General features: G+C 42.2%; 4 protein-coding genes across 9 annotated transcripts in view; 2 read left to right on the top strand and 2 right to left on the bottom strand.

Moving 5' to 3' along the window:
• Positions 1 to 11,596, top strand: part of arhgap1 (Rho GTPase activating protein 1) — a 16,729-nt gene extending 5,133 nt beyond the window's left edge. Inside the window, exons 2-11 of the mRNA XM_069717216.1 lie at positions 3,885 to 4,102; positions 5,257 to 5,355; positions 5,478 to 5,571; positions 8,518 to 8,646; positions 8,783 to 8,890; positions 9,645 to 9,721; positions 9,938 to 10,015; positions 10,140 to 10,268; positions 11,191 to 11,294; positions 11,370 to 11,596. Of these exons, the coding sequence (XP_069573317.1) occupies positions 3,979 to 4,102; positions 5,257 to 5,355; positions 5,478 to 5,571; positions 8,518 to 8,646; positions 8,783 to 8,890; positions 9,645 to 9,721; positions 9,938 to 10,015; positions 10,140 to 10,268; positions 11,191 to 11,294; positions 11,370 to 11,537 (1,110 nt within the window). The 5' untranslated portion in view covers positions 3,885 to 3,978 and the 3' untranslated portion in view covers positions 11,538 to 11,596. The remainder of the gene's footprint in view (positions 1 to 3,884; positions 4,103 to 5,256; positions 5,356 to 5,477; positions 5,572 to 8,517; positions 8,647 to 8,782; positions 8,891 to 9,644; positions 9,722 to 9,937; positions 10,016 to 10,139; positions 10,269 to 11,190; positions 11,295 to 11,369) is intronic.
• A 21,871-nt stretch (positions 11,597 to 33,467) lies between these two features.
• anos1a (anosmin 1a) lies at positions 33,468 to 55,320 on the top strand. The gene is made up of 14 exons (XM_069717190.1): positions 33,468 to 33,665; positions 37,114 to 37,161; positions 44,610 to 44,675; positions 45,279 to 45,501; positions 47,320 to 47,504; positions 47,863 to 47,992; positions 48,614 to 48,819; positions 49,869 to 49,995; positions 51,174 to 51,281; positions 51,782 to 51,870; positions 52,067 to 52,238; positions 52,748 to 52,977; positions 54,244 to 54,385; positions 55,102 to 55,320. Exons 1-14 carry the CDS (start codon positions 33,468 to 33,470, stop codon positions 55,152 to 55,154), a joined length of 1,977 nt encoding a protein of 658 aa, XP_069573291.1. The 3' UTR covers positions 55,155 to 55,320.
• Positions 55,321 to 73,787: 18,467 nt separating this feature from the next.
• sts (steroid sulfatase (microsomal), isozyme S) lies at positions 73,788 to 85,193 on the bottom strand. Its single transcript, XM_069717204.1, has 10 exons — positions 85,083 to 85,193; positions 84,009 to 84,179; positions 81,942 to 82,063; positions 80,673 to 80,795; positions 79,101 to 79,512; positions 78,576 to 78,712; positions 78,003 to 78,140; positions 75,507 to 75,666; positions 75,126 to 75,247; positions 73,788 to 74,279 (listed from the first exon to the last, which is right to left on the bottom strand). The coding sequence occupies exons 1-10, from the start codon at positions 85,085 to 85,087 to the stop codon at positions 73,834 to 73,836; spliced, it is 1,836 nt and encodes a 611-aa protein (XP_069573305.1). The 5' UTR covers positions 85,088 to 85,193; the 3' UTR covers positions 73,788 to 73,833.
• Positions 85,194 to 88,693: 3,500 nt separating this feature from the next.
• pnpla4 (patatin-like phospholipase domain containing 4) lies at positions 88,694 to 94,847 on the bottom strand. 6 transcript variants are annotated; one of them, XM_069717207.1, is made up of 7 exons: positions 94,742 to 94,847; positions 94,129 to 94,366; positions 93,322 to 93,416; positions 91,817 to 91,952; positions 91,487 to 91,552; positions 90,857 to 91,009; positions 88,694 to 88,936 (listed from the first exon to the last, which is right to left on the bottom strand). In XM_069717207.1, the coding sequence occupies exons 2-7, from the start codon at positions 94,306 to 94,308 to the stop codon at positions 88,805 to 88,807; spliced, it is 762 nt and encodes a 253-aa protein (XP_069573308.1). In that variant the 5' UTR covers positions 94,309 to 94,366; positions 94,742 to 94,847; the 3' UTR covers positions 88,694 to 88,804. The 6 variants fall into 6 exon arrangements, with proteins under 6 accessions (XP_069573308.1, XP_069573309.1, XP_069573310.1 ...); XM_069717208.1 differs by having other exon boundaries at positions 94,129 to 94,311; positions 94,742 to 94,846; XM_069717209.1 differs by lacking the exon at positions 94,742 to 94,847 and adding an exon at positions 94,682 to 94,698 and having other exon boundaries at positions 94,129 to 94,311.
• Positions 94,848 to 137,628: the final 42,781 nt, after the last annotated feature.

Below are 137,628 nucleotides of genomic sequence, written 5' to 3'. Positions count from 1 at the left end.
CCTGTGTGAAAATACCACCGACATATTAGAAAACCAACCAATGGCTGAAAATGAGAGTGAGGATGGAACAAAAGTACTCGACTTCATGCCGTTTTCACTGAAACACTTCTTCTGTAATGACTCAGCGTAAATTCACACAGTACATTGAACTTTTTCTTCCTTATCGAAGTCTGCTTTGATGACACAAAATGGGCCTTCGAGCACAATCAACTGGAACGGGTGGTCGTTGCCTCGGCAACACATAGCCCAGTTTTACAAAATGACAGTTGCCGCTAAGCTAATTACTCAAAATGACATGAATTTTGGCAAAGGCAGACAAACATGTTTAAAATGACCCAAATATAGGATGTTACAACTCGGTGTTTTGTACTTACCCACGGCAGCAAAAGCAAAGCAATAAAGTTTAAAATGAGGAACTCTGCGCTGGACATTGTTTGTGGACGATCGCTTCTCGTTTCCCTGCGATTGCTCCATTTTGGTTCCGTTCGACCTCCAGATATCAACGAGGACGAGCCGGCGGTGGAACGACGTAGTTTTCTTCAGGGACCCTCAGAGGTGAACTGATGGACAGTTTTGTGTCTTCAAATGTTTCAAAAGGCTCAAAAACGACAGTTGAATCTTCCATCGTGACATTCTGACTGTCAATCAGGTGCTGCGTTCAAATGGAACTCGCGTTGTCATGGTGATGGCATCCTTACTGGTGATTGGACGCCTTCGTACAAGCGAACCGCCGTTCAGACCCACAGGTTACAGCTATCGGTGGGCGGGACGGAGTATCGTCAGGTTTCCAATCAAGTCTTCCAAATATGGTCACTTCCTGCTCTGAAACCGCTCCGAACTAGAAAGATTAAAAATGTGTTTTTACATGCACTGCTGGTTGGTACCTGTTTGAGGTTTTGAACATAGAGTACTGTACGTCCTCGGTCGTGTGCTGCGACCTCCGTTTACCTCCGATGACCTCCGGTGACCTCCGATGACCTGCTGTTGTGGCACAAAGAGAAATAATACTAAAAGAGGAACCTGTTACTGTCCACATCATCCAAAACTGTACTGAACCCTGTCAGCATCTTGGTAAGTGTGTGTCTGTGTGTGTGTGTGTGTGTGTGTGTGTGTGTGTGTGTGTGTGTGTGTGTGTGTGTGTGTGTGTGTGTGTGTGTGTGTGTGTGTGTGTGTGTGTGTGTGTATGTCTGTGTGTGTGTGTCTGTGTGTGTGTATGTCTGTGTGTGTGTGTGTGTGTGTGTGTGTGTGTGTGTGTGTGTGTGTGTGTGTGTGTATGTGTGTGTGTGTGTGTGTGTGTGTGTGTGTGTGTGTGTGTGTGTGTGTGTGTGTGTGTGTGTGTGTGTGTGTGTGTGTGTGTGTGTGTGTGTGTGGTCAGCAGCACTAGGCCGACTGTGTTGGTTAGTAGTGATATTTATTTAAAGCAACATGCTGTCAGCTGGCATAACATCACACAGGGAGAGAACAGTGTGTGTGTGTGTGTGTGTGTGTGTGTGTGTGTGTGTGTGTGTGTGTGTGTGTGTGTGTGTGTGTGTGTGTGTGTGTGTGTGTGTGTGTGAGATGAAAGAGGAAGAGTGTAGCTGGAGAGTTAATATGTGAGCAGAGGAAGAGATGTTGTGGTTAATTGAAGCAGCCGGAGGCGCCGTGTGAATGTTTGAATAAATAACGACGGTCATCACATCGGAGGAAAAGCTGGACACGAATACGACCCTTTATTCACGTGTTGTCTGATTCTGCTGTCAGACAAACAACGACCAACAGGAAACACAAAATATCCACATTTCAGTCGGAGTCGTCATTGCTGATGTTGCAACGCACATCTGGAGAGTTCACACCGTTGTCCACAAATCAGATCTGTTCGGGACAGACTGTCCGGATTTGGTGCATCCAGACATCGCTGACTTATCTGCGTGGGTTGCCGTGGTAACGACGTACGCACAGCTACGCTGGGGACAGTTTATTTCATCTTCTGTCCGTGGACTCGATCTGATTGGAAACCTGACGATACTACGTCCCGCCCACCGATAGCTGTAACCTGACTGCACCCCAGGCCTGTCAATCAAACAGACACGCCCCCAAAAACAGGTGTTCTTGAATCTTCTTTTCTAATGAATGAGGGATTATTTTCAGATGGACCTCCAGAAAACTAAGAAGAAGGAGTGACTTTAGCTAACAACACCGAGATAACTGATGGACACATTTTATTCACTTTGGATTTGATGAGAGAAGTTGAATGGGAGTCTATGGAGCCGGAGGCTTTTTGGAGCCGACCTCTAGTGGCACTCGCTGGTATTGCAGCTGAATTCTGTATCAGAACCATTTTACAGACCCAAGGGCTACGACCACTTTACGGTCGATGCGTTACACCATAGCAACTAGGGGAGACTGTGTAACATCTCCATGGCAACGACTCGCTGTACCTCTGTTTTAGATTTCAGATTGTTTTAGTAGCTGTAATAGAAGCGTGTTAAACATGAATGAGGATAAACGCTGGCGGGTGTCGTACAGACTCGGGTGTTTCTGCTTCGATCAGCTGACAGGATGCTGCAACGGCTGTCACTCAGTTTTTTCACGTCAGTCAAAATGCCAGTTTAAGTTGTTATTTCTATAAATCCACTTATAAGACCCCACACAGCAGGCGTCCTCACACATGCCTGTCAACGTTTATGTCAGTTTTCCTGCTGCGGTGAATCAGAAGTGTGGATGTCGGCTGATTCCCAATTTGTTTTCCCACAACAGAAGTCACGATTTAAGGGCTTATTTCAAAAGTGCTTTTTCAGGTTTAGTATGTTACAAAGAACCAATGACGAGTGAACATTAGGCATTATAATTCATTAGTATTACACAAGAGGGTCGTGCTTTAACGTCATCACTGCTAATAATCATGTTAAAGGATCACCCTCGTTTAATACTGCGATTATACAACATAATAACCCAACTAAATAAAACATGTAATCTAAATGTAATCATACTGTGGCGCAATTCACTCTAGATATTAAACTTTTTGTTAGTGCGATCGCCGTTTCCATGGCGACACAGAGTATAACTAACAACTGGGAAAACAATCATTGGACTCTTTATGTAACGTACGTGATGTCTCCTACTCCAGGAAGTAGTCGGACCCTTAGCAACCACCCTAGCAACAGAGAGGATTTCTAGTCTCCAACTGAATAAATACAGAACATAGAAACACTAAACTGATCAGATGGCTCAGTCTGGATGGAACAAAGATATCTGATGAACAAAGATATCTGATGAACTAAGATATCTGATGAACAAAGATATCTGAGGATGTAACTAAGGATGTTAAGTGCGTGACTATCCGTGGTGTTACGGTACGGGTGCTCGGAGCGACCAAAAAGGACCAAAAGAGACCCGACTTCACCAAATGGGTCATTTAATAGACCTATAACAAGTAGAAACTACATTTTATTATATGAAATTAAATTATTATTCTATACGCCCATTGAGGAAGTGGAGTCATATTTATTGTTATGATGATTTGTTCCGAATGTTCAGTTGACCAATCAGATGTTTGGGGGCGGAGCTACTGGTTGTATAATAATACATTTACTTCACATTCACCTTGGTAATAATAATAATGTGACTTCCTTCCTCACGTATGCTCATTTCTGATTTGCTTGCTTTCCTTTCTGTTCACGTGACCAACATCTCTTCATCGCATTCAGATTATTCATACATAATTGCAATATTAACACCGTGCGCTAACAAGAAAAAGAAGCTCTCTCCTCCGTCTTTACGTTCAGACCTCAGATGATCTTTGCTTTGAGTGATTAAACATTTAAATCCGTTGATTATCTTGTCTTTTATCGTGACGTGAGAACCGGAGGATGTTCGCTGACCTGTTGTGTTTCTGTCTCTTGCAGGCTGCATTTTTGTGTGTGTGTGTGTGTGAGAGAGTGTGTACCTAAGACATCCCCCTGCAGTGTGTGTGTGTGTGTGTGTGTGCGAGGGTGTGTGATGTCTTCGGAGCTGCTGGTCGATCTGGGCGACGACCCTGCGACCGCACAGTTAGGACAGCTGAAGCTGGCTACCATCGAGGACCAGCAGTGGCCCGCTGATGAGCCGACGCTCAGCAAGTCAGGTGAGGGGGCGGCGGGGGGAGGGGGGGTAAACATCCAGAAATATCCAAAACACAACCGGCTGAACCGCAGCAGCATCCAAAGGCCAAACATGGACCATGCAGCCGCAGCCTCGCCCATCACAGCACACCACTGGCCCAGGTCGGCCTGTTAAAGTCAATGAGCACTAAATGCACCACAAAGTGTTGCGTCATGTCTCCTTCCTGTTTTATCTGCAGAGTGTTTCCTTTAGCCGGAAGTCTTACAACTCACTCCTGTTCACGAGGACCGGAGCAGCCGAGTGTAAACACACATCAGCAGGAAAGGAAGTAGAAAAGTATTGTGAGGCAATGCAAAAGTTGTCCTCAAAAACTTCTCTCTGTGAACCTTCAAGTTTCTGGAGTTTTGAAAGTGAAATGTGGTCCCATTCTTGCCTGATAGAGGATTTCAGCTGCTCAACAGTTCAGGGTCTCCTTTGTTGTATTGTTCATGTCCTGATGCTCCAGATGTTTTCAATGATTGACAGGTCTGGACTGCAGGAGGCCAGTTTATCAGCAGACTCTTCTACTAGAGAACCATGCTGTTGGAGTACGTGCAGAATGTGGTTGGACGTTGTTCTGCTGAAATAAACAAGACCTTCCCTGAAAGAGACGTTGTCTGGATGGCAGCATATGTTGCTCCAGAACCTGAATATATCATTCAGCATTAATGCTTCCTTCCAGATGTTCAAGCTACCCATGCCATGTGCACTAATGCATCCTGTACCATCACAGATGTTGGCTTTAGAACTGAGCTGATAACAAGCTGGATGGTCCCTCTCCTCTTTAACCTGGAGGATGCAGCGTCCATGATTTCCAAACAGAATCTCAGATTGTGATCCATCAGACCTCAGGACAGTTGTCCACTTCACCTCAGTCCATCTTCAATGATCTCGGTCCAGAGAAGGCGGCGGTGTTTCTGGATCATGTTTCTATCTGGTTTCTTCTTTGGAGAGTTTTAACATCATTTGTGGACGCAGCGATGAACTGTGTTCACAGACGATGGTTTTCACAAGTGTTCCTGAGCCCATGCAGTGATTTCCACTCCAGAATAGTGTGTTTTTAATGCAGTGTGTATTATATGCAGTGTTTTTATTGTCTGCTTGTACATTGATGTATACTTTGTGCCTGTGTTTCAGAGACAGATGTTTCGCAGTGCTTCGACGCCAGCTCTCCACATCTGCCCTGGGACCATCCATTCTACGACATCGCCAGGCATCAGATCATTGAAGTGGCAGGTCGGTTCTCCAAAATCACAAACCTTTATCGTCCCACTTTTATCCTTTACCAGCATTTTTTCTTCTGAACAATGTTCACAATTGAAAGTCTTTGTTTTAATGTAAACATATGATGTCTGTAGGTGACGATAACTTCGGCAGGAAGGTGATCGTGTTCAACGCCTGCAGGATGCCGCCTCAGCACCAGCTGGACCACCACAGTTTTATATCCAGTCTGTAGTTTTATATCCAGTCTGTAGTTTTATATCCAGTCTGTAGTTTTATATCCAGTCTGTGGTTTTATATCCAGTCTGTAGTTTTATATCCAGTCTGTAGTTTTATATCCAGTCTGTGGTTTTATATCCAGTCTGTGGTTTTATATCCAGTCTGTGGTTTTATATCCAGTCTGTGGTTTAATATCCAGTCTGTAGTTTTATATCCAGTCTGTAGTTTTATATCCAGTCTGTGGTTTTATATCCAGTCTGTGGTTTTATATCCAGTCTGTAGTTTTATATCCAGTCTGTGGTTTTATATCCAGTCTGTGGTTTAATATCCAGTCTGTAGTTTTATATCCAGTCTGTAGTTTTATATCCAGTCTGTGGTTTTATATCCAGTCTGTAGTTTTATATCCAGTCTGTGGTTTTTATATCCAGTCTGTAGTTTTATATCCAGTCTGTGGTTTTATATCCAGTCTGTAGTTTTATATCCAGTTTTATATCCAGTCTGTAGTTTTATATCCAGTCTGTGGTTTAATATCCAGTCTGTGGTTTATCCATATCCAGTCTGTGGTTTTATATCCAGTCTGTAGTTTTATATCCAGTCTGTGGTTTTATATCCAGTCTGTAGTTTTATATCCAGTCTGTAGTTTTATATCCAGTCTGTGGTTTTATATCCAGTCTGTGGTTTTATATCCAGTCTGTAGTTTTATATACAGTCTGTGGTTTTATATCCAGTCTGTGGTTTTATATCCAGTCTGTAGTTTATATCCAGTCTGTAGTTTTATATCCAGTCTGTAGTTTTATATCCAGTCTGTGGTTTTATATCCAGTCTGTAGTTTTATATCCAGTTGTTATATCCAGTCTGTGGTTTAATATCCAGTCTGTAGTTTTATATCCAGTCTGTAGTTTTATATCCAGTCTGTAGTTTTATATCCAGTCTGTAGTTTTATATCCAGTCTGTGGTTTTATATCCAGTCTGTGGTTTTATATCCAGTCTGTAGTTTTATATCCAGTCTGTAGTTTTATATCCAGTCTGTAGTTTTATATCCAGTCTGTGGTTTAATATCCAGTCTGTGGTTTTATATCCAGTCTGTAGTTTTATATCCAGTCTGTGGTTTTATATCCAGTCTGTGGTTTTATATCCAGTCTGTAGTTTTATATCCAGTCTGTAGTTTTATATCCAGTCTGTAGTTTTATATCCAGTCTGTAGTTTTATATCCAGTCTGTAGTTGTTTTATATCCAGTCTGTAGTTTTATATCCAGTCTGTAGTTTTATATCCAGTCTGTGGTTTTATATCCAGTCTGTAGTTTTATATCCAGTCTGTAGTTTTATATCCAGTCTGTGGTTTTATATCCAGTCTGTAGTTTTATATCCAGTCTGTGGTTTTATATCCAGTCTGTAGTTTTATATCCAGTCTGTGGTGGTTTTATATCCAGTCTGTAGTTTTATATCCAGTCTGTAGTTTTATATCCAGTCTGTAGTTTTATATCCAGTCTGTAGTTTTATATCCAGTCTGTAGTTTTATATCCAGTCTGTAGTTTATTCCAGTCTGTAGTTTTATATCCAGTCTGTAGTTTTATATCCAGTCTGTAGTTTATTCCAGTCTGTAGTTTTATATCCAGTCTGTAGTTTTATATCCAGTCTGTAGTTTTATATCCAGTCTGTAGTTTTATATCCAGTCTGTAGTTTTATATCCAGTCTGTAGTTTTATATCCAGTCTGTAGTTTTATTATTACATTTCTTGGTTTGCATGACTTCTGATGAAGAAGTGTTTCATTTATGAATTATAGTCTCCAGCTCGTAGACGTTCTGGGATTAAAGTCAAACCTGTAATTTAAGCTTTCTCAATAGGTTTTAATCTCAAGTTTAGTCAACGTAGCGCTAAAGATCATTTATGGGAGTTTCCTTCAAACTTTTAATCCTGTAACTCGGTTTATGAGCCGACTGTTGTGAAACTTCCTCGGTTTGGTATTTAGGACATGAAGTGGTTGTTATGTCTCTGTTGGGGTGTTTCTACATGTGTTCCTCTTTAAACGGACCGGTTACATCGTGAGTTCATTTTAAAGAGAACTCGATGTCGATTTTTATGTCGCAGGTATTTAATCAGCAGGAAGTTTTATTTGTTGTTGTTTCCAAAATGTTTCTATTGAAGGTAGAAAGATATTCTGGATAATCTAGAAAAAATGCAAGCCCGGGCCACTTCGTGTTCACAGTGCATCGTTTGTTTCTGATTGTTTTCATCAAAAAAGTTTGATTTTGCGGTGAATTTTCAAAAAAATTGCAATGAAATATTATTTTTTTTGCGTAAAATTGCAGGAATGCGAAAAAAAATTGCAAAGTCGAGAAAGAAAAATGCGATTTACTGCGATCTCCTGGAGGGACGGATCGCATTAACACGGTGGTCAGATGCAGCGTTCATGGGGCTCCACTGTGGCACGTTTCCCTAAGAGCACACAGTTCATTTGGTCAGAGTTCCCAGCATGCAGCAGTGCAGGGTGGAGACCTCTGACTTTTACCAGATGCAGCGCTTTAAGTGAAGAAATGATCAGGACGCGGCTCCGGTGACATCTAGTGGACGATGTAGGGAACTGCAGGTGCAAACGATATTAAATGTGTTGCTTCATGAATCCCTGCTGAGTTTTAAGCTCCTTTTAAATCCTCTGCTTGGACATTTTAATACAAGCAGCAACATGACACCCACTTTCATCACTGAAAGATAAATAAACTATTTTTTTTGGGGGGGGGGGGGAGAAATAGAAATAGTTTTTTATTTTAACAAAAACTTGATGATTTGGTGAAAACTGTCTAAAACTGGTGACATCATGAATCCCATCAGGACCTGTTTAATCAAGATCATGAATTAAATTCAACTTTTTTGGTTGTTTCAAACCAGCATTTAGAAATCTTGTGACCTATAAATGTTCCCGTTTTGTTCGACACTAACTGGAGTTGACTCATTTGAAGCCCATTTTTTTGTTGTTGTCTCTCTTTTAGTTTTAAGTTTGGCAGGAAGATCAACTACGTGAGCTACCTGAGTGAGCTGGAGGACGTGGTGAAGTGTGAGCAGCTGCTGATTCCTGCCCGCGTCAAAGAGTAAGAAAACAGCCGCACAAGCGCTTTTACATTCGCTGCTGTGGTTTCCACCGAGAAATCCTCTCAAACGAAACACGATGACTTTGTTCTTTTTAAAAGCCCACCGCAGCTAATGATGTACCTTTGTCTCCGTCAGGTATGACAACAAACTGAGAGCATCTCTGAAACCGGCCGCGCAGCCTCCCATGTCCCCCCCCCGCAGCCCCCCCCTCCCCGACCAGGTGTTCGGAGTCCCACTCGCTCTGTAAGTCACCCATTCGCTGTTAGACTGGTTCGTCACTGGAAATGTTACAACCTCCTTTACAAAAAAGTGGTGACAGGATCATGTTCACCACTGAGCTGCATCACCTCTTTTAACAACACTCTGTAAACCTTCAGGCACTGAGGAGACCAGTTTCTAGAGTTTTGAAAGTGAAATGTGGTCCCATTGTTGCCTGATGGAGGATTTCAGGATTTATTGCTCAGCATTCATGGAGCCTTCCCAGATGTCTGTTTATTTATTTATTATCTGTGTTTATACAACGCCGTTTCCCAAAAAGTTTGGACGCTGTGTAAAATATGAATAAAAACTGAATGTGGTGTTTTGCAAATCATTGTAAACCCATAATTAATTAAAAATAGACCAAAGACAACATTTTTATGAATAATATATGCTTATTTTGAATTTGATGCCAGCAACTTGTCCTTAAAAAGTTGGGACCGGATCATGTTCAACACTGAGCTGCATTCCCTCTTGTTTTTACAACACTCTGTCAACATTTTGGGAACTGAGGAGACCAGTTTCTGGAGTTTTGAAAGTGAAATGTGGTCCCATTCTTGCCTTTTAAAGGATTTCAGCTGCTCAACAGTTCAGGGTCTCCTCCTGTAAACGTTTGGTCTGAGTTCAGTGTTTCTAACCTGTGTGTGTGTGTGTGTGTGTGTGTGTGTGTGTGTGTGTGTGTGTGTGTGTGTGTGTGTGTGTGCGTGCGTGTGTGCGCGCACGTGTATGTGTGTGTCAGGCTCAGACAAAGGAATACAGATGCTAATCCGGTTCCTGTGGTGATGAGAGACACCATCAGCTTCCTTTCAGAACAAGGTAACACAAACACAACAACGCTGTAGTTCATCACTCGACTGTTCTTTTATGCCGCGTCAGCAGAAAAACACGCATCACGCGTGTTTTTCCATCGTCACACGCGTCCGACCAAACACAAAACACCTTCGATGTGGACGTGGAGGCAGTAATAATGCCTTGTTGTGTTCTCTGCTGTGTGTGTGTGTGTGTGTGTGTGTGTGTGTGTGTGTGGGTCAGGTTTGGAGATCGAGGGGATCTTCAGACGGTCGGCCAACGTGACTCTGGTGAAGGAGGTCCAGCTCCGGTACAACTCGGGTACGACCAGCAGCAGATCTCTTTTACACGTCTTTATGCATTTTTGGTTATTATTTTGGTATTTTGGTATTTTGGATGGAGTTTCTTTCCTTCCTGACCGTGTTTTGGTGTTTTTATTTTTTAGGTGCATCAGTGAACTTCAGAGAGATTGAAGACGTCCACTTGGCGGCGGTGATCCTGAAGACGTTCCTGAGGGAACTTCCTGAACCGCTGCTGACCTACCAGCTCTACAACGACATCGTCAACTTCGCCTGTAGGTTCACACACTTATTTATATGATTAGATTTCATAGAAATATGTCAACATGTCACATGTCAACAAGTTTGACAAAAAATGTTGCTTTTAATATTCTATTTTTAAGTAATAATGGGCGTCTAGTCTTCTGATAGCCGACGTGTTTACATGTCACAGCGGGGTGGGGGGGTTAATATGAAGTACCACCACTCCATTGAGAGGAAATATTGTAAAAAATACTGAAAAAATGGTTCCAAACAAAAGAAAATCTGTAAGAAAGGTCCTCTGTGATCTCAGAGGAAGTCTTGTCCTGAAATATTGGTGTGTTTACGTTCTGGTTGGTGTTAAAACAGCCTCCAGTGTAATATTACAATATAACTAAATAAAACATGTAATCGAAATGTTTTCATATTCACTCTCAAAATACAATAAAAATAACAATATATATTTTTGTTAGTGTGATCTCCGTTTCCATAGCAACACATGGGGCACAACAGACAAACTGGAAAACTATCAGTAGGCTCTTATGTAACGTACATGATGTTTCCTAGTTCCAGGAAGTAGTCGGACCCTTAGCAACCACCCTAGCAACAGAGAGGATTTCTAGTCTCCAACTGAATAAATACAGAACATAGAAACACTAAACTGCTCAGCTAGCTCAGTCTGGTTGGAACAAAGATATCTGATGAACAAAGATATCTGATGAACTAATATATCTGAGGAACAAAGATATCTGATGAACTAAGATATCTGATGAACAAAGATAATCTGATGAACAAAGATATCTGAGGAACAAAGATATCTGATGAACAAAGATATCTGATGAACAAAGATGTCTGGTGAACAAAGATATCTGATGAACAAAGATATCCGAGGACGTAACTAAGGATATTTGTCCAACATCTGGATGCTGAGTGAGTGTTTGTGTTTGTGTGCTCCAGCTGTGTCCAGCGACAGCCAGGTGACGGTGATGAAGACGCTTGTGGAGTCGCTGCCGGAGGAAAACTACGCGTCTCTGCGATACCTCATCACGTTCCTGGCGCAGGTATGACCGGCGGACCGCTCATCAGCTTCCTGTCCTGTAATCTGTCCTCTGACAGCTTCCTGTCTGCGTGTTCAGGTGTCCGCTAACAGCGAGGTGAATAAGATGACCAACAGCAACCTGGCGGTGGTGTTCGGCCCCAACCTGCTCTGGGGGCGGGACAACGCCATGTCACTCAGCGCCATCGGGCCAATCAACAACTTCACCAGAACCCTGCTCGACCAGCAGCACCTGGTCTTCACCTAATCACCGACGACCCCTTAACCCCCCTCCCCTCCCCTCCTCCCCTCCCCTCCCTCCTCCCCTCTCCCCCTCCCCCCTCCCTCTTACCCTGAGGTCTAAACGCCACTGACACCCTCCCACCCCCCCCGCAGCAGTTAGCTTTGAGCTCCGGACCAATCAGGAGCTTCGTAAGGGACGAGCCAGTTTTATCTGCTTTTGCCCTTAAAATACTCTTAAAAGGTGCAATATGTTCAGTTTTTAGTTTAAAACATTCAGAAATAAACTGAAACAGGAATCTATCTATTATTGACGTTAGCCAGCCAGCCCCAGCCCGTCCTGGGCCATAATAGCGCCTCAACAAGTCATCGTGAGTCGCTGCAGCGTCCACGCGTTCCTCCCTGGGAGCTAAACAGCTGTTGATGCTAACGGTGGCTATGTAGCGATAGCTTCTGACTGTATAATGTTAGCCGTGTTCTGGCTGGTTCGTCGGGACGAATCCTGGACCGTCACCAACTCCACGACGTTTTTCCCGGTCGCGCGTTCAACTTCCGTTTGACTGCTCTGTTCCACCGACAGCGTCGATCTCCTCGGTGTGCTGCTTGTTTCTCATTCCAGACGTAGACAGATGTTCGTGAGCAGCTCGTTCAGCGAGCGGCCGGTTTCAGGCAGCCTCCTGTGTTTGTCCGAGCCGGTGAAGACGCGTCGTCGTTCGGTTTTTACTCCGGAAAAAGCTCGCTGCCAACTCGCGGCTTCACCGACGGAGACCGGGCTCCCCGGACTCACTGTCGCCTCCTAAGGTAGAAAGTGGTATTACGAGACACAACTTCATTCTTGACTATTGCACCTTTTAAAAGAAAAAAGACCATTTGGACCAAGTGCATGTTATTTATTGTCGCCGGTCTTTACGATCTGACCGGCCCGTTCGCAGTCTCGTTGTTGTACGAAGTGTTCGGGACTGCAGCCGGCTTTTCCGTTTTCGCCTTTTGTCACCAGTAGTATCGACCAAGTACCGTGAGCGTAGCGCCGTGACCCCTGACCTCCCGAATCAGCACTTTCCCAAGCAGAAACACATCTGACGACATCGCTGTGATGTTGTTTGGATTGTTCCTTAAGTTCATACATTTCTCTTTAAACACAATCTCGTACTAAACAAAACGTGTTTGGGTTGTCCTTTACGTTTATTTATTTTGAAAACACAACCTCTGACTGAATACTGAAGCTGAATAAAATGGGCTTTTATTCTGATGATCAGGTTGGCCCGCTTCGAAGAGCTGCAACGTAACGGCCTGCAGTCCTGCCGCTCGCTTCCCTTCATCAGCTGCATGTGTTTGTATCCGGCTGCCGGACTTTCCTCTCGATAGCAGGTGAACGTAGACGTCCTGTTTTCCGTCTCTGTATATCTGTGATGTGCCGTTTTTTCTATGTCGTGCCAAAAAAGAAACAAAACAAAACAAAAAATGGCCTTCAGCTTTGCCGAACGTTCCCAAACGTCCTCTGTGATGAATCTGAACTGGAGAGATGAACGACTCAGGTTTAAACTCGGTACCTAACGTTGAGGACAATCTGGGAGGTGACAGGAAGCTGCAGTTCTGTGATTAAAGGCTTCAGATTAATATACTGAGCTCCCTCCTTATTACACTTTAATATTTGATTATTAATAGCGATATCCAGACGTTCCCTCCACGTCTCCACATCGTAGCTGTTTAAACTCTTATCATCAGAGCGGTGTTAGTTAGTTGGTCAGTTCCCAGGACCTTTAGTTACCCCAACGCCTTTATTTTGAAAATTTCCACCTTAAACTCAACACTTCCTCCAAGTACTGCTGGATCCATTTCCTATAATGTCCATTATCATAACACTAATTCCATCAGTACAACAGGATTATGTCACAGTTTTTATTCACTATTTAATTCCAGTTTTGATACTTTTGCATTTTTCGCTTTCACTTAAATATTTTGTAAATTTAGTTTTTTCCATCGTAAAAGTCTTCAAGTCTCGTTTCGGTCGGCTTTAATTTCTGCAAAGTAGAAACGACAGGACTTTAAATCCTGAGTGAAAGTAGTGTCCGAGCAGTCGCCATCTTGGCTACGTTGGAGGAAGGGGGCGGGGCCACCGATGGAAAGAGATTGTCAAATAAAAGGCGTCTGAGGAAGCTGACATACAGCACAGAGGACCCCGTTTCATTTCTGTTGTCATGTGACTTTTATTTTGATCTCTACTTGCCATATATTTTATATTGATGCCACTAAAGGAGCTCGGCCAAGTAGCGCGATGGTTCCTGGGTGTTTCTACGGTAACGGTACCCCAACACGCTCTGCAGTAGTTACAGATAAGACACAGCTTGTTTATCATATATTCATGCAGAGTAGTTTGATTTCCAGGCGTGGAGCAGAAGGACTGTGGAGATGATTCAGGTACAGGAAGACTTCGACCGGTTGGTTGTTCTTCAGCCTTTCTGCTTGAAATGACTTCACATCCTCCAGAAACCCAAACATTCACATCCATGTTGTGAAATAGTTTGTTAGCTTTATTTCCCTCCGGACATTAATTAGACAGCAGCCAATCAGGTCGCTCGAGCAGGATGGAACGAGTTTGAGTTTGCGAACGTCGAGCAGGGAAACCATGACGATACTACGCCCCGCCCACCGATAGCTGTAACCTGACTGCACCGCAGGCCTGTCAATCAAACAGACACGCCCCCAAAAACAGGTCTTCTTGAATCTTCTTCTCTAATGAATGAGGGATTATTTTCAGATGGACCTCCAGAAAACTAAGAAGAAGGAGTGACTTTAGCTAACAACACCGAGATAACTGATGGACACATTTTATTCACCATTTACCATTTTTCAGATCTGAAGCTACGAACTCTTTTATATCCAGTTTATGGGTCTGACCCCAAAAAAAGAAAGAAAAAGGCAGAATTATTGCTGCAGAAAACTGCGTTAATTGGTGAAACGTTTGTTTGGGAAGCGTCTCTGCAGGTGGAAACGTCTCTCAACACTTTCCTGCTCCGTTTTCCAACATGTCACTCGGCTCCTTTCATTTTTCTTCCATCACTTGTAATATTTCTGCAGACGTCATCGTCTGTGTAACTCGGCTGATAATAAATACTACAGCGGCTGCCGTGGCGGTGGACAGACGGTGGTTGACCTCTGACCCCGACCAGCTGCGTGTCCTTCCTGCTGTGCTTCTGTCCGTGGGTGAAGATCAGTGTTGTAATGTTGCCGTAGCTCTCAACGTCCAAACATCGCAAGTTTTAGTTTGACTGAAGCTGAAAAGCATAAAAAAAGGAAAAACCCCCGACTCCAGCGTTTCCCTGTTGTGACCCCCGTCATGCCGAGCGGTGATTGACACGCCCGTTGCTGTCCACAGCATGTGGGTGCGTGTTTGATGCGTAAATGCTGACTCGGCTGAACCCGACACATTTGAACAGACAAACGTGTCAAACCGTCGGGCTTGAAATATCTGGACGGCAAAAAATGAAAAGATAAAACACCAGGGCCCCTGTGAGTGGAGGTTTGTGTGTGTGTGTGTGTGTGTGTGATTGTTGTGACTTTTGTAGTTGTTGTTGTTGTTGTTTTGACATGATAAAAAAGGATGACCTTATTTTCGGTCGACGGCTCTTTTCAAACCATTCAAAACCTCATTTAAAATACGACGAAAATAAGAAAGCAGTTTAATTTGTAAAAAGAAAAAGGAAATAAGCGTTGGAGATACGAACGTTGTCCTTTTTTTGACATTATGAAACAAATCATCTTCTATTATAGTTCTCTTAAACCCATTCAAAACCTCATTTAAAAAACAACAAAAATAAGAGGAAACCAAGAGTTTATTTTTTACAATAAAGAGATGCTAACTTTTTTATTTTAATTTAATTTTAACAACAGCAGTGTGTGTGTGTGTGTGTGTGTGTGTGTGTGTGTGCGTGTGCATGCTCGTGCCTTAATCGTTCCCCCCCTCCCTCCCCCAGTGATCATGTGATTAGCCATCGAAGTGCCCGTTCTGCCATAGATCGATGTGTAATCTGTAATGAACCATCACAGACTTGAGAATTGAACTTTAATAAGTATTAAATTCATAACTGCTGAAGATAAAATCAAAGTTCTGGAGAAAAGAATGTCATTTCAGCGAGGAATAAAGTGTGAAGTTCCTCTAAGAAAACTTCTTTGTCATTTTAAGTTCACTTTTTTCATAATTTCTACACATACAAGGTCAACCATTCATAATTCATAATTCTCTACAGCTGGAATCAGCGGTTTTTAATTCACATTACAATCTGATTCATTTTGAGTTATTCAAACTAAAAATTCAAGCACAACTTCAGTGTTTCTTCTCAACTCTGCTGATCGATTACAGCCCTTCAGATCTATGGATTTTTGTACTGTAACTGTTGTCATGGTGACAGTGAACAATATTTCTCCACGGGAGAAATGATTTTGGTTTCCAGGCAGATTTATTGATACTCAGTGATTTTTATTTTCTTACCTTTTTGTTTTGTTTTTCATCCTTTACTTTTGATATGTCCGGGCTCTTAGTCTCTACATGTATGATATAATGATGATGTACTGTAATATCTATGTGTGGAAACAATAAACAAATGGTGAATAAAAACTCCTCATTTCATTTGAATGTCAATGTCAGACACATTTAAGTTAATATTTACACAAGATTCATTCATAAATCCTCATGGTTGAGTTTTGGTTTCATCTTCAGTCTGTTGTCATTGTTTAGTTGTCTGTTCATTTCCTGTTTTATTTTGGTAACTCTCCTTGTCTTTGTTCCTGTCGTCTTCACTTCCTGTCCCCTCGTCTTCCCTGATTGGTTCCAGCTGTGCGTGATGTTTAGCGCCTTAAAGCAATCATGGACACGCAGGTAAAATATTAATATTATTATATGGAAAGTTTACTGATGTTGAATAATCTGATGGTGACATCATCGCTGAAGTTTTGAAGATGGCTCCGCCCCCTAGGTAAGAAATTTGACTATACTCTGGTTTATCTTTTTTGGTTGGTCAATCAACCAAAATCAGTTTTTATTGTTTCACCTGCAGTTTGTAAATGAATGTCACCTTCAGCCCACAGTCACTCCCTCAGAGAAGAAGATTCAAACTGAAACACACAATTACCATCTGAGTTTTATCGAAATGAAACATGAATTCATCAGTGGTACAAAGTGAGTTCACTCATGCTGGCGATGATACAAATGGGAGATCACCAGTTGCACAGATCAGAGGTACAAATATCGACGTGAGTGTTGGAAATGGAATTAAAAATGTTGGCGCTGGATCTGGTCATGCATTTCTTGGCCTTAAAGAATTCTGCAGAGAAGAAAAGAGCAACAGGAAAAACACTAAATCTTGTGGATTTGCAGATTAAAAAAAAAAAAAATTCTTCAAATGAAACCTGGAAAGATTCATTTAATGGTAAATATTTTACAGGAATGCACAATATTTGATGTAAAAATCATATATCATACTTTTGATTTTGGATAAATCTTTACAGCCGGCTCAGATGACTAAATCATCTTAGTTATTCTGTTCACCTCATTAACTTCATACCTTCTCTCCTCCATAGTGTGGTTTTGTTTATTGTTTGTTATTTCTTTGTAAAGTCTCCACAGACTGGATATAAAAGAGTTCGTAGCTTCAGGTCTGTAAAATGGTTCTGATCCAGAAGTGTCTTCAGCTGCAATACCAGCGAGTGCCACTAGAGGTCGGCTCCAAAAAGCCTCCGGCTCCATAGACTCCCATTCAACTTCTCTCATCAAATCCAAAGTGAATAAAATGTGTCCATCAGTTATCTCGGTGTTGTTAGCTAAAGTCACTCCTTCTTATTAGTTTTCTGGAGGTCCATCTGAAAATAATCCCTCATTCATTAGAAAAGAAGATTCAAGAAGACCTGTTTTTGGGGGCGTGTCTGTTTGATTGACAGGCCTGTGGTGCAGTCAGGTTACAGCTATCGGTGGGCGGGACGTAGTATCGTGTATATACAGTGGTGTGAAAAAGTGTTTGCTTGGCTGCATGGCAGAGTTCCCAGACCAAAACCACCGCTGAGCAAAAACAACATTAAGGCTCGTCTCATTTTTGCCAGAAAACATCTTGATGATCCTCAAGACTTTTGGGAAAATACTCTGTGGACTGATATCTATCTATCTATCTATCTATCTATCTATCTATCTATCTATCTATCTATCTATCTATCTATCTATCTATCTATCTATCTATCTATCTATCTATCTATCTATCTATCTATCTATATATAGACTTTAAGTGAGCAACATTCATTATGGTGCTCCAAGTCGATTGGTTGAAGGAGCGTCACCTGACCACCTTCTCAAATGAACACCTACTAGGAAAGGTAAAGACGATGGAGGCGCAGACTTCATGGTCTCTCTTGCAGGTTTCCAGCGTTTGGCTGCAGCCGTCGAGTGAATCAGGGACGCAGTGGAAACACAGCAGAGCGTCTGGAGGAAGAAACACGCCAACTTTGTTTAACGTCACCGAACGATGACGAACACGTTTAGCTTCTGATGCTGACGAGCTTGTCGGGAAACGTTTGAACTGTTGACCTGAAAATTTCGTGGCGATGTCAACGCAAGTTAAAACAAACGACGGGCATCGAGGCCATCCGTCAAACCAAGTCGTATTTCCCAGCATGCCTTCTTCCCTGCTCACCTTTTAGTACAAATTAACCGAATTAAAGGAGCCTGTTTGATGAATAGAAAGAAACGTGGTTTTGGACCGTTTGAATATAGATTACAAACTTCAAACAATGTTTCAGAGCTCATTTTCTCACTTTCAATTACATTTTTAAGTAAATATAAGAACTGAGACTAAAATCATCCGGATAGAAAACAACTTCTCTTCCAGTTTGTTTCAGTTTCCGTGATCGTGAATCAACGCTGTTTCTAAAAGAGCCGGGACTCGTAAAACGTAAACAAAAACAGATTATGATGATTTGCAAATTTCCATATTTCCTTTAAATCAGACCAAAGACAACATATCAAATGTGGAAAACTATTGAAATGTTATTGTTTTATGACAAATATGAGCTCATTTTGAATTTGAGGGCAACGACTCGTCTCTGTTGTAAAAAGCAGAAGTGATGAACAGATGATCACATTCAAAATGAGCTCATTCATAAAACTTCTGTTTCAACATTTAACGTCGTCTTTTGGTCTATTTGGAATTAAATATGGATTTACATGATTTGCAAAATCCACCTATTCTGTTTTTCTTTCCTTTTGACCTGTTATTTGAACATTTAAAAAGAGTTCAGGTGTTGGTGAGCAGACTAACCGGCGCCGAGGAGCGTCAGCAGGACGAAGGCGACCCGGACGACCTTCATGGTGATGATGATCTGCTCATCAACATGTCAGGAGAGGCTTCGTTTTAAATCCAAGTTCTTTGTGTTAGATTTGACAACATTATCAAAAGGCTCAGTTCAGTTCAAAATGAATAATTACCTCGTCTGGAGGATCCGAACAGCTCGACTGCTTTCAACAGAAGGATTTAATAATTCAACAAGGCTGAAACACTGGAAATCCCGCTTTCATCACACCAAGCTGTCAGCAGGTTCAAACACCAGTTTCCTCTGAACAACAAGTCAGAACGAAAGTGAAACTTCAGAACTCTGAGAGGATCAACTGGATTTTAATATTCACCAACTTTACATGTTTTAAATTCTGTTTTCTTTGAAATGAAAAACAAATCATTGGACTGATTATAAAATCACGTGTGATCGTGTGCCAGAATAAAGTCACGATGCTGAGAAGCCACGGAGCATGTTACTTCCTGGCACTTCAAAATAAAAGCATTTCCTGTTGACGCTTTTCACAGTAAAACTCAATTATCTCACGTTTACAAATGAAGCTGAGTGGAAAAGAGGAGCAGTGTGTCTCAGACACGCGAGGACAACTTCATTCAGTTCAATTTTATTACAGCAGCAAATCAACATATAAACCAAGTCAAGATCCTGCAATGAAACCTTCTTATCACACACAAGATAAGATCAAATAAATTAAGATCAAATATAATAACATAAAATCAGATAAGGTCAAATAAATTAAGATCAAATATGATAACATAAAATCAGATAAGATCAAATAAATTAAGATAAATTAAGAAAGAATAAATTATGATAAAATAAATTAAGATAAAATAAATTCAGATTAAATAACTTCCTGTCCTCGTGTGTGACGACGTCCTGACTTCCTGTCCTCGTGTGTGATGACGTCCTGACTTCCTGTCCTCGTGTGTGATGACGTCCTGACTTCCTGTCCTCGTGTGTGATGACGTCCTGACTTCCTGTCCTCGTGTGTGATGACGTCCTGTTGTCTTCCCGCCCTTTTCTGTGTCTGAAGTCTGTTTCTGTCCTAACTCCTCGTCGTCCTTCGTCCTCGTTGGTCTAGTTTTCTCATCCTGATCTGTCTTTAAACGTCTCGAGGGTTGATGCTGATTTATTATTCAGACAAAATGTCTTTTTTAAACTCTGAAAATAATAATATGATCCTGTGTTTCTTGATGTTTATTGTGGGATGGGAAGAGATCTTCAGCTTCTTGCAGGTAAACTGTGTTTTTTGGTGTTTTTAATGTTTTTCACTCAGTCGGTCACTTTTAGAAATTCTTGGTTCTGCTCGGAGTTAAAAATGAAATCACTTCCTCTCTGAATGGAAGATCTTTAAATACTACGGGTCCAATCTACCAAGAACTGGTGGAACAACACCAAACCATCAAAGAGGTTTAAGACAAGAAACCAAACCCCGAGAACCAGGACCAGGACCAGAACCAGGACCCAGAACCAGAACCAGGACCAGAACCACGACCAGAACCAGAACCAGGACCAGGACCAGAACCAGGACCAGAACCAGAACCAGGACCAGGACCAGAACCAGAACCAGGACCAGAACCAGAACCAGGACCAGAATCCAAAGCAGCAGAAGCAGCTGCAGGGGGGTGCTGCAGGAGTATGGGGTGCCGGACCCATTGCAACGGACCATCCGGTATCTGTACAACCGCAGTAGGAGCTGTGTTCTTATTCTGGGCAATAAGTCAGACATGTTTCCGGTGGGCGTGGCCTCCGGTGGGCGTGGCCTCCGCCAGGGCTGTCCTTTGTCACCGGTCCTGTTTGTGACCTTCATGGACAGGATATCTAGGCGCAGCCAGGGGGGAGGAGCACGTCGGGTTCGGGGGTCTCCGGATCGCATCTCTGCTGTTTGCAGATGATGTGGTCCTGTTGGCCGTGTTGGTGAAGAGGAGCTGAGCTGGAAGACGAAGCTCTCAGTTTACCGGTCGATCTACGCTCCGTCTCTCTCCGATGGTCAGCAGCTCTCTGGGTCGTCACCGGAAGAACGAGGTCGCTGCTTCAAGCGACCGAAATGAGTTTCCTCCGTAGGAGGTCGGGCTCAGCCTTAGAGATGGTAGAGAGGGGGAGGAGCTGGACATCAGGAGGGAACATGGAGTTGAAGCGCTCCTCCTTCGTGTGGAAAGGAGTCAGCTGAGGTGGTTCAGCATCTGATCAGGATCCTCCTGGCCGCCTCCCTCTGGAGGTTTTCTGGACATGCCCGACTGGCAGGAGACCCAGAACATCTGGAGGATTATATCTCCAGGTGGCCTGGGAACGCCGGATCCTCCAGCATGAGCTGGAAAATATTGCGGGGAAGAGGGAAGTCTGAGTCAGCTGGCTTGGCCTGCTGCCACCACGGAACCGGACGGACGGACGGACGGACGGACGGACGGACGGACGGACGGATGACCTGGATAAGTGGAAGATGATGGATGGATGGATGGATGGATGGATGGATGGATGGATGGATGGATGGATGGATGGATGGATGGATGGATGGATGGATGGATGGACGGATGGATGGATGGATGGATGGATGGATGGATGGATGGATGGATGGATGGAAGGATGGATGGATGGATGGATGGATGGATGGATGGATGGATGGATGGATGGATTGATGGATGGATGGACGGATGGATGGACGGACGGATGGATGGATGGATGGATGGATGGATGGATGGACGGATGGATGGAAGGATGGACGGATGGATGGATGGATGGATGGATGGATGGATGGATGGATGGATGGATGGATGGATGGATGGATGGATGGATGGATGGATGGATGGATGGATGGATGAATGGACGGATGGACGGACGGATGGACGGGTGGATGGATGGATGAATGGACGGATGGACGGATGGACGGATGGACGGATGGACGGATTGACGGATGGATGAATGGACGGATGGACGGATGGACGGATGGACGGATGACGGACGGATGACGGATGGATGGATGGACGGATTGATGGATGAATGGATGGATGGATGGATGGATGGATGGATGGATGGATGGATGGATGGATGGATGGATGGATGGATGGACGGATTGATGGATGGATTGATGGATGGATGGATGGATGGATGGATGGATGGATGGATGGATTGACGGATGGATTGACGGATGGATGGATGGATGGATGGATGGATGGATGGATGGATGGATGGATGGACGGATGGATGGACGGACGGACGGACGGATGGATGGATGGATGGATGGATGGAGTTTGTTTGTAAATATGGATGAAAACAAAGATGGAGAAGACGGAGGTTGTGAACCGATGAAGGTTTTACTGATGAAGTCACCAGAAGCCTTCCAGCTGACTGACACACGGCCGAACAGGAAGCTCGTTTCAAGAAGAGTTTGAGTCGATCTGTGAATCGGTTTTAAACTGTGTTCAGCTGTAAATAAAATACAAGTTCAACTTCACACAAACAAACTGCACGTGAAAATAAAAATGAATAAATATAGATTTAACAGGAAGCTAAAACAGGAGAAATATGATCCATCCTGCTGCAGCATTTTAAATCATCTGCAGGTTTTTAACGAGTCATTTGGACGTCATGACAACGAGCAACCACAATAATCCAGCCTGGAAGAAACAAACGCATGAAGGAGAAGTTGTGCTGTTTCAGCTGCTCTTCTCTTCCATTCACCTTCACTCATTTATTCTGGCTCAGTTCAATCTGTTGGAAATAGTTGCTTCAATGTGATTTTATAATCCGTCCTCTGATTTGTATTTTATTCCAGAACGAGAAAACAGAATTTAAAGTCTGTAAATTGGTTTTCAGGAGGATGAAGTTTCCCGTTTGGACTCATCTCTTGTGAAATCACTGGAAACACACAATGTTGAAACCTGCCGACTCGGCTGAAATAAAAACGGGGTTTCCACTGTTGGTTCATCCGTCTGACTGAACAAGAAATAAAACCAGCACTAGTGGATGTTTATGGATCGACAGGAGAAGGAAACACTGGTGTTGAAGTCGAGTCTGACACAAAGAAGGAAACATGATTTAAAAAAGAAAAGTTATTAAAACCTCTGTCAGGTTCACCGTGGAGGAGAAACTCGACTTTCTACAAACAGGTTTTTACCTCAATGTCATTTTTTGTGTGACATCACATGCAAAAACTTTTGTCATGAAAATGTGAGCCGGTGATGTTGAAATGAAGAACAAACAAATAGCAAAACTTCAAACTGTCAGAAAGGAAACAGGAAGAAGCGCCGAACGCTGGATTCTCATTGGAGGGTTTAAAACCTCTTTTTTTTTTTTTTAAACTTTTTAAACTGCAATAAAACGTCTTCTAACGATTTTTCTGTGTTAAAACAACTGTTGTGTTGCAATTCGACCAATCACAGCCCGTCACCACGAGGCCGGCTCCTGTTGAGCAACGGGACTAAAAGACAAACACGACCTGTGAAGGAAGACGAGGACGAAGACTTCACGGAGACTTGAGCTTCAGCTGCAAATGTTGTAAGTTTACAGCTATTTTGTTGTTGTCGTTCCAGCTTTCTGTCACATGTGATCTGTAGTTTGTAAATGTAAATATTACTGAATGCTCAAATAATTAGAGTTGTAAGAGAGGTCACTTTGGTTTTGCAGCATCTGAAGCTCTTATTTAAAAAGCTTCAAATAAAAAAAAAGATTACAACTAAAATATTTCTGTGATGTGCAGCATGATTATTTTTTAATCATTTATTTCTTTTTTAGGATGCGAAAACTTAAAACACTGCAACTACATAAATGTTTTTTGAATCGCAAAAGTCACCAAAAAACCTCCTTCATGAGTCTCATTCTGTCTGAAGCAGCAGATTTGTGTTTGAGTGGAAGATGGAAGTCACGCGAGCGTCGCTGTTCGTCCTGCTGCTGCTGCTGAGTCTGGATGGAGGTTCGTCTTCCTTCATCTGGAGCATCACGACAACCACGTTACATTCATCTGGAGATGAATCACAACGCAGAATTAAAACTAAAGCAAATCTTCACCAGAAACTAAACTAACTCTTCAACATCAACCGATACTAAAATAATCCCGATATTCTTCAGTCTGGCGTAGATTTGATGATATTACACCTCCATGAAGTCGGTGGGTCGGACAAGCGATTTGAAAACTAGAATTACCAGCTGGTGGTTTTATTTCTCCACCGAGTCGGTCAAACATCTTCATCATCTTCATCATCTTCAACATTCAGACAACCAGCAGCGTCTCAGCTTCACATCTGACATGAATATGAATATGGTCCCGTCTCCACTTCTGTCCTCAGTTATGGTGATAAATACGTGTTTTAGTGAAACATTATGAGACCGTGAAGCTCTCAGAGATAAAATCTCATCACTTCAGCATTTCATGTATTTCATGTATTTCATGTATTTCATGCATTTCATGTATTTCATGTATTTCATGTATTTCATGTATTTCATGTATTTCATGTATTTCCTTCCGTTCTTTGATTCAGTCTGAATATCTTATTTTGTGTATCTTTTTCCCCCTTTTCTGTTTGTGTATGTGGTGTGTGTGTGTGTGTGTGTGTGTGTGTGTGTGTGTGTGTGTGTGTGTGTGTGTGTGTGTGTGTGTGTGTGTGTGTGTGTGTGTGTGCGCGTGTGTGTGTGTGTGTGTGTGTGTGTGTGTGTGTGTGTGTGTGTGTGTGTGTGTGTGTGTGTGTGTGTGTGTGTGTGTGTGTGTGTGTGTGTGTGTGTGTTGTCCCAGGGGAGGCCCTGAAGTGTAACTACTGTTTCTCTAAGGGGGGGTCCCTCTGCACCCCCACCAGCACCCAGACCTGCTCCCGATCAGCTGATGCGTGTGCTGCTGTCATTCTCACCGGCGCAATCAGTGAGTTTCTCTTCTCTTTTTATTGCCCTCTTAAATAATTAATAAAATTCATATTAAAAAGGTGGAAGGAATAAATTATGTGAAAACTGAATTACCCTGTTGCAAACTATCAGTGTGTGTGTGTGTGTGTGTGTGCGTGCGTGCGTGCGTGCGTGCGTGTGTGTGTGTGTGTGTGTGTGTGTGTGTGTGTGTGTGTGTGTGTGTGTGTGTGTGTGTGTGTGTGTGTGGTAAGAAATAATTTCACAATTTTGTAATGGATTTTCTTGAAACATGAGCTTCCCAATCAGCTTCCCATATTTGAATTGAATTGAATTGAATTCTATTCTATTCTGTTTAATTCTATTCTGTTGTATTATATTCTACTCTAGTCAGTTCTATTCTATTCTGTTTAATTCTGTTCTTTTTGTTTAATTCAATTCTATTCTATTCTATTCTATTCTATTCTATTCTATTCTATTCTATTCTATTCTATTCTATCAATTCAGGGAACTTTACAATAAGAATTTACAACATAATAAAGAGGAACCCAACATGTTAATACATGGATGTTGAGATATTTCTGCTGACTAAGCAGATTTCTCTCTAAAGTGATCTCCATGTTGAAGATGAGGAACCTGCTGAGTTCAATAGAACTTATTCAATTCATGAAAATTCATTTCACACTGGAAACACAAACTTGATTATATCCTAGTAGTTTGTTAACGGAATATAAGTTTCAGAGCAGAGACGGTTCAGTTCGTAGCTGATTATTGTGTAATATTAAATGAATATCCAGACTGGACTGTATGCGTGTGTAAAGCCTGTTAGATAAACGGTGGTTTTGTTGTTTTGTTTTAGGCTCCTCTTTCCGTCAGTGCATGAACATGGCGGTCTGTCAGGGTTACATCAAAACGCCCGGCGTGTTCGCTCAGTGCTGCAGCACCGACCTCTGCAACTAACGTCTACATCTACGCTCAACACGTTCAAGTCCATTTCTTTGATTTTTCTAAATGGAATAATAATAATAATAAAAAAAAGTCTGGTATTTGTACACAGCTGGAATCAGAGCGTCTGTCGTGTTGAATCAGTGCGGATCAGTACCGCAGGAGGCCACCGGGGGGCAGCAGAGCACCATTCAGACCGCTGAACAGTCACACCGGTCACTGCTGCAGAAGGGTTTTTAAAATGGAGCTTCACTAAAGGACCGATCATGAAAATGAGTCAAAAAATCTTGATGTCTTTCTTTTTTTAATATGATAATTTAAAATGACAACTGCTGAGAGTTTATGATTTATTAAAGCGCGGTCATTTCACCTGAGGTTTAATGATGGATTATGTGCTGAACGTATGCAGATGAGCTCCAGTCGCAGGCAGAACGATGTGTTCTCCTTTGTGTGGGCTGCATGAACCGATGACTCGTCACTTGGACGAGTAATTTAGGACCAAAAGCCTGCTGAACATTAAACAGTCTGTAAATCAGAAAGTCAGCCGGAGATAATGTGGAGGCAAAAAAAAAAAAAAAATAAAAAATCAATGACATGCATATTTAATCCGTATTAAACTCTTTATCAACACCGGGACATAAATTTAAACACTTTACATCTTAGACTTCCTTTTAATAATCAAATTCAATAATGAGAGCTCATTAACAGGGAATACCAATTTATTGAAGTAATGACAGTTTGAGTAATAATGTCAAAGTTACAATAATAAACGTGTAGTTCAGTTTATGGTCATGTTTAAAAGAAACCATCCTAAATTTAAAACGGACCACAATCTTTAGTGTTAAAGTTTAGGTTCATAGTGAAACGCTGTCACCTGACTTCTTACTCACACCGGCCACTAGAGGGCGCTGGTGTTTGAATACAAACATCATTCTGGGGATCTCCAGTTAAAACAACTGAAGAGCAGCAACTGGACAGAAAAGTGTCTTAAGCTGCAATACCACCGAGCGCCACCAGGGGTCGGCTCCAGAACCCCCCAGGTCAGCAGCGGAGGGAGCACCGAGGAGACGTCCCGTCAGGCCGGTGAACGTCTGACGAGCTACTCGTAACTCCGTGAATTGAGTCGATGCCGTCTGGAGCTCATAAACGATCACAAACACGCACGACGATATTTCACCGACGAAGAGTCGACTAATGTTCGGAAAATACCAAGAAGTCCAACAACACGAGCAGCCGCAGCGGGAACTGTGTGGAACTTATATGATTGATGCTCATCACTGAAGTAATAATTAATAATGAGAGTCCATGAAGTGAATGTGTTCTTCCAGCATGTTGTCCTTCCTCTCAGCTGCAGTGACTCACTTTCACATCTATAAGTAGAGCGAGTCGAAAGCTTCAATGCTGCCGGTCTCCTTCATATCGTATGTATGAGATACAGATTCATTCCATTATAAACTAACATCAACAAAGAGGTTTGCTGCTCTTTGAACATTCGTGGATATCAGACACAAGCTGGGACGCGAGCTCTCAGCTTAAGTTTCAGGTGGAGAAACCGCAGAGCGAAAAGGCCGGAAAAAACACAACGCGTAATTAGGAGATGATGTTGACTGACCAGCGTCGACATGTTTAACCCTTCATCGAGAGGGTGTTTCCTTCTTCCTGCTTCGTGTCTGAACTTTTCGATTCACACAACATCCTGCTCGCCGCACTGGACACTAACGTTTCTCAGCTCTACGACATGTCGGTCGTCCGGAGGAAAACACCTCTCGCTGTTCTGTTAATGCAGAGGAAACATTTACGTTGGTGGAACTGGGATTTTACACACAGGTGGAACTTTTCTTGCAGGAGAGCGAGAGTGCTTTTCTCCTCGGTGTGACCGATCCCGAGGCGTTGCCGGCGATGTGTTTTCCAGGGAATCCCTCCTGCAGAACAGCAGCGTTTTTATGGACTCCTCTATTAAAGCAACCACAAACATGTCTCCCGTGAGCCGGCCGGGCAGCGCTCGGTTTCCTCGCCCAGGGGAAGGAGAAACCATGACGTTTTGGAAACTGTGACGAGGTCCTCCTCGGGTAGTCGGCTCCCTCACGCCTGGCGTTCGGGGCCCGGCTTGTGCTGCTGGGGCGTCCCGCGGCGTTAACGAGGGCCCGATCGCTCCCAGCTGCACCGACTTTCCAAACACACACAGACTTCAGCGCTCAGTCTTGGGTTTTATAGTTCTGTCTTTTGGCCTAATGAGCCTTCGCAGCTGAGGGAGGAAGAGCAGGTTCATTACACCTCCACGTCTCAGACACCGAAAGGCAAAGAGAGTTTCATGTGTTGGAGCCGACGGACTGAATGAGCTTCATAAGCAAATCTCTGCAGTGATTCTTTTTTCTTCTGTTTTTGTGGATGTTACTAAAACCGGGTGTTGATGAAGTGTGTCTCCAGATCTCCGGTGGTCCTCCCTCAGCAGGAAGGAGGACCTCCCGCCGAGGGTTCGACTTACCGTTTCACGGATAAAAACAACGTACTATGACGGTGTAATGGACTCACTGCGTGTGCAAGTCTGGATGCCAGTTTGTTCGGGCTGTTTTCAAAAAAAAATTCAAATAAAGTTCAATTAGGAAAAACAATAAGAATTAGCATGAATGCAGAAGCTTTGTCTGATAAAGACTTTGGCTTTGACTCCGTCAATCTGGTAGATCTGCAGGGACTGAACCCGATACATGGCTGGTATTAAGCTATTGGAATAAAATGGCACTTCAGTGACACTTACTGACCTGATCATTGGGGTTTGCAAGGCAATTTCGCGGCGCAATGGTGAAGTAGAAGGAGTAGATAACAAGAAGGTGCGTCAGGACGACTTCAATCACGACCAATCAAATCTGCTCCTTTCATCCCCTTTAAAGCCGCCGCGGCGCTGCATATTGTCAGTTTCTAAAAAACTGGATTAAAAGCACCTCCAGCCAAACTTTCTGCAGCAGGAAACAGACGTATAGACTTCAAAATAAGAGTCGGGTTCATTTATATATCGTTAACTGAATCCGAGGCTTGCATTAAGAAAAGATAGTGTTTTAATTAGAGTGGGATTAAATATGTACAACTTCCACCAAACCTGTCCGTGGGATTTTGGAAAGTGCTTTGGGAGACAAACTAAGGTCGTGCGGACCGAATCGTGGTTGAGGAACCACCTTCGGACCCGTCCAACGGACCTCGGTCCTTGTTTTAACAGATAAGAAAAGTAGTCTCCTAACTGATAAATAAATCCCTATTGGACTTAAGTGATAACAAATAGCAAAGGGTGTTCGAATAAAAAAATGGTAGTTATTAGACGTAACTCCAGTTCTATGAGAATGTGTGTAGCCCTCTGCCTCGTTTCTGGGGTTTTGGAGTAGCTGTGCGTGGGCCACTTCCTGATTGGCTGGTGAGCACAAAGATCTGCCTCAGAATAGCAAAGCCTGCTACGCACGTACTCATAGAACTGGAGTTACAGCCCGTAACCACTAGTTTTGACACATCGCACTTCCATTTCAACTTGAATTGAAATTATGAAGGATGACTCCGGTTTATTATAACTTTTGGTCATCGTTACTATCACTAACACGAGGACTGTAGTTATCAAGTTAGTTTCTGCAAACCGGCCACATGGTGACAATTCTTTTGCCATGAGATTGAAAAAATGTGAATTATCTGTGCAGACTTTCAGTTTCACATCGAAACAAAGTGATTCAGATACGCTGGACGAAACGTTGGTTGGTTTACAAAAGGACTTTCCCACCATGTGTTTTCATTTTTCTCTATGTGTGTGTGTGTGTGTGTGTGTGTGTGTGTGTGTGTGTGTGTGTGTGTGTGTGTGTGTGTGTGTGTGTGTGTGTGTGTGTGTGTGTCTTCCTCTCTGCATGTGTCCGGGTGGAATCCCAGTTTTCAGTGTGGGGTCCTTCTGCTGCACAACTGCTGCTGGGCACTTGTTAGTGAAGGGAAGCCCCACTTAATGGGGTACACCTCGTAAAGAGGGAGGTCGCTCATTTCCATGCGGTTCCCTGAGTGTGTGGTGGTGGTGGTGATGGTGGTGGTGAGGTGGGGGGGAGGAGGGGTAAGGGGGGGGGGGTAAGCAACAGTCTAAGAATAGTGTTCCTCAACGTAAAAACATTTCAGAGAGGCAGAGTCTCTCAGCAGTGAAGATGGAGAGAGGTTCACCACTCTGAAAGACTGTGGTGGAAAATAGTTCAACAATCTAAGAATAATGTTCCTCAACGTAAAACTACAAAGAATTAGTGGATTTCATCGTCTACGGTTCATAATATCATTAAAAGATTCAGAGAATCTGGAGAAATCTCTGAACACAAGGGACAAGGCTGGAAACCAATATTGGATGGTGGTGATCTTCGGGCCCTCAGGCAGCACTGCATTAAAAACACACTATTCTGGAGTGGAAATCACTGCATGGGCTCAGGAACACTTGTGAAAACCATCGTCTGTGAACACAGTTCATCGCTGCGTCCACAAATGCAGGTTAAAACTCTTCCATGATCTTGTCCCAACTTTTCTGAGGCAAAATAAGCATATATTTTTTTAAGAAAACAATCACATTTCTTCAGTTTCTCAATCAGTTTGAACATTTGATTAAATATGTGTTTAATTTGATTCTTCTCAGCAGTGACAAAGAAACACTGTGTTCAGGAACAGCTGCAGCTTCCTCAGAGCCTTATTTTGAAAAGCCTTTACATCGGTGGCCCCGCCCCCTTCGTCTACAGAGCCGAGATGGCGTCCGTTTAGGGTGAAAAGTGTCCAGAGTTTCACACTTCTTTTTTGGAGCCTTCTGAGTGCTTCATCCTGGTACTTGTAGTGAACTGCATGAGTCTGTACTTCAAATGGTGACAGTTAAACACGACGACAGTCTCTCCCTGCTGTTACCTGCTGGCCACGCCCACCTCACCTGCCTGACGTTCCCTAATCGGATGCAGCTGCTCTCACTATCAACTCCGTCAGTAGATACTCGCCTGGTTTCCAGTTGGTTGCGTTTGTCGCCGTGTGTCCTGTGTGACGTCCTCGGTTTCCGTGGTCACCTGCTCCAACTTCCTGCTTCTTCCCTTCGCTGGATTTTCACTACGTTCCTCAGTAAATTTAGTTGTTTGGTTTTCTGCTATTAATCATTTTAACCTTCTTAGATCGGCCCTATTTTGGTTTTCTTACATCCCCGTTCTTTGATTTCACAATTAATCTTTTGTTTTTCCGGGCTGTGCACCTTGAATTTAGGTCCAACCTTCTCCTGAATCATAACAGTCCTCTCCGATTTGTTATTAAGAAACAAGTGAATCCTCAGTAAAACCACAAATAACAGGGAGTGATGTCATTGGACAAACCAATGAGCTTTTCCCAGCATGCCTTCTCAAGCAGAATAAGTTTTAAAATGTGATTTTTGGTTGTAGTTTAGTTGCTTGGTTTATGGTCGGCCCATGTAATGTGACCATGTGAGAAGGAAGTGAGTTGTTGGATCACCTCATGGAAAAGTGTGACTGTACAACATTTTGTTAATGAAAGACAGGAGGAATTTTTTTTTTTATTGGATGTTTGATGTCGTCTTAGAAAGAGAAGCTCAGGAGGATGTATGTGGATTAATAAATTGCCCGTTTTTTTTTTTCGGACTTTTAAGGTTATTGCAAGTATTAATGAGTCAAAACTATTAATCTGCTCATCTAAAAGAATCTGCAATAAAGAGTTGCTCTTACAAGATAAATAAAGTCATGACTCAAAAGGCCCCATATGTGGTTGCATCATCAGTGATGTCATCGTTGGTTTGTGAACATTATGAATCCTCCAGTTCAGATTTTGTCCGTCACCATCTTGTTAGTTCGGAGCGGTTTGGAACAGGAAGTGACCATATTTGGACGAGCTGGGGGAGGAGCCAGCGGTGGAGCTGACCGATCTGATCGGAAACCTGACGATACTACGTCCCGCCCACCGATAGCTGTAACCTGACTGCACCACAGGCCTGTCAATCAAACAGACACGCCCCCAAAACCAGGTCTTCTTGAATCTTCTTTTCTAATGAATGAGGGATTATTTTCAGATGGACCTCCAGAAAACTAAGAAGAAGGAGTGACTTTAGCTAACAACACCGAGATAACTGATGGACACATTTTATTCACTTTGGATTTGATGAGAGAAGTTGAATGGGAGTCTATGGAGCCGGAGGCTTTTTGGAGCCGACCTCTAGTGGCACTCGCTGGTATTGCAGCTGAAGACACTTCTGGATCAGAACCGTTTTACAGACCTGAAGCTACGAACTCTTTTATAAACAGTCTGTCTGTACTAGTTTACTTGTTGCCAAAAATGTAACTTATGAGGTGGTGTTTTACCAGGACTCAGTGTCCTTGAGCAAGACACTGAACCCTAAGTTGCTCCTGATAGTCAACCATCAGTGTGTGAATGTGCTCCTGATGGCAGCACCATGCATGGTGATCTGTCTCATGAATGGGGAAGAAACCATGTTGAAGCGCTTTGAGACCGAAAGGTGATAAAACCATACAAGTACAGATCATTTTACAAACTTGGCTATCTGTACCAAAATACAGTCTTTATTCCAGTAAACAAAAACAAACAAACAAACAAAAGGCAGTACCTACGGCGTCCACTTGCTTCCAAGTCGGGAGGGCAACTCAACCGACTGGTGACTCCGACAGGTAGCCCTGCAGGAGGAACGGGAACAGGACGGACGGGTGACTGGCGGTCCTTGCGGTGAACAACTCGCACTCGCAGTAACTCGCCGTCATCTAGCTGTTGCTAGTAGTAGTAGTAATGCACCGACCACCAGAGGAGTGCAGGGGCAGGGAGGTGATCAGGGAGATGCAGCACACCTGCAGGTGGTGATCCGGGGTGAGTGACTGCAGCTGCTGGGACCGGTGAGGGGCGTGGCCACGGGAGATGAGGAGAGGAGGACACAGGAGGAGAGGTGATCGGGGGGTAAAACAGAGGAAAACAGGACTCCTGACAAACTATAGTGAGATAGAAATGAAGTATTAAATCAATATCGACTCTGTATGTTGTCAACTTTAAGTGAAGGTGCAGAAAAAGAGTAAGTATCCTGTGGATAAAGTGGGATGTTGGGCTTCAAATTCTGGTTCACATTTAATCAGAACCAGATTGTTTTAAATTTTTTTTATTTTCATTAAATTCAGATACTTATGATTTCATTGTTACCCAATAATTCATTGACACTACCTCTGCTATTACTATAATAGTGATGTCTGCTGTGTAGACCTTGATTAGAGGTTATTTAGGAACTACTCATTAACAATCAGTAGATTGCTGATTCCCTCAGTAACATCCTCACATATTTAAAATAAGACAAGACTTTATTAATCCTGCAGTGGGGAAATATAGTTGTCATGAATACAAGACAAAGGAAAATAAGAATAATTTTTAGAAAAAAATAAAATAAATACACATAGGTTTTTAACACTAAATAAATAAATACACTTTGACCTATACAGTGAAATTTAATTGCACATAAGTGATCCAAAATAAATTGTTAATTGTAAATTTCCCAGGATGCCTTGTTTATTGCTTTGAGTGATATAATATAAATGTACAGAAATGTGTGTCATTATTGTAAATCAGCTCTTCTCGATGAGGTTGTTTTCTTGTCAGAACATTGGGAAGTTTTCTGGCACACTCGGTGTTCAGAGATGTGACAGCATCCTGACCCGGCCCGTGCACGGCCCGTGCACGCCTCGGTCTTCTGGCTCCTCCCTCGACTCTATATATATATATATATATATATATATATACATATATATATATGTAATGTGTAGTTTAGCCGGGCTTTCCAGCACATTACTTCCCCTCAGCATCCTCCGGACGCGGGAAAAAGAAGATGCTGTCCAGGAGCCGCGGTGTCCCGGCGACCGTGCTGTCTCTGTGGATTATGTCCCTGTGCAGCGCCGCAGTCTGCGCCAGGAGGCACGCGGACGCCGACGACGAGGACTCGTGGCCGGAGAGCGTGTCCCGGGCGCGGTGCGCGTCGCGGTGCCTCAGCCTGCACAGCGTGGCCGCGCTCTCCACACCTCGGCAGGTGAGGACGCGCGGAGACGCTGCTGTTGAACGGATGGAGATGATGGTTGAAGAAACGTGTTCAGTTCAACCCCAAATCATGTCAACTTTTCATGTCCAGTGAATTTGACCAGAACTTTACTTCTGGCTGGGAACGAACAGGATGCTCAGACATGGTGCTCCAGGTATAAATGAGAACATGAACTAGGTTTGTGTTGTTTTTTTAAAAACTTTTTTATAAAAACTATCATGTCCATAATGTAAAGTGGTGTCTTCTAGAAAACTATTGCAGGAGCTGTTTTGAACAATGAGAATTTTTCCATTTTAGTTCAAAAGTATACATATATATATAAATAAAAAAATGGAAATAGTGATATTTATATTATTAACATCTCTGGCAAAATATCTTCTAATGTTTTGTTTCAGTCATTTGCAGATGATGTTAAACAAAATCACTAAAACATGAAAATCTGACATGGTTATGAATAATTTTGAAATGAAAATTTGACTTGAGGTAAAGGAAATGTGAGCTGGTTTATCAAGTCTGAGCAGTTTGATTGTCAGACTGTGGTGAAAGAAAAGGAAGTGATGCATACAATAATGTGTTTAGAGTCTTGGAAATAATTTGTGGTGATAAAAAGTCCATCTTAAACATGAAAAACACCGGCATGGTCCTTTAATGAACTTGTTTTCGTTACACCTTTAGTGTTTTAGTGAGTTCTCGTGACTGAAGTCACAAGAAAAAGAAATAAATCACAAGGTAGTTTCCACAGTTAGTGATTTTATTTGACTCTGTGGCTCTGAAGCAGCTAATAATAATAATAATAATAATAATAATACATTTTATGTTTGCATTTTATTATTATCAGGAGACTCAAACTCTTAACAGGTTAAAAATGGTCAAAAACAACATAATAAAAGTAAAAATCAGACAACATTAGTTAACATGAATAAAAACAGCTATATGTTAATAATAACTTCAGTCTTAATGAGTCTGAACAGTTGAAACTTTCTGATAGACGAGCGTTCAGCTCGTTACGCTGATAATATTATTCACACACACACACACACACACACACACACACACACACACACACACACACACACACACACACACTCTCTCTCTCTCTCTCTCTCTCTCTCTCTCTCTGCTGAGGGCGTCAGAGCGTTCCCGTACACTCACTTAGACCGATGATGACTGCACATGATGACGGTCCAGAGTTCATATCCTAATTCCTAATAATACCCAGCATGCATCAGAAGGGACTGTCTGTGATTGATCCTGTCATGGAATATATGTCAGCTGCAGATTATAGATAATCTATGAAATCGGCATTTTAATTGACTCTTGTGTTGCACCTTCAGTTTGTTTCGAACACATGATGCTGGAATATATTTATAACTCAGTATTTGGACAGAATCTGATCATCCATTGTCTCCTTTTATTAAACATGTACCATGTTTTATTGATCACATTATTTGATCATAGTATTTCTTTCAGCTCTTTCAGGAGTTTTGCAGCGTTTTTTGTGATTGTTGTGATCAGAAATGTTTAATTTTGCGGCAGATTTTCTCCAAAATTGTGATGTAGTTTTAAGTGAGTTTTTTTTGCAAGTTGAGAAAGAAAAATGTGTTTTTTTAAGCCCTACCTGATAAAGGAATCAACATGTGATCACTCCCTGTGATAATAATCAGGCTGAACATCACAGAACTATTTAAATTTGAATCTTTTTTAATGTTTTATTGAATTTAGAGAACCGTGGAGATAAAAGCTCCTAAAAGCTGCTAAAACCTCCTAAAAGGTCCTAAAAGCTGCGTATGTTTCCAGAACAGACCGTCTGTGACTGGAATATAGAAACAAGGACGACATCAGCCTTTCAAAATAAGAGCTTTAAATGCTGTTTAATTCATGTTCATTCAACACACAGACCTGCTGGATGAAACAAACAAAGAGACGTCTCTGACAACTGGACGTATGGACAAAACTCATTTAACATCCAGTAATATGGAATCACTTCCTTTGATCACAAACATTTAATCATCATTTTAATGTGAAGAACACATTTCCCACAGACCCCGTCACTTCCTGTTTCCTCTGGTGAACAGTTTTATTTGCTGATGAAAAAGCAGAGACTTTCTGATTGGAAATGAAGAGTCAATTTTATTAATTTATCAATTTATTAATTGATGTTTGTTTGAAAAGATTTACTTTGTTTTAATACTTTCAGCACAGATTCTGATAACAAAGTTTTTTTTTGCGGAAATCAGGCAGAGTTTCGTCGCTAGATCAAAATCGGTTCCTGAGTTTCAGGCGGTTTTGTGAGAACTTTGAGTGTGTCGGCGATGTTTTAGCACCTGAAACTTGAGCGGAGCGCGAACATCGAAGTTTGTGGGAAATTATTGGCAAACGGAAAGAAGTCACGGAGACAAAACTCCAATATTTCTCCAAACACTTCTACGAGCTCGCTGCTTCGTCGCCGTGGACTTCCTGAAGCATTTTAAAGGTCTCCGTTGACGATTTCTAGAGTTTGACCCAAAATCAAATATCGGCCCTCTGATCACGTCCACGGAGAAATCACGGACCAGCGCTCACAGAAACGTCTGTAACTCAGCAACTGACGATGATCAAGTGGTGAAATCTGCAACATCCACTCATCAGGGTTGAACCTTCCTCCTGATCCGAGTTCATCACGGTGCTGCGAGTCGTTCGCTCGCAACACGAGCCGGATCAGAACTTATTGATCCACCGTCATGGTGATTTCCATGTCCATTTGGTTTTTTCTCTGAACTTCACTCTTTAGCTTTCAGGAACGACTGTCGGAAATAAACTAGCAAAACTTTTACTTTAACACAAGGCACATATGTTAGATTTAATATTAAATATTATATATTTCTATTAGATAAACAGTGTTGCAGCATCCCTCCATGTTTTTACAGCAACCGCCTGAGCAGCTCCAACAAATCATTACAGCAAAGATTTGTGGAATTGCGGCAATGAAAGTCTTGAGAAAGTTCAGAGACGTCAATAATGTCCAACATCAGAGGAGACGAGTCAACTCAGCTGTCCAACACTCGCTCTTTTTATTTATTGACGGAGCGAATGTGAGCGTTCGAAAGTCCATATGACCCTCAGCTCGGTCAGAAAACCATCACGCATGAAAATCTGCAGGTTTTGATATCTACCTGTAATGTGAGGTCTATCAGATGAGGTGTGTTTGTTCATGTCCCAACTGTCCACCTGGGTTTCTGGTGTCCACTGATCCTGGATGTGGACTCATTATTGCACAGCCGACGGCCTCAGGCTCTCAGCAGGGAGCCGTCAGGACACACCGGGGGGAGGAAAACATTTTGTAGAGATCACAGTGGTGAAGTGTGAACTCTGAAATGCAGCTTTAACATGTTAATTCACTTCGACCAACTTATATGTTTGTGCTTTTTCTTTGTCTCTTTTTTTTTATCCTCCTCTGCAGAATAATGGATCTTTGGGCTGGTGTCAGGGTCATAAACTGTGTGCAAAGGTACGTGTTTTCCTTTTCATTGACATTTTTTTTTAACTTTTCTGATATTTATTTCATCTCATAAAACTCTGTTCTTTATTTACCTCTCGAGGAAAAACATTTTTGTGATTTTTTTTTTTTTGTGATAAAAATTCTTGATTTTGTTGCAAATTTTAAGTTGTTGTTTTTGGTCAAATTGCGGGAAAAGTAATATGTAATCACTTCCATTGATAATAAGCATGCTGCACATTACAGACATATATTAGTTGTAATATTTTTTTATTTTCTATTTTTTTTAACAAAAAACAAAGTGACATCTTTTGTGTATAAGACTTCTGTTTTTGCAAATACTGCGATGATCGCTTGAATTTGTGTTGAATATTACGACCGCAACGCTGTCTAGCAGCCGTATTAGTTATTGACCTGTCCATCAACTGCCACCACCAGACTTAGACACGCATTCAACATGTTCTTCTATTAACTATGAATAATCTTTTCATCACTTCACACTCAATATTTCTGACATGTTTATCAGGTTTTATGAGGTTGATTCTCGTGCTTATTGCACATTTTTCTGCTTTAAAAGTGTTTGAAAACACAACATAGAAACAAAATCATGCAAATTTCACTTTGTTTTATTAGATCAAGTAAAAAAAGTGGATAAAAGAAGTGTAATGAAATGACAGAAATATTGCCTGCAGCATTAAAAGCGCTTCATTTCGCTGGTCGGTCTAAAGATAGGACGTCCTGTGGGACTGCTGCTGGTTTCCAGTCTAATAAATCACTACCTGGGTGTGTATTCACATTGTGTGTGTGTGTGTGTGTGTGTGTGTGTGGTAATAAATCAGTGCACATGCAGACCGGTGACAGTGCACACCTGTACTGTATTGATGCCTGCTCGTGGCGTCGTGGTTATTACCCGTTTCCCATTCATCACCGAGCTCTTTACTCTCCGACGCCCGATGCATCATCACCAGCTCATACATCAACAGCCATGAAAGAGGCCGACACTAATAGATGGAATACATACTTTATAAGCTCTCTCATGAATAAAAACTTTCCCATTTCATAAAAGATCATATTTCACGTTCAGTGTGAGTCTACGTCACGGTGGTGTTTTTAGACGTTGAACAGGGAGGACGGTGTTGTCGTTGAGTAACGGAGACGTTAAGCGGGTCCAGCAGCCTCTCACTTCAGCACCGTCCACTCCCGGAGGAAGATAATTGTGATGACATGTCGACGTCTCCCCCGCTGCATTCAAATCAGACTTCCAGGCTCTTTAATGAAGGATCACAAGGAGGAAATGTTCTCATCACTTCATCACGGCCAGAGCTGCTTCATCCTGTCGCGTGTTAAACACAGCGCTGCTTTCATCAGCGAGTCAATGGAGGATCATATGAATATAAAATATGAGTAATTTAGTTTGATGGGTTGCAGCCTTCAGCGTCCGGCTCCTCTGACGCTCTCTGAATCTCTTCCTTCATCTTTAGAATGAAAACAGACTTTAATCTCGTGTTGTTCTTTATAAAATTCTCCAACTCTGAGCTCTTACTTTTGTAGTTTTATTGCACAACAAACATGCTGAGGCAGATCAGAAGGTGGAAGGAGATACTGATGTGTCGGGTTGAGTGACAGCTGTCAATTATCTTACTAAAATACCAGCATATGCAAAAAAAAATCTTCTTACATTAACAAGAATACAATAATAAGTGGGAGCAGTTTTATGATTTATGAAGCATTCATTTCTATGAAGGTTGCAGTCCATCTACTTTTTATCAACGTGGACATGCTTGAGTTTCTTGAAGGGTTTTCATCTGGACGTCTTCTTAAGTTCTCTGAAACACCCGAATCACCAAAACTATGAGTGCAGGTTCAGGAAATGTTCATGGTTTAGATTAAATGAAGTTTATTATTAAATAAGTATGTTTCCTGCACAAATTTACGTTACATGGTTCGGTTACATGATGCAAGTTATTTTATGTATGTGGCGTGTGATATTTAATGTACGTGGCATGCGATATTTTATGTACACGCGATGAGTTATGTTGCGTACGTGGCGTGAGTTGTTTTACATACATGAGTTAAGTTACATCATGTACGTAAAACAACTTGTGTCATGTACGTGATGCTAGTTAAATATTTAACCTATATAAGTTGAAATACATCAGCATTGACTTTTGTTTTGTCATAATTACTATGGCCACTAGAGGTCGCAAATATATGTAAATGTGGGATATATTAAGCTGCTGGAGGTCCGTGTTATAGGGAAGGAGGATCTGCCTGCCAAGGTATCGATCAGACAAAGAAAAAAATAGTTTTGGGTCCCTGCAGTTCAGTTTAGTGTCTTTTTAAATGTGCTTTCTCTCCTGTATTTTATTTGACTTGGTCCAGACAGAGGAAGGAAATAGTCATCAAATTGTGGCCACTGACCTTAACTCAATTCAATTCAGGTGAAAAGTATTACTGGCAAAAGGTCACAAAAAATAAATGACTCCTTAATAATCTTCCATTTTAACTTGAGACTGGTGAGTTAGTCCAGCAGACTGAATTCTGTGATTTGTATCTGCACCTGTTTCATGCATGTCGAGCAGTGTTGGCCTGCAGGGACTTCTATTTTGAAGAGCCTTCAGACTCTATCTCCTGGTTTACGGCGGTTAATTGAGAAACAAAAGGCTCTGGCATTGTGACGTGAACTCCTTCCTCTGAAGGGTTTTACTCCGGAGCTGCTCGGCTGTCCGAGCTGTAAACGTAGACGTGGTGAGGTGACAGGTTCTCTGTGAACTCGCAGCTCTTTCATCCTGATCAAAGGCCGGTTTGTGTTTGCGGGAGCTGCATCTCCACGACGTCGGGGATGTGGTCGGTTTTGATTGGATGCATTGTGTGCGCTTTTATGATATTTGATCTGTTTTCAACGTCAGGCATCGGTTTATATGATTTAAAGGGTCAGTTGCCCCCAAAATCACTTCTATCTGCAAACTCAAACAGACAAACGTTCTCTAACTTTTACAAAGACTTGGTTTTAGTTGGACGTTTCAGTGACGGAGGGAATCAGAGTCGAAGCAGCAACGGCACCAATGTTTCTAGTTTTCATATTATGATGAATTTTGAAGGATCCATGCAGGACTTCATGCATTAATAACTCATGAAATCATCAGTCTTTCATTCATCATCTAATGCATGAAAAACACATTAATTTAAGCATTAACGACAGTGATTATGATTTATTCAGCGTGATGATGGTGAATTATTAGTCGGAACCACAAAACACATCGTGAAATCATCATTAACTGAACGTGAGTCATGAGGTCATCATGTTTGTGAAGTGGTGAACATTTTACTGTCCGATGTGGGTCAAAATGCAGGAAGTGTCCGAACAATTAAAGTGAGAATAAATGTCTTTTTAAATGATGATGTTTAAGTTATTGTCATGTCTTTTTCACAGTAACCTGCAGGTAAAAATTGGCCCCAAATTGTTTCGCAAATAGTTCATCCTGATTGTGTTTAATAAATCATAATCACTGATGATGATCTCACTTTAGTTAACGTTTTAATGAATGTGTTGTTCATGTTGGTTCACTAGTTAAATATTATGGATGAGAAATATAAGTATAAACAAAGTAAACTAAATATTTCTGTAGAAATAATTCTGAATTCTGAAGTGAGATTTAGTTATAAAGAAACACCATCTGAAACATGAACCGGTTTTAATTGACTTTGCTGCGACTGTCAGGTTTGTTTGTGGACAGATCCTCCATCCCTTCTTTAAACTGGAAACCTTTCCCCGATCACTTCGCCGTGTGATCGTTTGGCTCCACGTCGTCCTTGCTGCCCTTCTCTGATAATGACTGCTGGTTAATTCCCGACATTATTTCCTCCCGGCAGATCGCCATTTGCAGAGTTGATTAGCAGGAGACTCCCCCACAGTCGGCCTCCATTCAGCTCTTTAAAAAGGGCTTACCATGGCACCGTGTTACTGGAACCACGCTGGGACGTCCGACCGGCAGCCAGATATCCTTCGCTCACTTCCAACCGTAGAAACGTACTTGTGAAATCATTTGCTTGCTGTTCGGGAGAAGCTGATGGTTTTGGCCGATGGATGTGTGACGGTCTGGAACGCTTTCAAAGACATCGCCGGTCGTTGAAACAGGAAGCTGGAGGCCGACGCCGGGGGCCCGCTTCCTCTCGGAGGGGTTCTTCTGGGCAGCCAATCAAACGGCACCAAAGCGGCACCATTTTGCACGGTCAGCAGCGACGTTGTCTGCTCCATTATCTCCGGTTGGTCACGGAGAGGCACACACACACACACGTTTGTACAGCTATCTTTGTGGGGACATTCATTGACGTAATGGATTCCCTAGTTTCACTAACCATCACAACAAAGTGCCTCCAGTCAACCTTTACCCTGGTTAACTGGTCCTTTCAGAAAATAGTTGTCGCTCCAGAGGACATTTCATTAACTTCTATCCATTTCCTAAAATATAATAATTTACTTTATGGCTTGCCTTTTTCCCCACATAAACACATTTACACTCGTTCACACCTCCAACAGCTTCACTCTGCAGCCAAACATTGGTTCGGAGTCCTAAAAGAACAGCTTGGCTCCTGAACCTGCTCCAGTTGGCCCACAAGTATCTGTTGTCTTGGTGACCCCCCCCCCCCCACCTCCATACCGCCCTCCGCTTTATTTGCGGTGCAGAGAAATGCAATGCTTGATTTGAGCTTGAATTGGGGCAGAAAACTAGCGAGGCCGAGGTATGGGGGAGGGGGGGATGTCAGTGTGGATTAGTGGAGGACCCGGGGAGGGCGATGGGAGATGGCAGGGCTTGGACAGCGCTATCAGACATGCTTCAAGACATCCTTCATGGCATCGCAGGAAGACTTGTACTCCGTGTGCACTCTGCAGCCCTTTTGACAGCGACTTCCTCCCCCCTCACCACTCTGACCCTGCTGGTACACCGCGCTGCTCCGAGGCCATGATGGCACCACAAAACCTCGATGAATGTAGACTTGGTGTCAGTAAAGTGTTAAACCCAAGATGAAAATACTGATCACCAATAACAGGAAAACATAACCATGCATATATTATTCAAAATATGTTGTGATGGCACAGTGGTGCAGCGGTTAGCACGGTCGCCTCACAGTAAAAAGGTTGCAGGTTTGAATCCGGGCCTTTCTGTGTGGAGTTTGCATGTTCTCCGTGTGCCTGCGTGGGTTCTCCCGGTTCTCCGGCTTCCTCCCACCATCCAGAAACATGAACCTCAGGTTAACTGGTGGTTCTACAAATGTCCCTGAGGTGTGAATGAGAGCGTGAATGGTCTTTGTTTCCGTCTGTCTGTAAGTGTTGTCCCTGTGATGGACTGGTGAGCTGTCCAGGTGAACCCCGCCTTCACCCAATGTGAGCTGGGATAGGCTCCGCCCCCCCCCCCCATGACCCTGCTCAGAATAAAGCAGGTATAGATAATCGATGGATGTTGTGACTGAGCCTGTTTCTGTTGGAGGTTTTTCTTCCTGTTAAAGAGAGTTTTTCCTTCATTCTGTTGGAGGTTTTTCTTCCTGTTAAAGAGAGTTTTTCCTTCCTTCTGTTGGAGGTTTTTCTTCCTGTTAAAGAGAGTTTTTCCTTCCTTCTGTTGGAGGTTTTTCTTCCTGTTAAAGAGAGTTTTTCCTTCATTCTGTTGGAGGTTTTTCTTCCTGTTAAAGAGAGTTTTTCCTTCCTTCTGTTGGAGGTTTTTCTTCCTGTTAAAGAGAGTTTTTCCTTCATTCTGTTGGAGGTTTTTCTTCCTGTTAAAGAGAGTTTTTCCTTCCTTCTGTTGGAGGTTTTTCTTCCTGTTAAAGAGAGTTTTTCCTTCCTTCTGTTGGAGGTTTTTCTTCCTGTTAAAGAGAGTTTTTCCTTCATTCTGTTGGAGGTTTTTCTTCCTGTTAAAGAGAGTTTTCACACTTCTTTTTGTGTGTGTTTTGAGTGCAACATCCTGGTACTTTCAGTGAACTAGATTTCAAATGAAGTCTGCTTGTTTTCTGACATTTAAACTGTATTTTACAAATTGTCACGTTTCAGAACCTCATTTCTGTGTGCTGTTAAGTATTTAAGTAAAGTAAGCAGTTGGTGGACAGAAAACGATTACTAAATGTAGTTAGACCCTTCAGACATGTCGTACTCTCCGCAAACACAGTTTTGCTAAACGTTCTCTAACTTTGCGATGAGTCGCCGTGACCTTGTGATGGCGTTATACGTCGTTCTCCTTCCCGCTGTTTCTCACTACAGCATGAAATTACAATCAGCGGCTCCCCGCGGCTGATGCTGCTCACCGGTGCAGGTTTCATCTTCATGGTATTGATGGACACGCTGGGAACTCCTGACATGCTCCAGAAACAGACTCCGTGTGCTTACATATACTGTTACAGCAGCCCTTTACTTTATTACTTTATTATTGCAGATTAGACCACAAACAGACAAGACAACACGTCAGACTGTTTGTTGAACCACTTTATACACAATAAAAGTAAATACCTACAATTTAAATGCATTAAGGAGGAAATATATTTACAACCTGGCGCAGTTCTTCAGTCACAATATATTGGACTCTTAGACAAAAGCTACAAATGGTTGATGTTGATTTGATTTGATTTATTTTGCACAGATACAAATAAAATTCTGTGCAGGCAGAAAACCTCATTAAACTTTCACAAAGTTATAGAAAACAGAGTTTCTGTCTAACTATTATCCCGTTTTGTTTTGTTTTTTACATTTCTGTAAAAAACAATATCATATCCATAATATAAAGTTGGTCCTCACCACTTCCAGATGGACTAGAAAACTACTGCATGAGCTGTTCTCAGTTTATAGTTGATGAGAACGCTGAGAGTTTTGGACATTTTAGTAAAAAAGTGAATAAAAAAAACCATGGAAATAGTTTTTGAATTTATTATGAACATCTCTGGCAAAATGTCTTATAATGTTTTGTTTAAGTCATTTGCAGACGATGAAACCTGCTGGTCAAATATAAATTTACAAGGCATGAACATTTTGGGTTTAACTGTTTATTCGGACAGTTTTGTATAATTTTAAGATCCCTGAGAAATGCTTCATCAGCATTATGTCTGTGCATGTTGTTGCAGTTAGTAGGTTTCACTTTCTTATAAACTGAGTCATTATGATTTTCATTAGAAGATAAATACGTTTTTGCATGTATTACAAGATGACTGATGATAATCTGATGGGCACAGCTGATCTTTGGTCAGAAGTCTGGCCTGTGCTGCTGGCTTCAATAATAGACTGACTGATTCATATTCACATGCCTGAGGGCTTATTATTACCTGTAACAGATGTTAAACTGGATGAAATTATCTGACACTCAGTTCAACATTTTGTGGGTAAAAAAAAAAAGCCTTTCGTGGAGACATTCATTTTATCAATTTAAAAAAATATCCGACTGTGATCTGTTATTGTTTACACGTATCGTTCACTTCCACAGTGCCTGGAGCCCTGCAAGGAATCCTGGGAGATGAAGAGGAAAAGTAACTGCAGAGAGATGTGTGAGGTACATGGAGTCGGTCACTCTGTCTGCTTTCTGTGCACCATCAGGGGTTTTTATGGGATGAAAACAGCCGGTGTTCGTTATGTGGAGCCGTTGATTTGACATGAAGTTGGAAAGTTAGAAAGAAAGAAAGCTGGAGAAGGAGGACCGTTGGGTTTTTAGCTTGACTGAATGAGACAAAAGATCAGAAATATTTATTGAGATCACTGAAGACAGGAAGTGGAATCTCGCAAGCAAAGAATATATATTGGTTTGGTCAAGAAGAAGAGTTCATTCAAAACTTTTCAAATATATTTTCACAAGGTTTTGGATTGCTCAAATTCACGTATGTCTGTTGTATTATGTGTGACGTGTCTGTGATTCTACAGGGAGGATTACACTACGATCATAATCTATGCAGAGACATTTATTTATGTCTGCAGAATACAGAAGATCACATTAGAATCATGTCAAGAGCACCTTAGTTATATCAAAAATGCAAAAGTATTAATTTATTATCCCGAAGAAAGAAAACTATAACAACAAAAAACAACATTCAAGATCTAACAGATGTGAAATAATCTACCTGGCCTATGACGCAGACTGACTTTCCTCTAACTCGTCCAGCGGGTGTTTCCCAAGAAGTACTGGGAGTGTGTGACCAGCTGCGAGTTCCTCCAGTCGGTGCTGGCGGTGAAGCAGGGCAGCTGTCCGCCTCCAGAGAAAGCCAGCGGCTTCGCGGCGGCCTGCGTGGAGAGCTGCGATAATGACGGAGAGTGTTCTGCTCAGAAGAAGTGCTGCTCCAACGGCTGTGGCCACACCTGCCAGTCGCCCAAAGACCTCTACCAGGGTGAGTTGAGCCAGAAGAGTCAGGTAGTAAATCATCAGCAGCGTCTTAAGGCGTATCACACCCAATTTAAAGTTGTTGCGATCAACCACATCGAAGAAGCATGTGAGAGTATGAAATCTACGAAATGCATGGAAACAGTATGAAATATTTCCTGTTGCCAGCAAGTGGCGCTGTGACGGGACTGATATTCAACATGTAAAGTTTGAGGAAGATCGGATCATTTACGTGAATGAAAGTTACAACAACTTTTAGTTTCATGGTGAGAGGTCAAAATGGCTGCCACGCCACAGACACAGCATTTGAAAAGTACATAAGCTGTTTGTAACTTTTCATCTCAAAGGTGTTAAGATTGGACACCAAGTTTCAAGTCAGTGATTAATTCTGTAGGATGAGTTCGTTAAAGTACAACACGTGCAAATCACCAAAAATGGCCACTAAATTCAACACTTCCTGTTGAGTTTAGGTCATGGTGCCGAGAGACTTTTTTGTAGGTCTGGGTATGATAGACATGCCCACCAAAGTTTGTAAATGTAGGTCAAAGTAACCGTAAGGGCCACAGTTTAGGGGGCACTAGCGAGGCATTTGGCCACGCCCACTCACAAAACCTATAGAATATATATTGATTTTTGCCATAACTTACGTGTGTCAAGTTTAATTTGTTTTTGAGGACGTTACAACCTCCCAAAAGGCAATCTAGTTTTAAGTTGAACGTATCCTTCCAGATGTGTCATGACTGCAGATGTTTAACAAACTGAAGTTAACAGAATGAGAGCCGACAAGTTGTTATTGAACTAAAGACATCAAAGTTGTCTACATCTGCTTTTCCCATGTGGTGGTCTGAGCAGGTTTACAACCCATTTCCAAAAAAATTTCGGACGCTGTGTAAAATTTGAATAAAAACAGAATGCAATAATTTGCAAACCCATATTTAATAGAAAGTTGGCCAAAGAAAAGATATCAAATGTTGGAAAATAGTAAAACAATTTAAAATGAATGTTCCTCTGAACACAAGGGACAAGGCTGGAAACCAATATTGGATGGTGGTGATCTTCGGGCCCTCAGGCAGCACTGCATTAAAAACACACTATTCTGGAGTGGAAATCACTGCATGGGCTCAGGAACACTTGTGAAAACCATCGTCTGTGAACACAGTTCATCGCTGCGTCCACAAATGATGTTAAAACTCTCCAAAGAAGAAACCAGATAGAAACATGATCCAGAAACACCGCCGCCTTCTCTGGACCGAGATCATTGAAGATGGACTGAGGTGAAGTGGACAACTGTCCTGAGGTCTGATGGATCACAATCTGAGATTCTGTTTGGAAATCATGGACGCTGCATCCTCCAGGTTAAAGAGGAGAGGGACCATCCAGCTTGTTATCAGCTCAGTTCTAAAGCCAGCATCTGTGATGGTACAGGGATGCATTAGTGCACATGGCATGGGTAGCTTGAACATCTGGAAGGAAGCATTCAGATGTGTTGCTTGCATTTAAATTCAAAATAAGTATATATTTTTCACAAAACAATAACATTTCTCAGTTTCAACATTTGATAAGTTGTCTTTAGTTTATCTACAATTAAATATGAGTTTATGTGATTTGCTCTTTTGGAAACAGGCTTGTTACATGCAAATATTATTTTATTGAGCTAAAACCTCTTCTACAGAGAAGAGCTGTGATACTTTGACTAATGTTTGAAGCTTCACTCACCGTGAGCGACGGTCAACTTAAAAAAGATGTCATCACACAAGATGTAATTCCAGGTAGAACAAAATCTGCCTCTTAACAAGTGGGATGTATTTTTCCCGTCTTGTTCCAGGAGCTCCTCTGAAGCCGAGGAAGGAGCTCGTCTTCGAGGAGTTGTCCTCCGGCCAGCTGGAGGTGAGCTGGTCGTCCCGCTTCAACATCTCGGCCGAGCCCGTCGTCTACGTCCTGCACAGCCGCTGGAACTTCGGCATCCAGCCCAGCGAGGACAGCGCCACCTCCTGGCAGCTGGCTGCGCAGGTTAGTTCATCAACGTCGCCTTTCTTTTTCTCTAAAGCAGTTTTTATTTTATTCTTTCGTCTATTTCTTTATTGAAGGGTTGATTTTGACTTTCATTGGTTGTTCATTTCACGATACTGTCTTTTAAATTCATTTTTTTTTATAAGAGCTGCTGGACATGATTTTCCCAGTTGGGATGAATGAAGTACTTTCCGGCCTCGGATCACGATATCAACTCGTGGATGTTGAAGTTCACTTTAGGTTTTAATAACAAGAATTCCTGATTTCCAGCTGCACAAACCCTAAATTCAGTTTTTAAAAACTTAGTTATGAACGATGACGTGTTTGAAAACCGACTTTCTTCTGTGATCCATCCCAGACCAGCGACCAGGGAGCGAAGCTGCCCGACATCCGGCCGGGCCGCTGGTACCAGTTCAGAGTGGCAGCTGTGAACACCCACGGGACCAGAGGTTTCACCACGCCCAGCAGACACGTCCACTCCAGCAGAGGTCAGAGTTACTTTCCTGTCGTGGATGAAAACAAGGATCCTTAAAAAAACGTCCACCCGTCATTTTGACAGAAGAAGAATCAAACTTTATTTGTATAATCCTCCCGCAGGAAATATTCAACACAAAACTCTTCGTTCTTTGTCCTCTGATGAATTCTCTTCGCCAATTTTTGTCTTTTCTCCATCAATCTATAATAAAAATGACTTCGTCTGTTCCTCCTCCGTCTCCTCCGTGGTTATCAACCTGCTGCATGCAGCAGAGGAGTGTGTGTGTGTGTGTGTGTGTGTGTGTGTGTGTGTGTGTGTGTGTGTGTGTGTGTGGTATAATTACATTTGTCACAAAAGATTCAGCTCTTGTATGGGTCATAATGTGCTCTCATCATTTATATTCATAGTTTGGGATTATAGAAGACGAGGCCACGCCCCCGAGGCCACGCCCCCTGAGACGTCGCTGTCTGTTAGCAGTGACGTAGCTGTTTATCACAAAAACAAACACACCCGTCGGTGTTTCATAAATCTCGGCTTCAGTATGAAACATTATTCTGTGACTGTACGTGGACACACATTAACGCCCCCCCACCTCTACCTCTACCCCCTCCCTCCCCCTCCCCCCTCCCCCCAGACCCCTCCGGCCCTCCGGCCCCCACCGAGCTCAGAGTGGCCAACATGAGCTTCGGCCCCGGCAGGGCGGTGTCGGCCAGCCTCGAGTGGAGCATGCCGGCCGACCTGGACGTCCCCGTCCACCACTACAAGGTCAGCTGGAGCTGGACCGCGGTCGGACATTCGTCCACCTCGTCCCTGACCAAGAGGAGGAAGACGGTCAGAGAGGTGAGAGCCGACAGATAGTTTCCACATCATCATATCTCCTCCTGATTCAATTCTATCATGCGACAAGCAAACTACTTTCTTCAAACTCTTTTGGTCTGTCCAGATTAAACCTGCAGGACATCCACCGTCTGTTCATGTGCTCACTGAAGACACAAAAATAATCCTCCACCAGCTGTGAAGCACTCAGACCGTAAACTGGACATGAAAGTGTTTGTAGATTCTGGGTCTGAAGGCTGAAGTTACTCCTTCTCAGTTTACTGGAGGTCCATCTGAAAATCACCAGACGGGTCAGCTCCACCGCCGGCTCCTCCCCCAGATATTGATCAGGTTTAAATGTACGACTACAATTTAAAACCTGAAGCTGGTGTATTAAAGACACTTTCGACTCACGTAGAGTTCCCTAGACATTAAAAACACCTTTAAACCGGCGGTCTGCTGCTTTAGCATGTGTAACTTTCCTGCTGAACATAAACCCTCTGGGAGAGAAGTCAACTACAAGTCCCAGGATGCACTGGGGCAAACATTTAAACTTAACAGCATTAAAGTGTCAGAGTGGAGGTAGAAGTTGAGCTTTTAAGAACTTGATGAAAAAAAAATCCAATTCATTGAGATGAATTCAGCTTGAGTAGTTCTCTGTCTGTCGTGTTCAGTATATCAGTCACTGTTAAGAGTTTTAAAGGAGCAGTAAAATAAAAACAATAGCTAAGACCTCAAGGTGTCTCAGACAAAACCTTCAACAAAAGCTTTAATAAAAGTAATTATAAAATAGGTGCTCACACTTTATTCACAAAAGCTTTTAAAAAGATAAAATGAAGGCGTTACTCATCAATCACAGAGTTTCTCAAGACATTCAAATTAAAAACATTTTCAGATGTTTCAGACACACAACAGCATGTTGGCAGATATGATGGGATGGAAAATGACTGCAAATCAAGAAAGGGACATGTGCTTTAGCATCTTCTCATGTGTGTGTGTGTGTGTGTGTGTGTGTGTGTGTGTGTGTGTGTGTGTGTGTGTGTGTGTGTGTGTGTGTGTGTGTGTGTGTGTAGAGCCAGGTGGAGCTGGACAGCATGCGGTCCAACCGTAGCTACAGCGTGGAGGTCCAGGCCGTGTCCTACTGGAGACAAACTCAGGTCAAAGGACCGCGAGCCGTCCTCCACTTCACCACCCAGCGCAGTACGTCCTCAACGGGAACTCTTATTTATATATTTTTAAAACGGCATGTTGACGTGGTCGGGCTTCTTTCACCCAAAGTTTCCTTTTGTATGATATTTGCATTATTTAAAAAACATTTGAATATTTTAAAACATACCTTTTGGTTTATAATGTTGAAAAAATCTTTCTAAAATTGAAAATGCCAAGGTGTTTCTTTATGTAAAATAAAAAGAGAAACTGTGAAAGCATCATCAGATGAATTCTCTCCTCTACTGAGTAAAAACAGAGAAAGAAACATTTTCTGGGTGAGTTCAAGGTAAAAAGGTTCATATTTTCTTTGACATTTTGTCAGCTTGTTAAAATAATAAGTGTACAACAATTTGATCCGATGGAAGATATCAACAAATGTTCATGAAAATTATTCCTTCATTTACAAATTCACTCAAAAGCCTCGACTGATTTACAAAGTCTCCGGACACGTAGTTTCAACGACCTCTGAACTCTTTTACAGTAAAAACCTTTTCACAAGTAGTTAGAAATACTCATTTATACACAAAACCCTCAAATTAAAAGTGCAGATTTCTCTTTCATTCATTCGTGTTCACCTGAACTTCTGACATCCGTCCTTGAAATCAGAGAACTTTCAGTCAGTAAATGTTTTTTCACAAAACCTCAGTTTGAAATAAGAAAAACAAAAAACATCACACACAATGAAGCTTTGATTTATGAGTCCTGTACTTTCCAGCTAATTTCCCACAAACTTTTCTTAATAATTTCTTAAAAAATAGTCATTATTATTTATCTGGAAATTACAGGACAGAACATTTCTAAGAAAGTCAGAAATATGTCACGGTTAATAATCATATTCCTCATGGTGCACTGGTGACGTCACAAATACTGTAGATCATAACATGGAGTCAAAATCCATCAGTTTTGTAATAAAACTATAAAATGGATTTTTCATGATCTTGATTTGCTGATTACCAAAAAGGTCAGTAAATATTCATTTCAACATTTCTGCTGCTGCAAAAAAATTCATTCACGAGTTCAAACATATTTTTGCCAAATTTCCTCAAAATAAACCTGTAAAATAAAGTAAAAAAAAGAAAAGAAAAAGCAGTTAAGGGATTCCTCTGTAGCGGAGTGATTATTACTGAGCAGTAATCTACATCTTTGATGGTTTTTGGTCTGTTTTGAAGGCAGCAGCGGTTTTCCCAGAAACCCGAGCGGAGACATGCTGGACGTGGGGACGCCCTTCTACCAGGACGGACAGCTCCGGGTTCACGTTTACTGGCAGAGCAGTGCAGGTAAGTGCAGGACGAGCAGATGCAGCTTGTGTTCATGTATGTACCAAAAACATGATCTCACCTCCATGAGCTCAAAGAATTAGTTTGAGCTGTGCTGCAATTCACAAAACTGAAAACCCTCTGGCCTCAAATTCAGCCGGGAACATTTCACGTCTTCATTTTGACATCGAACAATATTTAGCCACAGAACCATTATTTAATTTTTTTATGAATTGTATCCCGACGTAGACACTTAAGAGTTGATGGTTTTGGTAAGAAGAGGAAGGAAATATCCTTTTTTGATTGTTATCACTTTGATCTGTTTGTACTGAAACACCCCGTTTGGTCTGTTTGTGTTTATAGTTTATATTCGAACATGTCTCTGACCGTAACAGTGAAATTAATATTGAATCTGATTTCTGACAGAAAGGAAACATGACTTTGAATCTCTCCCGTGAATACGTGTTCACCATCGTAGTCCTGCTGCTACAGGACGGAGTTGAAGTCTCTTGTGTTTGTAGATCCTTCGGTTGACTTGTACAGGATCCAGTGGGGACCGCAGTCCTGCGGATACAACCGGACCCGACCCGTGGAGAAGACCAGCACACAGGTCACGGTTAAACTGGCAGCTTCAATATCAAATAATGAGCATTGACAACAATGGCTACGAAGAATCTTTTTGAATCACACGTACCGATCACGTTTATGAATGGAAGACATGAATCATGTGGATGTTCCTGTTTTTGAATACAGTCACTGTTGCTTTCTGTGAAAAGTGACTGACAGTAATTGATTTTCTGCCGTAGGAGAACTTCATCAGCCTGCAGGACTTGCTCTTCTCCTGCAAGTATAAAGTCCTTCTGCAGCCGGTGAGCAAGAAGAGTCGTCCTCCGGCAGAAAGCACCAGCTTCCTCACTCCTTCCTGCGCCGCCATCCAGGCCAAGAGTCCCAAACCCATCACCTGTCCTGGAGAAACAGGTGAGTCTGATGCTTATTGTAGCTTCCAAGTCTATTGTAATGTATTTATGAGTTTCCCCGGCAGCAGCGTGCCCTGCATGTCCAAAGGTCACAACAAAATGTCACATTTCTCTTCCAAATGATTCTTTAAAATCACTTAAAGACAGAAAATGAATTAAAAGCACAACAACAATAGCTGTTTCCTGAGCGGTCAGTTCATATCTTGTTGGTGCTCGTTTGAGATTGATGATTCATATTTGTGTCAGTCAGTGAAAAGAGGACTTTAACTCCCGTGTTGGACTGTCTGAGTTTTCTTTCTTAGCTTTCTGTCAGTTTTTATGTCAATGAAACGCATCGAGGACAGAAATGTACAGAGGAGTTTCACATTACATTTAACAACAGTCAAAAATACAGGCTATATAAATATGAAATAAATACACACACAAATATCCAAATATTGTGCTCCTTCCCTTGTATCCATGGTAACCCCCCTCGTCTCCATGGTAACCCCCGGGTGGTGCTCCTTTCAGCCGTGACCCCTCAGAAGGTCCTGGCGAAGGCCGCCAACCTGACGGTGGCCTTCGAGGTGCGGAGCGGCAACGTGACGGCCATCTTTAGTTGGGATTTGTCGGTGACCCCGTCCCACCTGCAGCTGACCGGTTACCAGGTGACCTGGGCGGAGGTCATCCCCTCCACCCGCCACAACAACAACAACAAGCTGCCTCACAGCCTCGTCTCCCAGTCGCAGATCCTCCCGCCGGTCAGTGAACCAGCAAACTCAACTGTAGGAAGGTGGAGAGAAACAAAACAGGAAAAGAAGTAACCGCAGAGAAATCCTGATAACTGGAAGACAAAAAATAAATCACAATTTTATTACTTCTGCCGGTGAAGTTCAATTTATTTATCTCTACCTTCGGACATTTGATCCAATTATGACACAAACGTATTCCTATAAACCTCATGGCCTTAAAACTCCTCCCGACAGAGAGAGAGACAGAGAGACAGAGAGAGAGACAGAGAGACAGAGAGAGAGAGAGAGAGACAGAGAGAGACAGAGAGAGAGAGAGAGAGAGAGAGAGAGAGAGAGAGAGAGAGAGAGAGAGAGACAGAGAGAGAGAGAGAGAGAGAGAGAGAGAGAGAGAGAGAGAGAGAGAGAGAGAGAGAGAGAGAGAGAGAGAGAGAGAGAGAGAGAGAGAGAGAGAGAGAGAGAGAGAGAGAGAGAGAGAGAGAGAGAGAGAGAGAGAGAGAGAGAGAGAGAGAGAGAGAGAGAGAGAGAGAGAGAGAGAGAGAGAGAGAGAGAGAGAGAGAGAGAGAGAGAGAGAGAGAGAGAGAGAGAGAGAGAGAGAGACAGAGAGAGAGAGAGAGAGAGAGAGAGAGAGAGAGAGAGAGAGAGAGAGAGAGAGAGAGAGAGAGAGAGAGAGAGAGAGAGAGAGACAGAGAGAGAGAGAGAGAGAGAGAGACAGAGAGAGAGAGAGAGAGAGAGAGAGAGAGAGAGAGAGAGAGAGAGAGAGAGAGAGACAGAGAGAGAGAGAGAGAGAGAGAGAGGTGGCATTTGATTTTTACTTTAATGAAATTCAGTTTTTTTTTTTATTGAATGACATAACCGGGCCAAAATGTTGAAACAAGAAACAGTTGTTGTTCAAAAGTAAAGGCTCATGATGTCAAAATGTCACATCAAAAAATGTAAATGGAACATGAAAAACCTCGACAGCTGTCATGAAACCATCTGCAAAATGCAATTTGTTTTGTTTTGTTCTACTTCGTTTAGTTTGTGGCTTTTTGAGCTTTTAACATTTTAGGCTTTTAATTTACTCTTTTTAATGATCTCTTTTTTTTAATCACTTAATATTTATTCAGGTCAGTACAGTGAAGTACACAGTTTTCTGTTTTCTTTTTTCCCTGCAGACAAATCTCAGGGAACACTTCGCCCACCAACACTGTGAAACCCAGTTCAGTCTGCAGCTTCCCTGTAGTTTCACACCTCCATCATCTTATACGTTGTCCTGTGCTTCATCCTCTCCGTCAGGACGGTAATGTTCTGGTGGTGTCAGGCCTCCATCCTGCCAGTCTGTACCGGCTGGAGGTCCAGGCCATCACAGCAGGAGGCGAAGGTCCCGCAACCAGCAGAACCTTCCAGACTCCCGGGTACCAAAGCCTCCCGAAACACAGTAAGAACCGAGGAAGGCCAAAAGTAAAACACGGAAAGAGAAACACAAAATGGTCGCTTCTTTCTTTTTATTCCAACATCTTTTATTATAAATCAAGCCGTTCAGCGACCGCCACAGACATCGCTGTCTGAGTGCTTCCTCCAGCGTTGTTCCGGGTATCCAAGGCCTCGTATTCTTGTGGTCGTTACTAGAGTTCATGTGCAGGTCCAGGTGTACAGGCGAGCTCCCCTTCATCGCTGCTGTCCCGTACAAACCCTCGTTTCAAATGACTGTCACAGCCATATGAAAGTTTGTGAACCCTTTCCAATTTTTATATTTCTGCATTAATATGACCTAAATACGTAAAAGTAAATGAAGACAACTCAGTTAAACAAATCGCACGCAGAAAATGATACAAAGGTCAATGAAAAAGACCACAAATGACACGCAGACAGATCGTTGGAAAAAGAAAATGGCATTTCAAAACAAGGCTCCTTTAATAAGAAATAAAGCAACCAGATTAAGTGATCGGTATAAAAGCCTTTACAAGCCAACATCGGGGCTATTCAATGTCAAAACAAGACGGCCATATCGGAAGATCACTGGGAATAATCACAACATTTGGTCAATTCATAGCTACAAAACAAATTATGAACATTTTCTTCGGTGCTTTCACAGGATATATAGTTTCAGAAGATAAATTATTAACCAATTAACTTTTGTCTCCCGTCATTCAGGAACCCGGCAGAGGAAACACCATCATAAACAGCCAATCACTGAGAGGCACTGAGCCCAGACAGCCAATCACAAGCCTGCATGAACCAAACTCTCCCAAACTCATGACGATGAAGAATCCTCATCCTCTTCAACCTCGTGACCGAGACGACACACCCGCAACGCTTTTTAACCCCCCCCCCCCCTCCCCCATCCTACAGCCGACTGGGTCTGTTGAAGCTGCTAGCTTTCATTATACAGTGGAAGCCATCTGGTCAGATTTGGCTTCATAGTTGCTGGATTGTTTCATGGAACAAAATCCTCATACGAAATACTTAAAGTTAGAATTAGCACAGCGGTCGACCAGTGGTGGATTCTTAAAGACCAATTTAATGACAAAAGCTTGGAGCAAAAAAAAAAAGAAGGCAGATAGGCGATTAATCATCCGGTCCGCCATCCCATCGACGGCACCGTGGTTCCTCCGGCTGCCATCTGTAACGTAAGAAACAAGAAGTATTGTTCATTAAATAGCTGTATTTGATATTTATGAAAATACGCATGAATAATTTAAGTTACACTTTTAATTTTGTGGGAAAATATTACTGCAGTTGTTTATTTGAAGAGACTGCAGCTCAAATAAAGTCTGCCAGATCAAATTCAGCGTCCTAAAGCTAAAAACGAACGGTGATGTTCGCAGATGTTTTCTTGGTAATTAGGCGTACACGAGTCGTAGCGTCAGAGACGCTGTCGTTCATAACATGCTACACTTCTGCAGTAAAGTTAGCCTCTTAATTAGACGACGTACCGCCATGAATCTCCACAGTCCGGCACAGGAGGCGGTGGGATGCACCTTCAGAGTAGTTTTATGATCCACCAATAATTTAAAAGAAAACTACGCCAGCCTAGTTGGTCAATTTCTGCTGGCCGTTTTAAAGTTTATTGTCCCTCCAGATGTAATCATCAGTAAAAGATCGTTCTGAAGCGTGATTTGGTGGGTTGGATTTCCAATAGACAATGTGCTACTCTGACTCATGAGTCTTATCATGCGCATCATTTTCCAGTCCGTCTTGTAAAGTTTAGGTTTAATCTGTGGGTTTTGATTGGCCAATGAGGCCTGATTGACAGGCGCACAGACAGCCTCGAAATAGACAGACAGGACCGAGGAAAACGGTCCCGGTATTCACGATGGGCCGTAAACTACTGATCTCAGGTACATCATGACATTACGTTGACTTCGTGGATGAGACCCAACGGAAAATTGGTGATATGTGATAGTTTGTAACGTTTCTGACACTGATTAATGTGATTGGCCCATTAATCGACGATATTATATACACTGATGTACAGAAACAATACCTGAGAAGCTCCCAATCCTCAAGCCTGGTCTCATTTATTTACACTAGCAATTCAGATTATCACAGCTAATAAGACTTTTACATACAAAATGACCAATGACAGTTCATTCAATGCAGTCAAGTTTTATGCCACTTGTCCCACTTTAAGAAGTTGTTCCTCCCTTTGACTCCAGCTGAGATGAAACTCAGCCGTTGTTTGTGATATGTAGGTATCATTTAACAACAGTGCCAATAACATGACCCCAATATCAAATGCATTAGATGCTGTATGAACATGTAAATCATCAGTGGACTCCATTTACACTTTGTCCAGTTGGGAATTGGAAAGTGTCATTTTAACACGAGAAGTTTCCTCAACCTTCATGTTCTGTGAGGTCCTGGAGACCCACACAGCAGTTATACAACTTATATCTGGGGTCTCTGAGACTCAGGAGGGTTGGAGAAATGTAGTAGAAATGTTTAGAAATGACCATTTTCAATATGAAATAAATAAAGAACAATTAAGTTCAGAAAAACTTCCTGCATTAGCTTCTGCTGACATCGTTTACTCCCTACTTAGGAAGTTTTGAGGTTGGTTTCCCAGACCTCCTTCCTAGATCTCCTTCCTAGACCTCTTTCCCAGACCTCCTTCCTAGATCTCCTTCCCAGACCTCTTTCCCAGACCTCCTTCACAGTCCTCCTTTCTAGACCTCCTTCCCAGTCCTCCTTCCTAGACCTCCTTCCCAGTCCTCCTTCCTAGACCTCCTTCCCAGTCGTCCCTCCTAGACCTCCTTCCCAGTCCTCTTTCCTAGACCTCCTTCCCAGTCCTCCTTCCCAGTCCTCCTTCCTAGACCTCCTTCCCAGTCGTCCATCCTAGACCTCCTTCCCAGTCCTCTTTCCTAGACCTCCTTCCCAGTCATCCTTCCCAGTCCTCTTTCCTAGACCTCCTTCCCAGTCCTCCTTCCCAGTCATCCTTCCCAGTCTTCCTTCCTAGTCCTAGACCTCCTTCCCAGTCCTCCTTCCCAGTCCTCTTTTCTAGACCTCCTTCCCAGACCTCCTTCCCAGCTGCCTCACCACTCTAAGTCCTTTTGATGGAATTGCATGCAAACACAGAACTAGAATAAATTGTGTTGTTCTCGTCCTTCAGTTGTAGATTCAGTATGTTGGAAAACCTGAGGAATAATTCCTGCGACTAATCCACCGATGAGATTTGTTGTTTTGTGAATGACATGAAGCTCCCCTCTGTAAATGCTGTATATACTGTTTGTCTCTATTTATTAGTTGTGCTATATTTGTGTCTGTAAACACAATATATCTGTACCATGTGTGCTCAGCCTTTTGTAAACCTCCGGAGACCCTCTACAAAGATGTTTTTTTTAAATAAAGATAAATTCCATGTCAGTACGTGTACAGCCTTCAGTGCACGTGTGCAGTTTTTAATGTCCTATTATTTGATATTTTTTTTGCTTCCTTGTCATGTTTTATTTTTTAAATTTTTTTTATCCAGCTGTGACCTTTGCCCGATGAGAGAATTTAAAATGATGGTGTAACCGGGGTTGTATTCCTGTGGGGAGAAGCGAAGCCATGAGAAAACCAAGATCTGCACTCTAATTCTACCTCCATTATTCTTGAGTTGGTGTGCAAACACGAGGTTTGAAGAACCCCCCGAGGACACAGCATGTGGTAATAAGGACGTGTGCTCTCCTCGACACACACACACACACACACACACACACACACACACACACACACACACACACACACACACACACACACACACACACACACACACACACACACACACACACACACACACACGAAAGTTACTTATGGCTGAAAGACTCTCGAGGTGCAGCAATGATTGCGTCACGCCTAATTCTTATGAATATCCGTCCACTGTTGCTCTTTGTGATGTGTGTGTGTGTGTGTGTGTGTGTGTGTGTGTGTGTGTGTGTGTGTGTGTGTGTGTGTGTGTGTGTGTGTGTGTGTGTGTGTGTGTGTGTGTGTGTGTGTGTGTGTGTGTGTGTGTGTGTGTGTGTGTGTGTGTGTGTGTGTGTGTGTGTGTGTGTGTGTGTGTGTGTGTGTGTGTGTGTGTGTGTGTGTGTGTGTGTGTGTGTGTGTGTGTGTGTGTGTGTGTGTGTGTGTGTGTGTGTGTGTGTGTGTGTGTGTGTGTGTGTGTGTGTGTGTGTGTGTGTGTGTGTGTGTGTGTGTGTGTGTGTGTGTGTGTGTGTGTGTGTGTGTGTGTGTGTGTGTGTGTGTGTGTGTGTGTGTGTGTGTGTGTGTGTGTGTGTGTGTGTGTGTGTGTGTGTGTCTGTGTGTGTGTGTGTGTGTGTGTGTGTGTGTGTGTGTGTGTGTGTGTGTGTGTGTGTGTGTGTGTGTGTGTGTGTGTGTGTGTGTGTGTGTGTGTGTGTGTGTGTGTGTGTGTGTGTGTGTGTGTGTGTGTGTGTGTGTGTGTGTGTGTGTGTGTGTGTGTGTGTGTGTGTGTGTGTGTGTGTGTGTGTGTGTGTGTGTGTGTGTGTGTGTGTGTGTGTGTGTGTGTGTGTGTGTGTGTGTGTGTGTGTGTGTGTGTGTGTGTGTGTGTGTGTGTGTGTGTGTGTGTGTGTGTGTGTGTGTGTGTGTGTGTGTGTGTGTGTGTGTGTCCACAGTTTAAATAAATACCATAGTTTCTGTTTATCAGCTGCATATAGCAGCTACGTTATCTCTGTGTATGTTAATGAAGTTTGGATGTAGTTTATTTTCATGATGGAGGATCATGTGAAACATTTGCCTGCAGTGTGACGGAGGATGGAGGTTCTGCTGCAGGAGGCTGTGCAGGGAGTCCATTTGGAAAAGGAACAGCTCGGCCTGGAGCGTAAAAAAAATCTGTTTACCGAGGATTTATGAACATTTCAAGGTTTTTCCCCAAGCAGCCTACAAATGTTAACCACGGCGGAGGGAGAGACAGTCAGCATGACAGCATAGAAGAGAATAGATAAATAGTCTGTGGAGAGCGTGCAGATGAAATGCAAAAGAAAGAATCAATGATTATGTATTTTTTCTTAAAGGAACGATTCACTGATTTTACACATGGATTTCAATTTGCTGGTTCGGTAATGTCTTTTGTGTGTGTGCAAAAGCTTTGTCAAATCAGCTTGGGTTCATTACAAATGTATAGTTGAAAGTCTTCACGGCAAAACGTGATGTAGACACGCTAGTCCACTCCAGCAAAGCGTGAGATAGACACGCTAGTCCACTGGTGCTAGTAATTGTGGTAGATTTATCTGTGCTGCAGCTGCAACCTGAGTGGCTCGTCAGGAGAATGAGCTGCACCTGAGAAGTGGGCGTGGCTAATCTTTAAGAGAATGCTCTCTGCTGCTGCTCTGTTTCTCTCTTAAATCTCCTCATCATGACCACTGCTTGTTTTTGAATCCCCTTCCTGACAAGCGAGCATAACCTGGTTGGTTCTGAACCTCTAGTTCCACATGATGCCAACATCTTCACTCGAGTTTCAAAACTATACTACGATACTACGTCCCGCCCACCGATAGCTGTAACCTGACTGCACCGCAGACCTGTCAATCAAACAGACACGCCCCCAAAAACAGGTCTTCTTGAATCTTCTTTTCTAATGAATGAGGGATTATTTTCAGATGGACCTCCAGAAAACTAAGAAGAAGGAGTGACTTTAGCTAACAACACCGAGATAACTGATGGACACATTTTATTCACTTTGGATTTGATGAGAGAAGTTGAATGGGAGTCTATGGAGCCGGAGGCTTTTTGGAGCCGACCTCTAGTGGCACTCGCTGGTATTGCAGCTGAAGACACTTCTGGATCAGAACCATTTTACAGACCTGAAGCTACGAACTCTTTTAGAAACAGTCTGTGGTCAGGAAAGCTAAAAAAAAAATGCAGGTGGAAAGATCACTGGGAAAGTTCAGTGACGACAATATCATGAATGAGTGATTTGACAGGTGCCCTGTAGCTCACACATATTTAAGCCAAAGTTCAAAGTTTGTGACAAACGGATATGGATCAGCAGCCTACATGTCCTCTGCAAACTTTCTGGTTTACTTTCTCAGAAAATGTGCATTTCATTTTCAGCCTTGTTAAATGATTGCACAGCAGAGAGTCTGCAGATCCCAGCGGGTGGTTTCAAACATTGCAGCACATCTCATGCACATGTGAGCTCAGTGTTGTGAAGTGTTCCCCCCCCCCCACTCCACTCCACTCCACTCCACTCCACTCCACTCCCCGAACACAGACATTGGCCATGGTCGAGAGGAGAAAATAAAAAAGTACCCTTGATGTGTTAAACATGAAAAGCGGTGTGTTATTTTCTTCTTGAAATGGACCATGTGAAACGTGCATTTAAAGGAATTGGAATGAGATGGCACCCTGCTGTGCGCGGCCTCAGAGGGAAATCTTTTATGTCTTTATGTTTGTTAGAAATGCATTCAACACTGACACTCACACTGCATGCATCCCTCCTTCCATTCAGGCTCTCACGATCGTGTGGTCAACCATAATTAACGATAACAGTATCCAAAATGACGCTCCAGCTCGAAGCGTGAGAGAGCAGCCTGCCAGACATCACGGTTTTATTGATTGTATGACATGCAGTGCTGCCTCAGTCCTAACGACCCCGTCTGTGTCTTTACTGAACACTTTCAAGGACAAAGCAGGATAAAGATATTTGACGATTGTTAACAATTCTTGGCTCTTAATGAGCCACAAGACCTTGAAGTGGAGATGTAACATGGTGGACTGAGCGCCGCCCTGTAAGATCCTCTCCCATCCGGTTTATCTCATATATCGTTTGTGTCATTGGACCCAAAATCTTCCAGACGAGTCTTCAGCGTATGTACACTTAGATGAAGTTGGACCCAGAGAAGGTGGCAATATTTATAGATCATCTTTATATGTGGTTTCTTCCTTGTAGATGCACTGATTACCTGTGTTCACAAACAGCTGTTTTCAGAAGTGTTCCTGAGCCCATGCAGAGATTTCTACTACAGAATAGTGGCTGTTTTGGAGTATCGCCTGAGGGCCCGAAGATCACGGCCAACTTTTTTGAAATGTTGGTCATCAAATTGAAAATGAGCACATATTTTTCATACAACACACATTTATATTTGTTCTATTTCCAGATATATATGTTTACATGACTTGAAAATCATCACATTCTATTTTTATTTACATTTTAAACAGTGTCCCAACATTTTTAGAAACGGGGTTATATATTTTAGAACTGTTGTTTGTTGTATGAAAACCACAGACTGTTTATAAAACTGTTCGTAGCTTCAGGTCTGTAAAATGGTTCTGATCCAGAAGTGTCTTCAGCTGCAATACCAGCGAGTGCCACTAGAGGTCGGCTCCAAAAAGCCTCCGGCTCCATAGACTCCCATTCAACTTCTCTCATCAAATCCAAAGTATAGATGTGAAAGCAAGATGGTGACGGACAGAATCTGAACTGGAGGCTTCATAACGTTCATAACGATGAAAACACAGATTTTTAATGTAATCAAGTACCGGTATGTTGTTTTATAAGTACAATTTGTATGAAATTTAAAACCCCTAGAAAATCTGTTCAAAACTCAGGAAGTTATGATGATTTCAGTCTTGATAGACAAACTTGCGTTTGCATAAACCCCTCAAGGTTGAACACATCTGTCAGATATAACGAACAAACTATTAAATGATGGTTTCCAGTCATTGTTCCTTGTGTTGTGAAACACAGTCAGAGAGCTGTCAGCCATGAGATCATATACTAGATACAAAAAAATTAGTCATCCTTTGACACTGCATAAAATTATACAAGTATATTCACTGATATTCAACAGAAAGCGGAGGCTTGGTGACGCTCTGTGAATGAACGCCGACCTCCTCATTCACCCTCTATCAACAAATCACTGCTCTGAAAAACCCAACGGAGAGAGCTGAGTGGATGCAGGGCAAAAGGACTCCCTTCATTATTTTGCATGTCCTCCAAGTGATGGCTTCGTATGTAAGGAGAAAATCTCTCGCTGCAGACTTTTACACCAACTGGAGGCTTTTCATAAAGTTACTGTGACATCCTGATAATAAGGAATCACAAGAGTCCAGCTTTGTTTTTCAGCATCGCTCTGCGACAGGATGTTCTTCATTTTAATAATATTGTGCAGGTGAAATTAGGCTTTTTGTATAAAGTGACCTTCTGTGTCAGTTAATGGTCATAATATATTGAAAACGAACTCCAAGGTTCCTCACAGTGCTGCAGGCCGAGGTAACACCATCCTGTGTGTCTACACGGTCAGACAGACAGAATCTAATGTGTTCAGGGACAAATAACTTTCTTATGAATTTACATGTGAAAAATTACAGGTCATCTCAACCTACATTTAATTTCAATAGAAATATGATGCCGCCTGACGTCCATGCAGCTCAACACAACAGAACGAGCAGCGTGTGTTGCTGTGGATCCGAGTCCAACCTCACCACCAATGAAAGCTCTCGTCTTCCACCCACTTTCACCAATTCAAATGGCAACCAAAGATTTCTTTTAATTTGCAGAATCTGAAGTTTTTGTGACACAATAAAGACGCTGGAAGATCAATTCTTTATTTTCTGACCACAACAGACAAAACTGTAAGAGATTATTTGTTTGCAATCCACATAATTTTATTCTCAATTTATACGTTATTACTCACAAAATTGATTGATTGCAAGTGTGAGAAATCTGCTTTCAGAATTGTCTTTTATTTGTCAGCCTGATTTAAATCCAATTCAATAGACAAACGTCAGCTTCAATTTTTATGATATTTAACTGAATTGGATGGTTGCATTAGAAATAAATCTTGTTTTAATTATTTATTCAAGTGGGATGAAATTCATTGTGAAGCTACAACATATCGCTCCATAGACTGTGCTGAGCACCGGGCTCGTTCAAATCTGGCTTCAGTGTTCATCTGAGAGGAAAATAATCTAAAATACAAACATTAGTGACTGATATTTTAAGATATGTGTATATGTGCTTATGTGTACAGCTTCAAAAACTCCTCATGAATACACTCACAGCACGAACTCATGCTCACGGTTCGACATAAAAACATCCAGACGGCACCTTTTTAAAAAGAGAAGGAGATACAGTTTACAAAAGTGTTCTCTTTATATTATAAATATATCAAACGTATCATAAAAATGTCAAACACACTGAAATTAAACAAAAGATACAACGATGTTTAATATAAAAGTCCAGAAAGAAAACGACAGACAGGTTTTAGTGTGTCAGTGTGTTTTAATTAAAGTTTTCTTGCAGCTTTGTTGCATCTGTGGCTCCTTTTTCTTTTTCTTCTCTCCTCTCTGCTTCCTCTTTCCTTTTCTTGTGACCTTCCATGTTTTCTGAGCAGGTTTTGATCGTTATTGGTCGAGGTCGCTGACAGGTGTGTCGCCGAAAGCTGTGATGACGTCATTCCCGTCTCCTTGGAGACGTCCGTCAGCTCGGTCCTGCTTTCTATTTCACGGCTCGTCATGTTGACCGTTCGCGGCCGGTCAAACTGACCCTCGGGCCACCGGAGTGACCACACTGTTGGGTTTCTTCAATCCCATTCAGTAACACTTTAAATGATAGAAACGATGTTAAAAAAATCCCCTAGATCATAAACTTTGTGTAATTTTATCCAAAGTTTGATGTCTTACCAAAGGGATAAGAAGTTCATGCTTGGCAACACACAAGGAAAAAGAAAACCCTCTGCAGTTGCGAGCAGTAATCTGCTGTAAATCCAAGCGATTGGGTCTTTGAAGAAGTGCTTGTCTGGCAGTTCTTCCTGAAACTGATTTATGTTCACCAGCTGATCCAACATGGCTGAGAGGCCGCTGAGGTCCACAGGATCATCCAGTACTTAGAAACAGGGAAGAGGCCTCACAAAGGATTCTGAGATCGATTCTTCTCCGGCTGATTTCAGTGTTTTTTGCAAATGCTCCAACACATTCTAGTGTTGGAGGAAGAGCAGCATCATTTCTTCTTTTTTATGGAAAACGCTGAATAAATGAATCCACAGGAGAAATGGATGTTTTCACTTATGGAGGTGATGAAATAAAATGGACATGAGTCATTATTTTTGGTCCAGTTTTCACATTTTGGGGCCCAAATGCATGTTTGTCATTTGTTATCACATCATTAATGTCACAGCTCGGCTTTCTGTAAGAGAAAAACTCAGACTGTTTCTAAAAGAGTTCGTAGCTTCAGGTCTGTAAAATGGTTCTGATCCAGAAGTGTCTTCAGCTGCAATACCAGCGAGTGCCACTAGAGGTCGGCTCCAAAAAGCCTCCGGCTCCATAGACTCCCATTCAACTTCTCTCATCAAATCCAAAGTGAATAAAATGTGTCCATCAGTTCTCTCGGTGTTGTTAGCTAAAGTCACTCCTTCTTATTAGTTTTCTGGAGGTCCATCTGAAAATAATCCCTCATTCATTAGAAAAGAAGATTCAAGAAGACCTGTTTTTGGGGGCGTGTCTGTTTGATTGACAGGCCTGTGGTGCAGTCAGGTTACAGCTATCGGTGGGCGGGACGTAGTATCGTCAGGTTTCCGATCACATCGGTCAGATCCACCGCTGGCTCCTCCCCCAGCTCGTCCAAATATGGTCACTTCCTGCTCCAAACCGCTCCGAACTAACAAGATGGTGACGGACAGAATCTGAACTGGAGGATTCATAACGTTCACAAACCAACGATGACGTCACTGATGGTTGATGACATCACTGATGGTTGATGACATCACTGATGGTTGATGGTTGGTATTTTGATAAAAGTGATCAACTAAACATATAAAATAAACCTGAAATTGTGAAAAAAAAAAAAAAAAAAAAAAAGAATTTCTTTCATATCTGAGTGTGCTGCCTAAAATCTATATCAGGAAAATGTTGTGTCCTTTCAGTTTCACACACTTGGACAGTGCCTGCTGGGAAAAAACAACAACCCCCTGCTGGGAGGATTATAGCAGCAATGTTGCAGATAACCTTTTCACACACGTTATGATGCTAATTCGAGTACAATAACAATGAGAACATTTTATTTATTCCCTTGATGTTTTATTTAAAAGTCAAACAGCTGAATAAAAGACAGATTTTGATCTTTTCACTCTGAACCCAGAAACACGCTGAAAAACACCAAAGGGAGGTGAGACTGATCAGAGAACAGCTGATCAGAGAACAGCTGATCAGAACGTGATGATTCCTCTTCAGCGGATGTTTAACTGGAACAACAGCTGCAAAAGTGCTGCATGGATGTGTTGTTGTCTTTGCTTTGAAGTGGTGGTCTGAACCGCAGCAGACGGCTTTGAATTCCCCTTCAGCTCCATCAAACTCTGAATAAAATGCAACAAGAATCACGAGTCAGCGTTCCAATGGAGATTCTGCTGTGATTTGTTCGTTGCTGTGAGGTTACCCACAATGTATATTTCATGAGAAGCCCTTATTTTCTGGGTGTTATCGGAGGCCATACACAGATTTTTTTGTTTATCCATTGCTGAACTAGGAGTTCATCACACACATGCACACACACACACACACACACACACACACACGCACGCACACACACGCACACACACACACACGCACACACACACACGCACACACACACACGCACACACGCACACACGCACACACACACACACACACACACACACACACACACACACACACACACACACACACACACACACACACACACACACACACACACACACACACACACACACACACACACACACACACACACACACACACACACACACACACTCCAGGTCAGAGCCACGAAAGGCATCCACAGCCTGCAGCGGTCCGCATGCACTCGGCTGTGACGGCAGAACTGGGACATGGCGCGCATGTGACAGCGGGGAGATGCAGATGTTCGTGCACGTGAGTCCATAATATCGCACTGCAGTCGCACAAAAACAAAACAAAAACAAAAAAACACATGAAACAGACTCGATCAGAAGTCGCGGCCCGCTGGGTTTTCAGTCATGCAGAGAAAACTGTTTGAGTTCTGAGTTACAAAAGAAACTTCACATCTTTCTTTGGAATCCCAAATAAAGTAAATCCTGTGAATAGTTTGTGTCTGCATGTGTTTGTTGATTGCAGCGAGCAGAATGAAACTAATCACGCTGCCTTCCTCCGGCGGTGAGAAGGACATGCGGAGGTGAGAAGAGTTGCTTCTGTTCTGGAGGCTCCGACATCAACGTGTCTGCGGTTTGTTTTTCACAAGCTGAAACTTCCATCTTCAGTTTGAGTGGCAGCGTCTGAAGAATTAAACTCACACTCTGTTTGTGTTTATATTCATCTGAGGAAGGACGTGATGTCATCAGGTTTCTTTAGTGATTTTTGTCCAAAAGTTGAAAATGTTGCCATAGCAACAGTATATATTCTTGTTGCAGTATAGTTGAGGGTCAGATCTTCCATATTGGATTTAGGCTTTATCATCACTTTAGTTATAATTAGTATTGAAAATAACATGTTCTGTTTTACTGCCAATTGACTTTTTTTAATCCCTAATTAATCAAACTTTTATTGTGTTATGAGTGCTGAAATATCCCCATATCAGATTTTGTTCACGGTATTGACGGGAAAATACAACAATCAACAATTTGGCAGATACTACAAATAGTACTCCTACATGTGAAGACTCTTATGAACGAATCTCCTGCCATCATAACTGCAGCTTTCCATTTTCTTACCCAGAAATGAATGTGTTTTCTGTTCAATGTCTTAATTTGAAAATCCTTTATGTCGGTGGCCCCGCCCCTTCCTCTACGTAGCCAAGATGATGACTGTTTAGGATGAAACTCACAGACTAGATAAAGGAGTTCGTAGCTTCAGGTCTGTAAAATGGTTCTGATCCAGAAGTGTCTTCAGCTGCAATACCAGCGAGTGCCACTAGAGGTCGGCTCCAAAAAGCCTCCGGCTCCATAGACTCCCATTCAACTTCTCTCATCAAATCCAAAGTGAATAAAATGTGTCCATCAGTTATCTCGGTGTTGTTAGCTAAAGTCACTCCTTCTTCTTAGTTTTCTGGAGGTCCATCTGAAAATAATCCCTCATTCATCAGAAAAGAAGATTCAAGAAGACCTGTTTTTGGGGGCGTGTCTGTTTGATTGACAGGCCTGTGGTGCAGTCAGGTTACAGCTATCGGTGGGCGGGACGTAGTATCTTCAGGTTTCCGATCAGATCGGTCAGATCCACCGCTGGCTCCTCCCCCAGCTCGTCCAAATATGGTCACTTCCTGCTCCAAACCGCTCCGAACTAGCAAAGATGGTGACGGACAGAATCTGAACTGGAGGATTCATAACGTTCACAAACCGACGATGACATCACTGATGGCTGATGACATCACTGATGGCTGATGATTGGGGGAAAGTTTTTAGTTTCTTTTTCGGAGGGTTCTGAGTGCTTCATCCTGGTACTTGTCGTGTGCTGCATGTTTCTGTACTGACGGTGTGAACACACTGATGCACTTTTGTTTTCCTGTTTTTGCAACCTTGCTACATTTTTTTATAAAGTCAAGTTTTTTGTTTGCTTCGTTTGTCTTTCTGAACTGAACAGAAGATGTCTGTGGTGATTAGTTACTGCTGTTTCATTGGAACCTCTGCATGTCTACAAGTGAATTAAAGATTCTCAAATAATCTGCAGCAGATCGTTCGACGTCAAAACATATATCAATAAAATCGATGAAACACTGCAGCTGCTGGTTTATGTGTGCGTGTTTGCAGTGTTTGTGAAATATCATCAGCTCAAGAGCTTTTTAATCAGTGACTAAGAGACAACAGGAACACGGTTCTTGGCACGTTTGTCTTTTTGGATGACTCATCACATTATGTGTAACTGAATCAAAAATGTCTCGACTGCACTGAAGAATACTTCTGAAGCACTGACGGCTGCATGCAGGCTTTATTCTGTTGTCGTTTGAATCCAATCAGAAATTCATTCATTCATCATTTACCTGGTTGAAGGTTGCAGGAGCCCGGAGCATATCCCAGCATGCACTGGAACAAACGAAGGGTTCACCTTTGATATCTTTTTTTTCGCTGAAAAGTGTATTTTGAAAGAGTTTTGTACTCCATGAGAGAAACAAAAACCTGTTAATATTAAATATGACAACAAACCCCTTAAGATTTAACATACAGTTTGCGGAATGGTTTAGAAATCTGTTTTATAGTACACGTAGTTTGTTATAATTTCATTCAATGGCAAAAATAATCTACTCGAGCTGCTCAGATTTAAATTTAGATATACAGTACAGGTATATAAAAATAATGTGAAAGCACAATTTATTCGCTTTCACATGCATTTTTTTCCTCCATGTCAGCTGCCAGGCTTTCAAGAAAATTCATAAGGATTCAAAAAATAACTTTAAAAACAGTAATAAATGTTGTTAAAGGACCGTATGAGGGTGATGTCATCGTTGGTTTGTGAACGTTATGAATCCTCCAGTTCAGATTCTGTCCGTCACCGTCTTGTTAGTTCGGAGCGGTTTGGAGCAGGAAGTGACCATATTTGGACGAGCTGGGGGAGGAGCCAGCGGTGGATCTGACCGATCTGATTGGAAACCATGACGATACTATGTCCCACCCACTGATAGCTGTAACCTCACAGGCCTGTCAATCAAACAGACACGCCCCCAAAAACAGGTCTTCCTGAATCTTCTTTTCTAATGAATGAGGGATTATTTTCAGATGGACCTCCAGAAAACTAATAAGAAGGAGTGACTTTAGCTAACAACACCGAGATAACTGATGGACACATTTTATTCACTTTGGGAGGCTTTTTGGAGCCGACCTCTAGTGGCACTCGCTGGTATTGCAGCTGAAGACACTTCTGGATCAGAACCATTTTACAGACCTGAAGCTACGAACTCTTTTATATACTGTTTATGCAAAATAGTAAGAATAATCAATTAATAATTAGGGTTATGATTTAATGATATAATGTTCAAATTATGGATGCTGACTTCTGGAATTCCATTGATGAAGATAAACAACACATTCATAAATGTTGGCTCATATCAGACTGTCTCAGCTGTCACTGTTTCAGTGTTGCTGCAAACCTTCTCATCAGCATGAGATTATTTGCAGAACATGATGAACCCGTCAGAGTGATTAATCAGTGACACTAAACAATCAGCAGCTGTCCTCAATGTGTGGAGGCTGATCAATACGATCAATATTCAATCATGTCTTTGTTCTCTGGTGTGTTTAAATTAAAGATCAAAACAGGACAATGAGACAAAGTAGGGACAGATTTGAGCTTTTCTGACACTTTATTTATATGCAAATATTATATACATAAATATATATGCATTAAAAAGTATGTTAACAGTGGACTGAATTCTGATCACTCTGATTCTGATTACTCTCAATACATACTTTGTATTAATATATATATTTGACCCTTAATTTGAGCACTTTATTTGATTTGTTCATTGAAGAGTCACATTTAGAGAACAGAAATCTGCCTGATGTAGAACACTTGTGCTGCTGCAGAGCTGCTGACCGCTGAGTGACTGCCCCCTCTGAGCCTCGTAATACCCTCTGGGATTGCTTAACAACACTGCCCCCTGCTGGTGACACTGCCGTTCCCCCACGTTTAACTCCTCGAACTTCATCTGTTCTCCTGAAACACCAAGTCAGGAAATAAGTCAGGTTTATTTATACAGCGCCTCTTAGATCAGACAAGAAACACTTTGCAATAAGAGATAAAAGAAAGACTGGGCAATAAGACAGTGTATGAAAACACATTAAAAAAAATCAAATACAAGAGAAAAAAACAACAAGTAGACCACTTTTCAAAGGTAAAGATGGGGCTTGAGCTGCTTTTTAATGGGACCCACAGTGTGTACAGATATTCAGTCCAGTGGGAGAGATCCAAAGTTTAGGATGCGCCACTTCACAGGAGACCGTCCGCCTCAGCTTTGTTCACATGACTGGATTACGCTGGTTACACTTCTGCATGTGATTAGAGAAACTCTGAGGCAGCGAGGAAGAGTGGGCAAACAAAGAATAACAGATCAATATCAAACCAGGAAAATTAGGATTTCCCCTTCAAACCAAAGGCAATGATTAAACACGTACATCAATACGAAGAGAAGCTTTCTTTTTCCTCCAAAAGCTCGAGAGCAACACCAATGTTAACTCTTTTTATGCCACGCTTCAGCCATCGTAGTGCTTACACAGCCATTCATAAGAGGTTCGAATACACAACGTCTTCTTGTAATCATGTTGGACTGAGAGCAGACGGACCCCTGCAGAGACTCGGGAGCTCATGTTGTGGTGCAAAGTGTTGTTAGGAGACATGAAGGGCCGCCGAGCTGTTTTAAACTAAATACAGTAGTGTGAAAAAGTGTTTGCCTCCTTCCTGATTTCTTATTTTTTTTGCATGTTTGTCACTTAAATGTTTCAGATCATCAAACAAATTTAAATATTAGTCAAAGATAACACAAGTAAACACAAAATGCAGTTTTTAAACGAAGGTTTTTATTATTAAGGGAGAAAAACAATCCAAACCCACATGGCCCTGTGTGAAAAAGTGTTCCCCCCTAAACCTAATAACTGGTTGGGCCACCCTCAGCAGCAACAACTGCAATCAAGCGTTTGTGATAACTTACAATGAGTCTTTTCCAGCTGTGGAGGAATGTTGGCCGACTCATCTTTACAGAGTTGTTGTAATTCAGACACATTGGAGGGTTTTCCAGCACCAACCTCCTTTTTAAGTTCATGTCACAGCATCTCAATAGGATTCAGGTCAGGACTTTGACGAGGCCACTCCAAAGTCTTCATTTTGTTTTTCTTCATCCATTCAGAGGTGGACTTGCTGGTGTGTTTTGGATCATTGTCCTGCTGCAGAACCCAAGTTGGCTTCAGCTTGAGGTCACGAACAGACGGCAGGACGTTCTCCTTCAGGATGTTTTGGTAGACGGTAGAATTCATGGTTCCATTTATCACAGCAAGTCTTCCAGGTCCTGAAGCAGCAAAACAGCCCCAGACCATCACACTACCACCACCATGTTTTACTGTTGGTATGAGGTTCTTCTTCTGAAATGCGGTGTTACTTTTACGCCAGATGTAATGGGACACACACCTTCCAAAAAGTTCAACTTTGGTCTCGTCAGTCCACAGAGTATTTTCCCAAAAGTCTTGGGGATCATCAAGATGTTTTCTGGCAAAAATGAGACGAGCCTTAATGTTCTTTTTGCTCAGCGGTGGTTTTGGTCTTGGAGCTCTGCCATGCAGCCATTTCTGCCGAGTCTCTTTCTTCTGGTGGAGTCATGAACACTGACCTTAACTGAGGCAAGTGAGGCCTGCAGTTCTTTGGATGTTGTCGTGGGGTCTTTTGTGACCTCTGATGAGTCGTCGCTGCTCTCTCGGGGTAATTTTGGTCGGCCGGCCGCTCCTGGGAAGGTTCACCGCTGTTCCATGTTTTCTCCATTTGTGGATAATGGTTCTCACTGTGGTTCTCTGGAGTCCCAAAGCTTTAGAAATGGCTTTAGAACCTTTTCCAGACTGATAGATCTCAATTACTTTCTTTCTCATTTGTTCCTGAATGTCTTTGGATCTCGGCATGATGTCTATCTTCTGAGGATCTTCTGGTCTACTTCACTTTGTCAGGCAGGTCCTATTGAAGTGATTTCTTGATTGAGAACAGGTGTGTCAGTAATCAGGCCTGGGTGTGGCTCGAGAAATTGAACTCAGGTGTGATGAACCACAGTTAAGTTGTGTTTTAACATAACAAACACTTTTTCACACAAGGCCATGTGGGTTTGGATTGTTTTTCTCCCTTATGCTATATTATTACTTCTTTTTTTTTTTTTTAACATATTTCGGACCACATGCTATAGTGTGACTTTTTGATCATATTTCAGACGACATGCTATAAATATGACTTCCGTTTAAATTATTTCAGGCAACACAACAGTGCAGTTGTCAGCGTTGTCGTCTCAGTCTAAAGGTCCGTGGTTCGATCCCCGCCTGGGACTTTCTATGTGGAATTTGCATGTTCCTGCATAGTAATAAGTAAATCAGAATATGGACGACTAACTTAATGCATGTTATCATGCATGTAGTCCATGATGTAAAACAAACATCATGTAGTTGTAAATGTGACAAAGTCACACTCCAAGCAAGAACATGCAATCCTCCACAGACAGAGTTCGAAGCCCCTGATTGAACCGAGTACTTCCTGACTGTGAGATGACAACGCTAGCAACTGCAAAGTTGTGCTTCCTCTATTGCATGTTCGTCTGACTTATATTACTTTTAAACATTTTCTTGAAGAAAAGGTTCCAGGTTCAATTCTTGCCCTTGATGTGGCTTTTCATCCAGGATGTTAATGTCATCCTTTCCCCAGCGAGTCTCAAACCTGGAACCTTCTGAAGGGGAGGCAACAACACCAACCACTGCACTGTAGATGTCTCTTCCTTAACATGTTTAAAAGTTATATAAGTCATATAAGTCAGACAAGCATGCAATAGAGTCATCAAAAATGTTGAAGTTCCAAGCCAGCGTTGTCATCTCACAATCAGGAGCTTCTGGGTTCGATAGGGGGTCTGGAACGTAGTGTGGAGGATTGCATGTTCTTGCTTGAATGTAATGTTTTACATTATGGACAACATGCATAAGTTTGTCATCCATATTATGGACGACAGACTTTACTTTCAGGTCATTAGTTTTGCAGGAATAAGGAATTCACGTTGAAAGTCACAGGCAGGAATCGAACCCAGGACCTTTCGACTGAGACAACAACTCTGACAGCTGCACCACTGTGTTAGCTTCCATAACTTGAACGGGAGTCATACTTATAGCATGTCGTCAGAAATTTGAAGGAAATATATCATGCTATGGTATGACTTTTTATAATATTTTAGATGACATGCTATAGTATGACTTTTTGATCATATTTTAGATGACTTTGTTATAACATGAACGGAAGTCATACTTTAGCATGTCATCCAAAATATAAAAAAAAAACCAAGATTGTATACAGTATATGGTAAAATGGGGCAGTGATTAGCAGTATTGCCTCCCAGTCAAAAGTGTCCGTATTATCGTGTCCACTTCCCCTCGTATTCACCAAAGAAGACACAACATGTTGAAAAGCCTTGAAAACATTCTGCACGGTAAAATGTCCACAGTGGAGGTTTGATGTGTCGGCTTCGTGCTCGTCTGGTAATTAGTCAGTCCCGAAATTACAGATTAAATTTAATCTAAACGGTTCCTTGTGTAAACCAAATTTGTTTTGAACACTCCACCAAGTCCTTTTAAAGGACTACAAGAATGTCCGTTTACAGTACTTTACATTCATTCAGCAGCAGGTTGGATCCTCAGAAACACTGTTTTGATTTCTAACATTGGTGTCGAGATTGCTGTGTGAAAGCTCAGATCACAGATGTGTTCAGTCAAGTATTATTGTTATCCATCATCTCTCATTAGAAGCCCCGACAGCGGCCTCCGGGTCCTGCTGGTCCTTCGGGTCCTGCGGGTCCTCCTGGTCCTGCTGGTCCTCCTGGTCCTGCTGGTCCTCCTGGCACTGACAGAGCTGTGTGAATGAGGAGCAGCAAGGCTGCAGCCAGGGCTTCCACATCAGGTTCCCAGCAGTCAGCTGGCTCTGCACTGGCTTCACTGACCTGTGGTGCCTCTCCACGGCCTCCTCCATCACAGCCAGGATGGAGTGAAAGGCGGGCTCCGTGTCAGGGGTCAGCGGCGTGGTCTCCGACGGGTCCCTGGAGAGATCGAAGAGCAGCGGGGGATCGTGGTAGGTCACGTGGTCCGGCGTGCAGAAGCAGACGAGCGTGTGGAAACAGGCTGCTCGGTCTTCTGGGTAGAAGTTCGGTGTGAAGAAAAAGGCTTTCCACACTGAGCTACCTGAAGAAACATGAACTAGAATTACCACCAAGCAGTTCATGTCCACGAACCCCCAACCAAGTCACAACACAAAGTATTTCAGAGCACATAGTTAACATAGTAAAATCCTTCTAACTGTATTTTATTACATTACACATACATATGTTTCTGGATCATGTTTCTATCTGGTTTCTTCTTTGGAGAGTTTTAACATCATTTGTGGACGCAGCGATGAACTGTGTTCACAGACGATGGTTTTCACAAGTGTTCCTGAGCCCATGCAGTGGTTTCCACTCCAGAATAGTGTGTTTTTAATGCAGTGCTGCCTGAGGGCCGAAGATCACCACCATCCAATATTGGTTTCCAGCCTTGTCCCTTGTGTTCAGAGATTTCTCCAGATTCTCTGAATCTTTTCATGATATTATGAACCGTAGACGATGAAATCCACTAATTCTTTGTAGTTTTACGTTGAGGAACATTATTCTTAGATTGTTGAACTATTTTCCAACACAGTCTTTCAGAGTGGTGAACCTCTCCCCATCTTCACTGCTGAGAGACTCTGCCTCTCTGAAATCATCTTTTATACCCAATCATGTTAGTTGTGAGATGTTCCACCAGATGTTTTTCTTTAGACACTTTTTCCATCTTTTGTTGTTCCTGTCACAACTTTTTAGAGACGTGTTGCTGCCATCAAATTCACTATTTTTCAACATTTGATATGTTGTCTTTGGTCTATTTTCAATTAAATGAGTTTACATGATTTGAAAATCATTGCATTTTGTTTTTATGTACAGCTTTGGTGTAAACAGGGTTTTAGAAGATGCTGTGGAGAACTGTGGATCTGACTGGGTGTTTGCTCACACTTACTGTTTTGAGGATGCCATCTGACAGCGTTCAAGTAGGCGTTGCAGTAATGGAAGAGAAATTCATGGTTTGACCTTTCGACTCTCTGCTGCAGTAAATCCATGAGGTCATGACCATCTATCTGTCTGGAGACCAGAGGACAGAGTCAGCATGAAATCCTCTCAAGACACATTCAAACACTCATCACTGTGAATCATTGATGAAACCCTGTGATCAAAGCCTCTGGATTACCTTAATACCCCAAACATGTTTTCCTTCGCTCACAGCGCCTCATTGTGAGCTCAGTGATTCACTCTGCATCCCCCTCTTCTTTAAATGCGACCTAGATTCCAGGCTCGGCTTGTTTTGACTGACATGTGGTGCCTCACTGCTGTGCAGCCTCACCTGTCCTCCGGGACCGAGGCTCCGCTCAGCTTCACCACGGTAGGAAACAGGTCCATGTTGCTGGTTGGCTCCTCTATCTGCCCTCCGCCAGGGATGCTTCCCGGCCAGCGGAGAATTCCCGGCACCCGGATCCCTCCTTCCCAATTCGTGGACTTCCCTGCTGCTCGTAGTGAAACAAAGAAGTCACGAAAGCAGCTCTCAGCCCGTTAACCAGAACTCGGCGTGCCTGGTCTCTGGCTCGGTAACTAAAGGAACAACTAGCTCCTTGACAGCGGCCGCTTGCAGAGATGAAAGGGCATAGCAAACAGTGGCTGCCTTCTAAAGCTCGCGCTGCTCTTTGAATCAGGTCTGCTGAGTCCAAACAGAAAGATTACATCAAATCTGAGGCCACGCTGTGAACTTCATCTGGCAGACGGTCTTAAATTATAGACGAAAGTCTGCTGCTGACTCTGAGGACACACCATGAGTCTGCTGTTTGAATGAAATAAATCATCTTTGTTTCATTAGAATCATTTTATTGATGATTGAGCCACATCCAGAAAGAGTTTGTTTTCAAGTCATTTTCTGACCATTTCCTGGAAGTTTCCTGGAAGGAACAATGAAATTCAGTCCTAATTACATAGAAGATGGAGAGGCAGGGATTTGAGTTGGTTATTTTTGCATTTGTTTATTGCAGCATGATGTCCTCGAAAGAAAATCTCCATTTAAACCAAAGTAAACATTAATTTATTCTTCAATTCACTGTTGAAACTACGTTGAACTGTATGTTTTGATTGGGTAAGATTTTTCAAATTTCTTTATCCTTAAAAAACTTTGTCGGATTAAATTTCAAAGTGTTTTTAAAGTTACTGGGATTCATTTACATATTCCATTTCAGCCTTCCTTATAAAAGTACTGAGGTCAAAGTTTGATTTGACCTTTTGCAATCTCGGGGAAAGAAATGAGAAAAATTGCCTGAGGTGTTTTGCCCTCTAACAGGCGTTATCATTGGCCACCTTGGCTCCTTGAGGCAGATTTTTGTACTCACCGACCAATCAGGATTTGGTTGCTGTCCTGGTTGCTATGCCAGCGTCCAAACAACTCATCTCTGTTTTTTCTTGAAGCCATCCAAGAGATCAGATCTGCAGTTTTCAAGCTTGTGTTGAACATGTCTGCAGTAAAGTCCACCAGAGAGCTCGCTACTGCCGACCTCTGACCCCCACCAGGTTTGTTCCTTCTACCTGGGCCGGTGCCACCAGGCCGAGGTGGATTCCTGCCCAACGTACAGCTTGAAAGACTACGACCGGCGGTGGCACTTCAGTACAGTCAACCCGCGCTTTCAACACTATTGCAGTGCAGATGAAGGAGGCAGCGGCAGCCTGTCCTGAGTCCAAGCCCCGCAATGACTACGATGCTTCCTTCTCAACCACCTTCCAGTATCCTCATTGAGGACCTCACAAACGTCTTTGCCACCCAGCTGCCTGCCCCATGTGATACACATCTCCTATTATGCCAACCATGAGTGGAAGAATCCCATCAGCCAACCTGCCGGCGGTGGCTAACTGCTCCATCTGGTAGTCGGACTACAGCGTCCCAACCATTGAGCATACAGGCCCAACTGGCCTCAGTCCCGGTATCCGTAACTGATTTCCAAAGGGAGATGAGAAGTGGGGATGCTGGGGATCCAAAGTGGCCTGGAGTGTGGTAGTGCTGCTTCCTGATTGGTCAGTGAGTGCAAAGATCTGTTTCACAGTCAGGAATTAACCAACAGCGAAGCCCATGAGAGGGTAGAGCACATACTCAAAAAAAAATCGGAGTTACATCCAGTAACGACTATTTTTTGTCATGTAACCCTTTGCAGGGTGGTGGGAGGGATTGAAGTCTATCTCATCTCACATTGGATAAAAGGTGGAGTACACCAGAACAAGTCATCAGTTTATCACAAGAACGGTACATGCAGTTATCTCACACATTCATAGAATAGAAACAAAGAACCCAATCGGCATGTTTGGACCTTCTTCCTGTGAGGTGTAACCATGGTTACTAATTCTAATCCTGAGGGGAACAGGAATGTCCGGACAAAATTTCAATCCATTCAATATTGGTTGAGGCTTTCAATGACCCTTTGTCACTATTGGACCTTAAAACTGTTTTTGGTATTTCTTTATTTTAGGTGAACAAATGACAGAACAATCAAAGTTAAACTTACTTTGAGTAGAGGGTAGATTAAGTTTACTTGTAGCTGACAGTTGGTGTTTGAACCGTTTTAGGGTCCAGTCCATGATTTTCTATCATTGTATTTAAAGAAATATTCACACTTTTTGAATATAGACTCTGATTTACAGGTAAAACCAGCAATTTTATTTTTCATAACAAGTGAGAAGCTCAAATGTGGGGTCATTTTGGCAAACTTTGGATCACATAATTTGCCTTAAAGTGACGGTTTTATTGCGACAAAGCTCTGATGTTCTCTTTTCATTCATTTCTTAATGAATCCAGTTTATCCTCATGCCGTACCTTTATATATTCCGTTCCATCCTCCGTGCACCTCCCCTCTGGCAGACACTTCCTCCAGGTGAGCCCCCTGATCCGAAGTCAGGTAAACCAGAGTGTTTTCGCTGAGCTTCAATCGGTCCAGGATCTGCATGACCTGACCTGAGAAAAGACACAATTACGTTGGCTCTGTACCCCCACGTATTGCAATGAAGACAAAAAAACAACACGGAGTTTAAAGGAGAGATTCACATTTGTTTTATCATTTGAATTATGAGTAACTGTAATTAATACTGGCTGTGAAATCTGTCCAATGGTGGGACAAAAAGTGGGACAAAATCAACAGACCTGGTTCTGGAAAAATCCAGATTAGTTGTTTCCCTAATTTTGCCGAGTTCTGCTCTGGTCATAAAGTTCTGTACTCCAATAAACTGAGCTTTCAAACAAAACAAGACAAAAAAACACCAGAGTCGACCATCTGCAGCAGCATTCTGAGAGCAACAACTACTTTCCCTTCTGTGTACACTCAAATAAAACAGTTTTCTTGGGACTTGCTGGCGATATCAAACACAGAGAACAACACCTCTGCTGACGTACCGACACTCCAGTCCACCTCATGGACGGCGTCTCCATAGATGCCGTGGCTGCTCGTCCCTCTGAACGCTGCAGAGGCAAACATGGCTGTGTGGACTTGGAGGAAAGATAGGAACAGCAGGAAAGGCCGGGCCGAATTCCTGCAGGATCCGAAAATACAGTTTAATTACAGCATTAATATAAATGTAAATCACACTTAGTTTTTCACTGTCGTGGTTGTCCACCGTGACTTCGTCCCCCAGAGTCAGACTGTCAACACTGAGTTCTACTGGACCTTCTGCGGGAAACAATCAATGCAAATGACCTGAACTTTGGTTCTCTGATGATTTCAACACGCCCGCTCACAGTTTCTCGCCACTCTTTCTCACTATATTTGTCTCCCTGCTGCTTCTATCTGTTCCCCAATAACTTGTCACAAACTTAAAAGTGTACTCTCTGCTCAAGTCTGAGTTGTGTAACTCATCGCCAACGGACTACTGCTTACGGTAGGTTTCCTGATCCACGTGAACCAGGAAAGCTGAGACGTACCTCTCTATGAAGTCCACGGCCTCACTAGTCATCCTCTGCGTCAGGTTTACAGACGTGAACGGCTGCTCCACAATCCTGTGGTCTCTCAGGAGGACACAGTTGAAGTACGGGACGATGGTGTAGAATCCTGCCATCACAATCGTCACCACGACCAGCAGAGTCAGCAGGAACAGAGTAAGGCCTCTGCGGATGGTGATGAACCCGCAGGAGTGGAGTAGAACTGCAGTGACCAGGACAATACCCAGCGTCCTGTACGGCAAAAACTTATAGAACTGGAACACCGTGCCGTGACCAGGCTGGCAGTCTCGCATGTTGGTCAACGGGATGCCGAAGAAATAATTAAAGCCGTGAACGCTGGGATGGTGGCAGTGATCCTCACTACTCTCACAGTTTAGTCCGAGGTGCCACTTTCCTGGACACACGAAGAATTTCACAAAAGAAAGACAAAAATTACAAAAGAAACACACATGAAAAAATAAATCCACGGTTATTTTACGAGTAACCGTGGGAAATAGTTTAAGCTACATTGTGGGTTATGTTACATTTATTTAGTGTGCCAATGTAAATGTAAATTGCTCATATTTTTTCTTATTCTTCCAATTCTGCCCAAAGTTTAGCCGCCAAACTCGATAGCGATTGATTTGTCGTGTGGTGTTTAGATATTTTGCGAAAAATTAGATTTTGAGAGTGACAATTTTTGACAAATCTTAGTAAATCAGCTTGTGTCCTGATTTACTAAGATCTCCAAATAAACGTACTAAATTGCGTGTTCATTCCAAATGTTTGCACATTTATTTTGCACCCGTTTTGCGGGGGATTTACTAAGAGTAACTTAATAAAACGTTTGCAAATAAAAGAGGAGGGACGGTGGATGAGATCCTCCATCAAACACTGAGCAGCAGGTCCAGAACTTTCTGTGATGAAAAGGTGACTTTTCATTCAATGGGACCTTTTGAAGCTACCCGTGAACGCTGAGCAACACATTCAGGACCTGGGACAGCGACACATTCAGGACCTGGGACAGCGACACATTCAGGACCTGGGACAGCGACACATTCAGGACCTGGGACAGCTCCCCTGAATAACTGCGTTTCCTTCTCACCACAATAAGAGCAGCCGTCTCTCTTCATGTTCATCTGATTAATACGTAAAATACACACCAATTACTTCTCCTGTTTCTACTGTCAGGTTTAGTAAATATCACTGCAGCTGATCAATTTATCTATTGGCAATATTTGACACGTTGAAGTAGAAATATTACATATGCATTCAGGCAAACACGCAAACTGGACACCGTGTGTTAAACTGCACATTTGAAAGATGTCATGCTCACTGCACGTCGTTAGTAGATCAGCTGGGACTTTTTTTTGTGGGTGATGTGAAGTTTGCACGTGATTTTACACACACACACACACACACACACACACACACACACACACACACACACACACACCTTCAATAAATCAGGCTCTTAGCGTAGAAATGCAGCCGGAAACCTTTAACACATAATAAAGGTGTACAATTTAAAATGGTAACAGCTTTAAGATGAAATAACGGACACTTGCACCGTACCTATGAGAGCAGTCTCGTAGCCTTGTTGTTTCACAATCTTCGCAAAGGTCACCTCTTGGCTGGGAAGACCTCCAGAAGCTGCATTAAATATGAAGACACCAGGTCTGATGGAACCAGCTACACCTGTTCGAGAGAAAAAAAAAACTGCTTTTACAACCCCTGTTTCCAAAACAGTTCGGCGGCTGTGTAAAATGTAAATAAAAACAGAATGCAATGATTTGCAAGTGATACAAACCCATATTCAATTGAAAATAAACCAAAGACAACATCAAATGTTGAAATGGAGAACTTTTATTGTTTTATGAAAAACATTTGCTCATTTTTTATTTGATGGCAGCAACACGTCTCAAAGAAGTTGAGGGTCAACAACTGGAAAATTTGTGTAACACTAAAAACAACACCCGGTTGAATTTCTCACAACTGAAAAAAAGATGATTTCAGAGAGACAGAGTCTCTCAGCAGTGAAGATGGGGAGAGGTTCACCACTCTGAAAGACTGTGGTGGAAAATAGTTCAACAATCTAAGAATAATGTTCCTCAACGTAAAACTACAAAGAATTAGTGGATTTCATCGTCTACGGTTCATAATATCATTAAAAGATTCAGAGAATCTGGAGAAATCTCTGAACACAAGGGACAAGGCTGGAAACCAATATTGGATGGTGGTGATCTTCGGCCCTCAGGCAGCACTGCATTAAAAACACACTATTCTGGAGTGGAAATCACTGCATGGGCTCAGGAACACTTGTGAAAACCATCGTCTGTGAACACAATGTCTGTGAGGTGATGTAACACCGTGGTAAACGAGTGGTAAAATGAGCAGATATTTTCACTAAACAATACCATTTCTTAGTTTCAACATTTAATATGTTGCCTATTGTATATTTTCAATTAAATATGAGTTTACATGATTTGCAAGTCATTGAATTCTGGTTTTATTTACATTTTACACAGCTTCCCGTCTTTTTTAGAAACGGGGTTGTACTTTTAAGTTATCTTTTTTCTAATTTTCTAATCTAACCAGCGTGTGTATGAGAATTATAATATCTTATTTCAAAATAAAATGAATATTGATTTGTGTATAAACACAGTTTACTGTCTTCATTAAATTCACTCCTTTAAATAATTTAGTCTCTAAATAAATGGGCTGTCCGGCATAAGTGGAATAAATGAGGAGTGTTGAACAGCTCCGCTGTCTGGGGACGCTGCCTGAAGACCAACATTAAGCACCATGTCAGTCAGGAAAGGTTTTCTGTGTCTTTGAACTGGCCTGATCGTATCGGGTAACGTCCGGTGAGGAATGCTGCCCTGCTGGGCGTGCAGAGGCTCGCTGCAGCGATGTGGTGGGTCAGCTTCACCCCTTCCTGGGCCAGCTGGTCAATGTTGGGGGTCCTACAAAATCACATCATCAACAAGCACTAGTCAGGTTCAATATCCACAGGGACCAATGGAAGACTTAGAAATCCTATAGAATTCAATTTAAAGCAACTTAGGTTCTCTAGTCAATAATTAAAAATAACTTTTTTAATACCTTACTATGAGGAATATAAACACATGTATTTTTTTTACTGTGTACTATTGCTCATACTTCTTGGGCTAAGAGAAAAACCCATACAAAAAATATATAAAAACGTGCGTCTTGACCAAAAGTCATAGGACACTATTCCCAATTGAGATGCAAAATAGCCCCCCTCCTCCCCCGCCCCCACCATCGAAGTGAATGGGAAATCATCCCAATGAGTGCCAATATTTTACAAATTCAGCTGACTTTGGAGCCCGATAGCTCAATTATACTTGACAGTAGAAACGTCATTCAAAGTTTAAACGGGTCACGAGCCGTTGACCTTTCACTGACTACAAAGGTGTTTTGATATCCATCACGTTCTTTTCAAAATCGCACGCTGAGCCGGAAACAAATGGCTGCTCAGATATTAGGCCAATAACAGAAATGCAATATTGTCATCTGGACCGCAACAGAGTGAGAAATCAAAATTACACTGCTGGTCGGCTTATTGCCGTGACTTCAATAGACCTCCAAAAAATGCAATAAAGGTCGCCTTAACTTTACTCTCTATTATAGTGAAGACAAAGGAGAACTTTAAACTCCATAAATCAATGTGTTGTGCAATAAAACGCACAGAATAAAGACTCTTCCTTCTTCATCACAGCTGAATGCCCAAAAGTAAATGATTTTAAAAACTTGCAAATTTGTTTAAAAACATACTGTTCAGAAAGGCTGTGGAAGCCTTTCACTTTGTCCTGCATGTTTTAAGCTGCGATAGTGCTCAGTCATGCTCAGCCATCTGTTATCTTATCAGTAGACAGACAAAGCCTTTGACCATCAGGCCAGTGTTCTAATAAAGTGATTCAGGAACACAAAGCACTGATATGGTGAAGATATATTTTAATCCCTGTTAGCATTTTAAATCCTTTTCCATTTAACCTCCATCTCTTAGTGCGGTTGTTACTCTTGTCTTTCTTAGATTGTCTTTAGTTGATGGAAATGCAGGTATCAGAGACATGAAGGCCAACTGATGATAAGATCTGGTTCTCCTGTTTCTTTTCCTGGTTTCCTGTTGTAAACTGGGTCTCTACACCTGGTGTCAATGATCACCGAGAGTTATTGAGCTTCAGCTGTGGCTGTTTTTGACAGACTGGTCTTACTGGTTGGTTCCCGTCTGTGTGCCAGAGGTGACTTTTATACCGTCAGCAGGATGACAGTGAAGTTAGTGATTACCATCAGCAGGAAGTGACCATATTTAGACGAGCTGGGGGGAGGAGCCAGCAGTGGATCTGATGTCCTTCAACATTGGCCTCATTTTCCACACCCAGAAGCTACGTCCACTATGTTTATATACTAAAATATTACCATGCAGATGTCTTCAGCGCGTCACCGTTACCAAACATGTCAATTTTGGGGAAGATTAAACAACGTACAGTGGTGTGAAAATTACAGCTACTTTTAATTTCATGGCGAGACCCTCAAAATGGCCGCCACGCGACGGGACCCCGTTCGACGAAAAACAAATTCCTTTCATAACGTTTCATCCGAAAGGGCTAAAGACTGGACACACCAAATTTCAAGCAGATCCAATAAAGTCTGTAGGAGGAGTTTGTTAAAATACAATACGTGCAAATCGCCAAAAACAGCCACTAAATTCAGAATGTTCGCATGTCGTATAAAGTCGATAGTCATAACTGAAACTACAAACAAAGATATTCAACAACTCAAATTGGGAAAGGAAAAGACCGACAAGAGCAGGAGATCAAATTTTAAAAAAATGGAAATCCAACATATTTGCACGTATACAGCTCTGAAACAGCGACATGTTTCTACCTCAGGGTTTTATTGCCGTAACAGCCGAGGTCTCCGATTCCCAGGTCGTCCACCATCATCAGGACCAAGTTGGGCTTGTTGCTTCCCTGAAGAGACACGCAGCTCGTCTCCAAGAGAAGAAGAAGCAGCAGAGACGACGGACACGACGGCTTCATGTTCAGTGCAAGAACACTGGAGGAGAAACCAGAGTACACGTTCATACAGCGGTCGACTCTCAGTGACTTGTTTTTAAAGTCACACCATCCACATGTTTTTAAAGTCACACCATCCACATGTTTTTAAAGTCACATCATCCACATGTTTTTAAAGTCACATCATCCACATGTTTTTAAAGTCACACCATCCACATGTTTTTAAAGTCACACCATCCACATGTTTTTAAAGTCACACCATCCACATGTTTTTAAAGTCACACCATCCACATGTTTTTAAAGTCACACCATCCACATGTTTTTAAAGTCACATCATCCACATGTTTTTAAAGTCACACCATCCACATGTTTTTAAAGTCACACCATCCACATGTTTTTAAAGTCACATCATCCACATGTTTTTAAAGTCACATCATCCATCAGCTCAGAAAACTGCTGGAATTTACTGATGATAATCTAAGTTTGAAAAATTTCTACTTAATAGTAGAATATACTTCAAGTTTACCATATTTTCAGTTTTCATAACAGGCAATAATACATACATACATATATATATATATATATATATATATATATATAAAATACACATGTAAATAATAATAAAATGCTCCTTTATGCATCAATAATATCAATCCGTCAGCATGATTAGAAATTTGTATGAACAGTAAAGTAATAATTAACATTCTTGAAGAGACCAAACTGCCTTAATAATTATAATAATGAAGTAAAACAATACTAATAATGATTTTTAACGTTCATATTTCTCTTCATTACTACTTTATAACTTATTATTTATAAATTAAAAGCAGCAGCAGCTAAAGTTGGACTGGAACGTCTTTAAATATATTTTCCCAGCTGTTTAGGTCACGTGATAGAGTTGACCTGAACCCGGAAGTACTGTTTACGTCAACCTGTCACTCACCTCATTAACCGTCGAGGTTCAGCAGCTCGCGAGCGGCAGGCGGACCGAACTGCTCCGTAACTTCCGGGTTCGTCCGCGCAGCACGCTCGTTTGAATTATTCTACTTTGTGAGCAGAACTCAAACGTCACAACACCGAAGCTGTCAGTGCCGCGTGAACTAGTTCCTGCAGAGCAGAACTTCCGGTCTGGAGTTTCAAAACAAAATCTGACTTTTATTCTTTTTAATGCATTGTTCTCACTTTTATACTCCTTTTTTTTTTTTTTAGTTTCTAGTTGTCTTATTATTATTATTATTATTATTATTATTATAGCGTTTAATCTATCTTCTGCATTTCTTGTATCTCGATCGTCTTGCTTGCGTTGGTCTCAAACCTGTTTTCAAATCTTCTTATTTTCCTTTTTATTTGTTTTAATGGTGATCTTAATTTGTTCCCAAATTTATTTAATTTTTCTGGTATACAACTGTCTGTCTTATTATTGGCCTGTCAATCATCTGTAAAGCACTTTGAACTGCAACCAAATGTAAGAAAAGTGCTGCATAAATAAAGTTTCATTGATTGATGTATATATATATTTATTTATTTATTTATTTATGTATATTATGTCTTTAATTTTTTATTCAAGTACATCAAATAATAAAAAATATTTTACAAAGGTGGATAAGTGTGAAGTTATTTTGGTGTCTTTATTATGCAGTAAAAAAAACTGTTTTGAGAGCAAATTTCTTGCACTACAATCAAAAACCCAGTTTGTAAGTAAACGTATACAAACGGAGAATCAAATTATGTGCATGCTCTTCCAGTTTTGTAAAGCTGTGCTGTCATGTTTTAGAGCCTTTGGCGACGCTGTGTCTGAGTCAAACCACCAACAGGAACGAAGCAGGAGCAACCGGCTTGTTCATCCATGCAGCAGGAGCAGACGATGATGGCAGCATCATGAGTGCAGCGCTCCTCATGGTCGACCTTCAGCTCCGGTTGTATGTTCACACGCACGGAACTTCTCCCACACGCCATCGACACATGTAACACGCTGCAGAAAATCAGCTTTCTGGAGCGCGTGTTCGTGTTTCTGCTGCTGAGTCGACATAATACAGTCACTGATTGAAGTTCTTCAATTCCAATTCAGTTTTATTTATATAGCAGCAAGTCACAAGGTTGTTTCACTTCACACATTAAAGTCCTTACAGCAGAAGTTTACAGCATCAGAGAAAAATTCATCGATTCAACGAATTAATCAATTCAACGATTTAACGATTCATCGATTCAACGATTCATTGATTCAACGATTTAACGATTCATCGATTCAACGATTCATTGATTCAAGAATTCATCGATTCAACGAATTCATCGATTCAAAGATTCATTGATTCAAGAATTCATCGATTTAATGATTCAACGATTCATTGATTCAACGATTCATCGATTTAACGATTCATCGATTCAAGAATTCATCGATTCATTGATTCAACGATTTAACGATTCATCGATTCAAAGATTCATTGATTCAAGAATTCATCGATTCATTGATTCAACGATTCAACGATTCATTGATTCAACGATTCATCGATTTAACGATTCATTGATTCAAGAATTCATCGATTCATCGATTCAATGATTCATCCATCATCCATCCATCATCCATCATCCATCCATCATCCATCATCCATCCATCATCCATTCATCCATCATTCATCCATCATCCATCCATCCATCCATCATCCATCATCCATCCATCCATCATCCATCATTCAACCATCATCCATCCATCATCCATCATCCATCTATTCATCATCCATCCATCCATCCATCCATCATCCATCATCCATCTATTCATCATCCATCCATCCATCATCCATCATTCATCCATCATTCATCCATCATCCATCCATTCATCATCCATCCATCCATCCATCCATCCATCCATCATCCATTCATCCATCATTCATCCATCATCCATCTATTCATCATCCATCCATCCATCCATCATCCATTCATCCATCATTCATCCATCATCCATCCATTCCATCCATCATTCATCCATCCATCCATCCATCCATCCATCATCCATCCATCCATCCGTCCGTCCGTCCGTCCGTCCACCAGTGATGATTTCATACCTGAGTTTCAATAACAAAACAATACTCAACTCTTGGAAAATTATATTTTGGATTCAGAATTGTCTTAAAAACGGTTTGTGGCTGCTAGTCAGTGAATATATGCTGATTAATATGTTTGACCTCAGAGACTCTCCTCAACAAATGTCAAGCAGACAACTGAAGTCTTTACCATAGAGCAGATATTTATCTCAAATTAAAACAGAAAAAAGTATTGTTCATGTCAGGTCATAAAGTAAATATCAGCTATGATCCCCTCATATTTGTTTTATTTAACTTTTTTCTTTTTCAATGTGACCAATACAGAATGCAATGATTTTTAAATGACATAAACTCATTGAATTGCAAATAGACCAAAGATCAGATGTTGAAATTGAGACATTTTTGTGAAATAGGATTTCAGCTGCTCAACAGTTCAGGATCTTCTTTGTCATATTTTTCAAGTCATGATGCTCCAAATTATTTTTAAAAGTGTCTGTTTTTAATGCAATGCTGCCTGAGGGATCCGTTGCCATCGTAACCTAATTAGTCGTGGGATGTTCCACCAGGTGTTTGTGTTTTTTAGCATTACACAACTTTTCCAGTCTTTCTTTGACCTTGTCAAAACTTTGTATAAATGTGTTGTTGCCATCAAATTCAAAATGAGCAAATATTTTTCATAAAACACTCAAATTTGTTTCAACATCTGATGTGTGTTCTATATTTAATTACATATTGATTTATGTGATTTGCAAATCATTGCATTGTTTTTAGTTACATTTTACACGCAACTTTTTAGTAAACACGCTTGTATAAGAAAATATAAAATGATTAGAAGCTAAAATGGGAGAAATCCCATCAGTTGCTGCAGAACTTTGAATCAACCGGATGTTTTTCAGAGAATAATTGTGACATCCTGATAATGAGGGTCATTTTTTCAGACTGTATTTGGTGAATCTGTCCTCAGTGAAGCAGCAGGTCGTGGGTCTCCAGAGATCAGGTCTCGGTCCTGAAGGCGGAGCCGCCGTCATCCAGCGGGTCGACCGGCTGGAAGCTGATGGAGAACCTGCTCACGTCTCCGGACGCTGGAGGAAATCAAACAGTAAGCCGGCAGCGGGAACATCCGCCACTTCAAAGAGGATCGTATCTCGAGGGAGCTCCCGACATCCATGACGGGGGCATGGACTTCCTGTGAAGTGGCTAATGGGTAGCCAATATTTTCTTTTCCTCACTGCTTCCAGCTGGGTGGAGATTTAATGCCTCCTTGGGAAATTGATGAGGAGTCCATGTTCACATGAAGGCCTTTCATCACGTTCAGCTGCTGTCACATGGAGGGAAAGAGCCAGAATGTGTGTGTGTGTGATGAATTTGATCTGAGTGAAGCTCACAATGATACCGAACTTCTTTCATGCTGCGCTTTATAAATATACATCGACGCGTTGATCCTGGAAAAAAAGACATCTTAAAGATTTTGTCAAACAAACCAACACAGTCGACACAAAGCTGTAACATCACTTGATATCTTTAAACATTTTATTTAAAAAAAGTAAAATCACACATGAAATAAATACAGTAAAACACTTCAAATTCCTTCCTAAATGCTCCTTGGCTTGGTTCTGTCCAGGGACTGTCAGCTCATCCACTTCTCTCTCCTCAGGAACCTCACGGCGTCCGTGGATCCTTCCTCACACAGAGAGTGCATGGTGGCGGTGGGAGGAGGGAACAGGGCCCGGTTCAGACGCTTGATGTTCTCCACGGAGAACTGAGGGAACCAAAGAAAACACTGCATTTACATCCAGGCTTCAAGAAAGTCAGAAAAACGGCAAGCTGTTTTTACACTAAAACTAAAAGCTGAAAAACAACAACAAAAAACCCGTAAAAACTACAGCGAGCAGCTGTTTTGGGAAATCGTATTTTTGTGAATAACTTTTAAAGATTGATGTCTACAGCGAACCTGAAGTCAGGAAGTATTGACGGACTGAACCGTTGCTGGCTGTAGTTTTTTCGTGGCAACAGGACAAATAACACCGTTATCATTTAAAGTCTGCTGCAAAATGTAACAACACAAAACCTCTTTCACTGCATCGCTGCAGGCGGCATGGCGCTCGTTAAAAAGACACAAGCATCTGTCATGTGCCACTTATTCAGCCGGCGGTATTTCCAGCTCCGCCCCCACAAAATAAAGAGCTCCGACTAAAGATGTGCTCCCCGAATATCATTATTTCCTCCATTTGCAGCATCACACCGGGGTGCATTTTAAAATGTCTTGTTAGAGTGCTGCTACTTCTTCACAAAACCATTAAGAGTTAGCGAGGAGACAAATGTGGAGATCTTTAAAGCGGTGAGGCTGTAAGAGCTTCTCCGACTTTTTTCAGGTCATTGAAGCGTTTAAGGAGGTGCAATCCCTTCACATCATGGATAGAACATTAGATTATTACATGTGGCTGTTAAATCCTCTCATTTACTCATGTATTTGTGCATTCACTGACAAGCAGTCCCGTTTTCATGGCAGTCGGTGTGGAGGACGATGACTTACGGAGGGAAGTTGTGAGACAAGGAAGCAAAATTTACACGAGCCAAAGAAGTGAGTTCAGGAGACTGCTGAGAAAGGACGGGCCGAAAAAAAGTTGGTTAAAAACTCCACTTTCTTCGGTTTATTGTTGCCGTTTATGCATTACGTGGGATCTTTTCAACCCAGAAAGAACGTGGCGGTGAGAGTCGACTCTGGACGACGTGTTGTCGGTCTAATTTATCAGGGAATCTCTTGACTCCTTCAAATTTATTCTCCGTAGCTTAGTTTTTCCCCATAAAGGCAGCAGTTTTGTCACCGGCTTCCAGTAAGGATGTGTAACTTCCTTGGATAGACAGGTTGAGGCTGTTGAGTTTTATACGTCCATCCCGCCAAAAACGTGAAAAAAGATGTCTGATGGAGTGTCACCACGATTTTCAGGTTGACAGCCTTTCAATGTGCAATAACTTCATATTTTTCATTTTGCCATCATGAGCAGCGTTCCAGACAGTCAGCTGAGCAGCCGGCATCATTGTGTTGATTGATTGGAAGTGTCTTCAGCTGCAATACCAGCGAGTGCCACTGGAGGTCGGCTCCAAAAAGCCTCCGGCTCCATAGACTCCCATTCAACTTCTCTCATCAAATCCAAAGTGAATAAAATGTGTCCATCAGTTATCTCGGTGTTGTTAGCTAAAGTCACTCCTTCTTCTTAGTTTTCTGGAGGTCCATCTGAAAATAATCCCTCATTCATTAGAAAAGAAGATTCAAGAAGACCTGTTTTTGGGGGCGTGTCTGTTTGATTGACAGGCCTGTGGTGCAGTCAGGTTACAGCTATCGGTGGGCGGGACGTAGTATCTTCAGGTTTCCGATCAGATCGGTCAGATCCACCGCTGGCTCCTCCCCCAGCTCGTCCAAATATGGTCACTTCCTGCTCTGAACTAGCAAAGATGGTGACGGACAGAATCTGAACTGGAGGATTCATAACGTTCACAAACCAACGATGACATCACTGATGGATGATGACATCATGGCTGGTTGCTGATTGGTAACAACATATTAGAATTCCCATTGGTTCAAAGGTAGCCATTGAAAAACTGATACCAAATTCACCCAAAGCTTTCAAAACACACCAGAAACGTTAAGTTTGCGTTTCAGACCAATTCGATGTCTCACCATTACGTTCATGTTGGCCAGTCTGAGTTGACTGTTGAAGCGTCCCATGTGGACGGGACACACGTCCTGCCGTCCAGCGAAGGGAGACACGGTGATGGTTCGTCCAACCGGCAGAAGAGGCAGGCTGTCGGTGAAACCTCCATCAATCCATTTCTAATGAGAACGAAGGCAGAGAGTGAGAACGGACCGCCGGACGTCTACAAGCTCGTTTTAGGGAAAACACAGTTCACAAGCCGACCAGTCATTAATGGAGCACTGTCAGGATCTAGTGGCCTCTAGTGGTGAGTTTGCACAATGCAAACCCTCTCCTTCAGAAGGGTTCCTGAGCCCATGCGGTGATTTCAACTACACAATTTGGTCTCTTTTAAATACAAAATATTTGATCTTTTCTTTTGTTGACGTGTTCGAAATTGGAAACCCGTTTTTGGGGAAACAGGATTGTACTTCACCAACACAACTTCTGTATGTGCACACATTCAGACCCGTCACGATACCACGCAGGAACGTCTGCAGCTGTCATCCACGCCGGGGAATAAAAACTGCGGTGCAGTAAGTAAAAAGACAAAACAACATTCAGAGCGCTTCCTGTTTGCTGAACTAAAGGTCAGTAATATAAAATGAGTGTGTTACCTGTCCTCTGAACTCCACGGGTTTCAGTCCAGCGTACACAGGAACGAAGCTGCTGGCCAGTAGAGCCTGCACACATGAACAGTTAGAGGTCGTTAGTAACCACTCGTTCACCCACACTCAGATGGAACTGATGACTCAGCAGTCTCTGGACAGAAGCCATGCTGCTACTTATACCTGTGAATCATAAATGTAGACATTTATTAAACAAGTGTCGACATCAACGCAGTAAAAAACAACGAGTAAGCTGCCAACTGGAGGAAAACCAGGAAGTAGAAAGAATCCTAAACATTTCTGAGTGTATTAGATGAGGAGTGGGGGTGGGGGGTGTACCTGTATGAGATCCTCCCTGGAGGTGAACCGGGACACCATGTGGTTCTTCCCACTTCCAGAGTGTGTGAGTGAGACGTGCAGGCGGTCGGTGGCCAGACGGTGAGCCTCCGCCGGCAGAACCTCCTCCATCCCCTCCCTGTTGGTTCACAACGTCATCCACACAAAGCAGCTGCAAATATTATCATATTATATCACTCAAGCTGTTCTACAGAGACTCATACAGACAACACTGACGGAGGACGGACACATATACACAGTTTAAATGAAGGGACAAAAGATTCAAAACAATAAATGGTTTTTATGTTTTTTGTATATATACAAATATATATACATATATATAAATATATATGTATATAAATATATATCTATCTATCTATATATATGTAAATATATATACATATATATATATATAATATATATATATATATATATATATATAGATATATGTGTGTATATATATAGATAGATATATATATATATATACACACATTTATATATATATATAAGATATAAATATGTGATGTGTGTATATATATATACATATATCTATCTATATATATACACACATATATCTATATATATACACATATATATCTATATATATATACATATATATATATATATAAATATATTTAAAAATATAAATGTGTTTATATATATATATATATATATATTATATAAAGTGCAACTATGAATACATATATATATATATATATATAATATACATATTATATATTATTATAATTATAATTATTATTATATATATATAATATATATATGTATTCATAGTTGCACTTTAGACCCTTTTATGATTTTACTACCACATTCTCTGTCACATGAATATTGCATCTGCAGCAAGAAACTAAATCTCCGTCTTTCTTTCTCCTCGTTTCTCTTTTTGTCTGCGTGTGTTTATACAAAGTCAGCAGAAAATGAAACGCATCATTAAATATTAAGCCAGCTGTCAATTAATATCAACATTTATAACGAGGTAAAATAGTAAACACACGCCGTAGAAAATATCCAGAAATAAGCTGCTGCTGGTGAACTGAGCCAGTTAATGACAATCTGTGTTTGATTATATAAATATGAATTAAATGTACTGGCAACAGCGTACTACAGTGTTAATATAGTAAATAGAAAGTACTTTTTAAAAGAAACACAAAAGATTTGGCACATTTTTGGCAAATTTACTACAAATAGTCTGGAACGGACATTGGGTTGAGTTTTTGTAATATTATTTGGGATCGCTCTCTTTGATAATAATAATAATAATCATGCTGCACGTCACAGATATATTTAGTTATAATCTTTTTTCTTTCTTTTCAATGAACTACTTAATACTAATATTAATCCTCTCAGTGGAACTTTTGTTGGCTTCATCTTTTGTGGATAAATCACTTGGATTTATCAGATTGCAGGTTAGTGCAGATCTTGCAGAGATTGCTGGATGTTGCGTTAACGATCACGTGATTCCCCGGAGAGACTAAATATGAAGTGTTTACCGTAACGCGAGCATGAAGTCGTATCCCGGTGTGACGGCTCCGAACCGCTGGCGTCTCACACTTTCAGCGAACCGGTACGTGAACTCTTTACAGCTCTGCAGGAGGGAAACGAACACCGGGATGACATCATGCATCACATATTATTGGATGGAAAATTGATCAAATGTGTTCATCATGGTACACAAATAAAACCACGATTAAAGATGACCGTCCCTCCAGGAAATTGCGATTTTGCGATCTCGATAATTAACGCAAATTCAAGCAAACACAGCAATATTTGTGGGAATGTCCAAATTTGGCAAAATTCCCGATCTTAAAAAAAACAACCTTGTCATCAGAAGCTGTGCTGAAAGTATTAACGGCATAAAGTCGCCTTTCATAACATCTGCTTTGTTATTATTAGCATGATTATTATCACAGGAGTGATTACATAATACTCTTCATCAAGTAGTGCATAAAAAACATTAAATTAAATAAATTACAAAAAAAAAAGTCAGCAAAGTCCTGGCAAGACGGAAAATCAGTTTAATTCACTGGGATTTGTGATTTTTCATTTGAATAACCCAGCTGGCCTTTTTGATCTGGATGACTGATGATCTAATATTTGATGAAGTTCTTTATCAAAAATCCATATAAAGTGCATGAAGTCAGATTTTCTTTCATGTTACTTTAGTCCTTTTTTAGAGCCAGCCATTAGGATGATTGACAGCTCTGATGACGGGCCGATGCCGTCAGTAAACAGAAGAAGAAGTCGAACTGGAGGTGAAAGTTGTGGAGCGTCAGGCGGATGAAGAGTCGGTCGCCCACCTCGAACTGCTCAGGAGCCGTGATCATGACGGCGGCCACCAGGGCGCCGGCCGACGCCCCGGCGCAGCACCCCAGGGAGCCCAGCAGCCGGTCCCCGTGGCGGAGGAGAGCCTCCGCGGCCCCCAGGTGGTAGATCCCCAAGAACCCGCACGCAGCGAAGGACACGTTCAGGAGCGTCATCACCTGCTCGGACACGGCAGGTGAAGTCAGGTGAACGACGTCACGGTAAAAGTTTGAACTAACAACACAAGAAGCGCCCATCAGTTGAAATGGTTGACATTTGATATTATTTCACACAAGCTGCATTTAGTCCGTTTTATTTGACTATTCGTGACGTTTCATGGAAACAAATGAAAAGCTGAAGAACTGAAGGTAAAGTGAGATTTCTCATCGAGTCCACATTTCGGCCACCACGTGTTTCTTTTTGGCTCGTAAACACACGTCACGTGACCATTTAAAAACCCGGTTTTCATCATACGGGATTACATGTTTACAATTTAAACGGTCAAATTAGTTGTACAAGCGTGTTGAGTCTGGTTTAATATGACCTTACTGGACATAAAAACACACGTTTCTGACGGGACAGAAGAACGGAGACAGGAAGAGGACAGACCGTGTTTACATCCGGGCACTGACAACCTTCGTCTTCAATCACTGACTGAATTAAAACGGATAAAACAGCTGCGTGATAAAACTCCACGTGTCTGATTACGGAACTGACGTCGCGCTGCAGCTTCGCTGACACCGGGGTCACGCACACACAGCTTCTTCCGCTCTGGCTTTTCAAAATAAGAGCATCAAGCGGAATGTCCGTTGCACTGAATGCACTTTAATTGAGTTTATCCATAAACTCTACGTACAAGTTCACTTCGCTTTTTTATTTGCAGAAACAAATATTTCAAGCTACTTTAAAGCAAAATGTAGAAATTGAATTGCATTCACGCCAACGATATTAAACTTAAAATTATAATATTCAAAAATGAATATTTCAGAACAAAATAAATACAAATATGAATGCAGAGTGCACTTTTATTATTAGCCCTGTTTGTGGCGTTCACACCTGAAGCTCACCTGGAGGGAGATTCTTCTTCTGCTTCCTCTTCAGTCAGCCTTCATTTCCTCCGGACCTTCAACCTCTCCAGTCGCTCTGCACTTTCCCCTCCTGCCCTCCTTTCCTGGCATGTCAGCACAAATGTCCCGCTCCTTTAGCGTTGCTTCTGAAGTGGATGAGGTGGTTCATGCTGTGAAGGAGGAGCAGAGCTGGACTCCGGCGGAGGAGGCCGAGGTGCGGAGGACATTTTGTTTAGTGGGACGAACAGCAGCGGTTTGGATTTCTGTGGAGCTCAAAGTATCAGAGATGTTTGGAAGAACACGATTACTTTATTTATGATTTAATGTTGACGGACCATTTATAAACCTGATCTCTGTTTTATTCTAATAAGATTAGAACGTTTTTAGAACAAGTATGGAACAAAGAAATGAATACACGTCTGCTGTGGTGTTTTAAAGGCAAATGGTGTCAATCAGATGTTGACTGGATTTGAGGTTTTTTTTATTTACCTGACTTTGTAAGAAGTTAACTGATTAATAACAAAAATGTTCATGGCATTAATGTCTTCAAATATACCAAATCATTTCATGCAGTCAAAACAGATTTTAAGAGTTTATGTAAACTTATATAATTTGAACTGTAAATGTGGCTTGTGTTTGAATTAGCCTCCAGAAAATGACAAACACAATGTTATAGAATAGAATATTTATACTTATAAACAGAGTGAAGGCACAATATAATCATATTGTTTCCATTAGATGAAATACAAGATCAGGAAATGTAAAAGTACAGAAGCAAAAACAATAATATAAATGGAAATAAAATCAAGTAAAGTAAGAAAAAAGCTTTCCAATAAAACTGTTTTAGGATGAGATTTAAAAAGAGGTCACTGACTGCTGATCTGCAGGTTCTGTATCTTCAGGGCTCTGAAAGCTGTCACAGATAAAAGCCTTCTGCCCGAGGGATGGCCTATGCAGCTAAGAGCTCAGGTTTATAGCACAGAGAGGCAATAACAAGATCTTAAAATCAATTCAAAAACAGGCTCCAGTGAAACCAGGATAAAACTAAAGTGATGTGGTGGCTTCTCTTGTTTGTCACTAAAAACCTCGCGACTGAGTTCTGTTCAGTCCGGACCACCGAAGCCTCGACGCTGGAGGTGGTGGAGATTTATACATCTAGTTGTATGTAGCGCCGAATCGTAACATCTCAAACAGGAACCCAACAAATCCCACGTGAGCCGGAGCTGAAAGGAAAAACTCTTTCAACAGGAATAAAAACCTGAGACGGGAGCAGCCTCGGAGGTGAGCGGTGATCTGCCTCCACCGCTCGGGGAGATCAGAGATGACTGATGGGAACTTTGGGGGCTATCGGAGAGCTGGTAACTATGGTGACGAGAAGATAGCACAGCAAGATTATTCACAGAGGTAGCAGATCTTCCTTATTGAAATCACGCATAAACATCATAGAATACTTGACAGGATATCCAAGCAAATGGCAAACAGGAAAGATGTATGACGCTGAAACAAACATATTCATATTCATGTTCATGTTCATTCGATAAATCTGATGTGAGCCTGTGAGCACTGACAGAAACACCTCTAATGACAGATTCCAGACCAAACTTTACAAACGATCAGAGCTGTGGGCTCGACAGGAGTTACTACAAAGCAGAAAGTTTGTGGTGTGATGGAGGTTTCTGCTCCTGGTCAATATGTTCCCACTGCTTTTATGACATCATTTGAGCAGAGAAAAGTGTGCAGAGCAGCTTATCTAACAGTCGGTAGAAACCTGCCTCTGCCTCCAGGAGCTGCTGACTCACCGCTAACTCTTTCATCCGAGTTGGGCTGGAAAGGTTTTTTTTCCGTGTCCCATGATATCCAGCAGCAGCTGTGAACAGGGATTCTTTAATCTGTGCATCTGGCAGACAAAACTTTTCTACCTTCACAGCGACGTCTTTCACGAAGAGGTGAAGAAACATATTGAAATGTAATTTTAATCTACAAGTCAAATAAGGATGATTTCCATCTGCTCTTCATTCACATTCAACAACAAAGTTTAATGTGGAAACACAACATTAATTATTCATGACAACAAAACATGATCCGGGCTCACCGTTTCCTACTGAAGACAAAGAAATATGTGCCCACTGTAGCTTCTGTTCGAACAGATTGTGAGTTTGTTGAAGACGTTTGCTGCTCCGACTTGTATTTGTGTCAGTGGGATCCTGTTTTTGATGCTGGATGAGTCCAATAAAACTAAAGGAACTTTTAAACAGACCGACATGTGTGAATTGTTGTGTTTGGGTGGAAGAAAGGTCATGAATCTTTCACAAACTCTCCACTTTATTATTCAGGCTTATTATTTCAGTATTTTGATGATGATAATAATAAAAACTTTTTTTATTACTGCTGTTAAAAGAGAGTTTTTCCTTCCTTCTGTTGGAGGTTTTTCTTCCTGTTAAAGAGAGTTTTTCCTTCTTTCTGTTGGAGGTTTTTCTTCCTGTTAAAGAGAGTTTTTCCTTCCTTCTGTTGGAGGTTTTTCTTCCTGTTAAAGAGAGTTTTTCCTTCCTTCTGTTGGAGGTTTTTCTTCCTGTTAAAGAGAGTTTTTCCTTCCTTCTGTTGGAGGTTTTTCTTCCTGTTAAAGAGAGTTTTTCCTTCCTATTTCTCAGTTCTCCAAATGTTTCAATGAGGAAAAGAGAAATTGAAATAATCACGTTTGTTCATGACCTCTTTAATTGCGAAGAATGAGGTTTCTTCACACATTATTATTTACCCAGTTTCCAAAGAGTTCAGACCGTGTAAAATGTAAATTTAATGATTTGCAAATCTTAGAAATAAGGAAGCTCACCAGACCTCTATAATCTATGGTTCTACTCTCTTAGATATTTGGAATTGCTGCTCTTCTCTTTTGTAATCTATTTCATTTGATTTTGGACTGCTGGTTGGGTAAAACATTTGAGGACTCGTGACGGGTATTTTATAGACAAAAAAACAACTATACGAAGAACTGAAAACCCACTTGGCACTCGACACAAGGTACAACCCCGTTTCCAAAGAAGTAGTGATGCTGTGTAAAATGTAAATAAAAAACAGAATGCAATGATTATATCAAATGTTGAAACTGAAACATTTCATTGTTTTATAAAAAATATTTGCCCATTTTAAATTTGATTAAAAAATTTTGGGACTTTTAACAACACTCTGTAAATGTTTGGAAACTGAGGAGGCCCACTATTAGAGTTTTGAAATGGAAATGTTGTCCCACCCTCAGGTGGCAAACATTTACAGAGTGTTGTGAAAACACACGGTAATGCTGCACAGTGGCTCCGCCCACACGACTGCATGAGACAGCTCGAAGCATTTTTCGAGATGTTTAAGCTCAAAAAAATAAATGAAAGGATAAACCAGATGTTCACGAACACTAAACTGTGATGCAGCCCGAGGACAGCAACACGCGCACCAGATTACCGTTAACTCGACTCCCTCCTCATTACCAAGAACCAGCGGAGGTTAAACTCGTCATACGTCAGCGCCGAGCCGTGATTGAATTATTCCCTCAGATAACGGAGCTGCTAGTTATGCGGCGGGATGCCTGCGGCGAAGCTTAGCTGCAGCAGCGAGCGCGCATGTGTGGGACACACTGTCATCCCAGAGTCCATGAAATCCACGGATAAAAGACATGAGGAAGTCCAATTTCAGATATCAGAGTCATTATCCAGAGAAAAAGTTATAATTAAGAGGCACTTTTCAGAAAAATTATGGCGGCGACGTTATCTCAGTCACATTGAGGATGAGGAGTGGGAGGAGGTTTGGAGTGGAAACAGGGAGGAAGGGGGGAGGGGGGAGGTTTCCACGCTCAGGCCAGCTGATAAAGGCCTTAAAGCATTTCTATTGAGGAGAAAGCAACACCCCCCACCCCTCGCCCCCCTCTCTACCACCTCACAAGTGCTATTGGAACGACATCACAAGGTCATACAGATAAAGTAAATCTGTTAAAAGATCAAATAGTTCCTGCAGATGGAAAAAAAAAGAAGAAGAAAAAAAGAAAAAGCGCAGCCGAGGAAAGAGAGGCTGGAAACTAAGGGGGAATTGAAAGCAAAGAGCGGAGCGGCTCGGGTTGCGATGGAGGGATAGCAACGTGGGCGTGGAAAGCCACAACAGCTGATGGGGAGAGGTGACGGCGTCCTGAGAGGCCATCGGGACCATCACATCAGCAAACACCGACCTGACGAGGATTACCAACAACACTCATTATCACAGCGCTTTCTGTGCAGATCCTGTTCGACCACTAATTAAAGATCCGCCAACAAAGAGAGTCGCGTACACAAATAGAGGAATACAGCTCCGACTGCGTCCGGGCTGAAGGGACGGCACCATTTGAGGACGTTAACGTCACGAGGCAGCAGAGTCGCATCGATCGCAGCAACGAGCGCTCGGCCTGTCGTCTCCGGGCAATTTCTGAAATCTTACTGTGTCTCCTCTGGAAAATGGAGGACAAACTATTTAAGGAAGGGGAAAATTGGATATCCTTCAGGAGGAGGAGGAAGAGGGGGAGGAAGAAAAACAGTAATTGTAATTCTTCCAACGGATGCTCGGGCAGCGGAGGAAGGAGGGAAATAAAAAAAAAAGAGTCCCGTATCACATTTAGTCAAAACTCAATCGCTTCTTTCTGCGAGTTTACTGGAAGGAAAAGAAAGGGCCCGATACGTTTTGGGGTTTCGCTGTAATTGAACAACTTCACATCCAACTACACGACTGCAGCGGTCACAATCTCAGCTTCTGATTGAGAAATAACCAGCACAGAGCCGCAACGATGAACTACATCCCTCCTCATAATCATTCAGAAAGCACGACTCAACGCGGAACAAGAGTATGAGGATAGCGACATCTGATCTTAAACGATAACGCGTGCTATCGATAATCGCTCGTTATCTTCCCTCAGACCTCACTGGGATGTTATCTCAATATGCAAATTAGCCGGCAGAGAAACAAACACGATGCATCTCAGGTCACAGGAAGCAGAATACATTAAAAGGTACACAGAAGGGTCACGTGATCAACTCTCATATGCACACACTTAACGCGGTCAGGTAGCCCCGCCCCCTCTCCATCCTGTCCCATCATATTCATATGGATGATGTATTGAAGTGTCACATTAATGCAGCAGGAAGTCGGGGTGGATGGAGGGAATACAAAACTCTCCCAACAGAGACTCGTCTGTGGTTTCAGCAACAAAAGCACTTTATCAGTTAAAAGATTCTGCTTTTGATCAAATGTAAATTATAATTTTATGTCTGGAGGATTTTTCTGTATTGAACCGGATTATGTATATATATATATTTTTATCATTTTTTGGCAGTAAACATTGTTCAGTGTGTGATTTTCCCTCTAAACATATTTGCTGCATACATTTGATGAAAATTATTAGTGTACATGGGGGATGAACAAGTTTCAAGCAAGCGGCAACGAACAGTGACATCACCTGTTGGAGCAGGAAGTGACCATATTTGGACGAGCTGGGGGAGGAGCCAGCGGTGGATCTGACCGATCTGATTGGAAACCTGACGATACTACGTCCCGCCCACCGATAGCTGTAACCTGACTGCACCACAGGCCTGTCAATCAAACAGACACGCCCCCAAAAACAGGTCTTCTTGAATCTTCTTTTCTAATGAATGAGGGATTATTTTCAGATGGACCTCCAGAAAACTAAGAAGAAGGAGTGACTTTAGCTAACAACACCGAGATAACTGATGGACACATTTTATTCACTTTGGATTTGATGAGAGAAGGTGAATGGGAGTCTATGGAGCCGGAGGCTTTTTGGAGCCGACCTCTAGTGGCGTCATTTCATTCCTCACTGCTTTCCCACTCCCTCTCCGTATCACTGTGTGTGTGTGTGTGTGTGTGTGTGTGTGTGTGTGTGTGTGTGTGTGTGTGTGTGTGTGTGTGTGTGTGTGTGTGTGTGTGTGTGTGTGTGTGTGTGTGTCTCGCTATGTACGAGGGTAAACAACAAACAGATGCCTCCTTTTTGGTTTCAGCTCCTCACTAGTCAAACCTCAAGAATTCAACTCTGACATCCACCATCAGGCGAGCGGTTTGTTCGAGGCCTGACGACTGAGTGTGACGAGTGTCGTCGCTTCATCAAAATGAGTTGGCGTTGTGCTTTCGTGAGCAGTCGTCCGAGCGCGTCAGCGACGTTTTAGCACCTGAATTGAGCAGCTAGAGCGCACAACAAAGTTTGCAACAAATTGTTTGGAAACAGAAAGAAGCAGCAGGGAGACAAATCCGTCCAGTGGAAACTTTTTCGACGTGCTGTCAGCGAGCCTTTCTCACCAAAGAGCAGGTGGTTTGCACCACGTTTCCCCTCAGAAGGTCCCAGAAGGCCTCAGAAGGTCCCAGGAGGTCTCAGAAGGTCCCAGAAGGTTCTAGGAGGTCCCAGAAGGTTCCAGAAGGTCCCAGGAGGTCCCAGAAGGTCCCAGGAGGTTCCAGGAGGTCCCAGAAGGTTCCAGGAGGTTCCAGGAGGTCCCAGAAGGTCCCAGAAGGTTCCAGGAGGTCCCAGGAGGTTCCAGGAGGTCCCAGAAGGTCCCAGAAGGTTCCAGGAGGTCTCAGAATGATTCAGGAGAAGTCAGTGTTAACAGTCTGACTCTGGAGGATGAATTCTCGGGTTGACGCGCAGCAGGAGCAGTTTCTAAACTCACCAATCCACCGTCTTAAATGTAGCTTCTACAGGACACATCTGCATAAATGATAATATATTTCTTGAATAACCTGCATTAATATGTTCTTTTACTGATATTGATGTTTGCGCACGATTAAAAAAGAAGTGTAACAGGGCTGGAAAGTTAAATTATAAAACAGGAAAAGAATAGGAAGAGATTGTTTCATAATAAGTCTGTACTTACAGGCTGTCTCAGCATCATAAAATACACTTTAGCTTTATTCTAACAATCCCTGCATAACAGGAATAGACCGTCCTTTCTTTCACTGATAAAATTCCAAACATCAAATAGGAATTGTCATGAATTATTGCTACTGCCAAACCTTGAAGCTAGTTACAAGGCTGTATCCTCACACTGTGGCTTGTTCAGACTGATTAAATATTTATCTTGGGTTCCAAAAATAAAGCTGAAAATCCATCTCTGAATTGGGAGGAAAAGACAGTGGGGCTTTTGTATCATTATTGGCCCCCGAAACTCGTTCTGATCTCTCCTTTGTTCCACGTCCATCTGATGGTTCGTTCTTCCGGCTCCGAGCTCTCCTTACAAATCCAATCAATAAACCAGATACGAGCTTCGTACGAGCTCCTTCTGGTTTTATCTGAACACTGTTCGTCTTTGGTGTATCTGAGGCTCTTAGAGAAAAACTGGATCTAGTTTTCCAAGAAAAAGCTCTTTTAATGTTGATATTTTGCATCAAAACTTTGTTAGTTAACAGTCAGAAATGGGAGAATGGATAATAAAGATGCTCCTGAATTTGAGTATTATTCTACCATCTCACAATAGACAGAAAAAACTATGGTCTGCATTATTTGATAGATTTATAATAGTTTTCACATTTTCCTGCATGTTTTCTTTTCGTTTTGGCAAAGTAGCTCTTAGAGGAATAAAGATTAGAGACGCCTGTTCTGGATCCCACGTTTCCCATAATGCAACTAGCAGCATTTTTTTACATCAGACTTCCAATACCTGGTAAAAACACACATCTTTGAACCACCACTCAGGCAGAGTTATAAATGTGTCATTTTCTCAGACATGAAAATACCCACAAGAAGACATAATGCAACTGTTTCCAAACGCTGAATAGAGCTAAACTGATTATTAAAAATGATTGGAGGGGTAAAGGGGTAAAGTTTTGTCTGAAGACCTGCAGATATGCAGACTTTTAGCAAAACTGTTACTTTAGCTACAATCAGCCTTTTAGGATCCTTTGACACCATCATGAGATAAAGTTCAGCCTTGTCTTTCTATGTTATGTTTACCAGATGTAGAATTTTTACCTCACAAATATGCTCTGACACCGACTGAAAAAAACCAATTTGAAATCTAAAATCCAATAGTTATTTCAGGGATGAGAGGTTTATCTCCTGAAAATCTCACAGCCTTGTCATTTTGAAGATTGCTTCGCTACAGGTGAGATTTTTAACAATTGCATGGTGGCGTTATTTGTTTTCTGTCAGCATGTAGCTGCTGTCTGAGCGGGCTGAATCTTATTTCAAACAAACCGGGGGACTCAGAGTTGTTTAGTCCCATTTCTAATTTTCACCGGGGATCTCCCCCCCACCTGCATTACCCACAACACACAGCATATTTCCATGCTTGTATGCTGCAGGGCATGCAGGTCTCTAAGGAGACAGATGCCATGTCTTGACTAATTTGAACAACATACAAGCTGATTATAAACAGGAGGCCGCGAGGCTTTCTGTTTTCAATTTCAGTGCTCGATCGCAGCGTGCGATCACGTAGCGAATCCCCCCAGACACATCGATACCCAGAGACATCCACAGCCTGATATTAACCATTCCCCTGTTTTGTTTAGGCCTCTGGTCAAAGTGGGGTGTCCTCCTGGTAATTCCATTGATCACGGCGGGCTTGGAAAATGCTGAGCGGGGAAGCCTGCATAATGAGCTCCGGCGTTCATTAGGCGTAAACACAAAGAGCACGTCACCGACCTTGGAGCTCAGAGAGGTCGTGGAGATTCAGACACTAAGCTGTTCGCAGGTCATTTCCCCACAGACATCCTCACGTTAGTTCATCTGATTCGTTCTAAAACACTGATTCAGTTCGAATATATTTCATTAAATCAGATGATTTAGATTCAGTTTAGATGCACTAGAACGTCTTCTTCAGTGTCAGAAGAATGAAGTGTTCACGCTACTCACCAACAACAACACACAACATATACTGTACAGCTGCAACGCACACGGCAGCCCAGTGTCACGGCAACGGCAAAGCGTGGAATAGACACACTTGTCCACGAAAGAAAAACGTAAGATAGTTACTGCTGGTGCTGCCTAGGCGTCAGAATTACACGGTTTACTTACTTCACAAGTGTTCCTGAGCCCATGCAATGATTTCCACTCCAGAATAGTGTGTTTTTAATGCAGTGCTGCCTGAGGGCCCGAAGATCACCACCATCCAATATTGGTTTCCAGCCTTGTCCCTTGTGTTCAGAGATTTCTCCAGATTCTCTGAATCTTTTAATGATATTATGAACCATAGATGTTACTGATCTGTTGCCATGGTAACCTAATTAGTTGTCAGATGTTCCACCAGGTGTTTTTTTAATCTTTTCACAACTTTTCTATCTTTTGTGGACCCTGTCACAACTTCTTTCAAACGTGTTGCGGCCATCAAATTCAAAATGAACAGATATTTTTTCGTAAAACAATAACATTTCAACATTTGATACCTTTGATACCTTTGGTCTATTTTAAATGATATATGTGTTTATATGATTTGCAAATCATTGCACTGTTTTTATTCACATTTTACATAGTAATCCAACTTTTTTGGAAACGGTTGTAGATCAAACAAATACCAACTGAATTGTACTTACAAAATATCTCAACAGACAGAGGGAAGATGAAATAAATGCAAATATACTTACTTTTTCAGAAACATGTGGTGGAAAGCCGAGAGATTTGTTGCTTTAATTGTGGGTTTCTTCTAATGTCCTGAAACACACCTGCCTGCAATTTAACCTGAAGCAGGTGAAAGAAGTGCAGTGAGTATTCTGTTCACCAGAGACACCGAGGCATCAGGGAATTTAAAACAGGTAAGTTTCATCAAATTGGAGATAAAAGAGAATTAATAACAAATTAAAATGCTGCTGAGATTGATAAAAGATTTGTTCCTGTCATCGAGCAACAATAAGAATCAGGTCAGTTCTGCTTCTTTAAATTGGTAAATATCTGGAAGAAAAATAACTTTACACCATTACAGAATTTTTACATAACAAACATACATATCTCTGGAAACCATGACTTAAAAAGAGATGATGACAGCGATGTTTCAGATTACATGTCTACTGGAGGCATAAACCTGTCCGACAGTTTTCACAATAAAAGAAATGACTGAATTCAGTCTCTTGACTCTGTGTTTCTCTTTTTAAACTGCAGGTACTCTTAAACTGATCCTGGAGCTGTGATATATGACGGCCCCTGACAGCCTCCTCAGGCACACCCTGCTTCCAAACATCCCCTCACTCTGTTTATTATTTAGTAACTTACTTCATATTTACTTGCTCAAGTTTAGCACCTATATAAATTTCCTTTTCATAGCCGATAAAAGTTTAAAGGAGGGTCTGCAGCACTCCTCAATATCATCTGAATGTAGGCTGGATTTTCACTGCCAGCCGACTGCTTTGTGAAACCAGAAACTAACCGTTGTTGCAGAGTGAGACAAAGTTATAACGTCTCTGTATTTAAGATCAAATAGATATAAAAATATATATATTATTGTTACACTATACATTATGTGCCTGTTGGTGGATTCCCATTGTGGCATACAGTAGCTCTGGTCTACAGAAGAGTTTTGCATTCGTGGCTATACCGGAATATAAGTAAATGAATTGCCATTGACCTCGTTCTGGTTAGTAGTTCTTATGTTGGTATGCACCAGAACCTAAATATCTTTTATAAGTTCTCCATCCGAAAAATATATTCGGATTCACGCTCAAGATCCATCCACATGGTCTGAACTCAGGAAGCGGTAATATATCCGGGCCTCCAGACATGCAGCACCAAAGGCATCCTGAAACCTCTGATCAGCTCAATGTTCAAGGACAGGAAGGATAAAATCAAAGAGATGAACTGAAGCCCTCTCAAAGGCTGGATTTAAATTTTTTTTTTTTATTAATCTCTCAAAGATCATTGAAATTTCTGGGAAAACCCTCCTTGAAGGATGTGACAGCTACATTTGAACAACAGTCAAGGATTGGTTCCACCTGGAATTAATCACAACCATTTTACTGGATATAAAAGAGTTCGTAGCTTCAGGTCTGTAAAATGGTTCTGATCCAGAAGTGTCTTCAGCTGCAATACCAGCGAGTGCCACTAGAGGTCGGCTCCAAAAAGCCTCCGGCTCCATAGACTCCCATTCAACTTCTCTCATCAAATCCAAAGTGAATAAAATGTGCCCATCAGTTATCTCGGTGTTGTTAGCTAAAGTCACTCCTTCTTATTAGTTTTCTGGAGGTCCATCTGAAAATAATCCCTCATTCATTAGAAAAGAAGATTCAAGAAGACCTGGTTTTGGGGGCGTGTCTGTTTGATTGACAGGCCTGCGGTCCAGTCAGGTTACAGCTATCGGTGGGCGGGACATAGTATCGTCAGGTTTCCAATCAGATCGGTCAGATCCACCTCTGGCTCCTCCCCCAGCTTGTCCAAATATGGTCACTTCCTGCTACAAACGCTCCGAACTAGCAAAGATGGTGACGGACAGAATCTGAACTGGAGGCTTCATAACGTTCACAAACCAACGATGACATCACTGACGGTTGATGACATCACTGACGGTTGCTGCTTTTTCACAACAGACGGCACACCATATACTGAAAACAAAGATGGTGGGTTTGTTCTAGTCTAGCTGGCATCGTATTGGCCTGGAATTAAAACAATTATTCTACCAACAAATTTACTTACTTGGAGTTGAAATCAAAGCTTCAATAAAGAGCCTTGTCATTCATACGAAGTCTAAATGCGGTAGTTCCTGCTCTCTGCAAATACTTATGATCTCAAAGAATTTCTTGACACATTAAAAGCAAGACCCGAGCAACATGTGAGCACTAATGAACTACTTAATCCAATCAGTCTTCACCACCTCTAAAGTCTGTCAGCAGCACAGCCGGACAAACTGTCTGCAGAGAAATCTACTTGATAAAAGCAGTTTTCATGTCGGCTCAATGGGAAGAAATCAGGAGTGTTTTTTTTTTTTAAATGTATGGCGTCATTCATTTCCCTGATTTCTGCTGCTACAGAAGGCTCAGAACAACACCGGGAGCTTCATCGATTATTACAGACACCATTAAAATGTTCATGTAAACAGCAGGAGATTTGTCTGGTTTAAACAGCTGCCTATGGAGATTATACTTAACTAAGAAAAAATGGAAGAATATAACACATCCCAGCGTGACGGGCGTTTCACATGCTCTTTGGACCAAGTGTGGACGACACTCTCTTCTGTGTGAATCTGCAGAATTTCACTGTTCAATCAAAGCTTTTACTGCCTGGAACCCTCAGTGTGCTGTAGATGGTGATAATTATTCAAAACAGAAATGTCAGGTTGATTATTCTCTGTCAGCACTCCACGTAACACAAGTGAGTCAACAGATACTCCCACATCTTCACATCTCTAAACATTCACCAGCAGCTGGTAAAATGATCTGCTGCTACACAGGAAATTTACCGTGCAACAGCTTTGGCCACGATTTATCTGCAATACCGATATGGAGGCGTCTGATTGGTCCCAAATTAATCAAAACAAAACCCGGTGTCAGGGCAAAGCGTGTGATAGACACGCCCATCCACGACAGCAAAACATGAAATAGCTACGCTTGGTGCAGTCTAGGCTCGAGTGTTACGCATTTTTAATGTAGTAAAGTTGCGTGTCTTTTGCACGGCCTTTGTACCGTGGAAAATTCACGTGTCCCTCGTCAGGTAAATTTGCGTGCGTGTAACTCTCACGCCTAGACAGCGTGTAATAGACACGCCTGTCCAAGGCAGCAAAACATGTAACTCTCAGGCCTCGAGAGCGCTAAGCGTAGCTATCTCACATTTAGCTGTAACAGACAAGCGTGTCTATTTCACGCTTTGCCGTGATACTCGGGAGCTCTGATGTCAACACCATGGATTCAGTTTGAGATCATAGGAAGAGATTTAAGATCCAGAGACAGCCTGAAGTCACACATGATGCTTCGAATAATCTACCTGCCAACAACTGTCTGTCTGGGCTGCATTTCTAAATGTTATCCGAAGGTAACTGGACTTACTTAAGATTCTGGATTCTGGAGTATGTTTTCACCTTCTTCAGTTCTACGTGATTAGTGGAGAGTTGCAGGCTTTACAGGACGGTGCATGAAGTTAACTGATGAATAGAACTAGTCATTATTTCTGATAGCATCCCCACGTCTCTCTCGACACCGAAGACATTCTCTTAGTTCTGTCCGTGGTGGTTCTGTTCTGTGGGCCGCATCACAACTCTAAAAGAGACTTGACACCACAATATAAACGTTTGTCTTGAACAATCATAATGATGATTTTTCTATTCATAAAGCCTTCCCGTTCCTCACTGTGTGCATGACTGCTCTTCAATCTGTACATCACATTATCAACATTCTGGGTGCATCACTGTCAGTCATCCTCAGTGGACCTTGAATGTCAAACCATTCTATAGAAATCTGGATATTGGTTTGAATATGATGTGCGCAAATGTGAGATTTACGAAAGAAGCCGGTTTCTGATTTCTCAGGATGGTTTTTAAAAACTTATTTTGCCATTGAAGCTTTAATCAATGACAACGTGATCCTGAGAGACGCTTCCTCCCTCCTCAAAGTGACTCCACTGATTTTTACATCAATGTCATAATTTAACTTGAATTGTCTTCTTCTGCCGGCTTTATTTATTATATGTGACACTGATGTTTAATGTGAGGCAGAATTCATGCACCTGAAATAAAAACCCACAGAGGGCATGCTGGGAAAATTAACATACAATACACACTTAAAATGGTTCTTTTTCAGTGTTTATTGGTTTATCAAATGGATTTTATTTTCTCTGTGCATAAGAAACTGAATAGACAATAAAATATTGCAGCAGTCAGTTCAGAGAAGAGATGACTAGACCAATGTTGATTAAAAACATACTTTTCTTTGGACATTTGATGTTCCCCTTAATATTCATGCAACGTACTCACAGTCTTCATTTCAGTGGTGGAATAAATCCTGTGTGCTTGTTAGCTTATTATTCAAACATCTTGAAGGGAGTAAAACACATACTACAATTGGATTTGTTGATTTTCATCAGATTTTTATACAATCCAACCCAGAATTTCATTCGACAAGTCCAGAAAGAAGTTTAGTCTTGATTTGAACATGGTGGACGGGATTCTTGACTTTTTACCTTTGACTGAACTGGTGGATGTTTCCCTGTCTGAGATGTCATCATCCACTGCTCTACATATTTTAACCTGCATTTGTGGACGCAGCGATGAACTGTGTTCACAGACGATGGTTTTCACAAGTGTTCCTGAGCCCATGCAGTGATTTCCACTCCAGAATAGTGTGTTTTTAATGCAGTGCTGCCTGAGGGCCCGAAGATCACCACCATCCAATATTGGTTTCCAGCCTTGTCCCTTGTGTTCAGAGATTTCTCCAGATTCTCTGAATCTTTTATTGATTTTATGAACTGTATGAAATGATGTGATTACCTGGGAACTGGGCTAAAATATTCACATCTAACTCGTAGCTAATCTTCTTCTGGTAAAAACTACTGCACACAGCTGTTCTTCATTCTGATATAGATTTCTTAACAATACCTCGTGATGGTAGTCTGACTTTGTTTTCAGCTGGCAGCTTGCAGCATGCTGCACCACACTCAGTAATCAGTGACAATATGACAAAATGTTTGCACCATAAGTACTACGCACCACTTTTCCCTCCTTTGTCTAATGAGTGTATTTGTAGATAACGTTGAAGAGTTTTGACATTGCTCTGTCAGAGCAGAGTATCTCCTCCCCGTCCCGATAAGCACAACGCAGACGCCCTTTCTCTTACTTATTTCTCTTCTCTGGTGGATATGACCTGAAAAGGTTGAGACCACCATTCTGGAAAAGTCAAGCTGCCGCTCAGCATTGTAGTTTTCTTTAAAAAAAAATGACATTTGGTTTGACTTTTTTTTCGTTTTAACTCTGGCAGTTCATATTCTACCATCTCCACACAGCAGAAACTGGGATTAATGTGTGAAGTTTTTCCTCCACTCTCACCTGAAAACCGTATTTATAAGTGCAGAAGAATTTGTGATGTATTTTATGCATGCAGCTGTTGAACGCTCACATTTAAACTTAGAAATAAAATGTCAACATAGTGTTTCAGCTCAGTTAAGTATCGCTGTGGAAAAACATTCAGTCTGGCTTTATAAGAATAATTCACTCAACTGAGCTCATTTTCCATTAAACGAAGTGAATTTAGTTGCATATCGTTTCATTATTGACCATGTAACGTGTTCATTTATCCATCTGATTCATGTCCTGTTCCTGCTGCTCTGATACGATCACTTTATTTATATTCATGCCAAACAGTCAATAAAATGAATCCATCCATTGTGTCCATCGCAGTTTTTGTGCTCCACCGGTAGAAGACAGAAAATGATGCTTCATTCTTTTAAAATTCTCTTCACACTGGCTGATTCTGAAGAAAATACAGAAAACAAATTGCAGGACACAAAGAAAGACGGCTGTCTTTTTATTTGGAGATTTTGTCAGCGCAGCGGCTGCATGGAGGTCGTCTCAACATTCATTTTAGCTTGAAAAGCTTTTTTTTTTTAACACAGCTTCAGGCCATTGTATCAACATTAATTCAGGCAGCCACAGTTTGCTGCTTCATCCTTGAAGGAGGCCAGACAATAGTCGTTAGAATCAGAGTGGGAGTGTGTTGGAGTGTGTGTGTGTGTGTGTGTGTGTGTGTGTGTGTGTGTGTGTGTGTGTGTGTGTGTGTGTGTGTGTGTGTGTGTGTGTGTGTGTGTGTGTGTTTATGTGTGTGTGTGTGTGTGTGTGGGGGGGGGGGGACTCGGAGCCCAGTCACGTGCAGTGCCGCCTGCGGCCATGTGGGGGAGCAGTTGCTCTGCTGCTGTGTGTGCTGCTCCTTCACCTGCTTGTTATTCAGTCCTCTAAACACAATCCAAAGAGCCCTGCTCTGAAATAGATGTGCTTCAGTCCCGTCACTCGCTGTAATACAATCACTTACCTCGGAGATGTAACCGATATCCATAGCAGGTGGATAGCAGGCGGATTTTTGCAGCCGACATAAAACATCCCATCGTGGCTGTCGCTATAGCGATCCTCCACGTCTCTGGCCAGACCCCCGCCTGCTGTCCAACGCCTACTTTGTCAAGGTGGATGGATTTCCAAACAACAAAACGGATGTTGTGAGGAGTGAAGCGGTGGTGATGTCACAGGTGGAGACTGATGCAGCATCCTGCTCACGATCCCGTAAAAAAGAGGTCATCTTCTCTTTTTTGTGTGTTTCCTGCCTCCGTGTTGATCGGGGCTAGTTATCATCCCGAGATTATACAGCAACGGGATCCATTATTCATGACTCAGCAAAAGTAATAACACTTCCTCCCGGGGCAGAGCAACCAATTCCTCTTTTTTTCCAGGTGTTTCTGTTCCCAGAGGTCTCCCATTATAAGTTATGAGCCCTAATGTAGTGTAAAGTGTAAAGGTTAGGAAGCTCTGCAGCCGCCCGATAAAATGTGAATTCCAGCCGCTTTGCTGCCGGCCGGAGTGGCGAGTGTTCTGGTTAGCAATCAGTTCAGGTGCACAACTCTCCACTGCCAGAGTGCCTATTTGTTGTGCACTGTGGTGTGAAACAAGCTTTTACACCTCCAGGACTGATGCCTTGCTACTTTTTTAAATCCTCCCGTGGAATTTTTTTCCCGATGAGACAGAAAGGAATATCCGGACTCAGACGAGTCGAGGTTTGACCTGCGGGAATCAGGGTCGACGGATTCATCAGAGAAATAACACTCCAGCTGAAATGAGTCATGCTGACACCACACAGGATATTTACACCTTAGAAAATATGTTATGTGTTTTCACAGGTTGTGAGGTTTGATTGGTTGCCAAGATTCGATGCCAAACTGTGTGCACTGAGGGGAAGGACGGAGTGGACCCATCAGAGGACGGAGAGGACGGAGTGGACGGAGTGAACCCATGAGAGGACAGAGAGGATGGAGGGGACGGAGAGGACGGAGTGGACCCGTCAGAGGACCGAGAGGACGGAGTGAACGGAGTGGACGGAGTGAACCCATGAGAGGACGGAGAGGATGGAGGGGACGGAGAGGATGGAGTGAACCCATGAGAGGACGGAGAGGACGGAGTGGACGGAGTGAACCCATGAGAGGACGGAGAGGATGGAGGGGACGGAGAGGACGGAGTGGACCCGTCAGAGGACCGAGAGGACGGAGTGAACGGAGTGGACGGAGTGAACCCATGAGAGGACGGAGAGGATGGAGGGGACGGAGAGGATGGAGTGAACCCATGAGAGGACGGAGAGGACGGAGTGGACGGAGTGAACCCATGAGAGGACGGAGAGGATGGAGGGGACGGAGAGGACGGAGTGGACCCGTCAGAGGACCGAGAGGACGGAGTGAACGGAGTGGACGGAGTGAACCCATGAGAGGACGGAGAGGATGGAGGGGACGGAGAGGATGGAGTGAACCCATGAGAGGACGGAGAGGACGGAGTGGACGGAGTGAACCCATGAGAGGACGGAGAGGATGGAGGGGACGGAGAGGACGGAGTGGACCCATCAGAGTAAACCTCAGAGTGAACCTTCAGAGTGAACCTTCAGAGTGAACCTCAGAGTGAACCTCAGAGTGAACCTTCAGAGTGAACCTCACAGTGAACCTCAGAGTGAACCTTCAGAGTGAACATCAGAGTGAACCTCAGAGTGAACCTTCAGAGTGAACCTCAGAGTGAACCTTCAGAGTGAACCTCAGAGTGAACCTCAGAGTGAACCTCACAGTGAACCTCAGAGTGAACCTTTAAAGTGAACCTCAGAGTGAACCTCAGATTGAACCTCAGAGTGAACCTCAGAGTGAACCTTCAAAGTGAACCTCAGAGTGAACCTTCAAAGTGAACCTCAGAGTGAACCCTTAGAGTGAACCTCAGAGTGAACCTTCAAAGTGAACCTCAGAGTGAACCTCAGAGTGAACCTTCAGAGTGAACCCTCAGAGTGAACATCAGAGTGAACCTCAGATTGAACTTCAGAGTGAAACTTCAGAGTGAACTTCAGAGTGAACCTGAGAGTGAACCCGTCAGACTCCGGTCCACAAACCCTCTGGAGCGAATGACAGCGCGGGGACGAGGTGGACGGAGGAACTCACCTACAGGTCAGAATCGGCCTGAAGTCCTCTTCAATCACTGCCAAGCTGTTCACATCACGAGTAACCAGACACTAAACACACACACACACACACACACACACACACACACACACACACACACACACACACACACACACACACACACACACACACACACACACACACACACACACACACACACACATGTATTCTGTAAATACATCAGTACAGGGTGATTTGTTTACAATTCAATACAAATATATATTAGAATAAATATTCATAAAGATCTTATTTGGTGTTTGGCTTCAAAGGCAGCATCATGCAGTCCAGCTGGTGGACTCTACGAGAGCAAAGCAACCCGGCGTCACGGCCAAGCGTGTAATGGACACGCTCGTCCGCTGGAGTAAAACGTGTCACCGCACGTTCTGCTGCAGCGCTGCATAGAAAACAACGAGCCGAGTGGAAACCTCATGGACACGGCAGCCTCGGCTCGGGTCGACCTCTGTCACGGCGTGTGATAGTAACGCCGACACTACGTCAGGAATGATGTCACGTGATGTTGGAAAGCTTTCGTAGATCACCAAATACTGAACACGGTGGAGTCGAGGAGAAAAGCTCCACCTCAGACTCCTCAGTGAACATGTTTCTGCAGTCTGAGTGATGCTCGTATGTCTCATCCTCCCCCAACACGTCTGTCTTCTTTCCTCTCGAGAGGTTCACTACTTTTCTCAGACCACATCCACACATCCCTCTTTTGTTTGTAATCTGTATAATCTGATTTTGGCCAAAACATTTGATGTGATGGGATTTTTTCCAATATTTTCTGGTATTTAAAGACGAAACAAAGACTAACTCTACCAACGCTGGAACTGCGTTGCGGAAAATCCTCAACTTCATTGCTCTGAACCATCAACGCTGGTCTCTGAGGGTTTCCAGACCATAATCACCGTGGAAACATGAAGCTGTGAGCAGTCGTCTGGGAACCACCAAACCATCTCAGTATCGATGAAACTCAACTATAAGTTCGTTGGCAAACGTCCAGTCCAGAAAATGATTTATTGTGAAGCACGTTAATGCAGCCGTAACACACACAATGCACCGCTCCACCTTTAATGTGCATTAATATAATGATATTACACAGTGCAGTGCTTCTTTATTGTGTTCTTCCTGTTGCAGGTCAGCCAGAAGAGCTTTTTTACAGGCACCTGAGATGGCTGGCTGCGATGCGACGGCTGCAGAGACGAGTGGGCGGGAAGGCGATGAGTTACACTCGTGCTTCAGTCAGCAGCTCCTGAGCGATGAACATAAAGCTCCCAGGTGTTCATGCACAAACTCTGAGAGCTGGAAATAGCTGGAACAACAGCAGCGAGCTCTGAAAAACACGCCACGTTCTCCAAATAAGGAGGTGGAGATGTGCCGAGCGGTGAGGAGGATCTGAAGGCGTCCTCCATCTTTCTCTCCATCGCGGACTCGAGGCCCGTCTGGGGGAGTAATGAGAGGTATTAACAGCGGCTGCAGATAAAACAGACGGCAGAGGAGCGTTTTAGATCGCTATCTCTTTGAAGAGGTCCGAGAGGAGTGTTGAGATGCTGATCTCAGATTCCAGATAAAGCCCAGGCTCTCTTATTGTGTGTGTGTGTGTGTGTGTAATTGTGGCGAGGGCCGTCACCTCTAATCTCTGTGAAATTAGATCATTTCTGCAGGTGGTTCTGAACACGAGAGCCTTGAAGCAGCGGTTCAGATTCACATGAAAGCAAAGATGTCTGGACTTTCTTCCATAAAGGGCAAAAATTAAACAGTTTCTTTTAGTTGATACTGGAAGTTTTATTTCAACCACTAGCAGCGCCAAGGAGTGATGTCATACACATTCCTACCAGTAGGTAGATAGGAAACCTGACAATACCACCGATAGCTGTAACCTGACTGCACCACAGGCCTGTCAATCAAACAGACACGCCCCCAAAAACAGGTCTTCTTGAATCTTCTTTTCTAATGAATGAGGGATTATTTTCAGATGGACCTCCAGAAAACTAAGAAGAAGGAGTGACTTTAGCTAACAACACCGAGATAACTGATGGACACATTTTATTCACTTTGGATTTGATGAGAGAAGTTGAATGGGAGTCTATGGAGCCGGAGGCTTTTTGGAGCCGACCTCTAGTGGCACTCGCTGGTATTGCAGCTGAAGACACTTCTGGATCAGAACCATTTTTCAGACCTGAAGCTACGAACTCTTTTATATCCAGTCTGTGGGTCTCACATTATTCCACTGATCTACAGCTTCACACCGGAGGCAGTGAAGTTTTTGAGTAAACACAAATATAAAGAATAAATGTAAATGAAAAACCTGCTGTGCTGATATTAGGATAGGAAGGAGATGCATTCAATACATTTTCTCGATCTCCAGGACCGACTCACTGTGTTTTAGTGAGAAACACAGAATGTAAATAGAAAGTCTGTGTTCACAAAAGAACTCTGCAGGGCAGCTGAACGCTCCGAGGAGCAAACACATTACTATTCTATGCAGCGTGTTTCTATGTATTAAAGGAGGCTGGCAGAGACTTTTAACATATTCTCCAAGCAACAATATATGTCCACTCGTTCGATGCTACCATTGTTATAATAGTCACTCAGGATTAAAGAAAGACGGAGGTCTCAGTAAAAACGGACAAAATTTGCAGCAATTAAAGCATTTAATGACCAAAGAGCTTCTGTACACCAAACAATCTGCAAGGCAATAAACATCCTGCACTTTTAACATCCATCACTTTCCTCTTGATAGGAAATAATCTGACCTGCAATTATGTTTCCTCTCAACATCTTCTGTCTCCTAGAAATTATGTTTGTGTCCTAACTTGTTTTGCAGAGCTGCTGCTGAAGTTGTGTTTTTATATAAACATGTTAAAGGTTGATTATATAAATTCTCAATGGCAATATATATATTTGTCACAGAATTTCATACAATATCTAATATAATGTAGTTTCTACTTGTTATAGGTCTATTAAATGACCCATTTGTTGAAGTCGGGTACTTTTTGGTCGCTCCGAGCACCCGTACCGTAACACCACGGACAGTTACGCACTTAACATCCTTAGTTACATCCTCAGATATCTTTGTTCATCAGATATCTTTGTTCATCAGATATCTTTGTTCCAACCAGACTGAGCTAGCTGATCAGTTCAGTGTTTCTATGTTCTGTATTTATTCATTTGGAGACTAGAAATCCTCTCTGTTGCTAGGTGGTTGCTAAGGATCCGACTATTTCCTGGAGTGGTAAACATTGCATACGTTACATTAAGAATCTACTGATTGTTTCCCAGTTCTTTATCATAGCCTATGTGTTGCCATGGAAACAGAGATCGCACTAACAAAAAGTTTTATATTTTTACAGCAAATTTTCCCACAGTATGAACACATTTAGATACATATTTTATTTAGGTGGTAACTTGTTGTATAATTGCATCGCTGTCGTGCCAATAAAGACGTTAAAACACCCTCCAGTGTTATATTGCTTTTGTAATTAATGCTACAAACGTTTTTAGGCTGTAAAATGCAACGTATAAAAATAAAAAAAATTACATCAATATACAGAAAAGTTTGATTCACTGCTGATATTTACGTAATGCTGAGAATACCTTAAATTTGAATAACTAAATTTCAGATTTACTTGAAACACGAGTTTTTCTCTGATGTGTTCAGAGTCGTGTGAATAATTGTGCTCTGCAGCTCCATCAGAGTGTGACAGTAGAGCCTCAGACGACCACCTGAATATCAATATTTAGCCGTTGACCTTGTGCAGTTAACTTCGCCGGCCGCCAGACGGGTCGACGAGGTCGCAGCCGCCAACATATGGTTGAACGGTGCGCTCCGTAATGACACATTAACGACGCTGTCACCGCTCGGATCGGCCGCCGTGATACACAATTACGCATGAGACGAGTGTCCTGCTCAGATCTGGAGCTTTTAATTGTGCTGCCTGATGCTCTCATTAGCAGCGAGCTTCACACCCACTCAGGATCTATATGCACACAATCCCATTATTGAGTTGCAGAGAAGGTGACACTGGTATGCTAATTAGCGAAGGGGAATGCACTCTTTAAATTATTATTGATGTTTTAGTAATCGTTACTGTGCTTTGATTTTGGGTCATGTCAATAAATGCTGCAGAGGAAGCTTTTTCTTGCTCATTGAACACCAACAAATCCTGGTGAGTGATGATTGAAGTGCTAATTTATGCAAACTAAGCAAATGGGCTCCTTTAATCACTGCAGTTCAAACTGTCGGTTTGCAGAAGGACCCGGTCCACTAAATATGAATGTCAGTGAGTGACTGAGTGATGAAGTCACAGAATTGGTCAGCCGAATGCTATGACTTCCTGTACGCATTTCAAATTAAAAGCCCTCATTTCTAATTAAACGCACTTCAGCATTTCATGCACGGTCCAGCTCAACCATCAACCATCAGTGATGTCATCAACATCAGTGCACCGCTGAGCACATTTTAAATAGCAACACCCCCCTCGTTCATCTTCAGCCTTAAAAACAGCTACTAAGTGCAAAGCACGGGACAAAATGACCTCACGCTGTACCAAAATGTAACCTGGATTTTTACCTGTACAAAAATAATGCCCCAAACTTCACTGAATGATGATGGATTTATTCAGATTCATGGAAGGAAACAAGAGCGCACAAATACAGAAAGCCGTGAAGCCAGAACGGTCAGTGGTACACCAGAGTTCGCTCAGAGGCATGTTCCTAGAGCTGCTGAGTCAGCACCAGTCACACATTCAGCAACAGAACCACTGACATGAGACTATCAACAAAAGTTTCTTTTGTCAACTGTCTTGCAATCAACAGCTATTCAAGTTTATAAAACCAAGAATGAAGTTAAAACACTGAAACCGTCTCTTCGCTTGTGATTCAGATGTCGAAGGTTTTAAACCGGCAGCGGATGTTTGAGAGTCACAAAGATTGTTGGAGAAAATATTCCTTTTATGTTCGGAGAATGGACGGTGGCACAAGGGGAATAAAAAGTGTAGCATTTGCATAGCGGTGATCATCATTGATGTACAAACCAGCGCTGAGGAGACTTTGACAATTCACAAACCTGTTTTCACTCCACAAAGAAAATACTGTTTGAATTACGATGTGTAAAAGAACAATTCTCTTCTGTCTCGATGGCTGCGAGGTCGAAATGTTTGAATGAGTCGACGAGAGAAAGAGTCCAGGTATTCCTTTTCTCAGGTCCCTGATGAACCATCAGCACTGAATGGAGATCATTGTGTTCATTGTAGCAGCTACAGAATGTTGACCTCATCGTTTATCCTGCAGGTGGTGAAGCTCTTAGAAAGCAGTTGAGTTTGGTTATTGAACAGTGGACATATTTATGGACTGAAGGTGCATGGAAGGAACTTGAAACAACTTTGAGCAAGCTAACCTAATCTTTGTATCTATGAGGGCGGAGCACGTCTGTTAGCATCTTAACAAACTCATGAAGGTTCAGACTCCTGATTGGATCCAAGAAAGATACAAACACTGTCAAAGGAAACACAAGTTCTTCATGAGGACTTGATCTGATACGTGTTATCAGGATATTATCAGAGACTGGAGAGATGCGGACCTGCTAATTGAAGAGTGGCTGCAGCTGTGGCTGGTTGATTGGTTGGTTGGTTGGTTGGTTGGTTGGTTGGTTGGCTGGCTGATTGGTTGGTTGGTTGGCTGGTTGATTAGTTGGTTGGTTGGTTGGCTGGTTGGTTGGTTGGTTGACTGGTTGATTGGTTAGTTGGTTGGTTGGTTGGCTGGTTAATTGGTTGGTTGGGGTTGGCTGGTTGGTTGGGTTGGCTGGTTGGTTGGTTGGTTGGCTGGTTGATTGGTTGGTTGGTTGGCTGGTTGGTTGGTTGGTTGGTTGGTTGGTTGGCTTGTTGTTGGTTGATTGGTTGGTTGGTTGGTTGGTTGGTTGGTTGAATGGTTGATTGGCTGGTTGGTTGGTTGATTGATTGGGGAACCAGGAGCAGATGAGGTGGACATGGAGCCGAATGAGTACTGAGGACTTCTGGAAGGAGGGAAACTCTCTGAAGATTGACCCTCACAGACGTAACGACGTCACCGATATGTGCATCTGTGCTGCTCGAGTGTTTCAGTTGATGACAGCTTTAAAGGGTTTGAAAAGGCAAAATGGGAAACGCCATGATGACATCATACATTGCTCAGAAACAACTCAACGCCATTGGAGAAGAAAGATGCCACAAGTCCAGAATTACATTTGTTTTAAAATCTATATCAGTATTAGTAGTACTATATTTATATTTATTAAAGTAAATATCTTGAATCTAAGGAGGATTTGTTAAATTAAATATCTTGAATTTAGGCAGGATTTTCTCGTCATGCTTGCTCATACTCTAAGCCATCTGTCTTCAGCCAGAGAGTTTGATGGCAAAAGACAAGTGCAGTGCTCGTGTTTCCCCTACAGGCTCGTATCCCCAGCGAATCATGCAAAACACCCGACGTACAGAGAAACTGACAGTGAGGAATGTCAGCAGGCCCGTGGGCCTTCTACATATCAATAATGAGGGATGAGCTGCAGCTCACATGTTTGGGCTCTCTGGAGGACTTACTCAGAGGCTTGGTGCTGCTGCCTCTCAGCGGGCCGAGCTCAAAGGTTTCATGAGGGAAGGCGGGGCTTCCGGTCCATCTCGGATTCTCTGTTCTCCTGGCGTTCAACCAAAGCTGACACTGTACGCTGATAACATGAAGAACGAGTAGAGAGCGAGGATCCTCACCGGTGCGTTCAGCGTTACAGATGAAGGGAGGTGAACCTTCTTCATTCTCTCTTTATCTTTGACTTTTTAATATTTTATTGACAGTTTTATTTTCTAAATGATGAAATAATATTTTCTGTGAATACAAACGTTTCAGAAACTATTTAAACTCCTTCACTTTTTTATTTTAAATTGATTTTAAATAACCCAAAATGACAAACTGGAAAAAACATGTCTATTAAAAAAATCCAACACGGAAATCTCTTATTTACAAATGCATTGAAGATCTTAGTTTAATACTTCAGAGAACCTCTTTGGCAGCAATTACAGCTTTGAGTGTTCTTGTATATCTTAGCTTGGACCAGTGGAGAACAGTTCTGGGCGGGTCCTGAAGCCTCTTTACCCTCTGAGGTGAAATGCATCCCAACTCTCAGCTCATGTGCACTCTGGAGCAACTTTTCTTATCGGACTCGTCGGTATTTGTGCCTTCAATCCTGCCACTGCTGCACCGCCATACCATGATACTACCTCCACCATGCTTCATGATGAGGAGCGCCTGGTGTTTGGTCCTGGGAGGTCTATAAATGCCCTTTGACCAACTCCAAGCGCACGGTCATGTGCTTTTACTCGTAGTCTTTCTGCTTTACGTTAAAGTTCTGACTGATGGAGTCCAGTTAAGACGGACATCCTTCGCGGTGGGTTCTCCTATCTCTGCACAGAACTTCTGTAACCGTGTCAGTGACTGTTAGGTTCTCTAATATACTCCTGATGGTTTCAAACCGGCATCACGGCAAAACGTGAAATAGACACGCCTGTTCACTCCAGGAAAATGTGAGATTGCCACGTTTTGTGCCGTGTAGGCGTTTTGAAAGCATGACAAATTTCATTTGACAAAAAATGCAACAAAGGTTGTGAGACAAGCACAAAGTACATTTGTTGTACATTTGTTGTATATTTGTTTGTGTAATGAGGCCGGACGGGCGGCTGGTTGGGACGATGAGCTTTCATTTTCTTCCTCGTGGTAGCGAGTGAGGCCAAAGCCAGGCGATTTCTAATTCTTCTGCTCGTTTAAGACCGTTCTTTATGTTATTAAAGATTATTTTACTGAAGTATATAAAAGTTTAAAATGTGTTGCTTCTATCAGAACGGTATGTAAAGCTCCCGTTTGTGATTCCAAACATCCATCATTCGCTGAAGTGTCCCAGTTAGATGAGTGACAGAAAGATGCAGCTCAGCGACAGTGTTACAACCCAGAATTCTCCTTTATGCGCCGTGACAGAAGTCTCAGCTTTTTTTATGTTTCACAGAGATAAACACACAAATCACAGCAATCATCTTTTATCTACAAAATTGCTTTGGATTGAGCTTCTTTATCCCTGAAAAGAACACTCGCCGTCTCGGTCGATGGGAAATAGAAAAAAACATGGATTGTTTGTGAAAATATGACGGCATCAGTCTCTGGGTTTGACAGACAGGGACTTTTTTTTCTTTCTCCTGCAGTAAGAAAGGTGGAACAGAGCTGGCAGAGTGTGAACATGTCGTGAGGACCAGATGCCACAGACACACTTCTGACTTCATCACTTCTTCATTTCCAAAGACTCAAAGAAAAACACAACTGTTTATTGAGTCTTTTTCTTCTATTTTCCAATCTTTTATGCAGAAAGGGAGTTTTTTTATGTGACTGTTGCAATCAAAAACGTTTGATTTTTGTGCGGTCTTTTCTTAAAAATTGATTTAATTTGCAGCCTTTTAGTAAGTTTGCAGTAAAAATGGAGAAATTAGCAAAGATTGCACACCAAGTAGAAAAATATCAGGTATTTCATTTAACTACTACCTAATGAAGAGTCATATGCAATTACCTCAAATGATAATATGCATTCTGTACATCACAAAAACATTTGAAGTCCAATCTGTGTTTTAGACAAACATACAAAACAATTCATCCAAGTAGCTTTACACAAAAACAACGTCTGTGTAGATTATTATGCCGTAATACTTTCAGCAGAGTTTCTGTTAAGGAAACTGTTTGTGTAAAAATTGCAAGCACCATCAAACATTTCAGAGATCGCTTGAATTTGCGTTTAATATTGCGTTAATATCAAGATTTCCAGAAGGGGCTGGTTAGATCTATTAATGCATGGAATAAACTAGTCTGGCACATATCACTTATATTTTCCTTCTATGGTATCAACCTAGGACACCAAAATGTGACAGAGAAGTGACTCAACCTTTGTTTTGCTGTTTCAACGTGGTTTGGCTGAGAAGCACTGAGTGCAGGAGGAACACTTCCACCACCGTGAGCTCCCTCCTTCCGACAACACAACACAGTTTGCGACTTAAACACTTTTAATTAACACTTTTCTCGACTCCACACGCAACAAACTTTACCCAAAAACACAACGCGAACCAGAACAAAGAGTCCTGCTGCCAGCCGCCCTCGGGGCGTCTGCAGGCATCTGCAGGAGTCAGCGAGAGTGTGTGTGTGTGTGTGTGTGTGTGTGTGTGTGTGTGTGTGTGTGTGTGTGTGTGTGTGTGTGTGTGTGTGTGTGTGTGTGTGTGTGTGTCACCTGCCCCTGCACGCTGCTACAGAAGAGAGAGAAATCAGTTAACACGGAGCACCTGGGCCAATTATTTCCCTCCCCGGCTCTTCCCTGAACCATCACCTGCATCTCACCCTCCGACAGACGACTCAAACTGCCACGAAGTCTCAAATCAAAACAGACAAAGACTTTTTCATCCCTTCACTTATAGGTTTGGATGAGCTGGGGGAGGAGCCAGCGGTGGATCTGACCGATCTGATTAGAAACCTGACGATACTACGTCCCGCCCACCAATAGCTGTAACCTGACTGCACCACAGGCCTGTCAATCAAACAGACACGCCCCCAAAAACAGGTGTTCTTGAATCTTCTTTTCTAATGAATGAGGGATTATTTTCAGATGGACCTCCAGAAAACTAATAAGAAGGAGTGACTTTAGCTAACAACACCGAGATAACTGATGGACACATTTTATTCACTTTGGATTTGATGAGAGAAGTTGAATGGGAGTCTATGGAGCCGGAGGCTTTTTGGAGCCGACCTCTAGTGGCACTCGCTGGTATTGCAGCTGAAGACACTTCTGGATCAGAACCATTTTACAGACCTGAAGCTACGGACACTTTTATATCCTGTCTGTAGTTAGAAAAGATTATATTCTTATTTTATTTTAAAGTGTGACATTTATTGAAAGTACATTTTACCTGATGTTTTACTTTTCTTTGACTTCATCTAGCAGAGTGATGAGATTAAACTGAGCCGTCCTGCCATCTCTGATTCAGTTTGGTGGCTGCTCAGCGTCTGAGAGCATCTTCAGTCCGTCTCTATTGCTTGTCAGCATATTGTGATTATTGTTGAGTGAGTGTGTCCAGTGCTCGTCCGTCTCAGCCTCTTCACATAAAGCACCTCAGGGAAGTTATTGGACGTGTCTTTGATGATGGCTGCTGGCTAATTCCTCATGAGATGGACTCGCAGCTCAGGGTTAAAAGCTGCAGAATGAAAATGAGGACTTAATTCTGTTCTTGGAGTTCTCCGGATGTACGAGCCGGTCGGTCCTTATCATCAGCTCGGGATAAATATTTCTGCAGGCTTCTTCCAGTGAACTCATTCGCTTTTCTTTTGTCTCTCGGCGTTTGTTTTATCAGAAGTCCACTTTATTTTATGTAATGTTTTAATTGAAGCAGAAGCTTGTTTAACTCTTGAATTATTGTAATAAATGTCATATCTGGTTGGACCTAAAGTAAAATGTCCAGGGTTAGAAAGTATCTCTTTTAAAACAACATTGCTGAAGAGATTAAATTACTTATTAAAGTGACTATATTTTACAGGAAGCCATTGTGTTTCCTTAAGTATTAATTATTAGACTTCCTGTGTTGCTGCCGCAGCTTAATGTGGAAAATTTCCGCCGTCCCGTGCATCTAAATTCTTCATGAAAATGAAAATTCTTGAGATATGGAAGCCATAATTTGGATCGAGCTGTTAATTACACTCAGCGTAATGACTCTTTCACATCAGCTTCCAGAGAGCTGCAGTATCCGAAGGGTTTGTCCTAGATTCAACAACTCAACGGCTGCAGACCGTAATGAAAGCAGGGACACTGGTGGGGGAGGCCTTCGAACGACAACAGAGTCAGATCAAATTATGACCTGTAATCCTTGATTCTCTGCACACTGCACATCAAATAGCAGAGTATCATCAGCATAAAGACACACTTTAGAATGAGAAGATGTTTCGAGGTGCTACAGTTTGTTGAAAAGGTGTTGATGTGGTCTTTAGTCTTTTGTTTCTGCAAATGTTCTCTTAAAAGGTCACTTAAGTCCATGTTGGTGGGGATCATTAGCGCCTTCCTAGCGAACAATATGTGAATCTGAACTATCGATGGTCAGGTTGCATTGTGGGTAGTGTAGGTGGAACAAAAAGGCAATACTTTTTTTTTCAGGAGTGTGATAGTAAATTAATGGCATTCACCTTTTTTTTTTTCAAACTAATTGAATTTCACAGTAGACAAAGAAATAACTACAACCAAGATCTAGTTATGATGCACATGTAGGTTCAAGTAGCTGCAGGGGCTTCAGTATAGGGGGCGCTAGCAGGCCATTTGGCCACGCCCATGCACAAAACTGAGTTCCTAAGCCGTCTAGTGGCGAATACATGCTGGCCAAGGTTAGATTTGTTGTACTTGGTATCTGTCTCACTCGACATGATACAAACATGAAGCTTTATTGATATTACCATCAGGTTCTGACATCATACCTTCATCCTCTGTGGTTGGTTGACCTGTTGCGGTACAGATCAGGAGGTTGTGTGCAGGTCCTGGTTTGCTGGCTCCGTCCGTCCGTAGGTCTGAAGGTATCCTGAGGACAGACTCACTGATGCTGCTTCCGCCTGGAGAAAACCTTCCACACATGGGAAGTAAACTGAGGGCCATGGCCTTTATTAATGACGCCTGAACACATGGTTGTACTAGAAGGTCCACCACCTCCAAGGCTGTGGGGAGTACAGGGAGAACCAATCCATGATGGTTAAGATAGAGGTGTTAATGTGTGTCCACAGGTTGAGGACGGAGCAGTCCAGCAGAGGGGCGATGGGGGGGCCGTGTTGTGTCTGCAGCCATGGAGGACCACCAGAACTGCCTCTGTAGGAAGTCCAGAGTCCAGATGACTCCCAAGTGATGGGTGAGACGGGAGGAATAAAACCACTGTAACACCTGCGAATGGAAACACTGGGCAACTAAAAGGCCGTGAGTTGGACCATTACCAAGATCTGTCTGGGTTCTCGGAGTCCTTTAACTTGGGCTTCAATTTGCTTGGTAGCGCCGACCACATAGGACAACTGGTGGATGGTGGCCCAACTGATGGACGAGGGTGTCGGTGAGCGTGAAGTTTAAACCGCCAAAGAATGCAGCCCAGCGTGTCCGACTGTAGTTCGGCGGTTTGGATGTCGGCAAGATTCTTGTCATCTGTCCAAACCCATGCTTTACCATGAGGATGATATCAGCAGACATATTTCTTGGAGTTCAACCCAAAGAAGTCCACTCTAACCATGAAGGCTGGATTGATGCTGAGACGTCTGCAGGGAACCTCTGAAGCTCTGTTAGAGTGACTGTTGGGTCCCTGACCAGGACACGTCTCAGTTACTAAGTATAACAACCAACTCTAGCAAGAGTCCAATTGGATCAAATCTTTTTTCCATTTCACATTCCTGAGGACACTAAGCTCCTGAGGACACTCAAAGATGTAGAAGTGGTTTCGTGGCTTTGCTCTGATCTGAGAGAGTTCCTTGGATTTATTGGTTTCTGTCCTGACATCATGTGTGAATTGTGGGACCTAATAAACAAACGTGTTCTTTTCCTTAACCACCTTCAATTCACTCAGTTTGCCAAAAATGGACTTACGTCGAGCTCTAGACTTCAGGATTATGAAATCAGGACAGGATGCATACTTCTGTAAGTGAAGAGATCTCCGCTTTTGAGTTTTACTAAATGTGCAAAATGTCTAAAGCCATGCTTTCCCCCAGTTATTAAAAGTTTATGGGTGCAAATTGATCAAGTTTTTTTTTTTTTTCATTTTATCCATTCAAAAATTAAACTACTCCATTATGAAATGTGCAAAAAGTAAAGCGGTCTGAATACTTAATGAAGTGTCTGTACAAGAGTATTGAAGTGCTGCACTTTCATAAAGACATTAATGATGAATAAAAATTTAAAACTCTTCAAACAATTACGTCCAGATTCACAGCTGAAATATTCTCCCTCCAGTGGCAGATTTAGTTTTGCTGCTTGCTTCCCTAAAAGAGCCTTTTATAACTGCTCGATGACTCCAGCGCTGCGGCGTAGCGTCGTGTACCCTTTGTTCACTGCGTTCCTGGAGGAGTTCGGTCAGTGTTCAACATTACAGCTGCAGCGGATCATTTCCTGAGCAGCCCAACCGCTCCGGAGGAGACAGGTCATTCCCTCTGCAGCGCTCCAACACTCGAGGTGGTGGAGTGGAAGCAAAGGCATTTTCCAAAAGACCCGAGCCTCTAAAATGAAACGAGAACACGGTGTCAAGTTTAAGTGGGCCAGTTTAAAGTTAAAGTTGAGGCAGCACATTGCAAAATTACCTCCTTTTCCCGCGGACAGCCCACGCAGCGATGTCACTTCCAAGTTATCGGGAGGAGAAGCCGCTCGACGAGCTCTCTGGTCCGGGTAATAAAGGGTCGTGACATTCAGCACTTCCGAAAGGCAAAGAGCGCATGAGAGCTCTTTCTCTAAAGTGGAAGGAAGATTGAATGGGTGGACAGAGGAGAGAGAGAAGGAGCCGAGTCAGTCATGGAGGACTCCTGGGAGAGAAGATTGGATTGATCTCAGCGTCCAACACTGGTGGACGTCGGGTAAATATTGTGGAGGGACGGAGGTCAGGAACAAGTAGCTTTAACAGGAGATTAACATCATGACACCGAAACAGCATTTGTTAACCGGTTTATGAAAGACACTGACAGGAAAAGGATATTTTCTGAAATGAACAGTGTTCAAGGGTTTAAAAGATGTCAATCTGATTCAGGTTAAAAAACCAACAACAACAAAAAAACGTTAATGAGTGATTATTTACTAGAAAAAAGAGAAAAATATAATTTTAATAGTTTTTATCAGCAAATTAGTTTTAAATGAGAATACGTTAAAATAAATGATAACACCGCAAGTGAAGTAAATGTCTTGCTTCCCAGACTGCTTTGTGTAAATACTAAATATATAGAAGTGGCAATATTAAAATAAACGTTTGAACTGTCAATATTGAGGCTGGTTTAGCCACGTTTGCATCCTTGCAGTGACAAAAACTGAACTTTTAACATTACACCTAGTGCCTTTAGGCAATATTTATTTCTGCATAAATGCACATTTCTATGCAGATAACACGCAGCTATATTTATATATGAAGCCAGATGAAATTAATCAAAGTTCCAGTATGTCTTAAAGACATGAAGACCTTGATAATCTGGAACTTTCTACTTTTAAATTCAGACAAACCTGACGTTGTATTTGGCCTTAAACATTTGCACAATACTGTCACAATTAGGAACACGCTGACAAACTAGTCCATTCATCCGCTACCTCCAGGCAGCACTATTGTAATTTCCTATTATCACAGTGTCCCAATAACTTTCTAAAAAGCCTCCAGTTGATTTAAAATGCTGCACTGAGAGTATTAATTTAGCACAAGATCAATTTCCTCTCATCAGCTTCACTTCATTGTCTCACTGTAAAATTTAAGACTTTAATTTATGTTTCTACTTCAATACAAATCCCTTAATGAGCCGTCTCCATCATATCTTAAAGGCTTGGTGGTACTCTGGTATCCCAGCAGGATGCTGTGATCTCAGGTTTACTAGAGGTTCCTGGAGTTTCCACTAAATAAGAATTGGAGGCAAAGTTTTTGGTTTTGAGGTTCCTGTCCAGGGGAAGCAGCTCTTAGTTTGGGTTCGGGAGGCAGACGCCTTCTCTACTTGAAAGATTAGGTTAGTTCGGCTCAGGTGACGTGAACCATCCCTCAGTTTTACTGTTATCGGCCTCGGTTGCTTGGGGAGCTCCCATGATGCACTGAGCTCCTCTCTCTTACTCGTCATGGACTTTGTGTCTTTTCTCTGGGAATCACTGGAGCTGCATGTTTCTGATTACTGCCCGATGTTCTGCTCTTCTCTCACCCGACTGGTCGAGGCAGGTTACTTTCTGTTACCGATGTCTAAATATGTGGTGCAGATGTACTTTTTCAACAGATTATCTTTCTCTGTATTGACTGTTATTAGTTCTTATGTTATGTTACTACGATTAATGTTGTATTATTCTTTTTCTGTCTTATTAGAACCACACTCATATATACCCATGATGACCTGTAAATGTCCAACATTCAATCATTAAAGTTCTTTGGATTCAACTCTCCGTGGCTGACTGATCACACAAACCCCCTCGAACCTTCCACCATCTTCTTTTAACAGTTCGCTCTTTGTAGAAACTTGTTTTGTGCTGTGGTGCTTTTTGAATTATTTATAGTTCTGTCTGTTGACTTGAGCAAAATGAATTTCTCTTTGTGGATAATGTGGTGGTCAATTTTGGGAGACAGGTCACAGATGAGGATGCAGTCGAAGATTAATTCAGAAGACTTTTTTATTGGACATGCAGCATGGTGAGAAGTTCACAGCTTGCTGGGCTGCAAAGTTCTCTTAACTTCTTGAGAAAAACGTAAAGCCTTCATACATTCCCGTTACATAGTCATGTGGTGGAACGTACTTTTCCCAATCAGTCACGCTCCTATCATAGGTACAACTGTTGTGCCCGAGGTGTCACCTGACTAAGCATACGTCTACACGTGGATGTCAGCTGACTCGCAGTATGTCCATACATTTAACAAACACCCATCGTTGTGATCACAATACATCACACAAAACAACTATCATTCACTCCTAGAACAGACAATAGTCCGTAGGCAAGTACAGAGCACATGCAGGCAGGTTGCCTTTAGTTCTGCTTTAAGTAACCCACCATTCGTGTCATGTGATCAAAAAGAGTTCCTCTATGAACAGCAATATACTGTATACATTCAGTTTCACAATCACGCATACGGTGTCGCGACAGAGTGGAAATATATACTAATACATTTTGCTGATACGGATCACAAGTTCCTATGATATTACATATAATGTTATCAATCCTAATATATATATACAGGAGATATGAAAGACCTCCACAATAATAGAAAGGACATGTAATCTAATCTCACCTCAAACTTCAAACCTTAACCTGAATTTAACAAACAAAGAGACGAGCAGCACCTTTTCCTTCAACTTTGTTTCCTTTCCAGAGCTAAATGGACCATTATTCATGCTCAGCTTCCTCCAGACGCCTTCAGCTTTCTGACCACTATTAAATTATTTATAAAAATGGTGATTTTTGTAAATATGATTCATCAGAACTTCAGTAACCGCAGCGCAGAGAGAGCTGGTATTGTGCTGAATTATTCCTGAAGGGATAAGCGCTGTAATCACGCTGCTCGTAGCGTTTGCTTCCGTCGGGCCGCCGCTCGCAGCGCTTCACGCATTCAAATTCCTCCAGAATACATTAACGCCGTCCTCCAGTTCTCCCACTGTGACAATGGAAATTATACATTTTCCCGGGGAGATCTGAGGAGAGGCAGAACGGTGAACACAGCGAACACAGCGCTACAGCGCGACGGGTTTTCACACCGCTCCAGATTAAAAGTTAATGGGAAGAGCTGGAGACGGGATGTGACGAGTCCTCCCCTCCACCACGGCCACGAACACTTCCCTCCTCCAGACGGTGATTCACAGATTATGACAACTCTGTCAAGGACTTCTTTGATCATGCGGCAGCAGAATCAGACCCTGACCGAGCCAATCGGGAGACAGAACAACTGTCTGCATGCAGCCGCGCCAAGAACCGCCGAACACATCAACATCACACTGTTTTATTTCCTTTCACACACTTTAACACGTTAACGATTTTACATACGTCATTTAAATTGGACTTGAACACAGTCGGAGAAATAATGGTCAGAAACAATCACCGAGGGACGCCGAGCCCAACCCGGTATCACGGCAAAGCGTGAAATACCCACGCTGGTCCACGCTGACATTTTGTTTCCCATTTGAGGAACAGGATGAAGTTGAAATATTCTGAGCTAGCCGAAGCAATGCGTATGTGAAATAATGTGTGCACTTCTAACTTTTTAAAGTCATGGTTTCCTGCTTTCCTGCCTGCCACGCCCACCTTACCTGCTTCCAGTCGCCCAATCAGCCTCAGCTGCCGTCACTTGACGATCACCAGCCAGAACACGTCCACGTCAAGTCAAAGGCTGCGTTCAACTCTTGAGCTCGTGGTTACAATGTGGGAAGTCATGTAAACCACATGCTTTGTGTTCAAGTGATTGGGTTGTAAGAACACTGTTGCTAGGCAATGTTGACGTGTCTACAAGCCACAAATGCTAACAGGCAGGTAATGTAATGCAGGAAATACAAAAGCACAGAGAAAAGTGGAGCTGGGGGAGGAGCCAGCGGTGGATCTGACCGATCTGATTGGAAACCTGACGCTACTACGTCCCGCCCACCGATAGCTGTAACCTGACTGCACCACAGGCCTGTCAATCAAACAGACACGCCCCCAAAAACAGGTCTTCTTGAATCTTCTTTTCTAATGAATGAGGGATTATTTTCAGATGGACCTCCAGAAAACTAATAAGAAGGAGTGACTTTAGCTAACAACACCGAGATAACTGATGGACACATTTTATTCACTTTGGATTTGATGAGAGAAGTTGAATGGGAGTCTATGGAGCCGGAGGCTTTTTGGAGCCGACCTCTAGTGGCACTCGCTGGTATTGCAGCTGGAGACACTTCTGGATCAGAACCATTTTACAGACCTGAAGCCACGAACTCTTTTATATCCAGTCTGTGGGTCTCACATTATTCCACTGATCTACAGCTTCACACCGGAGGCAGTGAAGTTTTCGAGTAAACACAAATATAAAGAATAAATGTAAATGAAAAACCTGCTGTGCTGATATTAGGATAGGAAGGAGATGCATTCAATACATTTTCTCGATCTCCAGGACCGACTCACTGTGTTTTAGTGAGAAACACAGAATGTAAATAGAAAGTCACTTCTGCATCGGAACCATTTTACAGACCTGAAGCTACAAACTCTTTTATATCCAGTCTGTAGTTTTATATTCACAGCTGTGATTGTTGCACTTGAGCCTCTAGAGAACTGAATTAAGTGTCTGATTGCTTTCTAAATAAGACATTTTTATTTTTTTATTTATAAATGTGCGAGTATTTCTAAAAGCATTAGTCCTGATGGGTTATTGAGTTAATGGGTCTCTACATGTCTTCTGTGGGCTCAACATGGAGTCTCTTCCAGACCAACTTTATTCTCATCATGGCCTTAATCTCAGAGCTCTTTTCTGAGGTCCGAGTCTCCATCGAGGATTTTTATGTCATCACTTTTATCTGTGAGGCAGCAGTGAGCCACTGACTGAGTTTAGAGATGTAACACAGGAAAGCTCAAAGAAATGGAAGAATAAAATGTTTCTAATGGCCAACACAATGCACACAGCTTTATTTATAGCCGACTGGCCTCCATCAGCTCCTTGGGGCTCCGCGGCAGCTCCTACCTCCAGCCACCGGCAGAGACAGCTCATCAACATGAGTGACAGCACGGAGGGCTGGAGACAGACCAACGGTGGGGGGAGGGGGGCAGGAGGAGGAGGAGGGTTGGACCAACAACAAACTGAAGCTTCACAATAAAACAGCTAAAATGGACATTAATCTAGTTCAATATCAAGATGGAAAATGATCCTCGATTTAGCAACAAAAGCTCTTTGATGAAGGGAAGTGTGTTTTTTTAGGTTAAATGTTCAGAGGAAATAAAAATATCATCACAACTTTGAACTATATCTCATCGTCTTTATGGTCTTCATCAGCATCACCAGGGGACTCAAGGCATGCTGGGAAAACAGCTGGGTGCCAGCTGATTGGTTCAGAAGTTTCCTCAACAACACCACGTTTCACAGAGAGAGATTCAGGTTGTGTTTGTGTGATTTTAAAAGTTTATTCTGTGAAGCCTAATAAATGTTGTTTGATGGTGACGTTTATTAATCAGAGAGGATCAATATCAGATTATTGATCGATAAACTGAACACAATAAATCACTGTTCAGTCTGTTATTAACGACAACATAAAAACTTCTGATGTCTGAAAACGAACATTTGTACAGATGTGACTCTTCTAATTCATCAACAGGGAATTAGTGTTTTATTCTTCATTCATGTTTTCAGTTTATTTCAGGTTGTTTTTTTTAGTTAAAGTTCAAACTGATAAGATGCAGATTTACATGAGAGTTCATGTTCATGTTCACAGATCAGCTGTTTAATATTTTAATAGGCTCCTTATAATTAAAACAATCCCACCTTATCCTGGTTCTCGAACGTAGCGGCGGCGAAGTTGCTGTCGTTCCCATGGCGACCGGCCTCCTGCTCTGCTGACTCAGAGTTTGTTGATGTGAGTCAGCGGCGTGAGTTATCGTCCAATGGGAGGACAAACGATGAAGCCTGAGAACCGCTGGAGCTTCGCAGCGTTTTGGTTTCATCGTGTCGGACGGTGTTTCCTGTCGTTATGTTTCCTGTCATTGTTATGTTTCCTGTCATCATTATGTTTCCTGTCATTATGTTTCCTGTCATCATTATGTTTCCTGTCGTTATGTTTCCTGTCATCATTATGTTTCCTGTCATTATGTTTCCTGTCATCATTATGTTTCCTGTCATTATGTTTCCTGTCATCATTATGTTTCCTGTCGTTATGTTTCCTGTCGTCGTTATGTTTCCTGTCATTATGTTTCCTGTCGTTATGTTTCCTGTCGTTATGTTTCCTGTCGTCGTTATGTTTCCTGTCGTTATGTTTCCTGTCGTTATGTTTCCTGTTATGTTTCCTGTCGTTGTTATGTTTCCTGTCGTTATGTTTCCTGTCGTTATGTTTCCTGTTATGTTTCCTGTTATGTTTCCTGTCGTTGTTATGTTTCCTGTCGTTGTTATGTTTCCTGTCGTTGTTATGTTTCCTGTCGTTATGTTTCCTGTCGTCATTATGTTTCCTGTCATTGTTATGTTTCCTGTCATTATGTTTCCTGTCGTTATGTTTCCTGTCGTTATGTTTCCTGTCGTCGTTATGTTTCCTGTCGTTATGTTTCCTGTTATGTTTCCTGTCGTTGTTATGTTTCCTGTCGTTATGTTTCCTGTCATTATGTTTCCTGTCGTCGTTATGTTTCCTGTCGTTATGTTTCCTGTCGTCGTTATGTTTCCTGTCGTCGTTATGTTTCCTGTCGTTATGTTTCCTGTCGTTATGTGTCCTGTTATGTTTCCTGTCGTTATGTGTCCTGTTATGTTTCCTGTCGTCGTTATGTTTCCTGTCGTTGTTATGTTTCCTGTCGTTGTTATGTTTCCTGTCGTTATGTTTCCAGTTGTTATGTTTCCAGTTGTTATGTTTCCTGTCGTTATGTTTCCTGTCGTTATGTTTCCTGTCGTCGTTATGTTTCCTGTCGTCGTTATGTTTCCTGTCGTTGTTATGTTTCCTGTCGTTATGTTTCCTGTCGTTGTTATGTTTCCTGTCGTCGTTATGTTTCCTGTCGTCGTTATGTTTCCTGTCGTCGTTATGTTTCCTGTCGTTATGTTTCCTGTCGTTGTTATGTTTCCTGTCGTCGTTATGTTTCCTGTCGTTGTTATGTTTCCTGTCATCGTTATGTTTCCTGTCGTTATGTTTCCAGTCGTTATGTTTCCTGTTGTCGTTATGTTTCCTGTCATTATGTTTCCTGTCGTTATGTTTCCTGTCGTTGTTATGTTTCCTGTCATCATTATGTTTCCTGTCGTTATGTTTCCTGTCGTCGTTATGTTTCCTGTCATTATGTTTCCTGTTGTTATGTTTCCTGTCGTTATGTTTCCTGTCGTTGTTATGTTTCCTGTCATTATGTTTCCTGTCATCGTGATGTTTCCTGTCGTCGTTATGTTTCCTGTCGTCGTTATGCTTCCTGTCATCGTGATGTTTCCTGTCATCGTGATGTTTCCTGTCATCGTTATGTTTCCTGTCGTTACGTTTCCTGTCGTTATGTTTCCTGTCATCGTGATGTTTCCTGTCCTCGTTATGTTTCCTGTCGTTATGTTTCCTGTCGTTATGTTTCCTGTCGTCGTTATGTTTCCTGTCGTTATGTTTCCTGTCGTTATGTTTCCTGTCATTATGTTTCCTGTCGTCGTTATGTTTCCTGTCGTTATGTTTCCTGTCGTCGTTGTTTCCTGTCGTTATGTTTCCTGTCGTTATGTTTCCTGTCGTCGTTGTTTCCTATCGTTATGTTTCCTGTCGTTATGTTTCCTGTCGTCGTTGTTTCCTGTCGTTATGTTTCCTGTCGTTATGTTTCCTGTCGTCGTTGTTTCCTATCGTTATGTTTCCTGTCGTTGTTATGTTTCCTGTCGTTATGTTTCCTGTCGTCATTATGTTTCCTGTCATTGTTATGTTTCCTGTCATTATGTTTCCTGTCGTTATGTTTCCTGTCGTTATGTTTCCTGTCGTCGTTATGTTTCCTGTCGTTATGTTTCCTGTTATGTTTCCTGTCGTTGTTATGTTTCCTGTCGTTATGTTTCCTGTCATTATGTTTCCTGTCGTCGTTATGTTTCCTGTCGTTATGTTTCCTGTCGTCGTTATGTTTCCTGTCGTCGTTATGTTTCCTGTCATTATGTTTCCTGTCGTTATGTTTCCTGTCGTTGTTATGTTTCCTGTTGTTATGTTTCCTGTCGTTATGTTTCCTGTCGTTGTTATGTTTCCTGTCGTTGTTATGTTTCCTGTCGTTGTTATGTTTCCTGTCGTTATGTTTCCAGTTGTTATGTTTCCAGTTGTTATGTTTCCTGTCGTTATGTTTCCTGTCGTTATGTTTCCTGTCGTCGTTATGTTTCCTGTCGTCGTTATGTTTCCTGTCGTTGTTATGTTTCCTGTCGTTATGTTTCCTGTCGTTGTTATGTTTCCTGTCGTCGTTATGTTTCCTGTCGTTGTTATGTTTCCTGTCGTCGTTATGTTTCCTGTCGTTATGTTTCCTGTCGTTGTTATGTTTCCTGTCGTCGTTATGTTTCCTGTCGTTGTTATGTTTCCTGTCATCGTTATGTTTCCTGTCGTTATGTTTCCAGTCGTTATGTTTCCTGTTGTCGTTATGTTTCCTGTCATTATGTTTCCTGTCGTTATGTTTCCTGTCGTTGTTATGTTTCCTGTCATCATTATGTTTCCTGTCGTTATGTTTCCTGTCGTCGTTATGTTTCCTGTCATTATGTTTCCTGTTGTTATGTTTCCTGTCGTTATGTTTCCTGTCGTTGTTATGTTTCCTGTCATTATGTTTCCTGTCATCGTGATGTTTCCTGTCGTCGTTATGTTTCCTGTCGTCGTTATGCTTCCTGTCATCGTGATGTTTCCTGTCATCGTGATGTTTCCTGTCATCGTTATGTTTCCTGTCGTTACGTTTCCTGTCGTTATGTTTCCTGTCATCGTGATGTTTCCTGTCCTCGTTATGTTTCCTGTCGTTATGTTTCCTGTCGTTATGTTTCCTGTCGTCGTTATGTTTCCTGTCGTTATGTTTCCTGTCGTTATGTTTCCTGTCATTATGTTTCCTGTCGTCGTTATGTTTCCTGTCGTTATGTTTCCTGTCGTCGTTGTTTCCTGTCGTTATGTTTCCTGTCGTTATGTTTCCTGTCGTCGTTGTTTCCTATCGTTATGTTTCCTGTCGTTATGTTTCCTGTCGTCGTTATGTTTCCAGTCGTTATGTTTCCAGTCGTCGTTGTTTCCTGTCGTTATGTTTCCTGTCGTCGTTATGTTTCCAGTCGTTATGTTTCCAGTCGTCGTTGTTTCCTGTCGTTATGTTTCCTGTCGTTGTTTCCTATCGTTATGTTTCCTGTCATCGTTATGTTTCCTGTCGTTGTTTCCTATCGTTATGTTTCCTGTCATTATGTTTCCTGTTGTCGTTATGTTTCCAGTCGTTCTGTTTCCTGTCGTCGTTGTTTCCTGTCGTTATGTTTCCTGTCGTTGTTTCCTATCGTTATGTTTCCTATCGTTATGTTTCCTGTCGTTATGTTTCCTATCGTTATGTTTCCTGTCATCGTTATGTTTCCTGTCGTCGTTATGTTTCCTGTCGTTATGTTTCCTGTCGTCGTTGTTTCCTATCGTTATGTTTCCTGTCGTCGTTGTTTCCTATCGTCGTTGTTTCCTGTCGTTATGTTTCCTATTGTCGTTGTTTCCTGTCGTTATGTTTCCTATCGTTATGTTTCCTGTCGTCGTTGTTTCCTGTCGTTATGTTTCCTGTCGTTATGTTTCCTGTCGTTATGTTTCCTGTCGTTATGTGTCCTGTTATGTTTCCTGTCGTTATGTTTCCTGTCGTTATGTGTCCTGTTATGTTTCCTGTCGTTATGTTTCCTGTCGTTATGTGTCCTGTTATGTTTCCTGTCGTTATGTTTCCTGTCGTTATGTGTCCTGTTATGTTTCCTGTCGTCGTTATGTTTCCTGTCGTTATGTTTCCATAAAAATGGCGTAAACAACAACCTCCACCGACAGAAGCTTTGCAACTTCACTGCATTAAGATCAACGGACCAATCGGCCGATGGACTGGCATTTTGCAGTGGGCGGGACCAATGGACCTGACCCCCGTGGGCTTGTACAGACACGGCCTTGGTCCAGTCCTGCTGCTGCTGCTGTTCAATGTACAAAACTTGATTCACTCAAACGTGTCAGTGCTTCAGCCAAGCTGGAGACAAATATCCTTCTCTCTGCATTGATGACTTTCTTCTCCTCACTCTTCTTTTGTTCAGTCACATCTCAAAAGCCTTACTTTTTTTTTTTTTTACAACAATACTACTTTTGATTACCGTGGGAAAATCTTTCTTTGATTTTTTTTTCTTTGTTTGTTTTTTTTATAAAGGTTGGTGTGGTTGTAAGCTGAAATTGGACAAAAACCATGAAATGTGTCGGGGAGAATGTTTCTGTCTGCATTACTGGTGCTCCTCACTGCAGCTGAGCAGTGTCCCTCCTTCTACATAGTACACTGAACATTAATGACCCCGAGCACTGCGCCGAAAACAACTCTGTAGTTCAGAGACGTGAACATTGTGAGACATTGAATATTGTTAATACAATTGTTTGGACACTTATTCATTTTTATTGTTTCTCTTCGCAGCAGAAACCTTCAGCTGCTGCTTGTTGTTGTCGTTAGCAGCTTCTGGACGTTCACCAAGAAACACCGAAGAAACCTTCTCCAGTTACACAATTTAACACAAGAGGGTGTTCATTAACGTCGTTATTGGCACGTTGACATGTAATATTACGATTAAACAACAAGTTACCAACTAAGTAAAATATCTAATCAAAATGTCGCTCTCAAAATATACAACTATTTGTTGGTGCGATCTCCGTTTCCATGGCAACACATGGGGCATGACTAACAAGTGGAAAACAATCAGTAGACTCTTATGTAACGAATGTGATGTTTACTACTCCAGCAAGTAATCCGACCC

The sequence above is a fragment of the Brachyistius frenatus genome, unplaced genomic scaffold (assembly GCF_029030835.1).
Source record: "Brachyistius frenatus isolate BFR_SWC_R1_liver_20210118 unplaced genomic scaffold, ASM2903083v1 Contig_170, whole genome shotgun sequence".
Classification (NCBI taxonomy): Eukaryota; Metazoa; Chordata; class Actinopteri; family Embiotocidae; genus Brachyistius; species Brachyistius frenatus.
This window is presented reverse-complemented; position numbering and strand designations above follow the sequence as displayed.

Bases quoted from the DNA above. Each gene is read 5' to 3' on its own strand.
- anos1a (XM_069717190.1), top strand. From the start codon at position 33,468: ATGCTGTCCAGGAGCCGCGGTGTCCCGGCGACCGTGCTGTCTCTGTGG. The intron at 37,162-44,609 runs GTACGTGTTTTC...TCACTTCCACAG, and splicing joins GTCATAAACTGTGTGCAAAG to TGCCTGGAGCCCTGCAAGGA. The intron at 48,820-49,868 runs GTGAGAGCCGAC...GTGTGTGTGTAG, and splicing joins GGAGGAAGACGGTCAGAGAG to AGCCAGGTGGAGCTGGACAG.
- sts (XM_069717204.1), bottom strand. The intron at 78,713-79,100 runs GTACGTCTCAGC...CGGATCCTGCAG, and splicing joins GCCGTGGACTTCATAGAGAG to GAATTCGGCCCGGCCTTTCC. The intron at 78,141-78,575 runs GTACGTCAGCAG...GTCTTTTCTCAG, and splicing joins TGAGGTGGACTGGAGTGTCG to GTCAGGTCATGCAGATCCTG.
- pnpla4 (XM_069717206.1), bottom strand. From the start codon at position 94,389: ATGGGCGCTTCTTGTGTTGTTAGTTCAAACTTTTACCGTGACGTCGTT. The intron at 93,417-94,128 runs GTGGGCGACCGA...TCCCTCCTGCAG, and splicing joins CGGCTCCTGAGCAGTTCGAG to AGCTGTAAAGAGTTCACGTA. The intron at 91,010-91,486 runs GTAACACACTCA...CGTTCTCATTAG, and splicing joins CCGTGGAGTTCAGAGGACAG to AAATGGATTGATGGAGGTTT.